This window comes from Notamacropus eugenii, chromosome 1 (assembly GCF_028372415.1).
Source record: "Notamacropus eugenii isolate mMacEug1 chromosome 1, mMacEug1.pri_v2, whole genome shotgun sequence".
Classification (NCBI taxonomy): domain Eukaryota; kingdom Metazoa; phylum Chordata; class Mammalia; order Diprotodontia; family Macropodidae; genus Notamacropus; species Notamacropus eugenii.
In genome coordinates this window covers 357,201,825-357,346,003 of record NC_092872.1, presented here as the reverse complement: position 1 = coordinate 357,346,003, position 144,179 = coordinate 357,201,825, and the positions used below count along the sequence as shown (strand labels likewise).

General features: G+C 38.5%; 1 long non-coding RNA gene across 2 annotated transcripts; it reads right to left on the bottom strand.

Moving 5' to 3' along the window:
• Positions 1–33,190: 33,190 nt before the first annotated feature.
• On the bottom strand, positions 33,191–138,861 carry LOC140518281 (uncharacterized). 2 transcript variants are annotated; one of them, XR_011971893.1, is made up of 3 exons: positions 138,789–138,861; positions 105,449–105,495; positions 33,328–33,412 (listed from the first exon to the last, which is right to left on the bottom strand). It is a non-coding gene; the product is annotated as an uncharacterized lncRNA (long non-coding RNA). The 2 variants fall into 2 exon arrangements; XR_011971892.1 differs by lacking the exons at positions 105,449–105,495; positions 138,789–138,861 and adding an exon at positions 34,265–34,589 and having other exon boundaries at positions 33,191–33,412.
• Positions 138,862–144,179: the final 5,318 nt, after the last annotated feature.

Here is a 144,179-nt window from a genome sequence, read left to right as displayed (position 1 = left end):
TCCACCTCATTTACCACCATGTATGCTATGATCCAGTCCTCTGCTGTTTCTTGAAGAAGACACTCTTTCTCCAAGCCTTTTCATTGGCTTTCCTTGAGCTTGGAATGCTCTCCCTCCTCAGCTCCACTTCCTGACTTCCTTCAAGTCCCAGATAAAATCCCACTTTTTATAAGATGCCTTTATAGATTTCTCTGAATTCTAATCCCTTCCCTCTCTTCATTATTTCCTATTTCTCCTGTGTATATTTTGTTTGTACATAGTTGTTTGGGTATTTGGGCACTCATTCCTAAGGAATCTCCAGCACTTAGTAGAGTGCCTAGCATATAGTTGGCACTTAATAAAATAAAGCAATTTAAATGTTTACTGATTGATTATTTGATAGATTCTCTACAATCTTCTCAAGGAGTTACTATGTACAATGGAATATATATCGAACTTAATTCAGAAGAACTGAATTCAAATCTGTGATCTTAAGAAAATTGATTATCCTCTCTATGCCTCAGTTTCCTCATTCATAGCCACTTGACCTATCCAGTCTAATTCCCAACTGCTTCCCAACAAAAATCCTACGTAATTAGGGTAAATTTCTCACTGGGGTCCAAGCACACCAGACTTATTCCCACTTTCTAAACTTAATCTTAAAAGTCTCCCTCTCTTGTCCTCCTTTTGGCCTCTCTACATGCTGTGCATCCTTCAAGACTTAACTCCTGTGGCATTCATAGTCAATACCATTTATTGGGCCCTTCTCATAGACAGCCCCACATTATTTTGTAACTAGTTCTTTCTCTGTAGGTGAAACTAGACAGTCTATTAAAGTGCTGGTGTAATGGAAAATGAATTAAATCTGGAGCCAAGAACATGGTTTGTGGTCCAGGCTGTACTATTTACTAACCTTTTGACTTTGGGTCTTCTTTGGGTCTTAGCTTCTTCACCTAGAAAATGAGGGGATTAAGCTAAATGATTTCTGAAGTTCCTTCAAGCCCAAAATGCAGAACATGATTCTTTCATATGTGTTACACATAAACACAGACACACAACACAGACCTCTTAAGATGGCAAGCCCTTCAATTTCCATGGGGGCATGCTGTCCCGAAAGGTGAGACTGCAACCAATCTAGCTGGCCCCAGTTCCAAACCAACTGTAACTACTTTCTCCAAAGTTAATTAATGGTATCTTCTTTTTTTCCAATGATTTCTCAATTGCCAGATCTGAAGATCTTTTCTCACTTCTCCTCCTTGTCAACCTATCTGCCAACAGCCTTTCTTCCCAGATATTCCTCTCTAGGAGAGATACTGCCTCTCTGGGAGACAATACTATCTCTTAGCTGATCACAAACCCAAATCCATTTTTTTTTTTACCTGGTCATTTTCTGATCTGCCACTTCTCCATTTTACATCTTTTGACCTGGAAACTATAATCAAATCAGCACTACCATTCTAGAAACAGATGTGTCAGTTGACTGCCTTATTATTCTACTTAACTTTCCCTGTAAATTCCCAAACCAAAACCCCCTTTCTCTGACCCTTAAGCCCCTCAAAATATGTTGTCTTTTCTATTAGAATATAAGTTCTTTGAGGACAGGCCTGTCTTGATTTTATATTGCTATCACCATCACTTTGCACAATGCCTACCCCATAGTAAGTGCTTAATAAATGTTTTTCTCATTGATTAATTAAGGTCAGATGCCATGTCTTTTCCTTCATTTATATTTCCTCTAATTCTACCCCCTCATCATCTCAGCATACTACTAATCACAAAATTGAGCTCAAAGAAGATGATGAAAGGCAATTCACAGTGAACAAGCATTTATTAGACTTACAAAACCTTGGGCTAGATTTTAAAAGAGATTCAAAATTTGGATAAGAATTTCTGCTTTTGTGGAGTTTAGAAACTAGTAAGGAAAATCAGGACAGCCTGCCCCCATGGCACTTGAAGTGCCCCTTATCTTAAGTGGGGAGGGGGGTGAAACACACATGCAAAAAATGATGTGATTTTAGACTCACTGAATTTTAAGATGGAAGAAAGATACATATAAACAAACATGCACATTAACAAATATACAGTATTGCATGACAAAAATAATAGCAATAATTATAACTGGCATTTATATAGGGTTTTATGGTTTACAAGTGCTTGACATAATCTCATTTGAGTCTCACTACACCTCTGAATCTCAGGGTCATAGGGCCACAGAGTTGGCAGATCCTTGTGAGATTCTGGAATTCAAAAACTAGAAAGGAGCTGCGTTATTGAAAAGTGTCAGAACTAGAAGGAGCCTCCATAGTCATTTCTGTTTCTGTGGTGCCTCAAGGCTTACCTAGATCTTTCTCTATAGCAGGTGTGTAAGGTAGATGCTGAAAGCATTATTATCCCCATTTTTTAGATGAGGAAAGTTAGGCTAACAGAGGTTATAGTGGTTCACTCAGGGTTGCCCAGCTCATAAATGTAGAAGACAGGATTCTAATCCAAATTTTTCATGCCTCAAAATCCAGCACTTTTTCTAGATTATACTATTTCTTAGAATTGTAAGAAACATGGAATGTCAAAACTGGGGAGACCCATCTGAGTTAGAAGAGAATTTTAGAGCTAGAAATCCACCTGTATTATTTAATGTAAGAAGAAACTGAGTACTTAAAATTCACACAGCTGGCAAGCAGCAGAGTTGAGATTTGAGTCCACATCTTCTGATGCCATGTTCAATTTTCATTCCACTACAAAATGCTTCTTGTCCTTTACCTTAACTCATTTAATTCCAACTTTCAAGGAGCGTATGAGTATCCTATTGAACTTAGCCTGCTCTCCCAATATTTGTCTTTCTGTTCTCTTTCTTTCTCTTTGTCTCTCTCTGTCTCTCTGTCTCTGTCTCTCTCTGACTCTTTCTGTCTCTCTGTCTCTGTCTCTGTCCCAGTCTCTGTCTCTCTCTGTCTCTCTGTCTCTGTCTCTGACTCTGTCTCTCTCTCAGGAAATTCTCTCTAATGCTTTGTTTTAAATATCTCTCCTGGTTCTGCCTTTTCTGTAAGGTTCTTTCAGGGGCCTGACCCTCCCCATAGTTAGAGAAAGTTAGGATCCTAACATAAATTCCTTCCTGCTCAACAGGTTACTTAAATATAATTGCAACAACAATAAGCATTTATTAAGCACTGTGCCAGGCACTATGTTAAGCCACAGTGATATAAAGAAGTTCACACAGCAAATGAATTAAGGAGCCAGGTTTCAAACTGAAGTTTTCCGATACCTAATCTAGTGCATTTACAATTATATCCAGCTCATCCTGGGTAACCTATAACTTCATTAAGTTTCAGTCTATCAAGTGGGAATAATATTCCTTTTACTATCTCTGTGTTCTTAGGAAGATGGAGGTGTGAGTTAGGGGTCCTGTGAGGATGGAGGGCAGCAGGAACAGGGGGCCAGAGCAGGGGCTATCGCTAAGGCTGGTGCTAGGGAAGGGGCCTGCTAGGGGTTCAGGCTAATGCTGAGCCCAGTCTGAGGAGGGGAGTCCTGGATCTCTGGTTTGCTGAATGGGGCCATTTATTCAGGAGATCAAAGAGCCACCTGCACAAAGCCCACAATTGGCCTGCAGCAGGCCCCAAGCCCACTCCTGCCTACAGCCCTCTGGTGAGGGAGGGGAAGCTGAGCTCTGGCAGAGGAATTTGGCTTTCACAAATTGCCTTGGAGGAAAAAGAGCAAAAGATACTTCTTCCTAATTTTCCATGGCAGTATCTTTGAAAGAAATCATGAAAAGGCCTGGGTACTGTTTCAACGGAAGTTTTAACATCTAGTTTAACATAGAAGTGAATATGTGTATATATGGGCCCATATCTGGATAGACAGACAAAGAGAAAATCGAATTTCTTTCAGAAAGGAAATAGGTACGTGGACAGACATAAATGATAGATAGATAGATACAAACAGATATAGATGGATAGATACAAACAGATATAGATGGATAGATACAAACAGATATAGATGGATAGATAGATAACCCCAGAATTTGTCAGAAAGGACCCCAGAGGTCATCTAGACTCTCCCCGGTTGTTTGTTTTTTTCTCAGCCAGAGTATCTCATAAAGACCATCAACCAAGGTACGGGGGAGCTATGATTTGGCAGAGGAGATTCCTACAACTATGATATATCATGACTCCCTGAAATAATGAAATAATTATGATTCCTGCCCAGTTTACATACCGATCAATATTCAATAAACATTTAGTAAGGGTCTTGTGATTATAGCAGGCTATGTTATGGAAAATACAAAGATGAATAAGAGAAGCTTCAGTAGAAGGCAGCTGTAATACAAATAGAAGATGATAAATAGAGCAGAAAAGTTTAAGAGGTCTCTTCCAGCTGGGAGAAGAAGAAACATTAGAAGTGGATCTAATATCCAGAAGTCCCTAGGAGGAAATATATATAAGTTCATGTATACATGTACATACATACACATATATAATACATGTACACATATGTACTCATATATTTAATTCAACCTCCCATGTACCACACTCCTTTCCTCTTCTTCTAGCCCCTCCTCAAAGACAAAGCACATTCCTGCAGGTCTGCCAGAACTATTCCATGCACACCCTGGAAATTCCTATCCACTACCAGAAAATACACTTAAACGAAGACTGTTTTCTGGCATCAGCAGATCACTCTCTTTTGTCTTTATTTTCATGTTATATTTCATACCTTTTATCAAGTAAAAAATGTTGACAGCAGAGGAAGTGAGTTATAGTTGGTCTGGCAACAAAGGGATATGAAACCCTTCTCCTGGTTGGCAAGGAAAGGAAGGACAACCTTTTCAGTTAGTGGAAATACTGTTGGCCTTTACCTCTTCACCTTGCTTCGAAATGCATGTCCTCTCTCTTTCAAAAAAAAAAAAAAAAAGGAAAAGAAAAAGAAAGAAAAAGTATTTCCTAAATCAAATGGTACTTGTATGCAAGCTTTCAGAGCCACATTTGCGAGAGAGGTGAGTTCAACATAACCAACATCTAATAGGAGAGAAAGGTCATATAGAGTAGTTTAGAAAGAGCATTGGAATAAGATGCAGAAAACCTAAGTCTGAATCCTAGCTCTATCACTACCTCCTTTCCTGACGATTGACAAGTCACTTTCCCTCAGTCCAAAAGCTCTGACTTTCCCCATCTGCAAAATTAGAGTATTGAAAAAAATAATCACTCAAGTTCCCTCTAGCTCTTACCTTCTAACCTCTTAGTAAGGTGCCAAAGTACTCCTACTGGAAAATAGGACCATAGGATTTAGAGTTGAAGGGGAGATTATCTAGACCAAACTCATCATTTTATAGGTGAAGGAACTAAAAAACAGAGATGGGAAGTAACTTGCCCCAGGTCACAGAGAACCAGTGAATCTTGGAGTTGAGAACAGCAGCTGAAGTCACCTAGTCCACCCAATTCCTGAAGAACCTCCTTAAAATATCCCCAAAAAGGAGACTTGCCTTAGCCTGAAAGGGCTCTTACAGTGACTGGAGTACCCATCACTTCCAAAGTCAGTCCATTCCACTTTTTAAAAATTTTATTTATTTATTTATCATATATAGTTTTCAACATTCATTTTCACAAGATTTTGAGTTCCAAATTTTCTCCCCTTCTTTCCCCTTCATCCACCCCTAAGACCATTCCACTTTTTGATTGCTATGATTAGTAAATTTTCCTTAGCGTTTAACTCTACCTTTCTATCTCCAACGTCCCATTCATGTTCCTAATTCTTCTCTCTAAGTTCAAGACATAATGCTTCTTCTACATGGCAGAACCTCACATACTTGAACATAGTTACCTTGACTTCCCTATGGCTCCAGTTTCTCCAGGTTAAACACATCCATTTCCTACCACCAGTTCTCGTGTGATTTAATGAGCCTCAGCCAGGTCAATCCTTCTCTGGACATTTTCATGTCAATATCCTTCCTCAAGTGTACTACCCAAAACTAAACACAATATTCTAGATGTGGTCTGGCAGGGCTAATACCTCCTTCACTCTGAACATGATATGTAGCTCTAACTTTAAGTTAGCTTTTTTTTGGCAGATATAGAACTCTCCAAAAATCTTATATTTAGTTAGAATTAGAATTCAGAATGAACCTTTGAAGTCTTCTAGTCTAATCCCCTCATTTACAGATGAGAAAACTTACTAACAAGTACTCAAAAGTGAAATCCTTATCTAATGTTCAATAATACTGTTGAAGGAACTAAATTTCATCAACCTTCACATTCTCACTATAAATAAAACTAGAAGAAAGGTTGAAGTTACAACTAAACAAAAAGGGTGGTCCATGGGTATTCCTTAAAGAAACAAATAAAGGGATAGATAGAGTTGGTTTTATTATGAATGTGAAGATAAGACAGCATTTCATGGGCCATTAGGTCATTTTGTTTTGCAGTGCTTATAACAAGTATTTGCAAAAATGACTGCCTTGAAAAAAATTGCACCTTATATTCCATCATCTGTTACAGAAGATGATGGGTTAGAAAAAAATCTACAGAGAATTTGATAATTGTTGATAGAAACACAAAAGCAGAAATAATTAAGGATAGCAAGGAATATATTGGAAAACATATCAGGAAACCAAGAGGCCTATGGAGTCTACAGAAAATTTACACATAAACACAATGAATACTTTTGTAAAGAAAATAATCAATAGGTTTTAAATAACATCTTGCATTAAATAACAACCAATACTTATATTAATAACATTTTGAGAGATTATAGGGATCCAACTAAACAATGTCATCCAAAATGCATTTAAAGATAAAAATGTAAGGAGGAAAGCTGATAGAGGAAAAATAGAAAAGATCTGTAAATATTATTATAATAAACTGATTTCACCCTTAAGGGCAATAGATACAGCACACTTAGATTCCAATATTAAGTCCCAGTTGTCCTTATGGAGGAGGTAGTAATGGCTTTAGCAAGAATAAAGACTGAAAAAGCAGTTAGATTGGATCAAATGTGGGTACATAGAGGAGATCCATGATGGGAATGATACAATTGTGAAAGTATTGAGTAATTGATGTTTAAGATATGTGAAGAAGGAGAAGGTACCGAAAAAATGTACTTTGTTAATAGTGAGAAAGGTCTCTGAAATAACATCAACAATGACTGATCTGCATGCCTTCTTTCCATCTATATAAAAATTTTATGAGAATTGCCTACATGTATTGAGAATCCTCAATTGGACCATGGGGGAAGGTATCTTAGTGAGAAGCATGTCAGTCTTTTGTAAATGATATTCCGTACAAAGCCATATCTTTATACTCATATATATGTATATATATTATATATATATGTATATACTTGTATAATTGATTGAAAAATGTAAAAAGTACAAAGTCTATACTAGTCTCTTTTTCATGGAAGTCATTATGCCCATTCTTTATTCTTCTTCTTTATTGAGGAGACTAACAAAGTCTCTCTCAATCACCTATCAAAATTATTAAAGATTCCTTGAATGTTGATATATCAAAAGTAACTTTTTTGTCACCTTCTCATCTTAAATATCAGATAAAACATAGAATTGCATATTCACCAAAGGTATTTTTCATCATTCTGGAAGATACTGAGGACAGAGGCCAATGGAAGAGCCATTTCCTTTAAAAGGGGAAATCTTCTGGATGTTCCTGATCACAAGAGATATGACACTAGTTGCACCATATCCTCAAATGCCACAGACCCTTCTGGAAGATATCCATGATTACTCAAAAGAGTTTGATCTAATATAAGAGGAAAAAAATTTTCATCTTCAATCATCAACAAAAGAAAAAGCAAATAGTTAAAGAATATCTATTGTCCAAATTATGACATGCAGTTATTTGGATGGACAAGTTATAGAGCTTTAAAGCTTATCCATCAGTAGGAATATATGAGTATACACACACATACACACACACACACATATATATGTATGTACATATATATATTTGCATTATGTCCATATGTGGGTATGTATGTTTGTATGTATGTATGTATTTGGGACAAAGAGTACAATACAAATGGACAAGTTAGGTACAAAAGTAAACAGGAGAAGAGTAGGTTATCTCACCTCAAGGAAATACAAACTCGTAATGACCCAACACTTCTCCCAAAATTAAAGGCCTGCCTTAATACCAGTATTCTACTGCTAGGATATGATGGGGACATGAAATAAACAACAGTCTCCAAGAATTGAAATGAGGATCACTCAGAAGGCGAGAGAGAGACAGAGACAGAGACAGAGAGACAGAGGAAGAGAGAGAGACAGACAGACAGACAGAGAGAACTGAACATAAATAGGCTGCAATACAGCCCCAGTTAGTACTAAGCAGTCTCATTCTAATTTGCACAATTCAAAGTTTTAATTATATGTAAAATATGGAGAGTGGTTCCAGCCAAATGGAAATATGGGATGAATTTTTTTTAGTGTTTTACCTATTTACTAATGTAATGTGTGTGTTTGTCCTTCATTGCCAAAGAAGACCATGCCATCAGAGAAATAGTGACATGACTTGCACTTGACTTTGTTTTGAGTGAGGGAGGGCTGTGCAGGTCACCAGCCTCACTTCTCCTGCAGAGCCATCTGAATCCACTGATCAGATATTCATCAGGATGACTGGAGATGACCCAGGATGAGGCAATTGGGGTTAAGTGACTTGCCCAAGGTCACACAGCTAATGAATATCAAGTGTCTGAGGTGAGATTTGAACTCAGGTTCTCTGACTCCTGCACTGCTGTTCTATCCACTGCACCACCTAGCTGCCCCTACTACTAGTGTTAACAAAATAATAGCAAAGGATAATATTTCTGATTCAATTTTATTACAATGTAATAAATCTACATAAAGTAACTGTAAAAAGCAAAATTTTAAAAAATTATTGACTACCCCACCAGAGATAAGTTTATACTGACAGCATGATGGAAATATCATTACTATCACATAAAATATTCTGGCAGCATTGAGCAGAATTATCTTCTTTTTCTTTAAATCTTCACATATATATATATATATGTGTATGTGTATATATATATATGTACATATATATATATACACATACACATATATATATATATATATATGTATAAGTGCAGAAAGTTTTATCCTGTCTTGGTGGATTTGCATGCTCACATTCTCACACAATGAACCAAGAATTGTTGAATAACTTAGGGCATTATCTAAAATCAGTTATATTTTAAATGCAAGTTATTGGCCTAAAATAACTTGAAAACCAGTCTTTGAAAATAACTTTACTCCTCCATGCTTTCTTATTTGACCACCAAAGAATTGGAGGCAATTGATTGCCTCAGAGGGCAAGGATTTTGAGACTGATAAATGTCAATTCAATTAAAAATCCCCCTTCTATATTCTGTCTCCCCAAAAAAGTATTAGTTGATTGTTTGACACTTGAAATCCAAGCTAAGTTGTATCTTTCTTAGAAAAGTAAGTTCTGGAAGGCATTCTCTTCCAGAATATGCCTGTTTCATCTACATTAAAATTCAGTTGATCACTGTATCCACCTTTGCAAATCATTTTTTTCAAAACATCAGGACATTTAGCCACCCTGTCCTCATCTGCACTGACTGCTTCTTTGGTAATTTTCACATTATGCAATTCAACTTTATTTTTAAAGCAATGGAACCAACCAACGCTTGCAGTAAAAGTTTCTTCACTATCCTCTTCATTTCCATTTTCTTTCACTGCCTTAAATAAACTTGAAGCTTTTGTCTGAATGGCTGTGTTCCTAAAAGGCTGCTCTGTGTGTTTGATTGCAATCTTCAATCCATACAGCTAAAAGTTGCTTCATTTCTATCATTATAACACTTTTGAAATTCCCTATAACTATTTGAAAACCACAAAAAAAAAAAAACTGATGCAACATTGCCTTTTTCTTCTGTTTCACCTGTGTATTTATAATATTCTGTATGTTAGGTAAAGGCAGTCTGATACCTCATCCTATTTTTGAGTTACTATGACCACATTTATACCATTCAATTACATCAAATTTTTGTTCTAAGGTGATAGCAAGACTCTTCTTTTTTTGTGCTGACAGTGTTTCCATCTGAAATATTCTTCCACTTATCCATTTTGGTGAGTTCTTTACAAAAAAATTCACAAATTTGTTGATAGATATCGTATGTAGCAATATATCATATTCATGTACAATAGCCTGATAGTTAGCTCTCATGCATAGCATTAGTTGAATTTTGGCTCACATTAAATGTGACCAGGCATCATTTTATAATTCTCACTACATTTAATTTTGAAATCAATTTCAAATTTTAATTGGACTCAAATTTATATCAATCATGGTCTAGCTGTTTATTAAAAAAAAACTTTAAAGAATGTTATCAGGGAGATTTATGATCCCAAAAGAAGATGGGCTGGTCATATACTGAGAACTAGGAATGACAGATAGACAACCCATGGACTACAAAGATGTGCTTGTAACATAAAAAGAAATCAGTGATGGCCCCTAACTTTCATTGAATGGCCAATAATAGCCAGAAGACTCTACAGCTCACTTTTTAGGTTTTGATGGCTTAGAATGAGTGTAAGTAGCAATTGTTTTCTGTTCTGTCCAGAAACTTTGAGGCTCTTTCCCCTCTCAGATTAATGTTTTTATGATGGTAAATTAAGCTATCTTTTGTCTCAATTCTTACCTAGCCCTTAGTCATTGAATGGGTTTAGTCTCAGGCAAAGTGAAACTTGGGAAAGACCTTAATTTAGAAAGGCCAGGTTCATCCACTACATCCCAGGCCACCTCCAGTCATCTTGACTTTTGTCTTATCACTGAATTTCAATGACTCCGGAGGAGAGAGTGAGGTTGTTGATTTTCTTCAGCTGTGCCTCACTTAAATTTATTTCATGCACAAACCAAGACTTCACCCTCAGGACATCATTGGTCCTCTTTGAGAATGAAGGACAAACAACATCATCGTTAGTTATCCTCCTATGGCAAACTTAGTGAGGAACTTGGACAAGAGTCACACTGGCTGAGAAGGGATGGAAAGTTTGCCACCTACATCCCTGAGGGGAACATTCTGATGGAGGAGATCACAGACTCATTTCAGTAGTTGATTAGGGAAAGAATCAAAGTCAGCTCTCTGACTCACCTACAATACTGCGGACATCCAAGCAATGGGGTAGTAGTAAGGAAATGGATTTCGGGAGGAAGCAGCAGAGATCACCTCAGGAGGAATTTAAGTTGAACATCTCCCCTTTGGACTTGGTTCTCCTGATCACCATGTGCTCTATGAGCATATGCCCAAAGTCAGGTCTCAGAGAAAACCAAAGATTTCTTAACTCAGTTTCAGAAGAGGTGAAATAAGATTAAATTGCACTACTTCCAATCAGAGCATCTCCATTATAAATTCCAATTGTACTTAATGAAACAATAAATGTGTGTTGAATTAATACCAGTATTTATTGAGGTTTAACAAGAATTCACAAAGATGTGTATCGCTTAGTTTTATCTGCATATCCCTTATACAGTTATTAAAACACCAAAATATGATTTTAATAATCAGTGGGACTTTAATTAACACACAATAATGATCCTATTCAATTGAATTCCTCAGATTCAGAAAGTAATTATTCATTCAAGACACTTAATTTGAAGTGTTACCACAGATCTGTATCTCCTGCAGCCACAAGAAGTTAGATCATAATATTTCTTGTTAGAACTTATAAAGCAAGTTCACTTCAGAAGAAAAATTAAGTCCAGGTTTCAAGGAAAGGAAAAAAAGAGAAAAAAAGGAGGGTGAGATGAGGTGTGAACCTGCTGGGTGGTCTAGGGAAATCAGTGTGGTCTAGAATCCCAGAATCATAGAATTAGGAGATACGTTAAATGATATCCAGTCCAGCCCCAAGACACAGACACAGACACAGACACACACACACACACACACACACACACACACACACACACACACACACACTATCCTAAGAGATGGTGTACTAGCAGTCATATACAGCTCTAGGTCCTAAGGCCCTTAGGGAAGACTGTCATCGTCAGCATCACCAATGTTTATTTATTTATTGAAAGTCTATTATCAATGAACCCCAGTGGTAGTCCCGAGGATAAAACTCTCCTAATTTCAAGGAGATTATAATATAGTTGAGGAGACACAGGCAGCTAAGCGGCACAGTGGACAGAGCACTAGACCTGCATCAGACACGTACTAGCTATGTGACCCTGGGCAGACTTCTGTCTGCCTCAGTTTCCTCCTTGGTAAAATGGGGATAATAAAAGCACCTACCTCTCAGGATTGTTGGAAGAATAAAGTGAGATTATAAATACTATTATTATTTTACACAAACACATACATAAATATTCCTACATGCACGTACTAAGCAATTAAAGTTTAAAATTGCACTAAGACTTTTGGGCTGTATGTGTATACATATATGTGTATGTATCTATATGTATATTCCTATATATGTATGTGTATATATATATATATATATATAGGCCTATGTGCATAGATATATAGGTATATATAGACAGATACGTGTGTATATGTATGTATAAGTTCATCTATATGATATGTCTATGTAACATACATATTATATATTGATATGTACCCGCACAAAGGCAAATATGGGTATATATGTGTGTATATATATATATATACATATATATATATATTATGCATGTGTGTATATAATTTCCTTTGGCCCAGATTACCATATTTCCCATTTCTCCCTGTTCTGGACTGCCTAAATGTACCATAATTCCTGCCCCCATTCTGTGCCTTCACTTATAACATTCTGTTCTCTGCCATCTTCATCCATTCTCCCCCACCTCTTGCTCCTTCAATCTAACTGCTTTTCACCCTTAGAGGACTCAATCAAACGCCTCCTCCAAAGGCCTTATCCCATCCCCCCAACTGCAATTATCTTTTCCTCCTGTAAATTCCTGTCATTCTTTGCAGTTTTCCTAAAGTCCTTATTTCACCCGACTTTGATCCCCAGCTTCCTTCATGATCCATTTCAGGTGCTACAGCTTAACAAGGCCTGGTTGTTAACACTCTCTCCTGCTTGAAATTACTTTGCTTTAGGGAACCTATATAAGACAGTGTATAGAGCCCTAGCCCTAGAGACAAGAGGGTTTGAGGTCAAGTCTGGCCTCAGACACTTGCTACCTGTGTGACCCTGGGCAAGCCACTTAACTCCAATTACCTCAAAAAGGAAATTATATTGGTTTGTATTGACTTATATATGTACTGGTCCTTCCCAGTCAAATGTCAGTCTCTTGAGGACTATTTATTTGATTTTCTTTATAAGCCCCAGCACCTAGCTCAGTGTTTGTACATAATAAATGCTTGGTGAATTTAATTCAATTGGTCAATAAAGGTTTATTGAGCACCTACTATATGTCAGTCACTATGCTAAATAAGTACTGTATTAAATTTGTTTATATGCCTGGCCTCCCCTAATCAGATTTTAAGTTCCCTAAGGACAAAGACCATGTCATATTCATCCTTGTGACCCCCAAAACACCTAGCACAGGAGTTTGTATGTCATAGGCCTCCACTAAATGTTCAATGAATAAATAATGCAATAAAAAATCAATTAAATTCTACAAAAACTTATGAAGGCTTAACTGTGTATACGACATAAAGGTAAATGAGAACAACACTATAAAGTAAGTGACATGTGTGGAAGCAGGATTGAGTGTTATAAGGATTCAAGATGTAAAGCTCCTCTAGAGACCTGGAGGAAGTATAACAGCCCTTGTTTCTGACTTTTAAGTTTCAACTTGAAAAATGGAGAAATGGCCATTGGGGAAGTCAAATGGCTTGCTGGTAGTTATATATAACTGCAACTTCCAATTGTGTGGCTATCAGCTATAGGTTCACAGGATTTAGAGCTGTAACGAACCATAGAGATTATCTAATACAACCAATGAGATACCCAAGAGCCCATGGCTAGTTAGTCAGATGATTTATCATATCCTATGTCTAATATCCTTCAGCAATTTGGTAATGGGACAGTTTAGTACACAGAAGGCTGTTCACTCATCTCCTCAGAGACAATGTGATGGAGTGGATAGAACAGTTGGCCTAGAAGTGAAAAAGGCTTAAATAAGAGTCCTGAGACCTACTGGCTATTCACGCCTGCATCATTGCCTTGACCATTCAGTGTGTTCTATAGTTAAGTCTTCCAGGGACTTAAGGGGGTTAGCGATGCAGCACCCCCACCAACTGTAAAACCAGAGGGAACTTTTTGGCACTCCCCTTGTGCCAGAGAAGGTCTCATCTTCCTCATCTTCTTCCTCTTCTTCTTCTTCTTCCTCTTCTTCTTCTTCCTCGTCTTCTTCTTCTTCCTCTTCTTCTTCTTCTTCTTCTTCTTCTTCATCCTCTTCTTCTTCTTCTTCTTCTTCCTCTTCTTCTTCTTCTTCCTCTTCTTCTTCTTCCTCGTCTTCTTCTTCTTCCTCTTCTTCTTCTTCTTCTTCTTCTTCTTCTTCTTCATCCTCTTCTTCTTCTTCTTCTTCACCCTCTTCTTCTTCTTCTTCTTCTTCCACTCCTTCTTCTTCTTTTGTGGGGTGTTTACAGTATCTTATTGTAAAATCTGGGTTAAGTTCTTGGTCATAGGCTGTGTCATCTGCTGACCTTCAGGTGTTACCTGTGGCTTCTGCAAAACTCCCCCAAAATTCCCAATTAATTCCTTATGCTAACCCTCAATATATCAAAACTATGATGGGGAAAGTCTTGATGTGGAAAGGATCACTATACTCTCTGTGACTACTGCAGAGGAAGTGCTGAACTACATTGGTACAGGGAATTTCCTCTTCTGAGGATTTCTTTTACTAATGGAATGATAGGTCCAGTTTTTATTCCTAAGTAAAAACTGTGTCTCTGGGCTACTATTACTCCTTTTCCTAATTTTGTGTCGGCTCCAATAGCACTTTGTTGCTTCCACCATTTATAATTATTCAATGCTTTATTGATTGTGAAAAATTTATGATTTTGAAAAACCACCATTACTCAGTATTATCCCCAGGCACATTAAAACAATTGATTACTGAATCTGTCCCACCACTTTTTTCTTACTATCACCAATGGCCTATTCATTCCCCTCCCCACCCTCACATACCCATGCATATCTAATGATCATGTGCAAACAGTAACCCAGCCTGACTCTAGTTAAGATTTGAAGAATATAGATTTCCTCTCAGAGCTAAAAGCTGTTGCTCAAAGTTTATGTCAAGTAGGGGAAACTGAGTGCAATCAAATTCAGAATTGACTCAAATATGTCTGGTTTCAGGTTTTGCCCTAAACAAAACCCTGGGTCAGAGTCTACCCGAGACTCAGAATTTGCTAACCTCACCTCAGTCCTTCTGCATTGGAAACTGTGGTTTCACCTGGTTTGGAAGCCAAATCAGGCCACTGACTACAAGCCTCTTAACCAACCTTCAGGATTAGGCAAGCTGCCTAATTCCACACAGCTAAGACCCAAATTGAAGAATTAGGCTGCACATGGCATTCAGCAAGATGTCTGAGTATTTTTCCAAGCGTCACAGAATAATCAACTGTAGAACGCCATAGGTTTTTTTTTTTATATGGAAACCTTTTCTTCCCCCATATCATCTTTATTTCCACATACTTCCCACCCCTTCTCCAGACCAGAGAGACACTTCTTAAAATAAAGAATACAAAACTAAAGAAAGAAAGAAAAGCAATAAGTCCAGAATGGAAACCTTCTGGAGACAGTAGGTTTCTCTTTCTTGGAAGTGTTCAAGTCAAGTTCAAGTTGAACAACTTCATGATGAATTCCTACTCAAATTGGGTAGGATCATTAAACAGTAAGGTCCATAGGGGCAGAGACTGCATCTTCTCCTTCTCAGAATACACTAGAGCAGCTACAATATGAACTACACACAGCAATTGCCCAGTAAATGTTAAATGAATGAATGAACTCATAATCAGTGTCTGGGGTTCCAGAGAATATAACGGGGAAAAATGAGTTTTCCAATCATCTGCCAAATCCATGTGTCCCATTGGATGAAAGTATTAACCACAGAGTCATAAAATGTGGGTGCTACAAAACACCTACCTATATTTTACAGATGAGGAAATTGAGCCCCAGAGCAAGTAAGTTCCTTGGCCAGGGCCACCTAGTTAGTAAACTATAATTCAAATGCAATCTCTGATAAATTTAATGTTCTTTTCACTGTGTTTTTTATCCTTTTAAATATTTTTTTCATTTACATATAAAGACAATATTTAACATTCATTCTTTTTAATGTTGAATTCCAAATTTTCTTTTTCCCTTCATCTCCTCCCTCCTCATTTCGAAGGTAAGCAATTTAATGTAGGTTACACATGTGCAGTCATGCAAAACACATTTTCATATTAGAAATTTGAAAGAAATTGCAAGAAAAAAGAAAAAAAGAAAGTTTTTTTTAAAAGTATGCTTCAATCTACATTCAGATTCCATCAGTTATTTCTCTGGAGGTGAATAACATTTTTCATGATAAATCCTTTGAAATGGTTTTAGATCATTGTACTGCTGAGAATAGCTAAGGCATTCATATTTTATCATTGTTGTTACTATGTATTATGTTCTCCTGGTTCTGCTTATTTCACTTTGCATCAGTTCATGTAACTCTTTCCCAGTTTTTCTTAAAGTCATGCTATATTTTCTCAGAGTCCAGTTACAGAAGCCATTCACTGAACCAACTATATACACATACATGTATATGGAATAAAATATACCATTGCTGAAAATTCCATAACAGTGCAAAGTATTTATATACATTATCTTATTTGCTTATCATAGAACCTTGTGAGGCAAATTGTAGTAGACAGTTAAGTGTCTAGAACAGGACCTGGAGTCAGAAAGACTCATCTTCCTGAGTTCAAATCTGACCTCAGACACTTACTAGCTGTGTGACCCTGGACAAGTCACTTAACCCTGTTCGACTCAGTTCCTTATTTATAAAATGAGCTAGAGGAGGAAATAGCAAACCACTCCAGGATCTTTGTCAAGAAAACACCAAATAGGGTCAGAGTCAGACACAACTGAAAAATGATATAACAACAATTAGGTAAGTAGTATAAATATTATCCCCACTGAACAGATGGGAAAACAGAATATCAGAAAGGTGAAATTTTCCTTAGTTCTACAATGATGAAGTGACAGGGCTGTAGTTCTTATTCAGGTCTTATTCCAGTTCAAGACTCTTTCTGCTACACTAGACTGCCTAAGCATATGAAAATCATTCAATGAATTTTCTTCTGTTACAGAACAAATTAATTAACAATGACTTAGAACTTCAACTAAAAACTGAAGGAAAAGCACATGCAAAAAAAGAATGGAGACTCCTTTTTTAAATACTATAGGAATGGTCATACAATCTCATAATTGGGAAGCACCTGAGAGGTCATCTAATCCAATTCCCCTGTCATCTACTTCAACTCTCCATGCAATTGAACTGTCTTTCTATTCCCAAAGAACAAGGAGAAAAGTAATTTGTGACTAATCCAAGATTGTTTCACAAGTAGATTAAGCCCAAAAGCACAGGCTGCCTTTATCACCATTTTCAATAAATCAAAGCCTTCTCACACCACATTGAAGATAAGCCTCGATGCTATGTGACAGTTAAAATCTCCTGTATTGATTCCGAAAAAAGATTGAGTTTCTGTCATCAAAATGTATTTATTCAACATTGTTGCATCCATGATCAGCTGTATTTTTGATGTAAATCATCTATTCTATTCCCTTGATCACGTTAATCTTACTAATGAGAAATTACCATTCTCCACATATAGTTCCTCCATTTACAAATGATCCCTCTTGGTTTCTGGGGACCAGGAGTCAGGCGGGCTTGCTAATGCCTCCACGGATCAGCTGGCACGCCATGTATTTCTATATTCCTTTCTAGAGCTTTCAGCTGGTAAGAATAATTCATAAATCTGGCTATCATTCCCACTTATTCTTTTCCTATGGGGGCAGGGCAGAGGGGAATAAGATCAAGTTGTATTTGTATTATTGGAGATTTAAGAATTTTGTGGTGTAATGATAAAGAGCCAATCTCTGAATCAAGAAGACTTGTGTGTGAATCCCATCATTGATATATGACTGACTATGAGATTCTGAGTAATCATTTAACCTTTCAATGCCCTTAAGCAACTGGCAAAGACTAGAGAATCTTTGTTTGGCATTGGTAACAGGGGTTTCCTCGCTGAGCCTCCGTACCCTTCACCAGCAAAATTGTAAGTTCTAAACAATGGGAATAGAAACACTAACAGTAAACCTTGGTGAAGTTATGGTAAAGAAGCCCCTGCAATTGAGCATTTTGTAAGCTGTAATATGAACACAAAACATGACTCTTAGGTCCCCACTGAAATCCTCTTCCAGTACCTCCAGAATCTGGCCTAGAAATGATAGAAAACTCTCAAAGAGCTCTCCAATGAGATGTCAAATTGAACTCTTTAAAATGTAGACTGTTCTGACCATGTCACACTCCTATTCAATAATTCCATTGGCTCCCTATTATCTCTGGAATCAAACATAAAATCTTTAGAGTCTTTTAAAGCCCTTCATAGGAATAGCCCCTTCCTACCTTTCCAGTCTTCTTACACTTTGCTCATGAAACTGGTCTACTTGACATTCCTTGCACAAGACATTCTATTTACCCACACCATGCAGTTTCACTAGCTGGTCTCCACACCTGAAATTCTCTCCTTCCTCATCTTTGTCTCCTGAATTTTTTGACTTCCTTCAAATGTCAATACAATCTCACCTTCTGCAGGAAGCCTTTCCCAATCCCTCTCAAAATCTTTCCTCTAAGATCATCTGCACTTTACCTTATACATGTCTTGTTTGCATATAATAAGTGCTTAATAGATGCTTACTGACTTGATTATGAAGGTAGAGGACACTAGGTTATCCATCAGGTGATCATTTTTTTCTACCACAAAAACTCTTGAAACTCTTTACTAAGAGTTGCAATCTACATTGGTGGGCAAAATATTAATGCTAATAGAATTATGGAATCAATTCAACAAACATACATAAAGTAAGCACTTAGCTCTGGCAATTGATACATAAAAAGCTACTACACTGTCCTTTCTCTCAAAGAGTTTGTAATCTAGAAATGGGAAAGACATATACCTGGTTAAATTTTATATAAAAGGAATTGAAATAGATAAAGGCAAAGGAGGAATTTCAGGTATCCTATAAAATATCTGAAGAACAAGAAATCACTTTCATTTGGTGTAAAGGGGAGTGGAACAAGAGGAAGACTTCCTAAAGATCCTGGTAAGATTCTAGGTTTAGTGATAGAAGAAAGCTCAGTGATCATATAGTCTAATTCCCATTTTACAGATGATGAAAATGAAGTGATAAGAGGATAAATGACTTGCCCAAGGACACACAGTTAATAAGTTCTAAAAGTGGGATTCAAACCTACCTCCTCTCAATTTAAAACCAAGGTCATCTGGACCTTGAAGGAAAGGAGGTAGTACAACAGAAGGAGGTGGGAAGAAGGAGGGAATCCATTCCAGGCATGGGGGCAGGGGATGACAAATACACAAAAACAAAAGAATAATCCAGTTTGGCTGGAAGATAGAATATATGCAGAGGAACATTGTGAGACAAGGCTGTGGAATTAGATTGAAGGACTTGAGAGACTTGACTACCAGGAGTTAATGTACTAACTGGACCATCTGTCCATCACCTAGCTTCCATCTCTCCAACTGGTTCATATGGAGAGCAGGAAGTATTGAAAAAGTCTCATCTTCATTCCTATTATGAACATCATCATCACTGAATACAAGAAAAGCTTTCTAAGATAGACCTTATGGCAGGGTAAGACCCTCCACTGTAAAGCTACTGCATCAGAAGTTACCCTCAGTTCTCTCTTTACCTTTGTATTCTAGCTGTGAACATTAGATCATTATCTAAACTCAAGCTGACCACATAGTCCTGTACTGAATGCTGTGGACCAAATTGCAATTGAAATAAGGTGGAATTAACACTCTAATTTGAAACTACGTCCTTATTGAATTCACTTTTCCCGTCTGGTCCAATGCTTACTCCCACTGCAGAGCTCTGGGTCAGGGAGCTATGGCATGGGGATTCATGAGTCAGAGCTGTGAATCATCTTTGGGAGAATATTAGTAGTAAAGTGACAAGTTCTTACAACAGGCAGCTTCCAGGAAAAGCACTGCCCTATTTCCCAAATGCAAATACAGCCAGCTCTTCTCCTTCTATTCAATTATAGGGTTAGCTCATTTACCATGTGCAGGGCTCGGCCAAGCGTCATACATAAAACCATAAGCTCCAAACTTCATCTTCTTTTTTAAAAGATTAGGAAAGTCCCTAAGGCAGTGACTGTTGGCATTTTTGTCTCTGTATTCCCAAGGCCTTACACTGTGCATGGCACATATTTAAACAGTTAAGGATATTGAGCTAATTAAATAGTATTGTAGGTAACCTAACTTGGAGATAGGAAGTCCTGAGCATTAATCTTGCCTTAGATACTTACTAGATGTATCATCCTGGACAAATTACTTAAAGTCTGCACCTCAGTTTCTTTTATCTGTAAAAAGAGTTAATTGGACTTGATCGTCTCCAAGATTCCTCTCCTTCTAAGTCTATGATTCCAGGTATTTAATAAATGTTTATTGAATTTAGTGATATTCATTGTTTGTGTAACCTCCCAACCTTTTTCTTCTGTGTCTTTAATTATATTTTTGCTGTTATTGTGTGTGTATGTGTATGTATAAGCACATGTGTATGATTGTACTTTAGTGTGTATATTTTGAGTGTTTTCTTTGCTCAGCACCACTTCATATGTCTCTCCATATTTCTTGTTAATTCTTCATACTTGTCATTTGACCAGTCAATTTTGAAATCTGACCCCATCAATTATAGGACAGCAGCCAGTGCTATGCCCTGGCCCCAGGGACATGTAGAGCAAAGAATACAGGACTTTGCTCTAGTATGTGCTTTATAAATTTGTGCACTGCATTGCATCCCAATGAGAGACATTCTCTTTGACAACTCCCTCCAAGGTCCGTCTACCAGGTAGGACTAAATGTAGGATCACATTCCACATAAGAATGGCCAGCATCATTCTACCTACTGTAAAAGGACTAACAATGAATTTATTAATCTGTTAATGAGCTTAATCTGCCGTGAACTTGTCCAGTCTCCTCCAAATCATATATTTTTTGAAGTTTTCTTTTGGAGATCATCTACATTAATATTATTTTAACATCATTTTAAAGTTCTTCCTTCCCTGGATATGAACCCAAGATCATAATTAATATTGTTTTTAGAATTTCTGTTTATCCATATAACTAATAAATCTTACACACGCACACACATTTTATTACATCAAAATATTTGAAGAGTTTTCATTCATGTGATCTTTGAAAAGTCACTACTCTCTCCTGGTCTTTTACAAAATTTCTAGTGCATGGTGGTCCAGCTTCTGCTTGCTCTCTGTGATCCTATGAAAGAATCACTTCTCTCCGGACCTCACTATCTTTATCTGAAAAATTAAAGTGGCAACCAAAGCCCACTGAGGCAATTAAGTGGCACAATGAGTAGAGCACTGGACTGGAAGATCTAAGTTCAAATCCTGCCTCAGATATCTACCATATATGTGACTCTGGGTGAGTCATATGTAATCTCTCTATGCCTCAGTTTTTTTCCATTTATCAGTAAGTAAACTGGACTTGCTGGCCTCTAACTTGTCTTTCTAAATTCTCTTCCAGTTCTATGGAACTATGACCTCCAGTTAGACTGACTGAAATTCTGAAGATCCAAAGCAAAACTCATTAAAGGTTTAAGGCACCAAATCCTGGATTTGTAGTCAGAAAACCTGGTTCAAAGGTATTATTACTTGTGTGACTTAGGCAAGGTCTCTTCTCCTTTCTGGGTCTCAATTCTTTATTCATAGAACAAGAGGGTTGGACTAGAAAATCATCCTTCTCAGCTCTAAACATTGGACTTCACCTCAATCTACTCTCTCCAGGTGACTGTGGGCTGGTCCCTGAAACCTTCAATGCTGAGGATTCGTTTCACCTGCTTGAAATATATGACCTAACACCATAAAGGACTCCATGTCCCAAATAGTGGCATCATGTTTATCAGTAGGTGGGAGTTTGAAGTTTAAGAAATGCTGAGGTATAAAAGAGTAGACTGAAACCACACATCAATAGTTGGACATGGTGAATACTTGAATACAAGAACAGATCACAACACATCTACATCAATCTCACACAGATCAACTTATTTTTATTTAAATATTCCTTTCTATGATGTTTATTTCAATAAAACTCCATTTCCTGGTTAGTCAGGAAAAGTAACATTTTCCTTGACTCACCACTAGTCATTCATCAACTCACAGCATCGCAGGATATAAAGCTAGAAGGGATATAGAGATCATTTAGGCCATTCCCTCATTTTATAGCTAGGATCTGAACCCATCTCCTCTGACTCCAAATCCAATACTCTTTCCACCACAACAGGCTTTATTCAATTCAATTCAATACAAGAAATATTCATTAAACACCGATTTTGTCCATGGCCCCATTCTAGGCACTGAGGACTCAAAGATTGGCATAGCTTATGACATAGCATAGATATGCTCTTGTGGAATTTGCCATCTCAAAGAGAGGGAACAAGGCATATATAGATACATGACAGGGTTGGGTGAATGGAGAGGGGAGGAAGAAATGGAGGAAAGAGGAACAGATTATCCAATCCTGGGTAATAATGTTGGTGAGCCTGCTTAAAGAAATAAATATGATATAGATATAGAAATGTAGATATATTTCATAGATAGATGATTATATAATTGGTTATGTAACACAGAATGAAAATACCTGAATCTCCATTTCAAAGAATGCATAGATATTCTTTGATTGTTTCCTGTAGGCTTACTAAACAATGAAATGAACTTATTTCTTTGTTTGTTTTGCTGATTTATTTATTGTTAGTTTTCAACATTCACTTCCATAAATTTAAATTTTCTCCCCTTCACTCCTCCCTCCTTGCATGCAAGATGGCATGCAATCTGATATGGGCTCTACACATACATTCCTATTAAACACATTTTCATAATAGTTATAGAATTGCATATAATTATAACAAAGTGGAAAAACCATGAGAAAGAAAAAATAAAACAAAACAAAAATAAAACAAAAAAATAGTTTGTTTCACTTTGCATTCCAATTCCATAGTTCTTTCTCTGGATGTGGATGGCATTTTCCATCATGAGTCCTTTGGAATTCTTTTAGGTCTTTGTATTGTTGAGAAGGGCTAAGTCTATCAAAGTTAGTCATCATACACTCTGGCTGTTTTTGTGAACAAAGTTCTTCTGGTTCTGCTCACTTCACTCAGCATTTCATATAAGTCTTTCCAAGATTTTCTGAAGTCTCCCTGTTCATTTCTTATGGTGCAATAGTATTCTATTGCATTCATGTACCACAACTTGTTCAGCCATTTCCCAATTGATGGGCATGCCCTCAATTTCCAGTTCTTGGCCACCACAAGAAGAACTGCTATAAATATTTTTGTACATGTGGGTCCTTTCCCCATTTTATGATCTCTTTGGGACACAGCCCTAGAAGTGGTATTGCTGGGTCAAAGGGTATGCACATTTTTATAGCCCTTTGGGTACAGTCGCTAATTGCTCTCCAGAATGGTTAAATCAACTCACAGAAACACCAACAATGAATGTGTTCCAACTTTTTCACATCTTCTCCAACATTTATCATTTTTCTGTTTTGTAATGTTAGTATAATGTGGTACCTCAGAGTTGTTTTGATTTGCATTTTTCTAATCAACAGTAATTAAGAGCATTTTTAATGAAGTGGACTTTTAACTGGTCAGGGTACATACAAAAGGGTAATGGAGAAACTCTCCTTGCAGTTACCCACAAGGTGTAAAGCTGACTCTAAGTCTATGTCTAGCATGTCACCACTTCCTGTTTGTGTCTCCTTTCCTTTGTATAGGATCATATGAGAACTCAAAAGGTCAGAAAAGCTCTAAAATACCCAGAGGTCAAACCTAGAAAGGAGTATCCGTCAGGGAAGATCATCTTGAACCTATCCTAGAAATTAATTGACCCAGAAGTGAGATGCTGTGTTGCAAGCAAGGGAGCAAATTTGTCCATTGTTTATACTGTACTCTGAAGTACAGGAAATATACTTGTTGGGGGCAAATGATTTGCAACGACTTTTACGTTTGAACTCATTCTCCTTAGAATGGGTATCCTTTAGGGGAAGTATCCCTAGGTAGAAGGTGCATGTTTTTGTACTATTATTTCTATATCTTCTCAATAAATATTAAATTGATAATAAGGTATTAATCCAATGATATCAATAATGATGATGAGATATTAACTGACATTGGTAATTGATATTAAGGGAAAATATCAGAATAAGAACTCAAGCCGATAGCATTGAAAGATATTCCAACTACTCAAGGATATTTCCCTACACTCCTAAGTGGCAGAGACAGAGCAGTGACCTTGTTCTGGGAAACTCACCCAGTAGTACTGTTGTGGGTTGAGAGAGTAAGTCCAGAGACTCACTGAACATAAATACAAAGAGGAAAATAAATAGAGCAAGGCAGTCCAGGCACAGAACTACAAGAAATTCAAGGAGGGAAAGATTGTTTATACCTGTGGAAAGAGAGCTTGAGAAAACTCCATGGAGTAGATGATTCTTAAGGTAGACTTTGAAGAAGAGAGGAACATCAATAGATAGCATTGGAAGAAAGAATTCCTTCCAGGAAGGAATAATGAATATGAACATGAATAAAATGATAGAGATGAGACAGAGCAGAGAAAATGGAGAATGGTGCAGGTTGTCTGGGACATAAAGCATATGAAGACAAGTAGAAGGAAATGTCCACAGAAGCAAGCTGGAGCCAGATTGTGGAGGGCCTTAAGGGCTAAAATCAGAAGATGATATTTTACTCAGTAGCAAAGGAGAAAAACAATGTTTTTGAGGAGATGAGTGACATGATCAGAATGGTGCACTGGAAAGAGGACTTCGGTATCAGTATTGGTGTAAAGGATCAGCTGGAGAGGGGATAGATTGGAGACAGGAAGATGAGGAGGGAGGGTAATATCATAATACAGTTGATAATCGGTTAAAGCCCACAATTCCTAACAATTAGAATTGTCCAAAAATGGAATGGGCTGCCTATGAAATCAGGAAGTCTTCAAGTTGAGGTTGGATGACTGCTAGTCAGGCATATTACATGGGGAAGATTGGTCCAATGAGTAGAGGTTTGACCAAATGTCAATAATGACTCACATTTTTATAGCTACTTAAGGTTTGCAAAGTGTTTTCCTCCTAACCTCGTGGGATAGCTAGTGCAATATCATTATTCTCCTTTTTACAGATGAGGAAACTGAGGCTTAGGGAGATTTCTCCATAGTCATATAGCTAATCAGTGTCAGAACCCAAATTGAAACTCAGGTTTCTTAAGTCCAACCCTATCAGCCCTTTTTGTTGTATCAAGATATTTTTGCATTTGAAATTGACATCCGTTATGTATCATTTGTCTAGTAGGAAACTTAGAACCGTCATGCATGGCTTGAAACAAGTCCCTATGGGACATACAAGGTGGAATATTTTGGCATTAAAAGTATTTGTGTTTATAAAACTTCATACTACTAAGTTTCCTTCTTCATTTTCCCTGTGCTTGATACACTCTATGCAGCTCCCCTTCCCTCCCTAATCCTGTTTCTGACTAAACACCTACTGTGTTCCTAGAACACTGTGTTAGAGATTATGGCAGAAGCATCAAGACCACCATGTCATAAAACCCAGCCCCTCCAGGAAAAAAGGAATGTGATATGGCAGTGCTTGATCATTGGCTAAAAGCATTATATAAGACAGTAAATTCTCTGGGACATCAGAGGGAGGGATTACTGAGAACTAGCATGACTATGGAAGGCTTCACTAAGGAAAGGGCTTTGATCTGAGTCTAGCACTTGGCTAGACAAAGATAAAGGAAGTGACACCACATAGGTCGGAAACATAGACTACACTTTGCCAAATCTGATTTTTTCAAAACCTGAGTTAGTGCTATTGGTATTTTTAGCAAAAGAATAACAGGACTAAAGGGGATAAAGAAAATAGTGTTGACAAAAATGCATAAAATATCTTAATTTGAATCTACAGAAAGGCAAAAGTAAAAAAAAACTTTTTGGATTTAAACAGTAAGCATATTTTATATGGTAATTTTTTGTAATTATTATTTTCAGTGTATGCCTATATGTACATTTCCTTTCAAAGAAATCTCATTTTAAAAAAATGCAATCTATTTACTCAATCCAAAGTGGTGCAGTGTGTCTCCACATCTACAGGATGTATCTGCCTGACAGAAGCTAGGGATTTCTTTAAAGGCTAAAGGGATTTAGAGTGAACAAAATTTGAATCATGAAATTGAACTAATTTACAGATTAGGAAACTGAGGCCCAAAGACATGAATGTTTTCCCTATCATAACATACATAGGGGAAATGGGATCCAAAGCACTAATCAAATCATTAAAGCATATATATATATATATATATATATATATATATATATATAGAGAGAGAGAGAGAGAGAGAGAGAGAGAGAGAGAGAGAGAGAGAGAGAGAGAGAGAGAGAACTTATTTAAGAAGTTGTTTCTTTGCTCAAAAATCTCAGGAAACAGAAATTATCTCACATATCCTAATAATCTTATGAGAGTTGAAACAGCCCTCAGAAATCATCTGGTCCAGTGCCCTGATTTATAGATGAAGAAAATGATGCCCAGAAAAAGACAAATGAGTTGCCCACTATCAGTGGATGAGTCGGTTGCTACCTATAAGCTTATGACAGCATAGAACCTCATGTACCCCATAACTTTATATGGCATTCTATTATTGTTGGTTTCTGTCCTTCATTTTCAAGGAAGACCAATTGCATGTGCTACAGCTTCTTGGAGCCACAGGCGAGAGTTGGGTGAAGGTAAACATGAAAGGTAGATTAGCAACCCTGAAGAGAGATTGGCAAGACCTCACACCAGAGGTGCTAGTCTTCCCTGAACACCTACACATAATAAGCCCTTAATAAATGTTTTCTAGATGAATGAATGAAGACTACTTGTAGTAGAAACCATCATCTGGACCACCTCAACATCTTCTTAGTGACTACCACATGAATTTTGATCCCTCGGACTCAAGGGTTAAAAATCTGGTCCTGCCCCCAAGCAGCATTAATCACCTCTTATGTAGTAGGACTTGAAGAATAGAAGAAAGAAGAAAAGAAAGGCAGCATTCTTTGTTCCCATTATCACAGACCAAATACCTGCCACCTACCAGGATTAATTTAGGCTCAAGCAGATGGCTTCAGAACCTGAGTTGATTCAGTACCTAAGTTAGGCACCAGGAAAGCTGGTGTGTTCAAATTCAATTCATTTAATTTCTGATCATCCTTTGTTTTCAAAGAGGACCAATGATATGGGGAGGGTGACATTTTGACTTGCACATAAATTGGATTTAAGCGAGCCACAAAGTCATCAGCCTCACTCTCTTTTCTAGAGTCATCAAAGTCCAATGGTAGGACAAAGTCAAGATGATTGGTGATGAGCAGCAGATGACCTTGGTATCTTTAATACCTTGCCACATTCTAAGGACTCTGCAACACCTGCTTCAGTCACTTCATTGCTGTTGAAACAAATTGTTCTCATTGGCCCATTCTGCTGGAGCTGGTCTGTCTTCACATAATTGTGGGTAAATAGTCCGCTAACTAACCAACTGGTTTAAGGCCTGTCAGTTACCCTCAGCCTGGTTCAGCCTGTCTGCCAAGACAGTTTTACTGGGGTGTGGCCACTGCTCATGCTTCTTAGAACCACAGGTGAGAGCTGGGTGGCAGGTGAATACCAAAGATGGATGAGTAGCCATAAAAAGGACTCAACAAGCCCTTGCACTAAAAGTGCTAGTCCTCCATGAACACTCCATATGCCACATTTGTTCAATTAAATAAATATTAAACATCTACTGCGTGCAAAGCACTTGGCTAGGCACTAAGGAACATACAAAGTTTACATAAAACTTGTCTCCCAGCCTTGATGAAACTTACAGTCTAGAGGGGAATAAGATGCAAACCCCCAAAGCCATACACATATAATTTGGCAAGTGTATTAGAGACACAAAACTGAATGGTGTGAATAAGAATTCATCAGGTAAAGAGAAGGAAGAGGTTGTTTTGGACACACAGAGGCAGAAAAGCACAGGGATCCCTTGAGGACAGTTTGCTGAAATGTACAGTACATAAAGAGGATTAATATGAGCCAAGTAAAAGTAAAAAGGCTCAAGATTGTGAAGAGCCTTGAATGCCAAGCAAAGGAATTTGAACTTAATATAGTGAGCTAATTAGGAGTCACTGAAAGTTTTTAAACAGAAAAAAATGGCATTTCTCTGGTAATATTGTAAAGAATGGGTATGAGGAGGGAGACAGTGAAAGTGGGAAAACCTGCTAGGAAGCCATGACAGTAGTCTAGGAGAACAGCTAGGGGGTCTTTGATGAAAGATATAGAGAAGGGATTCCTGGTCAGATTAGATCAGATTGGATTAGATGACCTTTGAAATCTCTTCTAATTCTGAGATATTTTCTAATTCTATGAGTTAGAGGAAATAAAATTCACTGGTGTCAAATCAAAAAGGCCTCAAAAAGTGAATCAACTATTCACCATTTATTAGACATCTATTATGTACCAGGCACTCTGCTAGGTCCTGGGAATATAGAGAAAAATATGAAATGCTCTCGACCCTCAAGGAGCTTATTTTCTCTAGGGGGAGATATATATATATATATATATATGTATATATGAAATACATAAACAAATTTATACAAAATAGGCATAAGATAAACATAGGAAAGTAGGGCACTAGCAGCTAGGGATTAGGAAAGACAAGGTAGAGAGCACTTCATTTGAGCATAGTTTAAAAAAAAATAAAACAAGAAATTCTGTGAGGCAGAGGTGAGGTGGGAATGCTTTCCAAGCATGGGAGTAGCCAGTATAAAGGTGCAGAGAGAGAAGAGAGAATGCCATGTATGAGAAATAGCAGGAAGGTCAGTTTGGCCAGATTGGAGGGGGCAGGATGAGAAGTAATATATAAAGTTGGAGAGGAAGATTCCAGTAAAATTGTGAAGGACTTTTTTTAAACAGAAAAGTTTAGATATCATCCTAATGGCAAGAAGCAACCACTGGAGTTCATCAATTAGGGGAGTGACCAGGTCAGATCTGAGTATTAGGAAAATCATTTTGACTGATGTGTGAAGAATGGATCAAGAAGCAGTTGAGCCAGCTACCTCTCAAGGATGCTCATTAGGAAGCTAAGCAGTAGCTGAGGTAAGCAGTGAAGAAGGTCTGAATTAGACATGAGGACGTCCCGATTTCCTCCTAGAACGTTAATGTAGAGTTAATGGTGGGTGGGGGGAAGAGTTACAGATCTTCCCCACCTGTTAGTAGGCCTCACACACCTTTTGTTAATTTCTAATGAGGCACACAAGTGTCCTGCCCTCCAGCCCTGAAAAGAGCATATGCAGTCTGAGGTGAGGTTTTGCTTCAGGGCTTATTTTTTGGATGAAGGTTCCTGTGCCAGATGAGATTCTGGGTAGCTGGTAAAGAGCCACCTGGCTTTGAAAACCCAGATGTTGGTGCTTCTCTCTCTGGTAAATGTATGAGGGCAGCTAGGTGGTGCAGTGGACAGAACAGGAGTCAGAAGGACATGAGTTCAAATCTCACCTCAGACACTTGACACTCACTAGCTGTGTGACCTTGGGCAAGTCACTTAACCCCAACTGCCTCATCCTGGGTCATCTCCAGTCATCCTGATGAATATCTGGTCACTGGATTCAGATGGCTCTGGAGGAGAAGTGAGGCTGGTGACCTGCACAGCCCTCACTCACTCAAAACAAAGTCAAGTGCAAGTCATGTCATTATTTCTCTGACAGCATGGTCTTTGGCAACGAAGGAGGAACACATATATAATGATGTATGTATTATCTATGGTCAGACAGTTGGAAGCTCTGTCTGTTGGTCTTTCTGTTTGTATTTTCCCTGAAGTTCAGAGTGCTAACTTTTTCCCCTGAACTAAGTTAAATGATGTATGTGCTTGATTAAAGTGATTATTGACCCCTCAAAAGTTGCTTTCCTTCTAGAAAAGCAGATCTAAGAACCTGTACAGCAGGCCCTCCTGTGCATGTCAGGGTCCTTGCTGATGTACCTCCTTATTAGAACCCCACGCCCTCTCCAGGTCACTTTGTATTTACTTTGTATTTATCCTCATTTACTTACCTGTGGGCATAGATAGAATATAAGTTCCTTGTGGACAAGAACTACTTCACCCTAGTTCAGTGCTAAGCACATAGTAGGCATTTAATAAATGTTTGTTGATTAATGAATAGATGGATGGAAAGAGATGATGATATGAGTGAGTGATTTTATACTTGACAGAATAGGAAATTATTAAATCCATTCAATTAAGGTAGACAATACATCTAGGTAATTAAGGATCAAAGTCAAGTCAGCTAAATGAGAATTGTTTTTAAAGTTTCTGTTATACAAAGGGTCCTGGATTAAATTAAATGATTCAGTCCTGCCCCAAAGAGCTCACAATCTAATAAGGTGGATAAAACTTGCATACAAATAAGGTAGAACCTGAGGAACTGGAACCAGATTATGAAGAATCTTAAGTGAAAGCCAAGACAAAGAACTTAAATTTAATCTATAGGCAATGGTTTATTAAACTCTGAGTCCTATGAGGAGGAACTGTTCCATATCTAAATGTTTGATCTTCTCCAGCACCTAGCACAATGTTTGTTGAACTTAATCTAGTTGAATTCAACTACCAAAGGGTTGTTTTTCTTTGATTTTTGTTGTTGCTGTTGACAATTGGGGTTAACTAGCATTCCCAAATCACACAGCTAAGTGTCCGAGGCCAAATTTGAACTCAGGTCTTCCTGGCTCCAGAGCCAGTGCTCTATCCATGTGCCCCCTAGCTGCCCCAGTGACCATAGGGTTTGGAGGAGGGGAATGACATGGTCAAATCTGTGTAATACAAGAGCAATACAGACTGGTCCTATCGTTACTTTGGTATCAGGAACTGCCAGGTGAAAAAACTTCCTCTAACAACGAAAGTCAGAACATACTCTAGGACATATTGTCCTAGAGAGTGGCTTACTCAGAGATTATATGACCAAACCAAGGTCACATAGATGGTATGTGTCAGAGGCAGGATTCAAATTCTGAACCTCCAGACTTTGAGATCAGCTCTCTATCCACCACACTAGAATATATTGGAAAGGTCGTTTTGGTAGCTCTTGAAAGGATGAACTGAAAAGGGAAGGAAGTGTAACCAAAGACCCCAGCTAAGAGGCTGTTACAATGGAACAGAGGAAGAAGAAAGCCTGATCCAGAGTAGTCATGCTCTGAATGAAAGAAGGGGATCAATGTCTGAGATGTTAGGAGATTCAGCTTCCTGCACTCTTCACAGTCAGTAAGCTTTGTGGTTCCCTAGCCTCTGAGAGATTCCAAGGATTCCTACATATTAGACAGCTCAAGAAAAGGAACATAAATTATCAAGGGTAAAATTTTAAGAGAAGCCCCAAATCGGCATCCTGTGAAAGGTGCAGTAATGGGCAAGCTATCTGATTATCTGAAAGAAACTGGTGCCTCAGCACATTACTGACCAAGTCAAAAAGTCACCTCATACCCTCAAAGACCACAGAGACAATCTAGGCCCCTGTTGGCCAATCAGACCTCAGCAGGAAACCTTTCCATGTACCAAATCTCTCCTCATCTGTAAACATCACAACTGAAGGCAGCGGACTATCAAGGTTACCTTATCAGACATCTCCAGCAGCCCAGAGGCCTGGTTCCATCTGTCTCATAGTGACTTTTTTCTCTGGTTCCTCTTCTTGGGCCTCAAGTCACTTTTGTCTCAATAAAAATTAAGGCAGTATGCTGCAGTCCAAAGAGCATTTGATTTTGAATCTGAGGATGTGAGTTCAAATGTAAGCTCTGCTACCAAATCATTTTACATCTCTATAAGTCATTTCCCACCTCTCTGCCTGTTTCCTCAAAGTCCCTTTACCATAGAGTAAAGGGATTGATGAGATAGTCTCTAGGATCCTTTCTAGATCTAAATCCTATGATCATAAGTTACCATTCTAAAAGTCTGCCTTCTTGTAGTACACTGTAAGACTGTGAATCTTAGACTCAAGAATGATGCAACTCTTAAAATCCTAGAATTTTTTTTAAATTCTAGACTCACAGATCTTTGATAATTCTACCAGTGTTCTTTTGCTGCTCCAAGAAAGATTCATCTCCTCTTTCCATCCCTTGTACCAGTCTTTTGATCTGTTTTTGTTTCTTTTAAGCTGACTTTTCATGTTAATTCAGGACATAAGCAGTTAATCCTTAAGTTGCTGATCAGTTGGTTTAACTTTTGCATTAGAAACCCAAGAAATTAAAGAGCATGAAGGAAATTATTCTGACACTATAATGGAGAGAGACTTGGGCTTGTATTAGGAAAAATGGAGTTTGGCTCCCATTGGCTATGTGGTCTTGATAAGTAAGTCACATCCCCTCTCTAAACCACAGTTTCTTTGGCTGGAAAATGGGGATGGAACACAAAACTCATCTCATAGGGTATATTTTTGGGGAAAATATTTCCTAAATCTTCAGAGGCTTTGAAAAGGTGAATTCTTGTTAGAAGATTAAAGGAAAAGCAAAAAAATAAACCTCACTCAGAGTCTCCATTTTAAGGACTTTTGGAGGTTTTTTTGTTGATATGTTGTTTTTATTTTTATTATCCACAGGATAAACAAGTCCTTTGTACTTGGCATGATATGATCTCCATGACTTCTATGACAAAAGTGACATAGATGATGAAATATTTTCATGAGAAATCAATAAAGACTCCTAGCCCAACTTTATTTTACAGACTGGGAAACTGAGTCCCAGATAAAGGAAGTAGTTTGTTCTAAATTGTGCATCAAGTCAGCAGCAGACCCCAACACAAAAGGATCACAGTTTCATGTGCTCCTACACACACATACTACATATACACATCCTCCTGCTTATGAAACTGTGCTCCTGCATCCAGCCCACTGAGTCAAGTCTGTTTACTCAAATATTTGCCATCTAAGAATGAGCTGAGAAAACTATCAACATTACACGAAGCTGGTGACACCCATTTGCATCCCATTCCAAAGGCACGTTTTATTTATTTTCAATCAGGACCAATCAGAAAATAGCATAATCAATGAAGTCGTGGTCAGGAGTGGTATTTGGCCATCTGGGGGCCCCAGTTTCTTTCGGAGACAAGGGAGATTTTTTCGAGAGCAAGGAGGAACTCCATATGGTCGAGATCAAAGGTGTTGCTGGGTGCATGGTTCTGCTTTATTGCCAGGCGCTGCTGTTAATTAGAAAACAAGATCAGAGGCAGTATTAAAATCCAATTAAATTGATATGAACAGATTGCCAAGTGATGTTCACTAATGTATAATTGAGCACCATGCAAATTTTGGTGGCTGCCTTTTGTTCCCCCCCACCCCCAACTCTGGAATGAATGATGAAGCAATGGAGTTTTTTCCTCATTGTAAAAGATAAACAAGTTAATGCACTGATCTAGGGGGTATTGCTTTTCTGATTGATGAAAATGAGAGTCGAATATTAAAGTGTGACTTTGCGGGAAGAGGAGAACCTTCTTTTCCTCTCTCACTTGTTCCATTTCTCTGTCTTCCTGTCCTATCAATCAGGCATGGACTTCACTCAGAATCCCTCATTGCTGGGCCACACAAAGTTCTTTTGGCTCTGAAGATCTGATCACAGAATCACAGAGTGTCAGAGCTGGAAGGGCCCTTAGGGTCACAGAACGTTGAGTGATACAGCTGGGAGATACCTTAGACTCACAGAACAAAGACTTACAACTAGAAGGTGCTTTAAAATCCCAGTACATGGAATAGTAGAGATGGGAAGGACCTTAGAATCACAGAACACAAAATGTTATAGCCAGAAAGTATCTTATGATGATAGAACAGAATGTTAGAGCTGGGAGGGTCTTAAAAAAAGAAGGTAGAATGTTCGGTTGAAGAAAGGAGGAACTCCAAATGTTGCTAGAAGGTTCCTTAGCATCACAGAATGAAGAATGTTTAGAGCTAAGAGGATTCTTAGAACAATCATAGAACATGGACTGTTAGGGCTAGGAGGGTTCCTTAGATCACCTACTCCTCATTTAAGAGATACGTAGAGAAGTTATATCATTTACCAAGGTCACATAACTTAATACACGTCACACTTAGGTCTTCTGACTCCAAGTCCAGTGTTCTTTCTACTTCCCTATGATGAAGTAATTCCAAACAGAGTCTTGGGCTTTCTGGAAGTTAGGACACATGTGAAAGGCTTCATGTCTGACTCAGATAATCTGCTCTATCTTACTAGATAATGTGGAGATATTGTAAGGATTCAGAGACTGAAGCAGTAGCAAAATTATGGCCAAAATATTAAGGAAACCACTGAGAAGAACAATCTATTTCATAAGCATTCCCCTCACTCAATCTATGCCCCTCCCCACTCATCCCACCAAGCCTACCAGCAAATCAATCAGAATAAAGAATTCAGGTGTTTGGGAGGGAAGATTCGTGATCCCATCCGTGTTGCACCTATACCTCTGGCAACCCCTCTATGCCTTTCCATCCTGTACGATGTAACAGTAAGCTTCTTAAAAACATCCTCAAGGAGTAACCTAGTCGTATTTAAAAATCAAATTATGTGCCCACTGTGCCGACCAGCTCAGCAATAAGCAGGCATTTTCACATTCTCTCAGCTTTAAGGTTAAAAAAAAAATCCTGCCAATAAGTCGAAATAAGACAACGGCTGATGGCAGTGTTTACATATTCATGACATGCACGTGGAGTTTGGAGAATTTTCACTTGTAAAAAGACAGGGAAATCAAATGGGTTCTCAGCTGTATCCCATTGTGGGGAAAGAGGCTTCCTTGGTAACTTGGCTCTGGGCTGAGGACTTCAGTAGCTTTTGAATGGGCAACTTTAGTGTTAAGCAAAAGAGTTCCAGCAGTGGTGGCCCCGCAGGCAGTGCCTGCTTAGCCTGGCCCTGGGGCACTTTGCACAGGCCTGGGAGTCTGCATTTCTGGGCAGGGGCCAGGCTGTATTCATAAACCAGCCAATCAGACAGATCTGGGCCAGAACATCAGTGTGTGCACCAGCGTCCCTCCCAGGCAGACTTCTTAATCTGAGGACAATCGTAAGAAAAGGAATCCTTTGGAAGATAGAACATGTAACTTCCTCCCCATCACCCCCAAACCCCTAGATTTTTTTCCCTTGAATCTTTTTGTAGCATTTCCATCAATTCATTTTCATTCAGCTCCAAAACATCAATAGACCACTTTCAAGAGAAATGCTAAGTTTAGCTATGACCCCATGGAGTTTACAATCTACAGTCAAATCATTTGCACACTACTCAGAGCAGCTTAGCAATACGTAGGCACTGGTGCAAGGTGTGACACATGCTTGACTGCTATAATACTCCAATATTCATACTCAATAAGACATGATAGATGCATTAAAGAACAGTACAACAAAGGTACTACGGGATTTCTGAGGGGAAGGCTGCTACCTCCTAGCAGGGTCAACAACCATCAGGAACTACTTCATGGAAGACACGATGTTTGATTTGGGCTTTAATTGATAGGGAGGATTTTAACAGGTAGAAATGGGGGAGGGGACCTGAAGAAGTGATTTCAGAAACAGAAAGCAAGGAAAAAAACAAGCATTCTTTGAATGAAATTAGGTAAGTGCTATGCAAATGTTAGTTATTGTTATTACTAAAATGTTATCTCAGCTGACCCTCAAAACAACTCTGAGAGATAGTATTATTATCCCTGTTCTACAGAGAAGGAAACTGAGTTAGACAGAAGTTAGATGATCACACAGCTAGTAAGTGTCTGAGGTTTTCCACTGTGTCTCCAGCTGCCTCTGACTGTGTGAGGAAAGGCATGAAAATGGGACAGCACAGAGAACTGGGTGGAAGAGTGTGGAGAGGAGGAAAGGACAGTTCAGTTTAGTCAGAGCATGGAATGAATGGAAAATAAAGTAAATATGGAAAAGGAAAGGTGGTTCCAGATTTGGGGGGGAGGGGCTTTAATACCAGGTCAGAAAATTTGAATTTCATTTTATAGTGATAAAATCATAGAATTACAGAATTGGGGAGCCTAAAACTATCATAATTCAGAGTTGAAAGAGAGCTAGAGTCTCAAGACCATCTAGTCTAAACCCATCCTGAAGCATGAATCACCTCTCCAGCATCCCTGACACAGGTAGCCATCTGGCCTTTTCCTGAAAACTTCATCACTTCACATGAGAGGTGCCCATTTAACTGTAAAAAATTTAAAAGTGTTAACAGGTTTGAGCAAGAGGAGCCAGAACCCCAGGGGCAACCCACTCAGATGCCACCTCTTCCAGAGTGTGGAACATTTTTGGTAACAAATCTGCTTAGACCCTTTGCTAAAGGATGAGGGCAAGGTCTCCAGGTGGTATCCTGGGCTCTATGAGGGTGTGGAGTTTGTATCAAAGAGAACTGAACCCTAAACCAAAAAGAGCCACCCACTCAGTAGGAAGAACAGTGTCCAATTTCTCTCTCTCTTTTTCTCTCTCCCCCCTCCCCCCCTTCTGTCCTTTCAAGGTGGGGAAGGGAATCCAAAAGCAGATCGAATTCCCACAATTTTTTCCTTTTTTCCATTTTTCCTTTTCTCTAATTGCCTCAAGTTCTACTCTATTAGATCTATTTTCTTTTCCAAATTACAATCCTGCCAATGTTGGTAACTCAGAACGGTACTTCCCGTTGTCCTCATAAATCTTCTTTTCTCCAGCCTCAACTGTCCCAGTTCCTTCAGCTAGTTCAGGATGATTTCTAGTCCCTTAGCCATCCTGAATGTCCTCCTTGAAGTGCTATAGTTTGCCAAGGTCCTTCCTAAAATGCAGTGCTCAGTAGTGGACAAAATTCTCCACTTGTAGTCTGACCCAGCTAACACCCACAGGCTAAGAGGTCCTCTTTTATTTTTTATCCTATGCCTTTATTAATGCAGCCAAAGACAGTATTTGTTTTTTGGCCTATACATCACACCGCTGACTCACATTAAGGCTACATGCCTTAAGTGTTTTTAATTTAACAACTAATTATATAATAGTGTCTTAATAATAATCATACTAAAGGACCAGAATATGTTAAGCAGCCACCTTCCTCCCAGTAGGAGGCCTCTTTGGAATATCTTAACCACATAGTAAGGGAAAATAATAACTATGAGCTATGCACCTTACCTCATAAGAGTAGTCTGAAAGAATAACTAGTGAGAGGTCAATGAACTGAGTTTGGACAATGGTAGAGATTATTGAAGAGACAGCTAGGTGGCTCAGTAGATAGAGCACTGGGCCTGGAATCAGGAAGGCCTGAGTGCAAATGCAGCCTCAGACACTTACCAAGCTGTCTGACCCTGGGCAAGTCACTTAACCTCTGTTACCCTTGGAGGAGGTTCAGTGAATAAAGTGCTGGGCCTGGAGTTAAGAAATTGTTGTTCAGTTATTCAGGGTCTTCATGAATCCCACATTTGGGGTTTTCTTGGCTAATATACCAGAGTGGTTTTTCATTTCTTTCTTGAGCTTATTTTACAAATGAGGAAATGAGTCAAAAAAAGGTTAAGTGATTTGCCCAGAGTCACACAAGTAGTAAGTATCTGAGGCTTCATTTGAACTCAGGAAGATTAGTCTTCCTACAGGCCCCACACTCTCTATTGTGCCACCTAGCTGCCCATAGACAGGAAGACTTTGGTTCAAATCTGGCCTCAGACACTAGCTGTGTGACTCTGGGTAAGTCACTTAAACTCTGTTTGCCTTAATCCACTGGGGCAGGAAATAGCAAATCAATCCAGTATCTTTGCCATGAAAACTCCATGAACAATATTGGCATGCTATGATCAACGAAGTCATGAATAGTTGGACACAACTCAATGACGGAACAACAAACAGGTTACTAAAGCTAATGGAATCCACTGAAGCATCCCCCATAAGCCCTATCTTACTTTGTATCTTTATCACACATGAGAAGAGAGGAAGCAGGACCCTGGATCTTAGGATGCAATGTGACTCATGTTGTTATAGTCCACAGCTATATGGCTTTCAGCTGAATAAGAACTGGGGTCTAGATAACACACTAATGCTATAACAGGACATTGTATTGGACAGAGATTTGGTATCAGAACCTCCAACCCATACCCCTCCTGTAATGTTAAGGGAATTTGAAGATCTTCCCTGCCCCCTAATAGGCCCATGTGACCTGCTTTGAGCTTCAACCCAGCCTACAGCTTGAGTCACGTGGAGTTGATGGTAGGAGGAACTTGCTAAACAGTGGCACAGGAAGGGTGCAGCAGGGAGAGAGTGAGGTGGAGCTGAGAGAGAGAGGCAGCATGCAGAGCAGTGCAGAGCAGCTAGCCTGAGTGAGAGAGGGACATTTTGCCTACCTGAGGGAGCTTGTCTGTGGGGAGGCCTGATAGAGGAAGACTTGGGGATGGCAATCCTCCCTCTATTGATAATGTGTAAAAACTTCCTTGTTACCATGGTGCAATTGGCTTTCTGGTATCTGAATAAATATCTTAGTTTCGTCTTTGAGGAAGAGAGTTTATATTTTGAGAATTTACCCTGGAAATACACCTGCATATCCACAGTGGTTGTTGTGAGCATAGCATTGATGCTACACCTACCACCTAAAAAAGAAAAAAAAAAATCCAGGCTTTGTCAGCCAAGTTACCAAGCTTTTTCAAGTCTACCTTCACAGTGTAACTTACGTGTTCTTGATTTAAACTCTCATGGCTACCATCTAGTTCTGACCCTCATCACCCTTTACCTGAATCATTGCAGCAGCCTACTAACTGACTTCTTGGCTTATTCTCTCTCTCCCTACTTCAATCCAGCCTTTTCATAACTGCTCAAATAATCTTCCTAAAGCACAAATCTGACCATATAAATCCCTTGTTCTAGAATCCTTCTTCCCACAAAGATAAAATACAAGTTCCAGAGCTTGGAATTTAAAGCCCTTCACAATCTGGCCTACCTTTCCAGTCTTACTCTACATGACTCCTCTTCGTTTGTTCTGTGTTCCAGTCAAATTAACCTATTTGCTATTTGCCAAAACCAGCAATCTATTTCCTGCCTCTATAATTTTGCACAGCTGCCCCTCCCCACCCCCTTTTCACTCCAGGGCCAGTAATGTGCACATTCCTCTCTACCACCATGGAATCTCTAGTTTCCTTTAAGGTCAAGCTCGTCTGGTATCTTCTGTGGAAAGCCTTTTCTAATCTCCCTTATTGTTCTCTCCCCTCTTCTTCAGATATAGATATAGATATGTATGTATGTACACATGCATACACACATATATGCACTCACACCTCTTTTTGATTCAGTCATTGAGTGTATCTGACCTCATAGACCATAGCAAATGTGTGCATGTGTCTGTATTCATGCATGTGTATGTCAATATGTGTGTGCACATATATGTATATGTATATATCCATATATAATTGTGTGTTTTTATATGTATATGCATATGTGTACATATATACACACATGTATATGTGCGTATATGTGTATAACAGTTTAGAATGCAATTCCTTGAGAGCAAAATCTATTTTTCCTCTTATTTTTGTATTTCCAGTCCCTAGCATGCTGCCTTACACATTTTGACTTGTGATTTGATCAGTGTGGATCCTGAAAATGAAACTCCCTACATAAAAGCAGACAGACAACCATTCTACAATTTATAGGCTGAAAGACTTGCCTGGAACCCTAAAAGATTAAATGATTTGTCCAGAATCACATAGCCAACTAAGGAGTGTCAAACAGGGCTTTAAATCCATATCATCTCAACTCCAAGCTCAAGTCTCCACCTATTACAGCACAGTGACTCTCAGTCTGGCACAGAGTAGGCACTTAAAAAAAAAAAAAAAGCACATGCTGGATTGGATTTCATTAGAGACAAATTACTTCCTTGTAGTGTTTACCTTTTGTGATTGATTCCATATTGATCCTCTTGCCCTTTTATGAACACTTTTTTCTAAATATACAAATGTCTCCTGCCTAGCCCTGTGAATTTGGTGGTAGCTAGTTTCTCTTTGATTTGGCCCTTCCAGAGCACCTTTGTCATTCTTTTAGTTCCTGCATTGGGCCTCGCTGGATTACCCCAAGGTCTCTGTATTCCTTCTCAACCCTTTTAATTGCCCTTAATCATCATCATCGCAAATCAATAAATCAATAAACATTTACTGATCACCTGCAATGTTCTGGGAATGCAAAAATCAAAAACAAATGGTCCCTCCCTCAATGAGGTTACACTTTAATGTGGGAGAGACAACATGTTCCCATATAAGTTTGTACAAAGAATACTCTCCATGCTTAAATGACTCTGTGAGCTCATTGACTCAACAGTTTGCTCTAGAGATGATACAGATGCAAACCATCCATACTTGCCCAACCTGTGCTGTTCTCTTTTCCATGTTCTTACAAAATACATTCAAAATAAATACAAGGTGATGGGGAGGAGAAGGAAGGGAATAATATTACTAATAATATTTATTAATAATAATAATACCTATACACGTTTTAAAGTTTGCAAAGCATTTGACAAATGTTATCTCATTTGATCTTCACTATAACCCTAGGAGGTAGACGATTTTGTTCTCTATTTTGCAGATGAGCAAACTAAGATATAGAAAGCTTAAGTGACTTTTTCAGGGTCACACAACAAATAAGTGTCTGAGACAATATTTGCACTCAGGTCTTCCCAACTTCAAGTTCAATGCGCTGTCCTCTGTGCCACCTAGTTGTTACCTACCTTGGCTTAAGAAAAAATTCATGTAGAAAGTGACACGTGTTCATCTATGAAAGAAATAATGATTCTATCCCTTACAGATCCCAAAGCTTTGTGTCATCAGCCACCTCATCAGCTCTTTCCACTTGGACTAAAGTTGCTTCCATTTACAACATTGTTCCTATGACACCAAATGTTCCCTATAACATTGTTTCACCTAACTCACATTTTTATAGAACCAGTGGACAATGTTACGTAGTGTGTACCTAAATATTTATAGTTGGAGCAGTACCTGACAGTTATTTCTTTTCCTGTGGGATTCTTATAATTCTTTGGAGTCAATATTATGTCCTCTAATTCATGGGATGTCAGCTGGAAAGGGAATTAGAATCATAGAATATAGAATATGAAATCCAAAGATTGTTTAAGTTGTAATCTCTTGACTGGCCTTCTTGTTTTTCTTCCAGTCTCATCTCCTCTCTAATTTATCCTTCACTCAACTACATAGTCCAGTCAGATTGGAGTATTTACCATTTCCTGATTTGGTCTGCTTCTCTCACTCCTCACTATTTGTGTTTATCATCCTTTGTGCCTGAAATACATTCCTTTTCCATCATTCAACATGTTGAAATCTTCATCTTCCTTCAAGGTCTAAGTCAGATACCACTTCCTCCATGAACTTTTTCCTAAACTCTCCCTAATACTAACTGAGTGGCTGCTTATCTGGATCTCTTTTTTACCCATACTGGGGGTGGGGGAGGCACCTGTGCATTCTGTTTTGTGCCATGACTTATATGAATGTGTTCCCTTTATAGAATGTAAGATATTCAAGGGGTCTTTGCATCTCCAGCACTCCTCACAAGGCCTCTTATATTAAGTTCCTAAGTAATGTTTGAGTTTAACTTGCTTTTAATGTAGATAGGCAGCTAAGTATGCTCCAAAGAATGCTGGTTTGGAGTCAAGAGATTAGGGTTTGACACTTAGCTCTGACACCAGTTATATGACATTGGGCAAGTCTCTCAAACTCTCTGGGTTTCAGTTTCCACATCGATAAACTGGGGGCATCTTGTACTATTTCCTTCACAGGGCTATTGTAAAGAAAGTGCTTTGTAAAGTATGAAGTGATTTAGGAATATAAGCTAGAGCATTGGGCTTAGAATCAGGAAGACCTGAGTTCAAATTCAGCCTCAGACATTTTACTAGCTTTATGATCCAGAATAAATTATTTAGTCTTTCTCCATCCCAGTTTCTTCATCTGTAAAATGGGGATAATGATAGCACTTATTCCCCATATTGTTGTAAGCATAAAATGAGAAATATTTATAAAATACTTAGCACAGGGTAAGTGCTTAATAAATGCCTATTTCTTTCTCTTTCTCCCTAGACCTCTTTAACACTTCTTCTCATCTCTACCTTTGGTTCTGTAGTCTTGAGTCATTAACCCTATACTGGATACCACGAGAAGGTCAGAAATTGTACTAGCTGACCCAGAAGAAAACATCCCCATCTTTAATATGTATACCCTTCTATCAGCCTCAAAGGTTGGTACCTGGACTTTAAAAAAAAGACAACTTAGGATCATGCCAAGTAGTGTAACATTATTATGTGATGATACAGAGCCAACAAAGAATTTGATGCCATAACAAAAGCTAAATTCAAAAGGAAGGGATTTTGTTCGGATTTAGAAATCTGAAGTTTCCACAAAGCCCAAATTGAGGAAGCTTGTTCCGTTTCTCTCATCCTGAAGGGAGGGCCGACAGCTGAGCTTGACTCTTTTACTTGAAATTCTTTTGGCTGTCGGCAGTTGAGATGTGATTATTTTTTTTTTCTATTCACAGTTGAGATGAGAAACATGGGATGTGTTTCTCACCTATCTGTGACTGCCACGTGAGCCAGTCTTCAAATCTAGAGGCATACTTGGGTAGAATAAAGAGGACCATTTCTTTCACTGTCACACAAAATGGTTTCTTGAAACTTAGAACTTAACTATAGGATATAGAGCTGGGGAAAACCTTAGAATCATAAAAATACAGATTTTGGGAACTGGAAAAGTTCTTAGGATCTTCAGTATCAGACCTCAGTGGGACCTTAAAATCCTAAAATATAGAATATATTTATTGAGAATATGAGTGTATATTTGTTAAGAAGTTGCTAACTTTGTGGGCAAGGAATGTTTTACACTGCATTCCTTAAAACTTTGAGAACAGGGCTAAACCACATAGTAGACTTTTAATAAAAAGAAGGAAGGAAAGAGGAAGAAAAGGGAGGAAGAAAAAAGGAGAAAAGGAGGAAAGCAGAAAGGGAAAGAAAGAAGGGAGGGAAGGAGGGAGGAAGAAATGAAAGAAAGAAGAAAGGAATATTTCTTGTAGATAAAAAATATTTGGTCTCCTTTCTTATTATTAAAAATTATCGCTTCTATTGACTCTCTACTTTTAGCAGCTGATGATGGTAATTACTGACATTTGGCTGGAGAAAAACTAGAAGATACTCTCAAGGAAGAAGGAAAAAAAAGGATTTTTTTAAAGAATTAAAGCCAGCTTGTACACTTGGCCTGAAAGCTAAAGGTCAATTACAAACCACTTAGATATACCTCTATCTGACAGGCCAGCTGTGAGCATTAGCAATTAGCAGAGTCCCAGCACTTTACTCAGTATAGTGTTGCATTTCTCAGATAAAATGGACCAGCATCGCCATTATCAGATTGTATGTTTTCCATGCAAGAAATGTATGCTTACCAAAAGTTTTCACCACTGTCATGAAGGATGCCCTGTGCAGAATCCAAAGAGAAGAAGGATTCCATATAAACTGTGAGACCCTCCAGATACTTCTCTTTTAGTATGACATCAGCCAGGTATAAGAGCTAAGGACTATAATCTCTTGAATTAAGGTGTTCAGAGCTTTAATAAGACTAATGCCAATTAGGCATCTAATACAAATATGGTGAGCCTCCTAACTAGCTAAGGAGAGACAAACTGGCTCAGGTCAAAGCAAAAGAACAGATTAAAGCTTCTCTGCTGATGGTGATGAGCAGTAGCATTTAGGTTCCTGAGTGACTACTGTATTTTCTGCCTGGGTGAGATAGGAAGAGCTGGTCCAAATGAAAAATAAATAAATAAAAAGATGGGAGATGACATCATGTTGACTGCATCAAACCTCAAAGTGCTATGGGACTCTTCAGTGATTTTCATGACCTCTAAAACAACATGCAAGTCATCAGTCCACACAGGGGAGGAAAACCAAATAGGTGAAGAATACCCATTGTTTAGATTATAATGTGTAGTTCAATGAGAATCCCACTAAGTTAGTGCATCATCACATAGATCATGGTGCTACAGTCAGATCATGTTTGGGGCCAAGACAAGGCTAGACTTCATTTGAGAAACTGTAATAACCCATCTTTTTCAGGACCAATATTCTTTTGGCAAGTCTATGTGGATCACCACCATCACCACTGCCATCCCCAAATAATGAAAATGAAAGGTAGCTGAATTGAAGTATATAAGTAAGTTGTAGCATGTCACCATTGGTAATTTGTACTCAAGAATTAAAATAAATTATATCAACAAGATGTAATCAGAAAAGGAGGTGGAAGAGTCATTTAGTAAGAGAAAATGATAATAGTTGGGTGGCCCGTGGTAGCTTACTGGTACCCAGAGAACGTTAAAAGACAAAGAGGAAGGTTTCTAGAATACTTTTTTCTTATTATCAAACAGGATAGTATTTGTGAAGAGCTTAGCACAGAGTCTTGCACATAGTAGGTACTTAATAAATACTTGTTCCTTTCCCTTTCTTCATAGTTCAGACCATGGAACTCAGGACTTCTAGAAAGCTTAAATTCACAAGGTCACCTGGAAGCCTGGATATGTCCATTTCAAAGTCAATGTTTAATTACCTATGCTTGGGTGGGAAAGCCCAAACCTAAGAGAGAGTTACTGCTCTGAAATCCAATCTCAGGTTTACCTGGGTAGGACATTGACTTAAGTTGCCATAATCTCATGGTCAAATGACAACCAGAGCGGGGGAAGGGTGATCACCTTTCCCCTATGCCTCATGGGAAATCTAAGGGTTACAAAATGCCACTTGAAGAATAAAAGGAAGAGGTCAAGAGGGAAGACACTCCCTATTTAAAAATCCACTAAGTCAGCATATCACAGGGTCATAGATCTAGAAATAGGAAAATACTGAGAATTCATCTTGTCCAGTCATTGTCTCTTCCTGCTCAGTGGTCAATAAGGAAAGTGCTTCATCATCCCAAAAGTACTGAGGCCATCGGGAGTGTCTGGGTCATTTATTATCTTCGAAGCACTGAGCTAGCACACATGCTAAGCTGGGAACAGGCTAGGAAACTACATGTGCCCTATTCAATTCCTAGGTACACAGGACACACATCAGGGTGTATGATAAGTGCAAGAGAGGATCAAATACTTGGAGAAATCTGAAGGAGAAGAAACCAGGTGAGCCCAGGTAATCAAGGAAGGCTTCATGGAGGAAGTGGTGGCATTTGGCCCAGGCCTTGAAGGAAGGGAGAGATTTTAACAGGTACATGATTAGGGGGTGGGGAGGAGGCATGAAATTCATTCTTGACATGGATGGTACAAGTAAAGACACAGAAAGAATCAGGAGAGAGAAATCTGAAAAGATGAAGAAAGCCTTTTTGTTCCAATATGACTACAATGCAGTCAATTCTTTCTTCTATTAGTAGGGGATTGGGGGAAGTGGATTTGGCCAGTTTCAAAAAGGCTATGCTAATCTCCTCAGACCAAATCTCAGTACAGTAAAGAAAATGACTTTTCTAAGAGGCCAATTTCTACATTTCGATGGAAGTTCTTGCTACGTTGTTCATTCTGGAACGGGTAAGAATAGAGGAATAAAAATGAGGGAGCAACAAGTAGGAAGATGAAAGTTGGATAATATAGAAATGTGATCCAAAGAAACTGGGTCAGTAGCTGTAATGAATACTCAAAATTCAAATTCCAGAACAATAGATAGGGTTTAGGAATAAATTACAAAAAAAGCAAAAAAGAGAACTATAACTAGCTCTACTCTGATGGCTTATGGGAATCACAAACTCTGGATTTTTGGATCCAGCCCCTTATCTCGTGGCCTAAGCAGCCCCAGGCTTGCCTTTGCTGTCTTGTATCAGTGTGATATTTGGCACAGTGTTGCTGAGTTTGGCTTGAGAAAGTTGCCAATCGAGTGGCATTTGGCTTTGTCCTAGAAAGGGCTGCATTTCTTTGATCTTTACAACTCCCATCTCCCCATTGAAGGAAATAGTGAGAAAAGAAAGTGTTTGAGCAAATTAAACAGCCATGGAGGGAGTTGACAGAAACTCAGAATCTCAGAGTTGGAAGGCCCTTAGAGGTGATTGAGTCTAACTTATGTCTGAACAATTACCCTCTCTATAACCTCCCTTGTTCCATTTGAAAACTCCCAGTTTTGCACAGCTTACTACCTATAGAGATAGTTCAATTCTATTCTGGAACACCCCTGATTTCGGGGAACTTTTTCCTCACATAAATCAAAATCTTCCCCTCTTCACAATCTACCCATTTTCTTTTAGTTGTCCCTTTTGGAGCCAAGCAGAACAAATCTAATTAATCCCTCCTTTATGTAAGTCCTTTATAGGATCAAAGAATCATAATATGTAGAGCTAGAAAGAATCTTTCAGGTCATTAAGTTCCTCACTCCCGTTTTAGGGATATAAAACTGAGTCCCAGGGAGATTAGCTACTTCTCCAAAGTCACGCATATGGATCCTGGATTTCAACTATAGTTCTCTGACTACAAATCCAGTGTCCTTTCAATGAACCAATCAATAAACATTTATTAAAGTACCTACTCTGTGCCAGGCACTGCTAAATATTCTCTTCTCAAAGCTAAACATGTTCAATCTCTTAAACCAATCTTCATTTGTATACCATTACTTCCTCTTAGTCACCCACAAGGATGGTCATACCTAAGATGTCATCATCACACATAATTTTGATAATAAACTTCAAAACTCCCTTCTCTGATCCTAACTTCCTGTCCTTCCATCTCTCCTTCTACCTCACTCCTCCTGTCTAGTTGTCCTTGAAATGACCTTCAGTAGCTCTACCTTCCCCTTTCCCCCAGTCCATTACTCCTATTCTAACTTCCCTTACCTGCCTTAAAAGTCTTGGCCAATATTAGATCAATCCAATGACATATCATCCTCTTCTCTTGAATTTCTTATCCCCTTTTCCCTATCTCTGATCACACCAGGACATACCTAAGCCTTTGGTTATCCACATTCTTTTCCTACTATTGAGCTGATGAATATAGATGGCCATCTAGTCACACAATACTGCTTATGGGGGCTATTACAAATCCATGGTATGTAATCTCAGCTGGGTGAACTAGGGCAGCTTGATGGCACAGTGGATAGATTGCCAAGGATTCATCTTCCTCACTTCAAACTGGGCCTCAGATTTGAATCTCAGCTGTGTGACCTTGGGCAAGCCATTTAACCCAGCTTGTCTTGGTTTCCCCATCTGTAAAATGAACTACAGAAGGAAATGACAAACCACTCTAATTATCTTTGCCAAGAAAGCCCAAAATGGAGTCATGAGTATTTGCACATGGCTGAAACAAATGAACAACAACAATTTCAGCTGGAATCTTCCTTGTGCAAAGAAATCCTCTTATTCATCACAATTCACTATTATACTTCCCAAAGCTGGTGCTCCAAACCTTCTCTGTAGATCTCAAGATCCCTAAAACACCCTCTTCTTCCTGGTGATTTCATCTACTCCTATGGATTCAACTATTGCTTTTACACAGATGATTCCCAAATATAATTTAATTAGCCCTAATCTCTGTTATTAATTTTAGTCTTACATTGCCAACTGCTTTCTGGATATCTCCACCTGAATGACCCCTTCAGCATCTCAGACTCAACAGGTCCATCCCCATCTCCCACACACTCACTATGCCTCCATTCTTCTTCATTCCCATGAAGAATATCACAATCCTTTCAGTCACCTAGGTTCACAACCTTTGAATTATCCTTGACTTTTTCTTCTTCATCCTCCATATCCAATCACTTGACAAATCTACTATATTTCCTCTTATCTTTTCCCTTCTTTCCAATAAAACTGCTACTACCCAACTTTAGAAATCACTTCTCCTGTGGGCTGCTATAATAACTTAATTTGTCTCACTGCTTCCTGTTTTTACCTTCTCCAAACCAATCTCTTCACAAAACCGCCAAGACCATCTGTCGAAATTGTAGGTCTGACTATATCACTCTTCAACTTATAAACCTTCAAGGGCTTGCTATTACCTGTAGAATAAAACATAAACTACTCAGTATGGTCTTTAGAGTCTCCCACTACCTGACCTCAACATTCCTTTCCAATGTTATTTGACAATATACCCCTTTACATACTTTATGTTCAAGCCAATGTTTGTTTCCTAAATCTGCCTCTCTTCCAGAGCCATTGCTTTCAATGGGCATGAAAACATTTTCTATTTCCCTAAGATCTCAACTTTTCTTGCTTAGGACTCATATCCCTTAGCACTGGCTTCTAGAGTTCTTCCAGCAGTATCATTTGTCCCTAGTGTCACTAAGAAAAAAGATTCATGTTCCACCAAACATTTGAAGAACAATTAATTCCAATACTGTATAAAATATTTGGAGAACTAGGCAAAGAAGGAATCCTACCAAATTCCTAATGCCTAAACCAGTAATAGTAAAAACAAAGAAAGAAAACTACATACCAATTTCCCTAATGAATATTGATGCAAAAAATTAAATAAAATCTAGCAAAGGAGATTACAGCAATATATCACAAAGATCATACATTGTGACCAAGTGAGTCACTGGTAATTGTTCAGTATTAGGGAAATGATCAACAAAATTGATCATATCAATAACAGAACAACAAAAATCACATGATTATCCAATAGATAGTAATTAAACAAAATACAACATTCCCTCCTATTAAAAAATGCTAGAAAGCATAGGAATACATGGGACTTTTCTTAAAATGATAAGTAGAATCTCTCTAAAACCATCAGCAAGCATTATTTATAATGGGAATAAGCTGGAAGTTTTTCCAATAAGATTAAGGGTGAAGCATGGATGTTCATTATCATCACTATTATTTAATTTTGTACCAGAAATGCTAGCTATAACAATAAGAGAAGAAAAAATTGAAGAAATAAGAGTAGGCAATGAGGAAATAAAATTATCACTGTTTGCAGATGGTATGGTGGTATACACAGAGAATCCTAGAGAAGCAACTGAAAAAACTAGTTGAAATAATTAATAACTTTAGCAAAGTTTCAGGATACAAAATAGATCCAATCAGTATTTCTATATATATATTACCAATAAAGTCCAGTAGCAAGAGATAGGAGGAGAAATTTCACTTAACATAACTGCAGATAATATAAGGTGCTTGCCAAGACAAACCCAGGAGCTCTGTGAACACAATTTCAAAACACTTTTCACACAAATAAAGAGAAATCTAAACAACTGGAAAATATTAATTGCTCATGGGTAGCCCAAACCAATATAATAAAAATGACAATTCTACTTAAATTAATTTACTTATTCAGTGCCATACCAGTCAAACTACCAAAAAAAAATTTTTTTAAATATACAGCTAGAAAAAAATATAAACAAAATTCATCTGGAAGAAAAAAAGACCAAGAATATGAAGGGAATAGATGTAAAACTGTGTGAAGAAAAGTCGTCTAGAAGGACCAGATCTCAAACTGCATTACAAAGTGTTAATCATCAAAACAATCTGTTACCAGCAAAAAAATAGAGCAGTAGATCAGAGGAATAGATTCAAACACAATACATAGTTGTACATGACCATAATAATCTAGTGTTTAATGAATGCAAAGATCTAAGCTTTGGGTGTAAGAACTAACCATTTGACAAAAATTACTGGAAAAACTAGACAATAGTTTGGCAGACACAAGGTACAGACCAACATCTCATGCCATTATCAAGATAAGGTCAAGATGGGTAAATGATTTAGACATAAAGTGTGATATCATAAGCAAATTAGGGGAGCATGAAAATTTTTCCCCATCAGACCCACAGATAAGGGAAGATTTATGAACAAACAAGAAACGGAGAGGATCATGAGATATAAATAGATAATTTTTATAATATTAAATGTAAAAGTTTTTACACAGACAAAACCAAAGCAGTCAAAAGTAGAAGGAAAGCAGAATACTTGGGGGGCAGGGAAAAATATACACCAAGTTTCTCTGATAAAGGCCTCATTTCTCAAATACATATACATATATATATATACATATAATTAAGTCACATTTATAAATATATGAGTCACTCCCCAATTGATAATGGTCAAAACATATTAAGAGGCAGTTTTCAGAAGAAATCAAAACTATGTATAATCATATTAAAAAGTTCTAAATCACTACTGATTATAGAAAATGCAAATTAAAACAATTCTGAGGTACAACTTCATACCTATCAAATTGACTAATATGACAGAAAAGAAAAATGACAAATGTTGGAGGAGACATGGAAAAATTGGTACATTGATGTGCTATTTGTGGAGTTATAAACTGATCCAACCATTCTGGAGAGCAATTAGAAACTGTGTCCAAAGGACTATAAAACCATACATACCTGCTAACCCAGCAGTACCACTACTAGGTCCGTATCCCAAAGAGAACAAAGGAAAGGGGAAGGACCGATATGTATAAGAATATTTATAGCAACTCTTTTTGTGGTGATAAAGAATTGGAAATTGGGGGTATATCCATCTACAAGGGAATGGCTGAACAAGTTATGATATATGCTTCTGATAGAGTACTATTATGCTATAAGAAAAGATGAACAGAATCATTTCAGAAAAAAACCCTGAAAAGACTTCTATGAAGTGACACAAAGTGAATTGAGCAGAACCAGAAGAACATGGTATACACGTAATAACAACACAGAACTGTGAATGACTTAGTTATTCTTAGCAATACAATGTTCCAAGACAATTCCAAAGAACTTATGATGAAATATGCTATACACCTCCAGAGAAAGAAGTGGTAGAGTCTGAATGCAGATAGAAGCATATTTTTTTTTTCACTTGCTCTATTTTTCTTTTTTACTTTTTTTTTCAACATGGCTAAAATGGAAGTATATTTTGCATCATTCCACGTGTATGATTGATACCACATTTCTTGCCTTCACAATGGGTGTGGGAGGGGTAAGAGAGAGGGAGAGAATTTGAAACTCCTTTTAAATGAATGCTAAAAATAAATCATTTTAAAAGTAGCATGTTGGGTTGATTTTTTTTTTAAAGTCACCTATCAGAAATGGACCTGTATCTTTAAGAATTTTTTAACCATAGAGTTGGAAGTGCCCATAAAGAGAGTAAATTTGACTCCCCATCTGTTGAATAAATGTATTCTCTACTATTCCTAACAAATTATTATTCATCCTTTTCTTAAATACTTGTAGTAATGAAGAACTCACTATCTATTGAGGCAACAACACATTTCATTGTCAGACAACTGTGATTCTTAGAAATTTCCTTCTTGTATTGAGCCAAAATCCATATCCTTATAACTACCCTCTATTCATTGGTTCAAATTCTACATACCAGAGTAGCAAAAGACAAACATTCTTCTTCTTCTACCTTAAGGTTCTTTAGATATTTGAAGACAAAGATTTACTTTCCTCTTAAGCATTCTTTTCTCCAGGCTAAATATTCCCAATTCCTTAAACCCATCCTTAAGTGAAATAATTTCTAGTTACCATCTTGGTTATTTGTATCTATATATGACCAGGACTCTTAGCAGACAAAAGAATTTGCTCAAAGCCCAGACATTGTGTGCTATATTAATAAACGTGTACCCCATTCTTCTATCAGAGTCTATTCTAGTTTATTTTACCCATAATTCTAATAAGCTTGAAAAAAGGATAAATGAGAAACCTGGAAACCCTCAGCAGCTCATGATCCTTCTCCATTGTCAACAAACCTAGAAAAAGCCTTTGCCAAAAAGATCTTTTAAAGGCACCCATGTTCTGACTCCCCAGTTTGGGTTCCACAACAAATCAAAAATGGTCCTCTTTATTCTATATTTAGCAGACCAGAATCAGTTTATAAAATATCTTCAAGCATCCCAAAATTCACATAAGGATTGTATCAGCTCATTACTCTGCATATGCTCATGAAGGCTGAGCTTAGTGGCCAGTCTCTCTCTCTCTCTCTCTCTCTCTCTCTCTCTCTCTCTCTCTCTCTCTCTCTCTCTCTCTCTCTCTCTCTCTCCACACACACGTATATATACATATATATGTGTGTATGTATGTATACATACGTAGGTACATTTGAATTGTTGTCCACCCCAAATTTCCAAAAATTGTTCTAGGACTGCATTTGACCATGAACTGAGTTTGGTAAATTCTTAAACTCTGTTTTAAAATTTTCTTACATTGAGCCACACTGTGTCCTGTAAAAGATTTGGGGATTTTTAAATAAATGTAGCTCAATGCAAGTCAACATTGTGATAGGTGATTTAATAGTAGTCACTCAATGTGGTCTTAGGATACATTAAGATAGGCAAAACATCCATGAATAAGGAGATGATAGTTCCATTGTGTAGACCACTTCATCTGGCATAATGTGTTCACTTCTGGGAGCCACATTTTAGGAAAAATATTGATAAACTGAAGAGTGTTCAGAGGAAGGCAACCAGGATGGTGAAGGGCCTCCAATCCATTCCATGAGGAGCAACTGAGCAACTAAAAAGCCTGAAGATAGATAGCTTTGAGAAGACTTGAGGGATGACATGAGAGCTTTCTTCAGGTATCTGAAGGGCTGTCACATGACAGAGGGATTAGACTCCTTGGTCCCAGAGGGAAGAACTAGGGACAATGAGTGGAAGCAGCAGAAAGGCAGATTCAGGCTTGATGCCAGGAATTTATTCCTAACAATGAGAGCTAGGAGAACAGGACTGCCTCGGGAGTTAGTCAGCCCGGTCTTTAGAGGTCTTCAAGCAAAGTTTGTCTAACTGCTTATGAGGTATGTTACATGAAGATTCTTCTTCAGCCATAGGTTCAATTAATCAGTCACTGAGTTCATTATAACTCAGAAACTTTGCAATTCTGTAAATAACACTAGTAGAATTTATAATTCTTTATATTTTCATGATGCCTTGGACTTTGCATCCATCATCCTTGTATTTATATGGCATGTCTGTCCTTAATTATCTCATCTGATTGTCATGATAACTGTATGAAGAAAGCAGGACAGAGATTGTTGAAGTTGCATAATTGAGGAACAGAAAGATAAAGTCATTCATTTGTGGTCCCAGAGTAATTTCATGACCATACTAGAACTCTAGCCCCTCGCCTTCCGATCAGGGGCTTTTTCTAAGACACTGGTAACAGAGATCACAAAGTACACAGCTATAGGTTTAGAGGCTCATATACCTATAGAAACAGACATACTACTACTCCATTGTTGCCTAGGAACTCAATACTATTTTTAATCAAGAGGACTTAATTTAGTTGTCTTGGCAGAGTCCTGCCTGAGAGCATTCAGGCAGTGTTCTCTCTATAGAGGCACCTGCCTGTCTCCAACATTTGATGTATCATTAAATATGCCTTCTCACATTTGGCACATAAACCCTGATAAAGTTTCACCTTTTAACGAGATAAATGACTCAATTAACAAGATGAAAAACAGCACTGTGGTGGCAGGCCCACTTGGTGGCAAAAAAAAAGGATAAAAAAGAATTATCCCAGCAGGGTGTTAATATAGGGAGTGCCACCATTCGCAGTGGGCAGCAGCTGTGAGTGACAGCCACCCAGCCAAGCCGACAGATTATGCGTCTCACTGACCGCTGGCTTGAGTTGCTCACACCACCCTAGGAGTAAATGGTTGTGCAGAAATGGTGGGACGCGCAATCATGCATCTCACTGAACCTAATTGAATTGGGTTATATGGATTTTTTTCATTGTCTTCATTTGCATGTGCTGAAATGGATGAACAGTCTTTGTTGAGGAGCAATTTCTTGAACTATAGCCTTAAAGAATTGACCCCATAACTCTGTTTTTCTAAGAAAGGAGGAGTCACAGACTCATAGAATGTCAGATCTATAAGGGACCTTGGTATCATAGCTCACAAAATGTCAGAGTTAGAAGGAGCATTTGAACACAGAGTACAGAATGCTAATGTTGAAATGAACGATAGTTTGGTCGGATGACATCACTTTATGCACGTGGGAACCGAGGCCTTAATGCCATTTGTCTTTCCATGTTGACAGAATGCTATGTAAAAATAAAACAATCTCTGAGAGAGGGTTAAAGAGCCTTAATATGAGTAAAGTACTGGGATGCATGGACTCAGTGGCATCCATTTATCTATTCAGAGGTGTAGAACACATACAGAGGAGACTAACCAGGAGGATGAAGAGGATTTGAAACTATTTTATATGAAGATTGGCTGAAGGAACTAAGGATAAATTTAGCTAGTTCCTCATGAAAATATTCTTCAGGAGGTAGTTATTCAAAACACATTTTACAAATGAGACAACCATGGCTCAGACTTGCTTAGGATCGAATGAGTAAATACTGGCAGAAGCAGGACTAGAATCCAAATGACCATACTGCATCATTCCTCTCTTAATGGCAAGTTCCCAGGCCCAAATAACTTTCCAGGGTAGCCCCTTCAATTCTAAACTGACCTTCTATGTTCCATGATCATTTTGGCATCATAGATCTGGTGCTCAAGCGGATCTCATAATCCATTTAGTGCAATCTTCTTATTTTATAGATGAGGAAAGTAAGGCCCCAACAGCAGTATCAACAATTAATAATTATGAGAGGTTGGATTTGAACTCAGTTTCTCTCATTCTAAGGCAAGCAGGCTTTCTATTGTACCACACCATCTCCCTTCCCTAAAACATCCTATTACTCTAGCATCCTATAGAGCCATGTGCTAAAAGGAAAAATTCTTTATTTGGGCTTTCATCCTGATTGACAAGGCAAAATTTAGGACAAAGAGAGTTAAAGGGATTTTATGTCAAGGTAGCAACACATGGACAAGCTGATCACTGAAGACAGCAATGTCTTCAAGGTGGGGACAGATTTTACAGTAACTGTAAGATAATCCAGATAGGTCCACCTCAGCAGAAGAGGATGGGCCCTTGCATCTAAGTTCCTCCCAGAGGTAACAAGAATATGACAATTTGCAGGTAGGGATGCATGACAAAGAGCCAGTGATATAAAAAAACTACAAACTTGGTGTCTCCTTCCCCACCAGAGCCTCTCCCAATACTGATTGATAAGCAGGAATGGGAACAATGCAATGCTGAGTGAACATAACTTTCAGCACATGGTTTTAAGTATATTTTCAACTTTTACATTTTATGATTCTCCAAAACCATTTGGTTTTTCAAACTTAACCACCAATACCTACAGTATTTCCAGCGATTCATGTGAAGACAAATGATACTGCCCATAAAATATCTACAAAGCATTGTTAGTGACTATCAAATAACAAAGCAAGAAATTAAAGGCCTTGGTAATATGTGACATTTTTAACACTGATGATAATTTGAAAATGGATGCTGAAGATGGATTTTGGTAAGTAAGTAGCAGCCAAAAAGATGGCAGCCAAGAATAGGATTTGGAACTGGTCCATAGCTATTGGAATGATAAGGGTGTACCTGAGGGTGACTAGACCAATTCTCCAAACTTCCTTTTTCCAGTTGCGGATATTAGCATTCTATTAGTCATTTGGGTTCACATCCTTGTAATCATTCCTGACTCCTTCTGCTCTTTCATCCCCCATATCCAATCAGTCACCATTCATAGCATCTCTCTTTTCTTTTTTTCCCTATTAACACAGCTACTACTTTGTTTCAGATACACCTCATGTCTTACCTAGACTATTGTAATAGTTTCATAGTTCTCCTTCTAGTCTTAGCCCTCTCCAATTCATTCTCCACATAGCTGCCAAATTACTATTCCTAAAACACAAATGAACCATGTCACTCACCTGCTCAAAAACCTTCAGGGTATCCCTATTGACCCTAAGAGAAAATATAAATACTTCATCTAACATTCAAGGCTCTCTATAATCTAACCACCATCTACCTTTCAAATCTTATTTTGTACTACTGTCCTTCATAAACTCGATGAGTCAGTGTTCCCTCAACTCAGGACTCTTTTTTCCACCTCCTTGCATTTACACAGACCTCTCATCACCCTGGAATTCACTCCCTCCTCTTCATAGTTTCTCAGAAGTCTTATTTTTTCAAGGTTTAACTCTGAAGTCATCTTCTCCACAAAGCCTTCTCTGACTTCTGCAATAGTAGATGCTCTCTCCTTGACGAATTTTCTCAGCATTTGACTTATTTATGTATAGGCTATATCACACCCAGTAGAATGTAATCTCCTAAAGGAGAGGAACTCATTTTGCTTTTGTATTTATAATCCTAAAAGATTGTATGAAGTGTTTAGTGAGGACTAGCACTTCTGGTGGGAGGGCTTGCAAAGCCTTTTCAAGGCTGTTCATCTATCTTTGGTGTCCACCTGTCATCTAACTCTTATCTATGACTCCAAGAAGCATGTGCAGCAGTCACACTCTGGTAAAACCATCTTGGTAGACAGACTAAACCAGATTAAATGTAACCACTAGCCCTCAAAGCCATAGATGAGTTAGGGGGCTATTTACCCAAAGCATGTGAAGACTTCCTCCAGTGAACTGGGCACATGAGAACAATTTGTTCCAACAACCATGAAGGCAACTGAAGCAAGTGGTATGGAATGTTTAGAACTTGATCAGACATTGAGGAAGCCAAGGTCAACCACTGCAACTTGGGCTATCACCAATAGACTTTGATGACTCTGGAAGACAAAGTGAGATGACATTGTGCCATTCTGCCTCAGTGAAATCCAATTCACTTACAAGTCAAGACATCACACTGTGATGTCATTGGTCCTCTTCCAAAAGAAAGAATGAGCAACCACAACTGATCTCAACACCAGCATGGTACCTGTTGTATGGTATACACTTGATAAGTGTTAGTCATTTAATTTAGTTGCATCTGATCAAAATGAACTAAATTGCCAAGGAGGAACAGCTCTATTTGGAGGTAGAATTAAAATGATTTAACAGGAAAGCAAAATCCAGAAGGCAGCAATATGATGTAATAGAAAGACTCCTAGTGTTAGAGTCCAAGGACCTGGGATCAAATCCTTATTTTACCATTTAATTTAAGTGATTTTATGCAAGTCACTTAACCTCAATGGGACTCAGTTTCCTCATTTGTCAAATGAGGAGGTTATAAGAGATGACCTTTTAGGTCCCTTTCAACTCTAAAGATATGATCACCTTGCCTCCCTCAGAAAAGTTTATTTCTTATTTGATTCAGCCCCTTGATCTGGTCTTTTGGATACCGATTCTATTGTTCAATATAGTGTTTATTCTTCCCAGATTAATGTCAAAGAAAAAATGATCAACATGCCTTCTGATCTTGCCCTAATGTCTTCTTCCTTATTTGAAAGATTCCTAGTCACTTCAGAGTCTTCTTCCAAAAGTAAGGCAGTTCCACACCATCTTGTGACATAACAAATACTTGAACTGCTTTTGTCTTTCTTTTTCCTTCCTACACCCTTTCTAATTTCCTTTCATTCTGTTTTTTTGTTTTCTTTCTTTCTTCCTGCCTGTCTGTGTTTTTATTTGTCAAGAATATTCACACTGGAAATACAGACTTAGGGGTTTTTTTTTGTTTTTTCTTTCACAATGCTCTGAAGGTACTCACAGTAGAAACACAATGGAGGTGCCAGTTTGGAGGAGTTTCTGTCAATCAGAATTTGTTCTATGGCTGAATAGAATTTTGAAAGCTGAATGTGAATTAAATGTATTATTTTCATCGCAGGTCTATTTTTCAACAGCCCAATATAAATTCACAAACCTAACAAAGATTCATAGACTCATGAAATGGTAGAGCTGGAAGTGACTTTAGAATCACAGATCACAGAATGTTAGAGCTAGAAGGAGAACTGGAGGGGATTTAGCCCAAAGCTCTGATAGTACAGGGGAGTAAGGTGCAACCTTAAAGGTGAAATGGTCTCCTCAACTTTTCACTATGTATAAGTTGAACCAAAGTGTCTAGACTCCCAGCCCACTCTTCTTGCCATTATCCAACACTTGCACAGTGTTATCACTTTTTCCCAGAGACAAACGGAAATTATAAAACGCACAAAGCTCTTAAATGCCAAAATTTTTAAAGTAAAATATAATTTAAATTTTTTGCTTGTAAAAACAATTAGCATAATGATGAAAAAAGAAGAAAGGATATTAGAATTTCAGAGAAGACCACTTCTCTAAATACAACCAAACGCCAGAAACAATAACCCATCAAAGTCATCTCAGAGAGGCTGCTAATATCCCATTTCTTGTATGTGTTTCTTTGTAATTTGCTGAAATATTCTTGGACACCATAGATTTTACTTTTCAAGGGAACCACGGAGCATGTCACAATAAAGACTCCAAACAATACTGACAATTCGGCTGACCACAGCTGTATTTTGGCACTGCCTCATGTATACAGGCGTGTTCATCTCCTCTTGGCTGAGACAATGGAAGAGCTCTCTGTTCTCACTTAAAAGCAGGCAGGGGAGGGAGCAGGAATCTTCTTTCCAGACTCAAAGATCCTGCTCTTTCTCCTTTTCTACTATAGGTGAAAGTGAGAGGAGAGTTTAGACATCAGCTGCTGTCTTTCTTATAACTGTGACTTGCTTCCTTTTGCCCTTAGGAAGAAAGGCTAAATTAAATTAAGGAGAAAGCAAAACCATGGAATGTGAACTAGAAGGGATCTTAGTATGTAGAACATGGGAGGTTAAAACAAGAAAACCATGAAACATTAGGATTGGAAGTAGCCTTAAAGTCAGAGAACTTAACAATGTTAGTTAAAAGAGACTTTAAAATCATCAAGGCTGATCACTTTATTTTACAGAATTAAAAAAAAAATCTCCAAATTGAAATAAACTTCTTAAATCATTTAGTAAAGTGACTTCCCCAAACAGAAATTCCATCTACAATACTCCTATATAATGATTGTCAGTGAGGAGGAGGAGCTCACCTGTCCTGAGGTAGCCCACTCTGCTTTAAGACATCTAATTGTCAGAACCTCTTTTCCTTGTGTTGAGCCAGAATTTGTTTGCTCTTAGTCCTGTCTCTAGTTCCCTGTTTTACCCTCTGGGGACAAGCAAAATAATCTGAGCATCTCTTCTACTTAATAAGGGGAAACTGAGGACCCCAAGGCAGTGTAGTGCAGTGAAAAGAGAACTGAGTTTAAATTTAGTAGCTCTGAATTTGAGTCCTGGCTGTGACATTTATTAGTTGAGTACCCTTCATCACGTCATGTTACTTCCCTAGGTCTCAGTTTCCCAATCTATAAAATGAGAAAATTGGACTAAATGTCCTCTAAAGTCCTTTTCAGCTCCACATCTCTGACCCTATTATCTCTGACGAATACTCTGCCTACTCTTTAGCGACCAAACTGGAATAAGAAACAAGATCCCAAGATCCCATAGCTGCTCATCACTCCAGTAACTTTTTAAAGGATCTCTTAGGTGTTTGAGTTTCTTCTTTTAAACCATATTTTTAAATCACTTGATTTTCAAATCTGACTTTTGAACAAAGACACGATTCTTGAGATCTCTTTGGCTCAGAGTTATAGAACCATTTTAATGAATAATGACTCCCAGTTGAGGGCAAGTAAAACTGAAGAGATGTGTAAATGTTAAATATAAAATCAATACCAGAGAATTAACTATTTTTATCCTTATTAAGGACCCAAACAGAACTCTGGATTCAATATGATGGCCTATCAATTACCTCCACCATAAATAATAATCATAGAAGTTCAAATTTGCATATTTCATATTAGACTGTCAGCTCCTTAAGAGAAGGGATTTTTTTTTTTTGGCCTTTCTTTGAATTGCTGGGATGTAGCACAGTGCCAGGTACGTAAATATTAGTTAATTGATAAATGTTAGTTAACTGTGTAGTAAGTTCTTTATAGTTGCAAAATGCTTCTACACTCATCTTCTCATTTTATCCTATCCACAACACTGAGAGCAAAGGATCCTCATTTTACAAATGAAGAAACCGTGGCTCATACTCAGAAAGAAACAAAGGCAGAATTAGAGCTCAGGCTCTCACCATTTTCCCAAAGGGTCTTGTTCTGTTCTTAGAAAATACTTGTGTCTAACACAGCTGATTACTGATACCATATATCATGCCTATTGCTGAGAATGTTTTCCCAACCCACGCTTAAGAATTGTTTGTGATACTAATAATAATCTCATTTATATAGGCTTTAAAGTTTTTAAGGTGATTTACGTGTGTGGCAATAACTGAAAGCAAGGCTTCCAACAATATCAATTGTGAATTCAAAATCATCATGCACGTGGCCTCTCCAATCCCCAGAAACACCTTCAATGCCTTAATTAATTCATTACTCTAAACAATGTCACCGAAAAGAAAAACTATCTGGAGACTGATTCCCACCTGCTCCAGAAGCTCTTTCCCCCTCCATTTCTCCCCTACCCTTTCCTCTCCCAGGGACTAGCAGTAGAATTTCACAAGGACCATATATCTACAGGGAAAATTTCCAGCAAGCTCTTTGCCAAAAGAAAGCCATAGTCCACTTTCTGTAGCGTCATACAATATAATATGATATAATGTAATGTAATATAACATAATGTAATATAATATACCTTCACATAACATAGTATAGCACAATATAACATAATCTAGCGTAATATAATGTAATTAATACAATATCCTATTATAACAACTGAGTATATACTGAATGCTAAAATTTGTAAAGAGCTTTATCTACATTGTTAAACTGTGAGGTTCTTGAGAGCAAGGACTGTTTTTTGCCTTTCTTTGTATCCCCAAGCTTGGTACATAGTAAGTGCTTAATGAATGTTTGTTGACTACTCAACTGTTTGACTTATCTTTTCAATTACCCTGAGAGGTAAATACTATAGGAATAATTACCACTATTATGCATTTGGGGAAACTGAGGCAGAAAAAGGTTCAATGACTTATCTGTGGTCACATAGTAAGTGTCAGAGGGAGGATTTGAAACCTGGTCTTCCTGACTCCAAGTCCTGCACTCTGTCCACTACATCGCATTGCTTCTTTGATGGATGATGATGATGACATTGACGACGATGATGACTATGCTGGTGATGATGAAAGCTAGTATTTATAAAACCCTTTACCTATGTTAATCCATTTGATCCTTATTATCATTAGAAGACAGGGGACCTATGATTTCATTGGCATAGGAATATCACTGGATGGAACCCTCCTATTCCCAGGCAGATTATCACTTTCTCTGTAACTTATACCCCTAGAGAAGTGCCTAGAGCACTGAGAGTTCAGTGACTAGTTCGGAGCCACATAGCCTAGTCAAATGGAGGAAGAGAGCACGGAGAAGTGCAAGGAGTTACCAAGAGATCAAGAGGACTAGAGAGATCTAATTTGAAGGTGACACTTAAGTTGAGCCTTAGAGAGTTATGGATTCTAAGAAGCAGAGACAGAAGAACATTTCAGGCTTGGGGGACACATATCCCATGCAAAGCAACAGAATCAAATGTTGGATCCAGTGAACAAACAGCAAGTTGACCATTGTGGCTGGAACCCCAGTCTTACGACTCCAATTACCAGTGGTGACTCCATTTATCTATATACCTTTAATAACAAGCGCATGTTTCATTAGACTATTAGATTAGTGAAATATAGCAAAAATGACTATTAATGTAGGTTCTAGTGCCTAATGCATCAACTGCCTGGCTAGGCCTCAATTGCCCTATAAAATGAGGATGCACAAGGGGGTATTAGTTGATCTCTAAGGTTCCTTCCATCTTTAATAGTCTATGCTTCTGCAGAGACCTTAGAGCTCAACCAGTACAATTCTCTTGTTTCACAGGTCATTAAAACTAAGTTCTTGAGAGTTTAAGCCATTTGCCCAAGGTCGTAACTTTAACAAGTCAGATCTACTTTCGGCTTCAGCCATCCGAGATCTGAGAAAGTTGTCAGGTTCTGAGGAAAGGAAAAAAGACTGGCAATTGGAAGAAGGATGAGGAACTGAAGAGTGCTGAACCCAACACAAACTTTACGCACTTCCCAAGTTCCCAGAAGCTCACTCCCTGATTAAGAGTCAAGAAGCCTGTGGACCTACAGATAGCAGGAGTGATACAGAGGATGTGGAGCTGGGAGTCAAGAATTGACCAAAGGTCAGAAGGTTCCTGCTGACATTTTGGTTCTGCCCCGAGGGTTTAAACTTATACTTACTGGGTACAACAGCCACCTCTGAAGCAGCCCAACCCAGAAACTCCTTCTCCTACAACAGGATGGCCTTGTTTCAGTTCCCTTCCCCAAACACAGTCATGAATGAGATGATTTACCCAGATCCAGGCAGCTAGTCTCTATACCAAAAACAGCTATAGTCTTCCCAAGGTACCAGATTCCTACCACTGATAAAAACGCTCTGATTGTCTTTAACTGTTTCTGTGTTCACATACACGTACACACACACACACACACACACACATACACACACACACACACACACACACACACACACACACACACACACACCTCATTTCTGAGTAGCTTCCTACTATGGTGGAAGAAGTATGGGTTCAAATCCCAGGTCTGCTCTCTCTTAACTACATAATCTGGAGCAGGGTCATTTTTCTTCTCCCAGTTTTCTCACATGGAAAATTATGGGGTTCAACTAAGTGATCTCTAAGGTATCTTACAGTTCTAACTTAATAAGCATATTTTTATTAAGCACCTACTGTATGCAGAACACCATGGTAGGTCCTGGGGGGAGAGAGAAACTTCACAGAGTTTATGGTGCAGTAGATTGAATATGGCAGATACATAAATATCTATATCCTCTGACCATATGATGAATTTGCAGTTACCAGGTGCTTTAAACATGATCTATAGTCCTATTGGAGAAGCCCTGCTGGACAGGAAGCCTGCTTCTCCTTCCCCCAATTACTAAAGGTCTGGACACTTGCCCAAGAACAGCAAGAGAAGTTTAGTTTGGCTGTGCTCTGTGAGCTGACAGCTGAGGTGCAGGAACCAGGCAGGAAAGGTGAGCTCTGTAGTGTTTTATACATGAGGGGTATAAAGTAAGGAATAGGTAAGACACTCATAGAGAAGGGCCTGCCTGGGGAATAATTGGCATTGCAAATAGACTGCTCTCATGTTATTAATATCATGGGGAAAGGTGAAAGGAGGGAGGAGAAAAGAGGATGACAGTCCCTTTAAGGAATATTCCAAGAGAGTCTAACGGTTGACGTGCCGTGTTTACTAAACAAGTATACCCCTTAGTGCTTAGAAGGATTTAGCAGTGGAAGACTGGAGATCTGAGGATCATTCCTCATCTATCACCGAATCCAATGCTCCCATTTCACAAATAGGAAAACCAAGACTCAGAAATCTTGAGCAATTTGCCTAAGTTCATACGTATATGTAAAAAGTTCATACATATACGTAATATACATATGTATTTATGTATATGTTATTAAGGGGTAGGACTTGAACCCAGGTTTTATGACTATAAAACCAGGACTCTTTTCCATAAATATCTTTTGATAATTTCCAATTTTTTTCCTTATGTAGCTCTTCCATAAATAACTGTTTCCATGTTGTCTCCTCCATTAAACCATGAGCTCATTGAGTATAGAGGAGATGTTTTGCTTTTCTATCACCTAATAGGTATTTTATAAATATTTATTGACTGACTACATCATGCTGTGCCTACACATGGAAAAGGATTTGAAACTTCTCTGAAAAGGAGAGAATATTGATTCTGGAAACTTTGGTTTGAGCCCCAGCTCTGTCATTAACTAGTTGTATAATACGGGGTAAATCACAATCTCTCTTACCTTCAGGTTCCACATTTGTAACTTTCCTCAGTGGAAATTTCTTCAATTTCATCTGAGAAAACTGAGGAAGTTTTATTAGTGTATATCTTCTATATCTCTGACAGACCTAAGCCCTATGATCCTATATAGATAATATTGATAGAAAGTAGAGTGAAATGAGGACAGATAAGAGATCTGAGAAAAAGAGCTTGGAGAACTTAGAGGAGGGATCCTTTTCATCTGAAGGTTGTATATTCGTCCTTCATTGCCGAAGAAGACCATGCCATCAGAGAAATAATGACATGACTTGCACTTGACTTTATTTTGAGTGAGGGAGGGTTGTGCAGGTCACCAGCCTCACTTCTCCTCCAGAGCCATCTGAATCCAGTGACTAGATATTCATCAGGATGACTGGAGATGACCCAGGATGAGGCAATTGGGGTTAAGTGACTTGCCCAAGGTCACACAGCTAGTGAGTGTCAAGGGTCTGAGGTGAGATTTGAAATCAGGTCCTCCTGACTCCTGCACTGGTGCTCTATCCACTGCACCACCTAGCTGTCCCCTCTGAAGGGGTAGTAATGGAAGGATGTAAAAAAGACTTCATGGGGATAGTGTTGCCTAAGTTGGGCTTTGAAAGAAGAAATGGATAGCAAGAGACTGAGATATGAAACTATTTTCTCACTTGGTGTCCTCCTTGGTTCCCACTGCCACTTTTAATATTGTCCCCTGCAACCATCATTTGGTATCTAACTTTTTCCTGAGTTTCTTTTCATCTTACCACACCATTCAGGCCGGATACTTCTGAGGTCTACCAGCTTCCAGGTTACTCTTCCTCCTTGGTCAAGTAGTTTTGCATCTAGGTCAGTGTGTCTCTCCAGTCCAACCCCTGTCGTCATACATAAGAACCTCAATATACACACTGATGTCCCCTCAAATACCTTAGCTTCCCAATTCTTCTCAATTCCCATGACCTACACTTTCATACAAACTTAGCCACCTTCAGAGATGGTCATATCTTAGATCTTATCATTACCCATCACTGTGCCACCTCTTTGGTTGAACTCCAAAATTCATTTCTTTGATGATAATCTCTTGTCCTTCCATCCCTCCTCACAGGAGGACTTTTTCCTTTACCACAGTTTAGAGTCTGCCCAATCCCTCTATACCCTACTAATTTTTCTCCCTTATTCTGGTCTGACCTTCCTCCCTTAGTATTTTTTACCCTAGAGTTAGGCAATTCAACTAAATGTTGTCCTCCACCTATTCTAGGCTTTCTTGAATACTGCTGGAGGAAGTCAGGATATACCCCACTGCTGAGGGGCCCATTAGAAATTCATCTTATCCCATTTCAACTCAGCCCTTACTGCTACACAGCAAACATGTTTTTTCTTCACTACCCTATTCCCCTCAAACTCAATAAGCCCTAAATAGACCTTCTTATCTTACTGCCAAGACTTCCTCTCCTCCAAACTTCTTTAGAATATCCCAATTTGAGAAGCTTCACTATCTTTCTTTAGCCTCTTGAGTAAAAGGCAAACTCTACTATTTGGCATTTTAAGACCTCCTCAGTCTGGTTCTAAACTCTCTCTAGACTGAATTAATATTATTTCCTTTGTCACATTCTGCATTCCTGCAAAAAATGGTCTCTTTGTTCTTCCCTGTACAAGATCCTGTATGATCTGCCTTCTTGGGTTTGCACAGACTGCACCCACTCCCACCTCCAGCCCCAACCCACCTTCGTATCAGAAAAATTCTTCTCAGTTCCACTTCATGGAGTCTTTAGCTTCCTTCAAGGTTCAATTCATAGTCTATTCCCTGACCTTGGATTTCTTGTAGTTGTTAGAGATCTACCACCCCCCCAAAAAACACATCACAGTTATTTTATATTTAGTCTGCATTTTGTATTTCCTTATCTGTGTACATGTTGGTTTCCCCCAGTAGAATGGAAACTCCCTGAGATGGCAGACTGTTTCCATTTCTTGTCTTAAGTACTCAGCACAGTGCCAGCACCTAGCAGATTGGGAAGCTTCCTAATGCATACTTATTTAATTGAATTGGAAGTATCACCATCTTTTCCATGACCTAGGCCCATAATCTTGGGGCCATCTTTTTCTCTTCCCTTTCCTGTCGCCCTCTTTCTCTAACCGGTTACCAAGTCTTATTGATTCTACCTTTCTTATCTACACACTTTCCTTCACTTATACAACTACAAGCTTGCTCAACATCTCTTGCCCAAAATGCTAATCTCCTAAATCATCTCCCTGATTCTAATCTCTTCCCTCTGCAATCCATCCTCTGCATAGCTGCCAAAATCATCTTTCTAAGATACAGATTTCACCACGTCACTCCTCTGCTCCCAAGCCTTCAATGGCTCGCTCTTGCCTCTAGGATAACATTAAAACTATATAGGTTAGCATTAAGGCCCTCCACAATCTAGCTCCCATCTTCCTTTAATGATTTATTTCATATTAGTCCCCTTCACTAACTATTCCCCAAACCCGCTATTCCTTTTCCCACTCTGTTCTCACAAGCCACCTCCATTCCTGGAATGCCTTCCCTGCTATCCATGCTTCTTAGCATCTCTGTCTTCCTCCAAAGATAAGCTTGGGCACCATTTTCTGCATTAAATCTTCCCTGCTCTCCTCACTTTCCCCTTATGTGCCTCTGTTGTTAGTGTACTTCCCACTCACAAAACTCTTCACCCTGTACTTACAAGGGTGCATACTGCATTCTCCCTTCCCCACAGAATATAAGTTGCTTGGAGGTAAGGACTGTTCAATTTTGTCTAAATCCCTAGCACCTAGAAGTGTCTTCCATGTAGCAGAAACTCAGTAAATGTTTGTGGAGTTGAATTGAATATAGTCAACGTATTAACAGAATTCCAGGTCACTCAGGAAATCTTTGTTTCTAACAATTCCATACTGAATAACACCTGTGTCAGCAACAGAATTAAAGACCAAAGGGTTGTGAAGGGACCAGAAATACTCCTAACCATAGAAAGAGGGTGAAGGGGAAAACATGATAACAGAGTAACACAGCCAAGTATGAGAAAGGAAATCAAAAAGATGAGTTTGAATCCTGCCTCTGACATTCAGACATGTAATAACCTAGTTCAACCTCAGTTTTCTCTTTTGTAAAATGGGGGCAATGATACCTATAGTACCTGCCTCACTGGATGATTGTGAAACTCAAATGAGATGTGGTGTATAAGCTCTCTGTCTCAGAGCCAGGCTGCATATTTGCCCCTCAGAGTCCTGGCATACACTGAGGAGTTTAGAGGGTTTCTCTTTGAGACTGCTATCTGTTTAATCCCCACCCTGGATGTATTCCTCTCCTTCACAGTTTCACATCAGCTTTTGACAAAGGGATATATGCTTCTGAAATATAGCAAGAACTAACTACAAACATTTTCTCTAATACTTTGGGGCCATATTCTCCCCTTTGCTCCCTCAGTCTCAAGGAGAGTAAGTTCAACTTCACCTTGGTCCCACTAAGTTTACTTCATTGTTACCAGATGCATTACTCAGCTCCTACTAAGCTGAGGACCTGAAGTTGATTCTTGAAGCTCATCCACTTTTTGTCCTTTGAGGCCCTAATGCTTCATTGGCTACAAACCCTAATTCTGGAAACCTGGGATGCTGATATGCCCTCTAGATCTTCTGAACTAATGAGGTTGTACTCTCTACTCTCTTTATCAATTGTCATGAGCAAATGCATCACCAAGCTGAGGTCTGAGGTAAAGAGGAGGGCATAGCTTAAGCTGAAGGGCCTTTTTGAATGTTGCCAATCAAAGAGGCTCCTCTTCTCCATTTGGCTCCTAACCAGAGCTGGTTATTTCCAGAATGTCCTGTCATGATCCAGTCTCTCCAATGTCCTTCCAACTCACTTTATCATCATGCTCCCAGAAGCACAGTAGTCTCAAAGGAAGATGCCTCTATAGACCTTCTGCACATGCACCAGACCCCCATCTTAAAGGGCTGTGTCAACACTGGAAAAAGAATTAGACTCATGTTGCTCATCCACAGACGGTAGAGCTACAGGCTATAAGTAGAAGGTAGAGAGGAAGATATACACTGAAAGGTAAAGAAAAACTTCCTAAATTAACTATTTAAGAGTAAAATGGAATATTTTGAGTGACAACGGGTTTTTCTCTCATTAAATATTTTCCAACAAAGACTGGCTGGAGACATAAAGGTGATGATGTCACATGTGCATTAGATTAGATGACTTCTGAAGTTTCTTCCAATTCTGTTATTTTGTGATTCTGTGAAATAAAAAATGCAAAAAAAAAAAGTTCACATGCAAAGATCTCCAGTTTCAAACAGTAAATATTGTTTTTTGTGCCTTTGAAAAATAACATATCCAGTTTCATTCCTACATAGGAATCCAATAACTGAAGGATTTTGTTTGGAGTGAGAAGACCCAGGGTTGAATTCTGGCTTTGCTGCTTACTCTGTGACCTTGACAGCTCACTCAATTGTTCTGAGACTGTTTCCTCATCTAAAAAATGAGGACAACAACACTCAACTATCTAAATTGATAGAATTCGAAAGTGAAAGGGTCCACAGATGGTCCAATCTAGAGCAAAATCCTTATTTTACAGATAAGAAAACTGAAATCCGAGAAAAGATGGACATCACTCCACTCTTGAATTTCTTACTTTGGAAGTACCCTCCCCGGTTACCTCTCCCCCTAACTAGCTGGTTCTTCTCAAAATCTGTTTTCAAGGAGGACATGCAGGCCAGCCAAGCATTTATTCCTCTCCAGGCTGTACTTCAGCTTTCCAGACTTTCTCTACAATAACCCAGGACTTTGCAACTCTGAGGCCATCTTGCTATTCACTATGCCAGACTGCTTCTTATTCCCATTAGCTACACTAATCCCTTGGTACAAATACTATGAGAGGAATATGTACACACTGGATTTTTGTTGTTTAGTTGTTTCAGTTATATTTGACTTTGTGACCCCATCTGGGGTTTTCTTGGCAGAGATACTGGAGTGGTTTGCCATATCCTTTCCCAACTCACTTTACAGATGAGGAAACTGAGGCAAACCGGATTAAGTGACCTGTCCAGGGTCACACAACTAGTAAGAGCTTGAGCTGAAGATGAGTCTTGCTGACTTCAGTTCCAACATTCTATCCGCTCTCCCACCTAGCTTTCCACACACTGAATGCCTAGTATTGTAAGAAGTCCAGTTCCCATTTATGAATACAGCTTACAAATCACTTTTCAAAAAGATCACTAAACTCAACAAACATTTATTAAGCTACAGTTATAACATGTGAAGTATTGTCCACAATAACTACAGAGTCTCTTCCCACCCAGTACCCTTTTATCTTCCTTTCATGTGTAAGCTCCAAATGGTAAACCTTAGAGTAAATGTTTCCAGTGGTCTCTTCTGATTATATAGAGGGTTCATCCCACTCCACCATTCTACTCTACCCCTTTTAGAGTTTTTGTGATAATTAAAGGGAATAACATTAGAGAAATGCACTGAAGTTATAAAAAGGGGGAAACAAACATGATCTGCTTAATATTGATTGACTAACTGGAGTCAGAGAACCAGTGTTCCACTTTTGACACATTTACTGCCTATCAAGTGATCTTAAACAGATCACTTGGCCTTTTAGGGATTTAGCTTCTTTAGCTGTAAAATTAGTGAGTAGGTCTAAGTGTATTGTAAGAACCCTACCAGCTTTGGATCCTATAAAACTATGAACTTATATTCTCTCTCCTTGAGAGCAGAGATTGTTATTTTTTATCTTGCCTGACATGGGCCAGTGCCTTGGACAATACTTCGCAAATAACAGTAGCTTAATACATGCTAATTGAGTTTATTCATCCTTGTAAAAGTGGTTTGTAAGTTGTAAAACAGTATACACAAATGTGAGCTGGACTTGTTATAATACTAGGTATCCAGTGTGTAGGTGTTAGACCTGAAGTCAGCAAGACTCATTTTCCTGTGTTCAAATCCAGACTGACACTATCTATGTGATCCTGGGCAAGTCATGTAAGCCTCTTTGCCTCAGTTTCTTCATCTGTAAAGTGAGCTGGAAAAGGAAATAGCAAACCACTCTAGTATCTCTGCCAAGAAAATCCCAGATGGTGTCACAAAGAGTCAGAAACAACTGAAACATCTAAACAAGAAAAATCTAATGTGTAAGTATTCCTCTTATGCTATTTTTACCCAGGAATTAGTGGAGCTAATGGGAATAAGAAGCAGTCTGACACAGTAAATAGCAAGATAGCCTCAGACTCACAAAGTCCTGGGTTCATATCCTGCTCTAAATTGCCTGTGTGACCTTAGACAAGTCCCTAAATTTTCAGTGCCTCAGGCAACTCTCTGAGATTCCAAGTTACAGAAATTTCAATAAGCATTTATTAAGCTCCTATTTTAAGCTAGTTGATACCTGGAGCTAATGATACCACTACAAATAATGAAATAATTCTTACTCTCTAGTAGTTTATATTCTAAAAGTAGGGAGAATAAGTACATATATAAACGTAAACAAAATAAATACAAAGAGAATAAAGAGAAGGTAGTTAAATAAGAAAGAACTAAATAGATAAACACAAGGATTTAAAGCAATCAGATAAAATTTTATATCAAAGGTGGGACTTGAATTGCTTCTTCTTTTTCCTTTTTAATATAATTTATTTATTTTCAGTTTTCAACATTCACTTCCACAAGATTTTGAATTCCAAATTTTCTCCTCCTTTATCCCCTCCCTCCACCCCAGGATGGCATGCACCCAACCACCCTTTCCATAATCTGCCCTCCCTTCTATCACCCCCACTGCTCTCATCTCCCTCCCCTCTATTTTCGTATAGGGCAAGATAGACTACTATACTTCATTGTCTGTACAACTTATTTCCCAGTTGCGTGCAAAAACAATTTTTAACATTCATTTTTAAAGCTGTCACTTCCACATTCTCACCATTCCTCCCTCTCTACCCACTTTCACTGAGAAAGCAAGCAGTTTGATATAGGTCATCCATGTATAGCCATGCAAAACACTTCCATAACAGTCATATTGTGAAAGACAAACTTCATTTCCCTCTATCCTGTCCTGCCCTCCATTTATTCCATTCTCTCTCTTGAACTATCCCTCCATAATAGTGTTTCCTTCTGATTACCTCTTCCCCCAATCTGCTGTCCCTTCTATTATCCTCCCTCTCCTATCTCCTTCCCCATTGCCTTCCTGCAGGGTAAGATAGATATCCATACCCAATTGAGCGTGTCTTATTCTTTCTTTAAGCCAAATCCCATGAGAGAAGGACTCACTTCTTCTCTCTCACCTCCCTGCTCTATCCTTTCATTGTAAAAGCTTTCTTGCCTCTTTTATGTGAGACGATTTACTACATTCTACCTCTCCCTTTCTCTTTCTCCCAGTACATTCCTCTCAAAACTTATTTTTTTTAGATATCCTCCCTTAATATTCAGCTCACCCTGTGCCCTCTGTCTATATATATATATATATATATATATACACACACATACACACATATATGTATATATACACATGTATGTGTATATATACATACATATGTGTGTATATATGCACACATATATACATATACGCAAATATGCATACATACACACATATGCCTACACATATATAATATACATATACATATACATATGTGCATACACTCATACATACATATATATTATATATTTTTTTCCCTTCAATTACCCTAATACTGAGAAAGGCCTCATGAGTTACAAATATCATCTTCCATGTAGGAATATAACCAATTCAACTTTAATGAGTCCCTTATGGCTCCTCTTTCACATTTACTTTTTCATGTTCCTCTTGATTCTTCTGTTTGAAAGTCTAATTTTCTAGTCAGCTCTAGTCTTTTCAACAAGAATACTTGGAAGTCATTTATTTCACAGAAATTCCATTTTCTTCCCCTGAAGTATTATACTCAGTTTTGCTGAGTAGGTGATTCTTTGTTTTAATCCTGTCTCCTTTCACCTCCGGAATGTCATATTCCAAGCCCTCTGATACCTTAGTGTAGAAGTTGGTAAATCCTGGGTTATCCTAATTGTGTTTCCACAATACTTGAATTGTTTCATTCTGACTGCTTGTAATATCTTCTCCTTGACCTGGCAAATCTGGAATTTGGCTACACTATTCCTAGGAGTTTTCCTTTTGGGATCTCTTTCAGGAAGTGATTGGTAGATTCTTTTGATTTCATTTTTACCCTCTAGTTCTAGAATTTCAAGGAAGTTATCCTTGATAACTTCTTGAAAGATTATGTGGCCCTTTTTTATCATTGTTTTCAGGTAGACCAATGATTTTTAAATTATCTCTCCTGGCTCTATTTTCCACATCAGTTGTTTTTCCAATGAGATATTTCACATTATCTTCGCTTTTTTCTTCATTCTTTTAGTTTTGCTTTATAAATTCTTGATTTCTCATGAAGTCCTTAGCTTCCATTTGCTCCATTCTAATTTTGAAGGAATTATTTTTTTCAGTGAGCTTTTGGACCTCCTTTTCCATTTTGTCAATTCTCTTTTTTAAGGCATTCTTCTCCTAATTGGCTTTTTGGACCTTTTTTGCCATTTGGGCTAGTCTAATTTTAAAGGTGTTATTTTCTTCAGTATTTTGGGGGGTTTCCTTTGGCAAGATGTTGACTCATTTTTCATGATTTGCTTGCATCGCTCTCATTTCTCTTTCCAATTTTTCCTCTACTTCTTGTGCTTGACTTTCAAAATCCTTTTTGAGCTCTTCCATGCCCTGAGACTATTTCATATTTTTCTTGGAGGCTTTGTATGTAGGAGCCTTGACCTTGCTGTCCTTCTCCTGTTGTATGCTTTGATCTTCCTCTGATTGTATGCTTTAATCTTCCTCATTGCAAGAAAATACCTTTTTTCCAAAAAAGGTAACCTTCTATAATCTTATCTTTCCCCTTTTTTGGTCATTTTCCCAGCCAGTTACTTGACTTTTGAACTCTTTGTTAAGTGGAGGGTGTACTGTCCCAAGTTTCAGGGGGTTTGTGCAGATGTTTTCAGAGATATCTCTAGGGATCTGTAAATTCTCAGTTACCCCAAAGTTGTATGATCAAAGGAGAGGTGTTTACTCCTCTCCTGGCCTGCACTCTGATCTGTGAGCCATCACAAGCACTCTTTTGTGCCCTGGAACTGCGAGTGGGATACCCTCTCCACAGCTGCCATCAGTTTAGCTATGCCAGCACTTCTTCTCACCCCAGGACCACTACCCACGACTGTGACCCAGATAGGCCACTGAATTCCCCCACCATCTGTAAGCTGAGACTCCCAGAAACAGCCACCACTGTTCTAGAGCTGGGACTGGGGCTTTGGCTGGACCACCTTCCTCTCACCCAAGTGAGAGAGGTTTCCCACTGACCTTTGAAGCAGTCTTTGGCATTTGTGGGTTGAGACATCTGGAAACTCTCACAGCTCCCAGCGATCCAACACCCCAAGGCCTGCTCTAGTCTTGTCCACACCAGCTGGGCTGCACTCCATCCCAAGACCAGTGCAATAGACCCTTTCTGTCAGACTTCTAGATTGTCTTGGGCTAGAAATCTGCCCCACTCCATCACTTTGTGGCCACTGCTCTAGAATTTGTTTAGAGTCATCTTCTCCTGAATTTCCTCTTTAAGGAAAAGGGTACTTCTGTGAGGCTGAGGTAGGGATAGAGTTCATGCCAGGCACAGTGGATGGCAGATGGAGTGGTTGAGTGGCCTGAGATGGGAAGTGGAGTTCCATGTGTGAGATATAAAGAGAAGGGCAGTTTGTTTGGTGGGACTGCAGAGTAGTAGAATAGAATAATATATTATGAAGCTAGAAAGACAGGTCATGGACCCCACAGTGAAGGGTTTCAAAAGCTAAATAGACTTTTTACATTTTAATTTAAAGGAGGAAAGGATTGAGGAAGGAAGAAAAGAAGGAAGAAAGGAAGGAAGGAAGTATTTATAAAGAGCCTACTATGTTCCAGCATGAACCATGCTAAGGGATTTACAGATATTAACTCAATTTATCCTCACATTATCCATTTTATAGGCAGAAGCAGGCAGAGGTTAAATGATTTGCCAAGGATCACACAGCTTGTAAATATTTGATTTGAACTACCTAGTTACCTCTAACAACTTCCCCAAATATTCTAATACTAATTCTGCCACTAAGTGTCTATGTGACCTTAGGATGGTCACTTTGTCTCTCTAAGTCTCGGTCATTGGCTATGGTTAAAAAAAAAAAAGAATAGTTGCCAAGCCCTCCAGTGCAGACACCATTTGAATGGGTTTAGTTTTCCTACTTCCTTACTGGACTTCTGAGGTTGTTTTTCTTGGCTCTTATAACAGTTCCTGGACTGGCTGAGACTCATATAGCAGTTACAGTCAGAGAACACCACCAAAGAAAAGTGACTGAAATTAGAGCCCAAGGGAATCCAAGGGTCAGCTGGTCTGTCATGTGATGGGAAAATTTCTCTCAAGGTCAGTGAGGTGAAACACAAGATCTGGGTCAGCAAAAGCCACACTCAAAGAAATTGAATATGAAGTGGATTGAAAATTTAATATGAAATTTGAAAATATGAAAGTTGAATATGAAAGAAATTTAATCCTATAGAAGGAAGCAAGAGTATAGAGTTAACTAGTTACTGCCACCTGTAACTGCCTACCTAGGCTCAATGCTATGAGAGATTCATATACAAGTAAAACATAGCCCCTGCCCTTGTGGAGCTCATAACTGAAGGAGGAAGAGAAGAAACCTACTAAGCATCTTTGAATCATAGAATACCTGAGTTAAAAGGGGACTTAGAGATCACTTTCAAACCCCCTATCTTTTTATCGATGAGGAAACTTGGGAGGAGAAGAAAAGGGACTTCTATAAAGTCAACACCTATTCAATGGGTTGCTGTGAGGATCAAATGAGATAATATTTATAAAGTGCTTAGCACCATGTCTGGCACACAGTAGGTGTTTAATGAATGATCATTCCCTTTCCCTTCTCCTTGTTCCTTCCAATGATACAGAATTCCAGGTTTTTAATATTCAGAAAAGTACCCTTTCTGCCATTGGAATGTGCTTCCCCATTAGGCTATGCCAAGACAAACCATCTGAGTCATCTACTGATTACAGTTCACATTTACATATAGCACTTCGGGGTTTGCAAAGGGCTTTACCTTTGGCATGTCATAGATCTTCACAAAACAACCTCATAGTATGAGCTAAACAGTCTAGTATTACTATCCCCATTTTACAAATATTGGAAAGAAGGTTCAGAGAGAGGAAGATCACAAAGCTAAAAAATTATACAGGATCCTGATCTCCTGATTTCCAGTGTCTTTCCATGATACCATACTACTTTTTGCCAAGAAATATTTCAGATAGACAAGCAAATATTGAAGTAGAGCAAAAAAGAGGGATGTGAGGAGGGAAGAGGTGTGTTCATCCTTCATTCCTGAAGAAGACCATGCCATCAGAGAAATAATGACATGACTTGCACTTGACTTTGTTTTGAGTGAGGGAAGGCTGTGGAGGTCACCAGCCTCACTTCTCCTCCAGAGCCATCTGAATCCTGTGACTAGATATTCATCAGGATAACTAGAGATGACCCAGAATGAGGCAATTGGGGTTAAGTGACTTGCCCAAGGTCACACAGCTAGTGAGTGTCAAGTATCTGAGGTGAGATTTGAGCTCAGGTCCTCCTCACTCCTGTACTGGTGCTCTATCCACTGTACCACCTAGCTGGGAGGGAAGGAAATAACTTCTCCAAAGAGCTCAGATCTTTTCACCTGGTTTCTATTTCACCAATATGAAATTACTCTCCTCTTGTCTAAAAAAAAGAGTGAGGGATTTGTCTGATAACCAATTAACTTCAGCAAAAGGATAAATTCTTCTAATCTGAAATCGTGTATTAACTTTAAACAGTAAATATGGCTTTGTCTAATGGAGAGCTTTTGAAACTTACCATTACAATGGAGCCAGTTACAGCTCTGGTAATTTCTTAGGGAACAGCTAACTTTAAGAATCATGGTAAAGTGGGAAAAGAAGTGGCTCTATAGTAAAAAAAAAAAAAATCTGGATTCAAAAACTGCCTCTGATGCTTATGATCTGTCTGACCTTGGACAAGTTACTTACTTAACCTATGTGTGCCTCAGTTTTTTCATCTATACAGTTATAAAGATCTCTGATGCCCTTTCCTTGCTGTGGATTTCTGATCATTCTATAAAGCAGGAAAATAAAAAAGAAGATAATTTTTTGACCACCTTTGACCACTTGGAGGAGCAGAAGCAGCCACCACTCCCCTAGAGCTGGGACTGGAGCTGGGGTTGGACCACATTCCTCTCTCACCCAGGTGAGAAAGCTTTCCCACTGACCTTTGATGCTGTTTTTGGCATTTGTGGGTTGAGGTTTAAAGTGGTTTGTGAGGTGAGGAAAAGAAGCAGAATGTGGATTGGCCAAGAAAGATGGCAGAATTGTTGTTGTTGTTGTTGTTGTTGTTTTCCCAGACCAGCGTTTTGTTGGTTTGCTTTGTTTTTTTAATTTACACACTGGCACAAGGAAGAATTTAGTTCAATACTTTGACAGTTCAATGAATCTACAATCTCATCAATGTGATTGTCAATCAGTGTGAATCTATAATCTCATCACTTAAGCTATGCGAAACACAATCCATCCATGCCCTCTTATCCTGGGCTACTCATACCCTTTTCTTCCTCTCACTCTTCCATAGGGCAATCTGCTCATGTTCATTGAATGAATGCTTCTCTCTCCTCACTACTCTACCATTCTGCTTCTCTCTGCAGGATTCAACATGTTGGGAACCTTCCTCTTCTTAAGTATAACAAACAAATAAAGCATACTAAATGCCTATTAAGCATCAGTCACATAGAAATTACTGTGCTGAGTATTGAGGAAGATACAAAATTTGGATAAAACTTAGTCTCTACCCTCATGGAGCGCCCAATAGGAGATAAAACACCCATGCATGTAAATATAATTTTAAAAAAACTACAAGATTAGTGCTTTAAAGACCTGCAGGGGAAAAAAATGCTGTAATGAAAAAAAAAAACTGTGTATGGAGGTGAGAGATGTTCTTTGTAATTTCTTGGGGTCTTGAAAAGTATCTCTGTACTTTGGGGAAATTTGGACTCTGCCTCCTTGTTGTATGTTTATTTGATGGTCACCCCGGAGTAGCAAATAATTTAGATAATGATTAAGTAGGGAGGTGTGTCTTAACATCCCATAGATCACCTACCTAATTGATCAGGTTGGAGTCTGGAATTGCAGCCCACACACTGAATCTTTTCCAAAGCACCTGGCTAGGTTAACTCTAAACAAAATGGAAATTAGGCAAGTCTGTGAGCTTTGAATTGTAACACAGGTGAATCCCCTTTGTCCAGAATATCATGCTAAGACAATGTAAAATCATCTGGGGTGGCATAGGAAAGATTCTGTGAAGAACATTGCTATTGTCTTTTGAGGCCCAATAAAAGCAGTAGGGTCTAGAGCTCTAGAGTAATGGAAAACATGGTGGTTGGCAGGTAAATATTTGATAGTTAGAATAAGCCTCATACCTGATCCCTCTTATCCATTCCCATTGCAACCAGTCCTATTTAGAACCTCATTCTTTAAGAGGAAAAAAATATTTTTGTTATTATTAATTTGATAACAACATCAAGCCTACAATTCCGATGTTTAAAAAAAATTAGAAAAGGAGTGTATATAACACTATAAATGTCCATTACATATAGCTTTCTAGGTATATATTAAATTTATTACGGCCCTATTTGTGTCTCATTATTTTCCTTCTGCTTTCTTGTGTATTTTAAAAATACTTTGTTGACATTTTTCTTCTTTTTTTCCTTTGGCATGATTATGGCATTACTATCCCTACCTCCACCAAAAAAATAAAATAAAATTCCTCTCTTTTGACTGTATATAGCCAAGCAAAACAAATCCACATGTTGACCCTGCCTGAAAATACATCTTATTATATCTCCTAAAATATCATCTCCCTGTTAAGAGGTGGGAAGCATGACTCATCAATCTTCTGGAGTCATGGACTGGTCATTCACTGATCAGAATTTTCAACTGTTTCCTAACAATATGCTATATTTTTCTCCATTATATCCTCTTTTACCTTTTCTTCTCTTTGTCCTTTATTCTTGTCTTTACAAAGAAGAAAAAAGGCAGTGAAAGAGAGGAAATGTGATCAACTCTAGTCATCTATAACTGAAGTGGTCAGATCCCACGCTTCTATCCCTCCTCTTTTCATCTAGTCCAGTCCCTGGTCATTGTTCTTATATTCTCTTTCTTTACTTTTAACCCCTCCTGTTTGATCCATATGGTCCGTATCTCTATGACTTCTGAAGCTTACTTTGTTTTGGTGGTAGTTAAACCATTCCCAACTCTCCTTCCTTCCCCTTTTACCCTCTCTGTCTCTTCCTGTCTCCCTGTTAAGCTCAATAAGTTTATAATGCAACCTGAACGTTCCTGTGTGTGTTCATTCCTCCTTTTTCCATTCAGATAAGAAAGAAGGTCATGAGATTTCCTTTCCTCCTAAGCTCATCTTCTCATGCATTCCAATAATGAGAAATATTAAATCTCCTGCCTCATTACTCATTTCTTCCCTTGCATATTCTTTTCCTCTTCCTTTTTCTTTTCTCTCTTCACACCAACAAAACAGAATAAAACTCCATCCAGGCTCTGTGTTTGTGTTTATTAAAGACCTCTGTGACCCTTCAAGATCATAGGATTCTGTAAAGGCAGTTGTCTCCTCTCCCCATAATAGCATGCAAATATTTCATCCTCATTGTATTGTTGTTCAATCGGTTCAGTTATACTTGACTCTTCGTCAACCCATTTGGAGCTTTCTTGTCAAAAATTCTGGAGTGGTTTGCCATTTCCTTCTCCAGCTCATTTTACAGATGAAGAAACTGACGAATGGGGTTAAGTGACTTGCCCAGGGTCACACAGCTAATAAATATTTGAGGTCACATTTGATTTCACAAAGCTGAGTCTTCCTGACTCCAGATCTAGCACTCTTTGCCACCTAGCTTTTTCCCTTTGCTCAAATGCCTTTCTAGAGTTCTCTTTTCCCCTGTGTTTGTATTTCAAATATTTTGCTCAGGATGTTCTTTTAAATGAGAAGGCTTGAAAGTTTTCTTTTCTCTTAAAGATCTATTTTTTTCCCCTTCAGAATTAGACTCAGTTTTTTTTCAAGGTAAGCTATTTGTAATTCTTTGTCATTTGGCTTTTGTAAATTTATATTCCAAGATTTTCTTTTCTAGTAGGTGTCACATAGTATTTTGTGATCTTAACTATATCCTCAATACTCAAAATCTGTCTGGTTGCATATAATTTTATTTTGTTTTGTTTGTACTAGAAATTCTGGATTTCAGGTATGATATTTCTTAGGTGCTTTCATTTTGGAACATCTTTCAAAAAGTCAACAGTGAATTCTTCCTATTGTCCCTGTGTCTTTCATTCTAGTGATTATGCTTTTTTTATATACCTAATCCAGGTCTTTTGTTTGCTCATTGTTTTCAGGGAAACCAATGAATCTTACATCATCTCTTCCAACTTATAGTAGATATTTTACATGTTCTATTATTTCAATCTTTTGTATTTCTTTTGGTGCTTATTATATTATATAATCAATTAATTCCATTTGTTCCATTGTTTTTCAGAAAGTCCAATACTTTGTTAGGATTTTCTAACTTCCGTTCTAATTGTAGTATTTTTTTTCTTGTCAAGATCTCTTATTTTATTTTTAAAATTTCTTGCTTCATTACTTCCAGCCACTCTTGGAGTCCTTGTAGCCAAGCCATTCTTTTCTCTTTAGCTTTACTTGTACTTGGTATGGAGTTACTCTCTTCTGGTTAACCTCTTAGTCTTCTCAATACATTTTTATTGTATTTCATATTTTCATCTATCTACTCATATCTTATTTCTGCTTTTGAACTTTATGGTAAAGGTCAAGCTCCAACCTTCATGACGGGGTGATCAGAATCCTTTTGCTCCTGTCCCCTCAGTCTTTTTCTCCAGATGAGATGTCTGGGGCTGGGAGTTTGCCTTTTGCTTCAATCCCTGTCATAGCATCTCTCCTGGTGTTCTAACATGGCTGCTGGCCTTGCCTATCTCTCCCCATTTCCTTAAATAAGGCCTAGTGAGGAATTGGTCCTATCCTGTTTTGTGGTCTTGAAAGGCCTTAATCAGATGTTGGAGATGATGTTGGAATCAGGCCCCCTGAAAAGTCCCTCAGCATATTTACCAGTCATTATGATATCCTTGTCTACTGTGGTGACTCTGGTTACCATTCATTCTTGTCCCAATGGAATCTGCCCACTGGGGCTGCCTTTCTCCCCTCCATCATGCCAGGATTATGGACATAGTCCTAGTATGAAGCAGAGAGTTTTGAATACCATAGTCTCTTAATTAATGCCTTTTTAACAATCAAATTTAATTCAGTTGAATAGTTTAGGAAGCTAGTTAACCAGTGTGAGTAAATTCCTTTAAAGGCCCTTGTAATGACTTGAACCTTAATGCTCTAAAGAAATAATGCTTTCGTGTCTGGAATGTGTGGCAGAGGGCAGAGGAAGGAGAACATGGTTAAGAACCAGAACCATGGCTCCCAGAATCAGGACCATTTCAGGATTGATGGATACCAAACTGGAATGGGCTTAGCTGCATGGAGTCAAAGATGGAGGTCTGAACATAGATCCTATATGGAGCACAGTAAACAAGGAGAGCCTGGTGAAAGAAGCAGGTTTCACTGAGCTCCATTCAAAGAAGAGGAAAAAACTGACTGTCACAGCCTGAAGTTTGAATTCACAGTGAAAAGATGGAAAACTTTATAGAGCCTGGCTTCAGGTTTTCCTTCCTGGAAGTTTAAAAGTAAAAAAGCTTACTTTTGAATGGTGCTACCTCTTGTCATTCTCACAACAGTTTTTCAAGTATTACTACTGTACTTTTACAGATGAAGCAATTGAGGCTCTAAGTCATGAACCACGATTTCACTTAATGGCAGAGCTGGGACTTGACCTGAAATCTTCTAACTCCAGCATTCTTTCCTCTGCCCCTTGCTGACTCTAAAATTAATGAGACAAACAAGGTGTCAGTTGCTAAGTAGAACCTCTCCTCCAATCAATAAATTCAATTCAACATACATTAGTAGCAGTTGAGACCCTTCCAGTTTCCTCCTCTATAAAAGGAGGGCATTGGATGACATAATCTCTAAGGTCACTTCCAGTTCTACCATTCTACGGTTTTACTGATTGATCAGCCACTCCATGCAAAGCACTAAGCTAGGGACCCTGAACACACTAGGCCCAGGTGGGGAACTATTTGCATGATAATACTTACATGCAATTGTATGTATGTATGTATGCCATTATTTGGCATATTCTATCTACTGCCTCCTCAGATTTTCTTCTGCCTTTCACGAAAAAAGTTCTGAATTTTGTGTCCGTATTTTAGAAGCTAGAACCAACATTGTTCTTCCCAGCTGGACCAGGCCAAATTAAACACCAGTCTGTCAGCTGCCCAAGTTCCTACCAGGAGGATTGGCTCTTTCAGAGGTTCAGTCCTGAGTAGTGATGCTTTTGGTTAAGGTATTAATCTTAGAATAAGGAAAGAATGCTAAAGCTTAGAAGGGGCCTTGATCCCATGGAACATATAACATTAGAGCCAGAAAGTACATTAGAAACATCCCCTTCAACCAAACACCCTTCTTCTACATATTAAAGAAGCAGAGAGAAGATATGACTTATCCAAGGATACGCAAATACTTAGTGACAAATTCCTGGTCATCTGGTTCCCAGCCTAGGACTCTTTTTTCTGCCTCCCACAATCACTAATTTCACTTCTTTTATTTCCTCTTCCTCCCCCCCCCAAAAAAAAGATGCAACCTACTTACTAGGCACATAAAATACAGAAACTCATATTATCACACTTCAGCTTTAGAGATTTACATTAGAATCAGTGAACCTGATTTTTGCCCAATATATATGGTGAGCAACGCATTGAGAGAGGACTAGGTTTATTCCCCAGATAAGTCATTTATTTCTTTCCTCAAAGAAAAATCCAATATCCTGAGATCAGATGCATATTGAAGCTTTGGTGGAAAAAAAAATCAGACTCAGGCTGGATTAACGTGTTCAAATTGGCTTCTCACCATCAGTATTCTCTGCAGAGCTGATGGGAGGCCTCTGTATATCGCAGACAGTATATGATGCATGGACTTGACTTGAACACTTGCTGGAAAGAAATATGTGGTCCTGGAATTATTTACCTAACAAATAATTTATGGAATTCGCATGTTTCTTTTCATGTCACAGTATTTTATCATCTTATTCCAATGTTTACAGGAGTGAATGGTATAGCCAAAGTTGCAGGAATGCATCCTGACGGCTACTTTTTTTCTTTTAATGTGAAATGACAAAATCTAGAATGTCAGGGCTGGAAGGGACCTTATATAAACATAGGACATAGAATGTCAGAATTATAAGGGACTTTAGAATCATAGAACATTAGAACAAGAATGGGCTTTCGAAGCATAGAACATAGAATGTCACAGCTGGAGGAGGCCTCAGAAATATAGAATGTCAGCCATTTGGAATTTAATTTTATTTAATTGTATGGTATGTATATTTCATTGCATTCTAATCCTGAGTTGGAAATACTGGACTGGTCTGGGCTAGGCCTGGCCCAAAACATTTGGCATTAGTCTGCAGAAATGAAATGAAACAGAAATTTATTTTCAAAGATTAGAAAAGATGCAATTTATTAATTCAAATGTACGCAATGCCCCCCTCCCTTTTTTCCTTTTTTTTTTGGTATTCATCAGGCTGAAAAGGCTGAGTCAGAAAGACATCCTACAGGGCTGTAGGAATTCTACTAAATCTTCAGCATATCATTTACCCATAGGCTGGATTCTTTATGCCTCAGGCAACAAGGAAGCAATGCCAGTGGTTTAAGCCCTACTTCACTGGACCAACAAATCCTTGCCTCCTTAAAAAGAAACCATTGCAGTCTCTGTAAAGCAGACACAGCTTCTAATATTACCTAGTATGGTTGCCTATTCCATTGTTAAACAGCTCTGATTTTTAGAAAGTTCATCCATATATTGAACGGAAACCTCATTTAAAATGTAGCATCTGGGAAATCCTGGAACCATGGTTTTATCTTCTGACAATCTACCCTATAATGAAGTAGGATCTACCCTTATTTCATAACCTGTGCTCCCACTGTAACCCAATTATCAGACGATAAAACCTCTTTACCTAGTTCTCATCTGCAGCCCCAGGGTGGAATCACACTCTGCAATTTGGGATTCATTCCTGCTACAACAGAAAATATAATATTAATAATCATAACTAAAATGTTTGTAGTTCCATAAGGTTTACAAAGTGTTTTACATATATAATTTCAGTTGATTTTTACAAAAATCCTGTGAGATAGGCATTATTATTTTCCCCATTTTACAGATGAGGAAATTAAGACTTACCTAAGGTCACAGAGCTGGTAACCAGGTAGGGTAAGAGTCCAATTTAGGTCTTTCCAACTCCAGACCTAGCCCTCACTTTGTAATTCCATCTAGTTCCTTATAAAAGAAGTTACCTAGCTAAGAGAGAAGTTGCCTCAGTCCCAATGTTTCCTGTTAATACTATCCCATTTCTGGCTCCTGACCACACCCTTGTATCCCTTTAATCCTGTGTTCTTATTCTGCCTTGCTCTACATAAGCTTTGGAAATTGACTCCTTTATTGGTTTGTGGTCCCTTGCTTTATAGACAAAGGCACCAAGTAACGGAACGTGCCCTGAATTTGAAGTCAAAAGATCAAGATCTACATACCAGCTCTGCATTTTACTACCTATATGACAAGTCATTTTACTTCTCTGGAACTCAGTTCCCTCATTTGTAAAATCGTAAATTTGAAGAATTGGATTAAAATAGATTATCTCTGAAACTCCTTCTGAATCTGAAGTGGTTGGTCCAACTCAGGTAGGTCCTCAACAGTTTAGTTCCAATATTTGAACAAAATCAGATAGCCATAGATGATTTGAAATTAACAATAGGAGATACACTTCTCCATAGAAAAGGGAAGGATATTTGAAAAGGATATGAAACAAGGACAACATGTGTTGATTCAGCTAAGTGAAGCTATCCTCCCTTTGTGCTTTGCCCATGTTGTTCTGCTAGCCATGTATGCAACAGGAACCTCTGCTCCTAATGACTTTTTTTTTGCTCTGGCAGGCAGAAAGTGATGTCTGACCAGAGTCCTTAGTTCACTAGAAAATTAATTGTCATAGTTGGTTTCAGTAACTTTTAAGGAAAAGAACTCCCCTAGCCCACATGGTGGGGAACTCTAGTTCCAAATCCTATGATTCTATAATTCAATTCAAGTTAAATCTAAATGTCAAATTCTAACATCTAACTGGTTGCCTGACTTCTCATCCCCTCTGCTCAGTCTAACCTCTGGCTTTCAGAAATTCCCTATTTCCAATCTTATCTCACTCTTGACCTGATGTGTGCTTTTCCAGCTTCACCTTAACTCTCTTAAAATTAGTTTTCTGATGTGACTCCAGGATCTACCACCAGTCATCATTCGAGACTCACTCCCATCCCAATCATCTTATACCTGACCATCATTTTAACCATCTTAAAAATGTCAAGTTCATCACAGTATTTCCTTTCTCCAGTACCTTTGATGGCTCCTTATTGCTTATAGGATAAAGTTCATTCTCCCCAAGGCCTTCCACAATCTGACTTTGACCCTTCTTCCTAGCCTCATCTCTCAACATTCTTTGACAAACTGCTTGGCTCTATGTAAGTTATTATTTCTTTCTGGCCCATAGCAAACTCTGTTTTTATTAATTCTACACATTCTTCAAATCAAGTTCAAATTATACCTACTCCAGGAAGTCTCCCCAAGTCCACAGATATATCTCTCTCCTCTGAACTTTTGTAGTTCTATCTTCTTCCAGAAAAAAAAAAAGATATATCTAAAGAAATGGGGAAGGTATAAAAGAGAATTCATGAGACAGCACTTGTTCAAAAACATTAATTAATGGGTTCATTTGTTCCTCATTCAGTAAATGCTCACAGTGTGCAGTCCCATGGTATGTGCTAGACTGACACAAAGTTTAAATAAGAAACAGGCAGGCCCTGTCCTCGTAGAGCATAAAGTCTAGTCATAGACAGAGACATCAGCACAGATAATCATAATTAATTGTAATAAAGTCAAGGAACAGAGTTAGCAGAAGAAAAAAGATCAGCTGAAGGACTGACTCAGAGTGTATTCTTGGAGAGTCTCACATAAAGGAATTGGCTTTATCATGCACACACAAAAAAAAACAAGAGACATCATTTCATGGGACATTTGGCCATCTTATATTGCAGTACTTATGACAAATATTTCCAAAATAAACAAAAAAAAACATGGACAAAATTGTAGCTTCTGCATCAACATCTATTGCAGAGAATGAAGTGGCCGAAAACCCTATGAAAAGTTTGCCAAGTCCTTCTAAATTAAATCACTGTAAATAATGATATTTCAAATGTCACGTTAGGTATTAATGTTAAAGTCCTTGAAAAGTTTAGTGGAGAAATCAGGAAAGAAAAAGAATAAAAATGTGTAGACTATACAGAATCCTCATACCTGTACACTACAAGCATTTTCTTTATAGGAAAGGATCAGTAGGCAGTGAACATGGCAAATATCAAATAATATCACCAAAAAATATATTATAACAGATAGGATATGACTCTACTGATGTGAAAGTCATTCCTAAAGGCAGGTGCCCTACAGAGACAAACGACTGAATTCTATTGCCAACTCAATCAAAATTAGTACAAAGCTAAAAGAAAAAAAATAAAATAAAATGACATACAATTAAATTATCTCCATCTTGTACTATTTAAACCAGTTATTGTTGATGGGAAACGAGTTATGGACAGAAGAAAGGATAGAGACAATAAGGGGAACAAAACAGCTTTAAAAATGTTTCTGCAGATATACTTACTAAGGGAAAAGATAAAGCAATCAAAGGCAGCACCATTTTAGAAAATAAACTAATTTGTAAAGCGTTTTGAGGAAGGAAGATGGAAGATTATAAGCAGCAGCATATTTTAAAAAATAGAAAGAAGAAATGGAAAATAAGAGTCAGTCTAAAGAAAACTTGGTGAAAGATTCGACTAAGCAAAGTCATATGAAGGACATATAAGGATGAAATTGGAAGGAAGACAGCAAAGGAAAAATGTGGAAAAAAATCTACAAAGATTTTTATAGCAAAGTCTTCTTATCACACGGCTTATTATATCTAAGAGTTTTCAACCATGTTTAGCTTTACTGCCTGGCCATCTTACCACCTTCTCTTTAGCCTCCTAGATCAGAAACCATGCCTTGGAAGACAATCCTTTCAGGTCTTGAATTCCCACCCTGGGGCCTCCATACTCTTGATTCATGGACTCAGTCATGCTTAACTTTGCTCCTTATACATTTCACCGTCTTCTTTACTATGCTTATCCTCTCTGCCACTTTTACTTCTACTTTCTAGTTATAAACATCAAAATGACACTGCCAGGGTCTTCCCCTTCCAGTTTGATTTTTTCTTTTATTAAAGGGGCCATCCCTTGAGTAACTGCTTAAAGAAGCCTATTTATTGAATAATCATATCTTGCTCAAAGTGCTAAATCTAATAAAACCTTGGCCTAATATGGCCAGGGTCTCCCATTGCATCCTGAGCCATCTCCAGTCATCCTGACTAGACCATTGGACCACCATACTGGCCACTGGACTCAGATAGCTCTGGAGGAAAAAGAGAAGCTGGTAACCTTGCAGAGTCAACTGCAAGTCATGTCATCATCTTGATGTCATGGTCCTCTTCAAGAATGAAGGACAAACACAGTCATTGCTACTGGAAAGATTATATCAATCTACTCCCTTATGACTCTGCTCAACCAGTAACTTTCCAAACCAAGAAATTCCTTCCTAGCCACCTCTCTACATGTTATTTCTAAGTTTTATCTCCCTCTATTAGAATTTAAACTGCTTGAAGGTGAAAACTGTCTTCACCTAGGTCTTTATATCCCCAGTATTTAGCATAGTGTTTATTAAATAGTAGGCATTTATTAGGATAATGTTGTTAAGGATAATAGAGCTACCACACTTAGACTCACTGTGTAGCCCTGGTCTTGCATATAGGGGAGACAAAAAAAATGGCACCAAAGAAAACCAAGCAAGCAAAAGCAACTAGATTACCCCAAGTGTGCAGTCTCCTTCCTACCTTTCTAGACTTCTGACACCTTATTCCACCTCTACCCCATGACACTGGTCTCTCTTGGCCCTTCCACAAAGGGGACACTTTCTCTTTCAGCTCAAGGTGTTTTCTCTGACTGTGACACTTCTGGAATGCCACCACCCCCCTCTTCTTCTCTGCTTCCTGGCTTCTTTGGCTTCCTTTAAATCCCCACCAAAATCCTACCTTCTACAGGAAGTCTTTCCCAATTTCTTTTAATTTTAGTGCCTACCTTTTAAAAATTATTTCCTTTGTATCCTGCATATAGCTTGTTGGACCTACTGGTTTGCTTACCATCTCTCCAATCAGATTGTAAACTCCTTGAGGGCAGGGATTGTCTTCACCTCTTTTTGCATCCCTAGCAGTTAGCGCAATACCTGGCATGTAATAGGTGCTTAATAAATGTTTATTGACTGAAGGTTCTAGACGCAACTGAATTGAAATATTCTTGAGAGATGGATTCACAATTTGTCTGGAGGAAGCAAAAAAACAAAGGCACATTCTTTTTCTGAAAAAAATTTTTCATTTTATTAATATCATAATATGTTAACCAAGAAAACCATATGGCCTGGGGTTCAGGTTCTGGACTTGGAGGGAAACAAGATTCAGAAGGGCAAAGGACCAAGGAGGAATCAGGGCCCCAGCTCAGGGCTGTATAATATTAGTCCTAAATGCCACACCATTTTAGGTTAAACTGCTTTGTAGGAACTTAATCCTGGCTTATAGCATTGTTTTTCGAGGACAATGCCCTCCAAATCCCAAACATCTAGCTTACAAAGTATGCTGGAACACACCCATGTATAAATTGAGGAAGGCCCATGTGAGTAATATGAGTGATATATTTAGAAACCTAGTATTCTATAATGCTTGAAGCAGTATATATTAATGGAGAATCAAAAGGAATTTTTTTTTCCTTTTCTTATAGAACCTCCATTTTGACCTGTGCTTAATTTAGTTTGCAATTTCAGAAATAGGATTTCTCCTCTAGTGTTATGTAGAGAAGAAATGGTTCCAAAGTCTTAAAACCACACTGGACATATAATAAAAAAAAATAGTCTACTATAAAAATCAAAGGTACAGACTTCTTTCTCAGCCTCAGATTCTAGGCTTCAGATTTACAGATGAACTCTGTAAAGTGAGTGAATTGGTCTAAGTGATCCCTAAAGTCCTTTTCTGCTTCAGCATTCTATGGTTCTATGTTCTAACATTCTAAGTCTCCTTCTACCTCTGATATTTTGTGTCCCGTGAGTCTAACGTCCCTTTCTTCAATGCCTAGATGTATAATTAATTCTATGGTTCTAACCAACTGTATTAAAATTGGTCAAATCACTTCCCCTCTCCTATTCTCAGTTTTTTTTTCCTAGAAAATAAGAGGGCTACACTAGATTACTATTTCATTCCCCTCAGTCTCTAATACTAAGTCTCTGTGACTTGCCTATAGATGAGGAGTACAACCACTTCTTAGGATATACTAGCTACAACATGGGATTTGAATTGGATGATATGTGTTGTTTTTTCTGTTGGCTTACAAAAATATTTAGAAAAAGAAGAAAACATGTATTCCAATAAATCAAAGTCAACTCCCCTGAATCTCTCTAAAACACTCACCTTCCCATCCTTCCTCACCAGAGTGAACTCCAAAGACTTGAGGTGAAGTCCTAGTGAAAGGCACTTCCCCACCCACCCACCCTGTGCCTGTCTCCTAAGCTGCAAAATATGGGGAGGAAACTGCATGGTGTCTAGGGTCCTGTCCAGCTTGAATACTGTCTATTCTCTTGATTCTGAGGTCCTTTTGATTTTTAGCATTCTATGGTTCTATGTTTTAACATTCTATGTTCTATCCCTTCCAGCTCTAACATTCTATGAGTCTTTAAATTTCTCTGGACTGGAAAAAAAGCTTCACTCATGCATTGCACTCTAGTACAAAAGATGTTCATTGAATCCCAAATGCTGAATGTTTAGCAGATGTAGCTGCCTTGGTGGCCTCAGGGATGGCTGGAGTTGTAACCTTTCATTCAGCACTTTAATTTATAAATAAACATTATTGTAGGGGAGGAAAGCTATTCCAGTCCACATGGAGCACTGGACATCCCAGTGCTTAAAGACCCTAGAATAGGGTAGGTAATACAGAGTAGGTTAAGGGCTTAGAATTTATTGCATTTCTCACAGAATTCAGATACGTGGTACAATTTAAATGGAGTTATTTTGTATTTAATTATACATCTGTTCAACAACACACTTATAATAAATACTTTCCATTGTTATTCTTTAAATATCTTTCTTTTCCATCCTGATGGCCCCAATTTGCTTTTATGCAAACAGCCTCATCAGATTTAATAAAATGTCTCCGTAGCATATTTAATGACATCATTCCCCTTAAGGAAAGTTGGGGAAATGACCTTCCATTTGACAAAAGGAGAGGATTAATTTTTATTGTCTGCTCAGGCTAATGTGTGTTTAGACATAAAGGGTCGATCAATATGACAGAGAGTATGGCGATTTTACTCACAGGAGTTTCTAAAAGGACATTTCTTACTGATCCATTTTTATAAATCACTTGAAAGGCCTTATTGATCTTTAATTGGGCACTACACCTAATCACTCTGGTTGAGTCCTGTCTAGCCAGAGACTGTTAACCCTTTCTAACTTTTTCTCATTCTACTGTATAGATAACCATAGTCAACAATGGAGAGCTGTTAAGCTCCCCAGTGTTGCCTGAAGGGTGTTTGTTCAGAGAAAGGGAAAGGAGATCAATCAGGACCATGGCTCTTTGAGACAGCATAACAACCCTGTCTATAATGATTTAAAGTTTAAGATTGAAGCACTTTTTCCCATGACACTCCATTGACACAATAGATCATGTAAGTATAATTATTCCCATTTTTCAGATGAAGAAATTGAACGAGAAAGAAAAAGTGAGTGAAAAAAAATGGACTTCCTGGCATCATATATCATTAAGGGTCAGAGACAGGATTTGAAACCAGAGCTTCCTGATTTAAAGCCCAATGCTTTTTTCTATACCATGGTTGCCACTAAAGGAAAATCCCACTTCTCACAAAAATACACTAATCTAGATCAACCTAGATTTTAAGGTATAGGAAGGAGAGATAACACAGTTGTTTATAGTTCAGATTAGGAATCACAGAAGCTCCCTTCCACTCTGGAGCCTCCTACTCTTTTGAGGGTGACCATAGTCAAGGCTCAGGGCTGGTGATCTGACTTGACCCATTAAACCTATTATACCAGCTCTTGAAGGAACTAGTACAAATTTCCAACCAGTCACTATTTGACTTATTTGTTTGGTTTGTTTACCACCTCCTCCCCCAAAAATCTAAATACTTCTTACCAATGAATCATATCATGGCCAGTTTCTGGATTATGTCTATGAGATGTGGGAGGTGGATTGTGATTTGTCATTGCTGCTGTTTTTTATTTTTATTTTGATGCCAGATAAATATAATATACAATATCATGCAATAAGTTCATGAAATAAAATGCTATGTAGGATCTGAGGAGGCAAATATTATTAACAACTGGAGGAATCAAGGATGGCTTATTGGAGGAGGGAGCCCTTGAGTTGAACTTTGAAGTCTTTAACAAGTGATGGGAGTAGATGAAGACATTCCAGACACAGGGAACAGTAAGAGCAAAGTTACAAAGACTTGAGATTTCAGAATGTCTTAGGGACACCTGGACAAAGAATGTATTTAAAACACATCTCTTTCTAATTTCTCTCCTTCAACCAGACTTGTGGAATCCAGGTTCTTTGAGCTATACCATACTCTCAAGAGTCCAGATGAGTTTTGAGTCAATAAAGTCTTACTACTCTTATTTCTTCTTCAAGATAATCATGCTGCCTTGGCTATCTCTTCCCATGGCATCCTTCCCTAACTCCATCAAGAACCAGCTGAGATATAAACAGGTCTTAATCAGATTGGTACAGCAAATCAAACATTGGATTTGAACTAAGGACATAGGGTTGGTTTGTTTTTAAATATCAGCTTTGCTTTTTGTGCACTCTCCCTCTCCCTCTCTCCCTCCCTCCTCCTCCTCCTCCTCCTCCTCCTCCTCCTTCTTCTTCTTCTTCTTCTTCTTCTTCTTCTTCTTCTTCTTCTTCTTCTTCTTCTTCTTCTTCTCTCTCTCTCTCCCTCTCCCTCTCTCTCTCATAAGAGCTAATACACTGGACTTGGAGGAAGAAAAACCTGAGTTCAAATCCTACCTCAGACATTTACTTGCATTGTTACTCTAGAAAAGTCACTTAACCTCTCTCAAGGGGGATTTTTATAGCACCTCTCTTTCAGAGTTGTAATTTTCAGATAAAAGAATGCAGCAAAGCACTTTTGGAATCTTAAAGCAATATAAATGCTAGCTTATTTCACCTTTGGGGACTTCAGTTTCCATATCTATAAAATGAAGAGTTTGTACTTGTTGCTTTTGCTTTTCTGTCATGTTCAACTTTTTATGACCCTATTTCAGGTTTTCTTGGTCAAGATACTGGAGTGGGTTGTCATTTCTTTATCCAGCTCATTTTACAGATGAGGAGACTGAGGCAAATAGAATCAAATGATATGCTCAGGATTACATAGCTAGTAACCGTCTGAAGTCAGATTTGATGGATTGGACTTTGGGAAGATGAGCCTTTCTAGCATTCTATCTATTGTACCACCTGGTCACCTTTAAGGCTTCTTCCTATTCTAAAATCCTATGTTCCTATGAATTAATCATACTAAGCATCCACCATACATGTTGCTGATACTTAGTCCCTAATCAATTACCAAGGTAAAATCGAAGGTGAGAGGGTGGTGCAGAGATCAACTTGGGCTGCCCTTCTAAACCCATTCTTTAGCAGCATCGTTTCCCCTTTAACATTGCCTTTGATATACAATTTAATGTGATTTCACCAAGACCCCAAAGGGCATATAGTGTGACCTCACGTACCCAAAGGAAACTTCAAGGCTCCTCACACTCCATATTTCATTTTTTATACCCTCCTTGCTACATATCTCACAGTTTCTTGACACAGTTCTCAGCCCTTCACACCCCCTAAGAAAAGTGGCTATTCTCCCTTCACATCCCTTAGTTTCATGTCCACACCTAGAACTCAATATACCTAGGCAAAAATCCATTTCTTTGTATATTATGTGTGTTTATATATTGTGTGTGTTTGGTAGAAGGTTGAGGGGTAGAGTGGGTAGGAGAAAGGTTCAGGTGAAAGACTGGAGTCTTTAAAGTCACCGGAAATGAATCAAGAAATGGTTCTACAAATTCTCTGGCCCATAGGATTGATACAGGACTGACTAAAAAGATGTAATCCACTTTGGGTATGTTTAAATCCCTAATGAATTAAGGAATTGGATGATTTTTAAGGAAAAATTCCATGGGTTCCCTTGGGAAATGTGTTTCTCTAGATTAATTGAAGCAAGGAGTCCATGTTAAAGTTGAGGAAGAGACCTGAGTGATAGATTAGTTTGTTCGATTATTGAAATTAAGTGGTAGCCTCCTTGATGCTTATGCAGCTACCTATCTCATTAGTTTTGCTATAAGCCCATATGATCTTTTTTTATGTTCCCTTCGAATGAATTATATGTGACAATGTTAATCTGTGCTCTGGACGTTGGAATAGCTTTGAAGAAAATAAATCAGTATTGTCCAAGCTCATATTTAATGAATACCTGCTAAAATTAGAATATCAGGACAAGAAGAGGATTTGCAGTCATAGAACATCAGAGCTGAATGGGGCCTTAAAGAAAATCTAGTTTAACTTTCCCATTTTACAGAGAAGAAAACTGAGGCCCAGAAAGAGAAATGGACTTGCCTACAGTCATACAAAAAGTTAGCGAGCCTATCGGAACCTGGCTGGGACTCTGTTATAAAATTGATTTCTTAGCCCTATAGCTTTCCAATTGGATTCTCTTCTGTTTGGAAGTCTTTTACCAGCATCCTCCTCCTGGCCTCCCATCCTCAAGGAATAATAGTATCAGTTCGCATTTCTATAGCACTTGAAGTTTTTCAAAGTGCTATCTCCTTAAGTGCCCTATGTAATTACTAGTCCAGAGCATAGTGCTTAGCACCTATTACCTGGCATATGGTAGATGTTTAATAAATGTTTGTTGATTGACCAATTGATTAATATCTGTTTTATAGATAAGGATCAAGTGGTCCAAAAAGGCAAGTTTATTTGCCCATAGTGACCCAGTTACTGTGCCAGTACATAGTAGAGACAGGACTCAAACTCAAATCTCTGGAGTCCAAGTCCGACTCGCTTTCCACTATATCAGGCTGCAAAAACTAGGTTAGGCTTTGATTGGTTTTTAAAATGTCAAAAGTGAAGGGGGAAAAAATTGTGGTGCTTTTTGACCACGGAGCTGCCTGCAGCCACAGTTTCCCAAGCGACATGGGAGTGATTAGCTTCTGACTTTGCCAAATGGAATGTCTGGACTGTGGCCTGGATCCTTGCTAAATGAAAAACAGGCTGGAAAGGGTTATCCGGCTCTGGCTGGCTAGAACAAGCTCCTGGTGAGGTCTGGAAGGGACATAGGATAGATCTGATTCCCCTCCCTTACCCACATGGGAGAGCCGCTTGAAGATGCAGCCAGTTGGGACTAGCTCCAAAATGGCTTCTTGGGTGAGATGGGAGAGGCCAAGGAAAGGATGGAGGCCAGGGAAGGGGCTGATTAGAGCCTCTCCACAGAAGAGATTGGAAGCCCTGAAGGCTCTGTCTGCTACCTGGACAGGAACAGGCAGGAAGAACCTAAAGAGGTGTGGCTGAACCAGCCCAGTCTGGCAGGGAGACTGCATGAGTCACACAGGGAAGAAGCCACCCAGCCAGGAGAAGGACCCTGAATGATATCAGCAACTTTGGTCAGGGTTCTCTCCCTGGGAGGCCAGAGTAGTTCTCAAGAAAGTTTGCGAAGAAAGCAAAAATGATCTCTCCTGTCTACCCAGGCTCTTTTTAAACTAATATTTCCTAAACACTTAAAAATACACTAAACATATTCACTAAGCACTATACACAAGGCATTGTGCTAGACACTGGGCATGAAATACAAGGCTAAGGTCCTTCCTTAAGGTACAACTACTACCGGCAGTTGCAGTCACCAGGACAGTGGGAAGTACAATTTCTGGGGAAGAGGTGTGTAAAAAGATGTGACAGGAGGAAGCAGCAGACACAGGACTGAGACTTCAGCATCAAGGAACAGAATGCTGCAGAGGTCAACATGTGCTCTATCAAATGGTTGCTCAGTATAGTTATTATAACAGAAAGACCTGAAGACCTAGAATTCCAAAAAGGGGCTACCCCTAGACATTCTCTCTGAAGTCAATGATGAGTGGCTGGAGGACCATTACTTAGGTCACACTCACATTTTTCCCAAGTGTTTTGCTCAGTTGAGTAGTGTGGCCAAAGAAAAGATTCCAATGGAGCCACCCACGACTTAGAACTTCTGAAGCATTCTCCTGCAGGAGAACCAGGACCAGGGACTGTACAAGGACCAGGCTCCTTGCTGTCACCAGAATTTCCATGCCCACTGCCAGAGCATTCCTCGGGAGTCCCATCTACATAAAGATTCCCCCAAAAAAGACCCTCACTTAATTTTTTTTTTAATTTCTGCACTTTAAGTTTCAATAACTCAAAACTGCACCAAGATGCCTTAAGACACTCTGCATATGCAGCCACAATGATATTAACAACCCAGTATGTGCCACTGTGAAAAGAGCATGCAATGGCACAGTGAAAAGATTGGCAAGAGATTTCTTGGGACATATTTTGGAATCTTTTTGTTTACAAACAACCAGTCAGATTTTTACACTAATATCCTATGAGAAGGAAATGGATTGATGGGACCTGTGATTTCACTGGCATAGAGGACTCTCAGGTGAGAAAACTCCCTCTGTCAAAGCAAATGTCAGTAATTTATGGTCTTAGAAAGTTCCCTTGAGCACTGAGAGTTTGAGTGGCTTGGCCAGGGTTGCACAACTAGTTTGTCCCACTTACTGTAGAAGACCCAGGCATCTAGCTCCTAGGAGGGAATTGCTCCCTAGAACATCAGCTTCCTGACTAAAAGGATCATACAGTTTGGAACTGGGAAAAGGGACCTGAGAGATCACTGAATCCAACCTCCTCATTTTATAGAGGAAGAGGTTCAGAGAAGACGTGACTTCTCTATGGTCACAAGGCTAAGAAACTGCGGAGCAAGGATCTGAACCTGGGTCCTCTTCCTCTAAGCCCAGTGCTTTTTCCACTGTGCCCAATAATCATGGAGACAGAAAGAAGCTAGAGGGCAGCCAGATCATTCCTGACTACCAGCCCCTGACACTAGGTCCATTTTGATGTGTTCTAGTCTGACCTCTTAATTTTTCAGATGAGGTCCAGAGGGACTTGCTTAAGGTCAAACAGTTGGTGGAAGAGTCCAGATTATACTTCTTCATCCTCCAAAAGGAAAAAAATACCTTATGAAAGATATTATTACAACTGCTATCTATCATCTAGAAAGAAAACCTAGCCCAATACTTAATTCAGGTCTAGAGTTAATGAAATGGCAATACTTTTGCAATATTATTAAAAAAAAAAAGGCTGGGGTAAACAAAGCAGATAGATATCCACTGATTCAGAAAATGGCCAAAGAAATTGTGGTAAACAAATTTAGTGGAATCTTCCTATGCTGTGTGAAATTATGAATATGAAGACCAGAAAAATTCAGCGAGGGAGTGAATCTGTGAATCTTCTCTAAGATTCCTCTAAGAGAATTCACTTGTGCTCTGACTCAGGGCTAAAGGATTTGTAGTTTGGGGTGACAGCAGACCTTTATTGATCCCTGTGATTGGGGGCTTTGTCAAAGATGATTGGCAGCTGAGCCAGGGAGAGCCTCACGCTCCCCACCCCCTAACTCAGTAGGTTGTAAGAACAAAGAATGGACTTCCAGCATCTTTAGACCCTGCCTAGTTTAGAATGCAGATCTCCCTTAGGCTTTTGGCAGTTGGGAGAGGGAAGTAGGAAAGTAATTTCTCTCTCCTCCCCCAGCCCTCAGCAGCCGTAGCATCTAGGGACACAAAATAGAACAACACATGCTTGCTTAGGTAAGCCAGAGACTGAGCCTTAAGGCCTTAACTATCACTTCTGTAAATTTCTTTCTGTGAGCACAGATAACCAAACCTAAAACGTGAGCATTTCCCTTCTTTGGGGTCTATTTCTTGAGTTTCAGAGGTTAGGAGACATTGAGTTAGGGCTTGTTGCCCAGAAGGTAACCATCCCTCTGTGAGGTGGAAGGGCACTGCCATCAGAATTCAGTGGCCAAAGGACAAAAGCCAAAGCCCGTCCTAGATAGACAGATTAGATAGTACCGGCCTGAGATAAAAGTGAAATGTTTGTTCAACAGTCCCACAAAGTATCTTTACCTGTGAGGAAAGTATAATTTACATAATGGATTATATTGTTTATTTTGTATTTGTTAACATACACTTATGAATCTTTTATGTTTCAAGTATTTCATTTGTAGTGGGGGGAAATAGCTGTCCTACCTATATACCTGACATCTGCTTTTTGATATAGAATAACTTCACTAGAAAGAACAATGTTAATTCTTTTTAGGGTAGACCCTAGACATGAGCTTTACTTAAGCTTTGTTGTAGAAATTTTCCTTAGGATTTCAAGGTGGGTATATAACAAGCAAGAGAAAATGTGAATCTCTGGAGCTAGGGTATATGCTCAGCTCTAACTCCTGCTAGAGGAGCACGGGAAGAATTATATGAATAAATGTGGAGTGCTGCAATGAGAACCAGAAAGACAATATACATAGTGACCACAATAACAGAAGTAGAAAGAACAAGTAAAAAAACAATTGTATAATTATGACCAAGATTAACCTTAGTGAAGAGATAAGAAAAGGCATTTCCTGTTTTTGCAAAGGTGGCAAACCCTGAGTATGGAACAATGCAGTGCCTGGCACATAGTAGGCACTATATGCATGCATATTCCTTTCCCTTCCCCTTTTTTGGCTAACGTTAGTCTTGTTAAGCAAACTGTTTTCCTTTTTATTCTTTGATACAAAGGGATGGCTTCCTGAGGAAGGACCTTTAGGTATGCTTAAGTTTTTTATGTCTTTCCCTGAGTACAGATAAGGAAAGGAATATATTTAGAAATGAAGCTAGTATATTAAAAAGTTATCAATAATAAAATGTTTAAATTTATTTAAAATGTTTAAATTTAAAGTAGCAGTAATTTTCATAGTGACAAAAAAAGAGTGAAAAAGTAGGTGGTTATCATTGGAGGAATGACTGAATTACTGTGGTATATTAATATCATTATACTCTTAAGGAATGAAGAATATAAGGAATTCAGAAAAACACAGGAAGACTTGCATGACTTGATGCAAAGCAAGCAGAAGAATATACAGTGACTATAATAATATAGATGAATATGACCCTAAAAGTCAGCCAATTCAGATTAATTGCAAGGTTGGCCAGTATTGCTCCGTAGAAATAAGATGATGAAATACTTCTCCCTTTTTCAATATAGAAGCAGAAGGCTTTGTGAACCTAGTGTTGCGTATATTGTCAGATACAATCTTTTTGGCTGTCATTTTTACTTACCTGTTTTTCTTTATTACTAAGAAGTAAAGTTAATGAAAAATGCCTCCCCCTCCAAAAAAAAAAAATAAAAAGATACAGTTACTGCCTCTAAAGAACTTAGAATCTACCAGAAGGATAAAACATCACTTCAGATAACTATAATTTATAATGCCTGAACAATTGTTACTTTTTCTGGGTGTTTTCTCTTCCCCTCCCTCTCAGAGCCTACAAACACTGACTCACAGCAGTAAGAGAGAAGATCTGAGGAATTGCTTGCAGAGTTAGTGAGCTGGGACTCTAGAGAGCCAGGGTTCAGGTCATCATTCCGAGATGCAAGACCTTGTTACATGAACTTGGTCCTGTCACTTTCCTTTAATAGGCTCAGTTTCCTCCTGTGTAAAATGCTGGAGTTGAACTAGCGGCTCCCTAAGGTACCTTCCCACTCTGATATTCTATGAAACTCCAGGCCTCATGGTAAAAAGAATTTTTTTAAACATAGAACTTACAGTTCAAAAGATAAAAATATGTTCATGTTACCTCAATAAAGGTAGGGTCTGGTACCACAGTTAGGTCTGACACTAATCATTGTTCTTCTCTGAGATTCAGTTTCTTTCTTTGGACAATAATCTGGTTAGGCTAAATTATGCTTTTCAGCCTGACTTTCTGTGATTCTAAGGCCCTTCCCACATCTAAAAATAGTGCCTTTCTTGTATTCTAAGGTCCCTTCCAGTTTGGACATTGTCCAGTTCTAGGCTAGAACTTACAGACACCTTTTAAGTTGAATCAACCAGCATTTATTAAGTGCTTACTATGTACCAGGCACTGTGTTCATTGCTAAAGGCATACAAAGAAAGGCAACAAGAGTTCCTGACCTCATAATCTAATTGCAGAGAGAGTATGCAAACAGCCATACATAGACAAAATAAAAAGAAAGGATAAAAGGAAGAAAGAGAGAGAAAAGAGAGAAAGAAAGAGAGTCTCTCTCTTCAGGACGCTCATAATCTAATTGTAGAAATAATATGTAAACAGTCACATGTAAATAAGACAGATAGGTAGGTAGGTAGGAAAAGAGACTCTGCCCTGAGAAAACTCACAAAACTGTGGAGATAGTATGCGAACAATCATATATAAACAAGATAGATGATAGATATAGGTAGATGGATGGATAGACAGACAGACAGACAAACAGACAGGTAGATAGATAGATAGATAGATAGATAGATAGATAGATAGATAGATAGATAGATAGATAGATAGATGGAGGGATAGATAGACAGACAGACAGACAGACAAACAGACAGACAGACAGGGAGATAGAGAGATAGAGAGATGATAGATAGATAGATAGATAGATAGATAGATAGATAGATAGATAGATGGAGGGATAGATAGACAGACAGACAGACAGACAGGGAGATAGAGAGATAGAGAGATGATAGAGAGATAGAGAGATAGAGAGATAGATAGATAGATAGATAGATAGATAGATAGATAGATAGATAGATAGACAGATAGATGGAGAGACAGATAGAGAGATAGAACAAAGGTAATCTCAGAGGGAAGGTACTAGCATAAAAGAGGACCAAGAAAGTTTTCTTTGCAAAGGGTGGGATGTTAGCCGAGACTTGAAGGACAATGGCAGTAATTATACCAGTTACCCTCTCAGGTACAGGAGGTAAGGTATGAGAATAAAATGAGATGAACTGGTAAAGGATTTTTACAAATGTTAAATCTCAATATAAATGCTAGTTGTTCTTTCTGCTGTTGCTATTATTATTATTTATGGAAGCCAGGAGACAGAAATGAGGAGGGAGAACATTGCAGGCATGGGGTTACAGTCAGTCAAAAGGAACAGAGAGTGGGCAGATGGAGAGCCTTGTGCAAGGAGCAGCGAGGGGGCCAGCATCACTGGATTGCAGAGTATATGGGATGCAACCGTGTGAGAAGATTTGAAAGGAGGTGAGGAGCTGGGTTATAAAGGACTTTAACATCCAAACAGAGAATTTCATATTTGATCCTTGAGCTAATAGAGAATCACAGAAGTTTATTGAATAGGAGAGCGCCATGGTCAGAGCTGGGCTGTAGGGAGGTCACTTGGATAGCTGAATGGAGAATGGACTGGAGTGGGGAGAGACAGGGGAGAGGGGCACCAGCCAGAAGACTTTCACAATAGCTTGCAGAAGAAGCTTTTCAAGAGAAGTGAGTGCTGGAATCTACTTACCACTTTCCATCTTGAGCTACTGTGATTTCTCAGGAATCTGTCCCCGACTCTGGCATTTTTTATGAAAATCAACCTTAATACCAATTAGTGACACAGAGGATAAAGTGCTGAGCCTGGAGTCCAAAAGACTCACCTTCCTGAGTTCAAGTCTGGTTACAGACACTAGCTGTGTGATCCTGGGAAAATCACTTAACCCTGTTTGCCTCAGTTTCCTCATCTATAAAATGAGCTGGACTAGGAAATGGCAAACTGCTCCAGGATCTTTGCCAAGAAGAGAACCCCAAATGGAGTCACAGAGATGTACATGACTGAAACAACTGAACAACAACAATCCCTGGGTGGAGAAACTGACCTTTAGGGACCAGCTGTGATGACAGGGAAATAGCTATCAAGGATGTGGGGGTAGCTTGAGGAGGAGAAGGGTCATAATCATTTCACTGAAAGGATTTTATGGCATAATTTATCTTTTACAACTCTATAAAACAAAGTAACATTGTCTATTTGATGGATGGGAGGGACAGTCTTATTTATTTAATGTTCTCATTAAGATTACTCAATTTTACTGGTCCCATAGGTCCTTAAGCTGACCACATCTTCAAAGCCCTCTGTATATAGCTTTGCCTAATCCATTGGCTTGTTGTTTGTTGTTCATTCATTTTCAACCTGGTCCAACTCTTGGTGACCCCACTTGCAGCTTTCTTGGCAAAGATACTGGTATGGTCTGCCATTTCCTTCTCCAGCTCATTTTACAGATAAGGAAACTAAGGCAAACAGGGTTAACTTATTTCCCAAAGGTCACAGAACTGGTATGTGTCAGAGGCTAGTTTTGAACTCAGAAAGATGAATCTTTTGGAATCCAGGCCCTCTGCTATCTCCACCGTGCCACCTAGCTGCATATATCTACACACGCACCCACACACACACACACACACACACACACACACACACACACACACACATTTGTATGCCTATATATGTAATATGTATGTGTATGGCATTAGCAGCAAGCATCATTGACCATGCCAAAAAAAGAAAGAAAAAAAGAAAAAAAGAAATGTTTTAAACAAAACTAAAAGCTCAGCTAGCTCTGGTTTAGGAAAAGAGTCCCATCTGAGCCTGAACCTGAGCCTGTTATGGCAGCCCTGTCAGGAAGAAGAACGTATTTTTGACTAGCAAGTCAGGCAAACATAATACAGGTGTCAGACAGCACAACAGGAGTCGGAGTGAGGGTAAGGGGAGGACAGTGGTCCCTGGAAAAAGACTAGAATGAGATCCTCCATTACAGAGGGGCCTTCTACACTTGCAGAGAACAGTCATGCAGTATTTTGATGGTAAATTGTCATTTCTGCGGTATTCAGTAGCGATGGTTATACTGTTAAGTGGCAACATCTATAATTATCACATCCAAGTATCTAGAAAGGGCAGGGTTCCACTGAGGGCTAAAACAGCCATTCCACTTGCAATTTTCTATGCAAGGGCAAAGAAGCTTGTGGAAGGAATTGCTGACAACAGCTTTTCCAAGGAAAACTGGAAATTAGTTAGCATAGTATTAGAGGTTTACTTGCTACCTCTTCCAAGAAGCCTTCTCTGATTTCCTTTCAGTCAGGAATGAACTCTTAGTTACCAACAATCTAACCACTCCACTTTACAGATGAGAATATCAGGGCTTAAATTAATTAACTTACCTCAAAATCGTACAGAAAGTAGGAAGCTGGAATGATCCTTTAGGACCATCGCCCTCATTTGAAAGATGAAGAGACTGAAGTTCACAAAGGACAAGTGAACTTGATCACAAGCTAAACTAGAGGTACTAGAGGGAGGAGGAAGGGAAACACCACCCACATCCTCAGAAAGTCAGTTTCTTGCTATGGAAGCTATCAGTCCTTGGACCCATATTTTGCTTGTGACCTACCTCTGCCACACTGCATAGAGGGTGGGGTCTTACAGGAATACATTACAGGAATCTTTCAATGGACATCTTAAAAAGTCTTAGTGATCAAATGAGATATTTGCAAAACACTTAGCACAGTGCTGGGCACATAGTAGGACTATAAAAAGGCTTATTCCTTCCCCTCTTATTTCCCACAACACCCCATCAAATCTGAGGGAAGGAGGTGGCCACAGTATAATCTCAGAGCCACAGTTTCCTCATCTGTAAATAGAGATTAAGAATAGTACCTATCTCCCAGTATTGTTGTAAGGATTAAATGAGAAAATGTTTGTTTGCTGTGTGTATGCAGATTATCTCTCAATGTCAGGGTCAGTAAGACTGGGAAAAGTAAGCAGAGTCATCAGGAAATGGCATCTCAAAGCAAAATACAGAGACAACAGTATTGTTGTTAGAGCAGAAATCATTCTGGGGCAATCAAAGGATGATGGCTCTAAAGCTTGAGAGGACTTTAGAGGCCCTGCAGTCTAACTTCCTCATTTTATAGATAGAATGGAAATCAAATGACTTACCCAAGGTCACACAGGTAATATGTGTCAGAGGTGGGATCTGAATCCAAGTCCTCTGACTCTGCTCACACTATCCTGACTTGTTTATTTCATGATATACTAAGTTGATTTTACAGTTCTAAAGTGTTTTACATGCATTATCTCATTTGTTTACTCATAATAACCCTGTGATATAGGTGGTAATAATGATGATGATGATGATAATGATGTAAAAGGAGCTAACAATTGTCTAGTACCTACTATGTGTCAGGCACTACGATAAGCACTTTATCATTATTATCTCATTTGATCCTCACAACAACCCTGGGAAGTAGATACTGTTATTATCCCCATTTTATATAGATAAGGAAACTGAGGCATACAGAAGTGACTTGCTCAGGGTCACACGCTAGTAACTGACTAAGGTTAGATTTGACCTCAGGCCCATCACCCTATCCACAGTGCCCCAATGCATATAGTTTAGTGCAAATATTATTACCCCCATCATGCTGATAAGGAGCCTGACCTTCAGAGGAGTGAAGGGGATTAATCACATTCATTCACACAAGATGTGACCGAGGTTAGACTTTGAACTCAGGTCTTCTGATCTGAAGACACTGAATAAATAGCTTCCTCTCTGGATTACCCCACTCAACTCATATTCTTGAGTTGTGTTCCCTGGGAAGTCAAAAACCTCATGTTCCAGGTATTCCTAAAATAATAGTTCCTGCGTACCAATGAGGTCCCCTTTGAAAAGTAAAGCAGAAAAGACAATTGATTCAAAGCAAAGGTATTTAATAAAATGGCATGGTAAGACACACATCATCTTCCATAAAAACTTGGGGAGGTACACTCACTCTCCCACTACCACACATATCATCAGTAGAAAGAGTGCAGAGTTGTTTTGATTCACGTTTCTCTTATTATTAGCAATCTGATGTAATCTTTAATATTGTTGTTAGTTACTTGCTATTTTCTTATGAGAACTGTTTGTTCATATTCTTTGACTACTTATTCATTAGAAACTTGCTCAGCACAAAAGCAGTATTCAGATAAATGCCTTTTCATTCATCCTTTTAATATCATAAAAATACCGATGCAGCAGTAGACTGTCCATCTTTTGTCCTTTACTCTTGCTTACATGACTAGGTTAGAAGTAACCCCAGGGGAACATCTAGTCCAACTCACACCTGAACTGAGAGCCCCTCTACAAAAAAGTTCCCAGCAAGCAGAATAACTGTTGATAACTGTTTAACAGCTAGTTCTCAAATAAAAAAAATGTAATACATGTTTCTCCAGCTGGTAAAAGGTGACTCCAGCATGCCCCCTAGGAGAGTAGACACATGGAGAAGTCATAAGTAGAGAGACACTTAGTTAAGGAAAATGTATGACTAAGAAATGTGCAAAAAAGTACAACTCATAACTGATGCTGCCAGGATGCAAGTGTCTTCCCATTGGTCTTGTTCACCTTATTCTCATAACTTCAGCTAGACCCTGCTAGACCCTGATCTACCTGAAAACCCTTATGGTCTTCCAGGCAGCTCCTTTAGAAAAATCAGATGCCTTTGCCCTAAAAGTAGCAGAAATCTCTTCTGTTTTGTTCCCTGAAAGTCTCAGCCCAGAGGCTTCCAGTCTCTTTGGTTTGAGATTTCCTAATCCCAAGTGTCAAATCCCTTAGACCAAAGAACAAGCAAGCCATTGCCCTCAAGCTTAACCACTTTCCCCCCACTTGCACTTCCTGGAATGGAACTGGGAGTCTTTGGTCAGAGACCTCACTCTATGGTGACTGATTCAATTCCTAAATTTGAATATGTGCAGGCCAAGTTATAACACAGACAATGGACATTTTACTAATAACCAAAAAAGAGCTCTGGTGTTCAGGGTTTCCCTGACGTATACTTCTAAATTTCTCACACTTGTCCCTATACATGAATGATCAGGGGAAAAGTCACAGAAGCCTTCTATGCCCAGAGTAAAGTCATTATCTGTGCTAACTGTTCAATTCATCCCTAGCCTTTCAATAGGCAAATAGTGTCACTTAGAAAAGGAGAAGTCTGACAGGGACTTTGCCTCCCATCCTTATAGATCCCAAAACGTTTAGACTTCTTTACCGATCAATCAACAAAAATTTATTATGAGTCTACTGTGTGCCAAGTATTGTGCTAGAGAATGAAGAAACAAAAACAAAAATAAAATAATCTTTGCCTTCAAGGAGCTTACAATCTACTATGGGAAGTGAATACGCAAACAAGCAATTAAATACAAAGCACATGTAAAATAAGTGCAAGGTAATTTGGAGGAGGCGGAAGGTTCTAGAAGCTGAGGGGATCAAATAAGGTTTCATTTGGAAGATGGCACTTTAGTTGAGTCTTGAAGGAAACCAGGAATGGAAGACAGATGCATTCCAGGCATAGAGGAACATTCATACAAAGAAGAAGAAATGGGAGAGCAAGTGTTATTTATGAAGAACAGGAAGGGGGCTAGTTATGTCAGAGTATTGTATACTATTATACAGAGTACTGTATAATAAAGCTGAAAAGGCAGGTTGGGACCAGAGAAATTGAAGCCCACCTCAAAAAAGAGAAATGTGAAATGGAAAATACAGAATTTTAGACCAAGTCCTCAGAGCCCATCAAGTAGTATGGTCCTATAGAGTCTTGGATCTGAAATGAAAAGACCTAGGTCCAAATCATAGCTCTGCTGTTGCATAATTTTCTTGATTTATCTAAGCCTTCAAATGAGAGAACCAGAATATGATCTTTAGGTTCCTTTTCAGATCTGCATTGCATGAACTCCCTCTTTTTACAGAAAAATGAAGGTTAGAGAAATGGTCAGAGTTGCCCACAGTCACATAGGTTGTATTTCCTGACTCCCACACCAAGTACTCTTATCCCCACTAGATTTGAACCTCCCTGAAATAAGTGCTGTATCTTATCTAAACTTTGCATCTTCCTCAAAAACCTAATATAGCGCTTGCTATATAGTAATATTGAAAGTTTATGGAATTGAATTGTCTCCATATCTCAGGCTCATTGTGAGGCTCAAATCAGACTTTAAAGAGTTATACAAATATCTATTACTATCATTCTTGTTTTTATTATTATCATTAACAAGTGAGAGATAGAAGGATCCACAAAAGCAAACTCAGGACTTACCACTTTGTAACGTTGTGGACCTGATCTCTGCATCTCAGTTTCCTCATCTGTAAAATTAGAGTTAGATTAGATGATCTCTCTTGAGCTAGTTTCTCAATCTATAGTCCTAGATTGATGGGGGAGGAAGGGAGGGCCCCCACACCTCTTATCTGGAATTCCTGCACTGTCTCCTTCAGTCCCTACCCCCCCATCACTATCCTCAAAGCTGCCATATTTCCTTGTCATTCAATCTTTGTCTATACCCTGCTGGATTCCCACCCTGTCCTCCTTACTCAAAGATTAATTCCACAAAGCATGTGGGCACATATCTCACAGAGAAAAACACGGAGAAGAAAAGTAATACAAGTAAATTACACAAAAGGATAAGGTATGAGGAGGGGGAGAAGAAAGAAACATAGGGAGGGGGGGAATAGGGCAGTGAATATAAAAGCCTGGAACAAAGACCACTAATATTACTAGTTAAAAACCAATTTGACTGTAAACTTTAATTCATCTACTAAATGTCAAGCCCCAATTGGTTGTAGCAGCGGTTCTATACCTCTCCTTGTTATTAATACATGCTTAGCAGCAGTGGAAATTAGAAGGTCTGTAATAATACCCTTCCAAAAACACTTCAGATGAAAATTTCTGTTTGAAATTTAAGGAGAATTCTATTACTGTAGTAACACGTTATATAAAAGGCAAATGTTAGGATCGAAGTCTTTCATTTAGATCAACGCATTTCTGACATTATAAGTGTGCAATTTTTTCAGGAGGGTTTGGCTCATTGAATGTGACCAGTGTGTGATCGAAGGCGCAAAGAATACATTAGCAGAGGCTGGTGTCATGGTATAGTGGAAGGAGAGCTGAATTTGGAGCCAGGAGATAAGGGTTCGAATTCCAGTCTTACTATTTAAAGTCCCTGCTTCCTGAGCACATTACTTTGTGCCTCAGTTTCTTCATATGTAAAATGAGAGGGTCTTAATAGTTGATCACCTGACCTGGTATGGATGTTGTGATGACCTGACTTTGTGGGGATGTTGTCAGGAAAGTGGGTCAAAGAATCATAGATTCAGAGCTTACAGGCTGTTTGGGGGCTCTCTAATCTAACACCTTCATTTTTCAGATGAAGAAACTAAGCCCTAGAGAGAGATTTCGTGATTTTCTGAAAATGGCTCAGGCAGCAAGTGGAGAAACCAAGATTTGAGCTCAGATTGTCTGACTCCAAATCTATCTGTCCACTTTAAGCATGGCCTTTCTTGTCAGGAAGCATTATTCCAGGAAAAGCCAGTCTTCTTGTGATCCATGCCATAAATTCCATCCCTCCGCCGCCTTGTTGGGGAAAAGCCCCACTGCTAGTGGCACCCATCATCCTCTCAGTGATGAACTTGGAGTTCAGCATTTCAGAAAATGGAATTGGCAAAGTAGCAGCAGTTAGGTTCCAAATGTTTCTTCCTCTCAAACCCCATCAGTAGCACTGCAGATGTGAAGAGAGGAAGTGAAGCAAGGGGATATAGATTGTGCAAAATAATATCTACTATTTATATAACATCTATTTTTTTTTCTTAAAGTCTTTTATAATCGATTACCTCATGTATTATTTTAGACCTTGCTCATCCTATGAGGGGAAGACAGCAGATATTCTCTTCCAATTGAATATTGAAGAAACTGAGGCCCAGGGTACCTAGGGAATCTGAGCATGACAGAAAAAAGGAGTAGAACCCCACTCCTCTTACTCCTTATCCATCTAGATGGAAAATCAGGAGGCAGAATGGTATAATAAGGAGATTCCTGGATAAGGAACCTTAAGACATGAGATCTAGTTTCCATAGTTGTTGTTTACTCGTGTCCAGTTCTTTGTGATCTCATGGTCCATAGCACGCTCATATTGTCCATGGGGCTTTCTTGGCAAAGATGCTGGAGTGATTTGCCATTTAATTCTCCAGTAGATCCAATGAATCCAGTGACTTGCCTCAGGTTATACAGAGAGGGAGTGTCTGAGGCTGGATTTGAATTGAGATCTTCCTGGCTCCGTGCTGGGCGCTCTATCCCCTAGCCACCAGTTGCTTCATATCACAGTCAGCAGGTTTGGAAATCCATTGAAGCCCAGTCTCTACCCTATCACTAATCAGCTGTGGGACTTAAGACACAGTCCTTGATAAGTGGTTCATTTTCCTCATTTAAAAAATAAGATGGTTGTACTAGATTCACTTACTAACTTGACAAACCTTTATTAAGTGCCTGCTATATAGGGAACACTTAAGTCTCTCTTCCTCCAGTAAACCTTCTCTGATTATATCTGACCCACAGTGACCCTCTTCTCAGCTCCTATAGAAGTTTTTGCCTGTTTACCTCTGGCAGAAGGAGGTATCTAATGGGCAAAAGAGGGTGGCAATGATGATTTATGCTTATTTGTGCAGCAGACATTTATTAAGTACCTACTGATTTCCCTTTAGACCATTTGTCTCTCGTCTTCATAAGACCTTTTCCACCGTGTCACAGAAACCTTTTCAACCTCCCTGGACTACTTCTCATATTGCCCCTGTAGCCTCTCCTTCAGATTAGCTGGCTTTTCCCAGAACCTCCATTTTAAGGAGGGAACCCAAACCAATCAGGTTTCCATTCTTTTCCAGGATACACTGGTAACTCATCTCCACAGGACTTTCTTTATCATGTGTTCCTCCCTGGCCTGGGTTCCACTTCTCTTCATCCCCTATACCTACATACATTTCATCTCCTTTTATTATATATATATATATATACACATATATACATATATACATATATATATGTTATATATGTATATATATGTGTGTGTATATAGATATATGTACATATATACATATATGTATATATATACCCATATTTGTAGCCCACATCCTGGCACATAGTAAGCATTTAATTAATGCCTGTTGCCTGATTGACCACTGTACAATGTGTATTATCAGCATTCTCTTTGAAGAAAACCAAAGTTTAGATAAGACACAATCCTTGCTCTCATGGAGCTTACAATTTGTGGGGGAAGGGAGGGGACAAGGCTAAGTCTTAAGAAACATATATAGACAATAATAAAGCAAAGTCTTGAATGTTATGTTCAAGAGGTGTTTGCTATATGCTTGTCTTGTTGGAACAAACTACTTATGAGTTCAGAGGAGAAGGTTGCTTCCCCTCTGGAGACATCAGGGAAATCTTCATATGAGAAGTGATAATTGAGTTGGACATAAAAGAATAAGGAGCTGTTTAATAGGCAAAGAAAGAATTTCAAAGAATTTGAATTTTCTTTTCTTTATACTTGCTCTAATGGCACCTGACCTGAATGATTGTTCCTATGACTCTTATTGTTTCTCTCCACCTTTTAGCTACTGAACTTTTGCCCATCTCTTAAAGCCTAATTCAAATGCCACCTCCAACAGGAAATATTCCCTCATCTCTTAACAATAACAACTCCCCTCACCCCAACTACTGACTTCATGGGAAACTTACTTTTGCCACTCTGTTATTTACTTATGATTACTTCAATATTTCAAGCATCCATGATTGATTTTATCTGTATGCCTTCACCAATACACATCACAGACTCTATAAAATTTGGCGTTTGTTCTTTATGAGTTGTTATAGAAAAACAATCACCTCTTGGCCAGTCTTTTGATGTTAAGCCTCTAGGGACTTAATAGAGCCAGATGTCCATTGATATATCCATTATGAGACCTGTACTCAAATATGTTACACTAGCATAGTCTTTAAGAAAGAGAATCACCTTCATGTCAAGTTGAGGTATCTAAATAGGACTTCACAGGAGGCTCTATTGCACTTACCATATATCATTGTGGGTTGTAATATTCCCTATAGGTATCATACAGGTAATGCACCAAAGATTATTATCTCCATTTTACAGGTAAGGAAACTGAGAGGTGATTTTCCAACAGTCACACACAGCTAGTGTGTGACTAGCTAGACAGAACTGGGATTTGAGCTTAGGTCTTTTGACTCCAAGTTCAGAAATATTTTTCTCTATACAATGCTGACTTTTGTATAAAATTCAGTTAGAGCATAGTCCTTACCCTTATGGAACTTATAGTCTAATAAGGGCTAGGGGAGGAGAATATGGCACATATCAAGAAAAATGTAACACACAATAATATAGTCCTCTCAATATAGTGGGTGCTTAATAAATGTTTTTCCAATATTTTGTTAATTGCCCTTAAAATTAGGGACAATGAACCTCAAGCATAAAATAGTGTTTTAATCCTAGTAGGAGAAGAATAACTCATAAAGTTGTGGAATATCAGAGCTGATGAGACCTTAGAATCATATGACATAGAGTGTCAGAGGTAGAAAAGGTCTTAGGATAATTACAGGGTCATAGCACTTGAGACCAGATGAGGACCACAGAACAGAGAGAGGAGTAACATGTTTTCTTCACAGTAGAACTTGTAATTTGCTATTCCATTCTCTTTTCCCATCTCATGCAATGAATTGGAGATAGCAGGCGCTGAGGAAATTAGGTACAGATTAACTGATCAGAAACTCTGTTCCAATAACAGCCATTCGCATTTATATAGTGCATGGGGGTTCATCATCTATTCTAACCTCACAAAAGCCCTCTGACAGCAGTGCTACTGTTGGTCCCTAACCAGGAAGAGTCCAAGGCAGGTTTTGAAAGCAGGGCTTCCTGATTCCAAGCCCTTTCCTTTATAGATTATCCCTGGAGCCTCTCTTAGGTCAGAGTTGACTCCTCAGAATGACCTCACTGTTCTAGCTACTTGTGGACCAGAACACAGATGCCACACAACTCGACGTCTAGCAACACCATAGAAACTCAGGGCAGGAATCGAAATTGGAAACAGCAGGAGAATGCAGTGTTAAACTTGCTTTATAGAGCACCCCATCCATAATTAGTAATTTTTAAAGTGTCACAATTTTCTTGCCAGAATTATGGCTCCTCTCTTACTTGTTAAAACCCTTTCACACCACTCGCAATGCAATCCTTCTCTACTTGGCAAAAATGGATTTCACTCAAAGAAGAAATTAGAAAAATAATTGATGTAATAACCATAACCTTGAAAACACTTATGCCTGAATTTAAGTGGAGGGAAAAAATTACCCCCAAATACAGACATTTTATTGAAACTCAGGAAGCATAAATTACTGATGAGCTGTGGCTGCCTCCACTTCCTTGCCAAGCATTTCTGCATGAGACTGGTTTTTCCCAATTACTTGTTATGAAAGAACCAACTTCAGTTAATCCACCTTCAGAAGAAGGAACAAAAAGTGATAGCGTCTGAGAGTTCTCTGGGCCTCAATATGTGACTCAGTCTAGGTCAGTCCTGGAGTACTGTGTCCAGTTCTGGGAGGCACTGACAAGTTGAGTTTAGAGGAGCATAACTGAGCTGGTCAGGGACCTGGAGACCATGTCCTTGGAGGATCAGTTTAAGGTGCAGTAAGGACATTTTATCTGGAGAAGAGAAGACTTGGAAAATGATCATTGTCCTCAAATATCTAAAGAATTGTAATATGGGGGCCAGCTAGGTGGTGCAGTCAATAGGGAGCCAGCCCTGGAGTTAGGAGGACCTGAGTTCAAATCCAGTCTCAGACACTTACTAGCTGTGTGAGCCTGTGCAAGTCACTTAATCCCAATTTTCTCCAAAAAGAAAAAGAGAGAGATTTGTTTTATGGATAAAGGCATCCACACTGTAATGAATGAAAAACTGGTTTCTGAGTCAAACAGATCTGGGTTCAAGTCTTCTCTCTGACACATTCTGGCTGTATGACTCAGAGAAAGTAACTTGATCTCTCAAGGCTCTAAACAATTCTCTAAGAATATAAGTTGCAGAGAAGGTGTTGACTTGCATTTGTCATCCTTGTCTCTTTTATGTAGGAATAGACTTGCTCTGTGGCACCAGAGACAGTAAGGTAGCAAGTAGTAAGGGATGGGCAAGTTTTAGCACAGCGCCTCCACAAGTAAATGCTTAATAAATGTCTGTCAAATAAAGTTGTTGAACCACAGAAGAGCTAATCAAGTAGAACTGTCTGACAAACTATTAGTTTGTATAATAAAGAGCTTTCCATCACTTGAGGTATTCAAATAAAGCATAGATTATCTCTTGTTGAATCTATTACAGAAGTTAATGCAGAGATTCAGTCTGATAACCTCTAAGATCACTTACAATTCTGGGATTTTATTATATTCATTTAACCTTATATTTACAAATGAAAGATCTGAGAACTTTTTAAGAAACCATATTAGGGAGAAACCTCAGCCCTAGAACTAAAGGGTTCCTGAATCCCAGGCTTTTCCCACTACCCACACACTGCCTTTATCTGTAGGCGACATTTGCCTTTCAAGGTGCAGCAATCTCAGGATGTATGGTACCTGGATGTTCTGGAGAGAAACTCTAGAAGGTTGCTGATAGGTACTTGGACTGATTTGCAAAGCATTCTAGGAAGGAAAACAAGAGTGGGAAAACAAAGAGAGACAGAGAGCAAGAGAGATAGAGAGTCAGTCTGATGTCTTCTCCAAACTTCCTCTTAAAGGAAGGAAACATGTGGAGCAACCTGTTTCCTATTGTACATGTATATCTAAAAAGACTACAGAAATCACAGATAGCCGTAAGGAATGGCCCCCTGTACTGGACTATGAAATTGGTTCAGGTGAAATGGCCCCTCAGAGACACATTTTCCTTCTACAAACAACACCAAGAGGAGAGGAAAGATGATTAAGGAATGGATCTACCCTCATCAGGCTCCTGAGCGGGAAGTCTTTTCCTACTCCTTGCTAGCAAAGCATCACTAGTGGCTTGGTTGTCCATTCTGAGCCCCTCCTCCCCATTGAACATTCTGTTTATTCCTGTCTTTTCCTTGTCTGATTTACTCTTCCTGAGACACTCACACACACAAAATTACTTGAGTACATTAACCTTGGGTGTATGATCATTTGGGGAGCACTGAGGATGGAAGGAGAAGAAGCAATGCAATAGACTCACCCAGTGCTCAATTCAGGAGACAGTCTCTGAGGCTATAGCGAACAGGGAAGCAATAGGGTCTCCCTGGGAACTAGCCTCTGTTACGGAATCAGCATCTACCAAGTTTTAGCTGCCCCAAGGTGGAAGGGGGAGAGGGAAAGAAGGAAACTAAAACCCAGAGATTGTGACAATATGACCTGATGCTACAGCCCTAACCAACAATCAGACACAGTAGTGAAAATGAAAAGAGGAATCCAGGAGTGGGTTTATACTATGGGATACTTGCTTTAGGTTCCTCTGTCCCTCCACTCAACCCTTTTTGCTATAAATGAGCTCCAAAAACCTTATTATATTTGGAACTGTTAAGTTTCATGACATGTAGGGAACATGTTACTGCCCCATATTAGAACAAGGCTTAAAATGTCAAGTCTATACCTTTTCTTTCCAATTGAAACCTTGTAAGTTAGTGACAGAACCAGACCTAGAACCCTGGTGGGTTTGTATGTCCTAATTCGTAGTTAAAGGAAATAATTCCAGAGTAAGTAAAATTTGGAATTCATTTAGATGTTTTCCTCTAGTGTTCCTTCATTCCTTCAACTTCCTTTCTTTTTTTCTTTCTTTTTTTTCTACTGTGGTTACCAGAATACTGGTAGGGAGTCAGAAAGGGGGTGGGGGTAGAGAATATTTAAAGAATGTTAAGCATCAACCCAACAGATGGTTCCTGAACTTAGATATCTGTTGCAAATAGTCTCCTTTTTTTTTAACATCCCCCCACTACTCATTCAAACTTTGTCAATAAAAATCTTTGAATTAGAAGGCACCAATATGTATCACATTTCTATCCACTGAGATCTCCTGAGACTGACAATTCAGTTTGAGGCCATCAGTGTTAGTAAAATGCCCCCTACTAAAATGGTAAAAGGTTCCGGTACTTTTGAAGTAGAGCCAATAGCACTAACCTAATGGGACATACTGTGAGCTCCCTATATGGAAGGTATTCTATTAAGCCAGCAAAGAATATCTTGTCTCTTCTTACTATCATTGGTTTAACGAAGGAATTTGGGGACAAACTTTAAGTGACACAGACCCTTTAATAAGAATTGCATTTTAGACAAGGAATAACATGACAGTGAAGACAGCTAATGTAATATGAGCATAACTAAACAGTCCAGAGAATAGAAAATGATGTTCCTACTGGTTATCTTCCATGGTCTAAGCAAGTCTCAAGTTTTATGATCAATTCTCGGTGCCACGTTTTTAAGAAGGCCACTTACAAGTTGACGCATGTTCTGAAGATGGTGACCAGAATGGCAAGAGCTCTCTAAGCCTTATCCTATGAAGATCATTTGACTAAGGTGGTGAAGTTTCATTTTGAAAAGGAGAATTTCAGAAGATACAATCATTATCTTCAAATAAGTGTTTTTAAGGTTATGGTTATTACATCAATTATTTTTTCTAATTGCTTCTTTGAGTGAAATCCATTTTTACCAAGTAGAAAAGCATCAGAAAGGCTCTCATGAGGAAGAAAGATTAGTCTTGCACGGCTTGGCCCTGTTTAAGAGAACCAGGAACAATGGGTGAAAATCACAGGAAGGTCAGGGTCACTGAATACAAGATGATCAGAGCTGTCCAAAAGTGAGATGAGCTCCCCATCATATAAGACATTTAAGGGGTTGTTGAAAGGTCACGTATCCCGAATATCATAAAGGAGACTGATGATTCAGGAAGGGATTGTAACAGATGACATCTGAGATCTCCTCCAGCTTTAAGATGAGATGAATCTAAGATGCTATGATCCAACTACAATTGACTAGAGAATGCTTTTTTTTTTAAATATGTTCTTAACTAAAGGGACTCCCCTTGTTTTTCTAAGCCATTTTGTTACCTTACATGTTTTTGTTCTTTTATCCTAACATGCTGAAGCATAGCTTCAGGTAACAGCATTATCACATTCACTAACTGCACGGTATTCCCCCAAATATGCCTGGCAAGTTCATAAATGTGAAACTGTGCAATGGTCTCTCTTTTCAGTGGAACCTTTCTTTTCCTGGGCCCTGCCTCTAAAAAGATCAGAAGGCTTAAGTTCATAAAGAAATGTGTAAATCCTTCCTGGTGGGAAGGAGTGTGTGTAGTTGGCCTGACAGCAGATTAAAATCTTACTACCAGGAATAGAAGTCTCTGAGAGTTAGTCAGGAATTAAAGTACTTCCCACTTCTACCCAAAGAGTCCGAGGCCTGTCAATATTTCCATGACTGAAAGCTATTTGCAAAGGTTACTAACGCAGCCTGTAAAAATGTACAGCCAGCTGAAACCTGGCACCCACGGCCCGGTACAAGGGAAACTTGTTTTTGTGAAATATGGTTTAAATCATCCAGGCATTTTTTTTAAGTTGTAAGAGTGCAAAAAAACATAGAGGGCTTGTGGTTTCACACTGGTCTTTTTATGGTTCAAAAAACTCCAAAACAGATTTGATTAAAAAATGCAGTTTTGCATAATAGAAACTATTGTTTGGGAAATTTCAAGGGAGAGCTCCAACCAACAACCAACATCCCCCCAACCAGTTTTAGGATTTTCAAGAGATAGGACTTTTCTTTGCTTTTTTTTAAAGAGGAGGAAGGGGAGAGGAGGCAGAGTTGTCTCAAAAGTGAAACATCCTGACTGGAGAACTGTTGTTTTGGCATGTAAATTGTGATTGCTGGAAATATCTGTGAAATATTCAATTAAAGATATCTTTGGAAAAGATTAAAGGCCAAGTGATGATACAGAAAGAGTATTGAATTCAGGAGATCTATATTCAAATTCAGCCTTCACGATCTATTGTTGTGCAGTTGTTTCATGTGTATCCAACCCCTTGTGACCCCATTTGGGGTTTTGGCAAAGATACTGGAGTGATTTGTCATTTCCTTCTCCAGCTCATTATACCAATAAGGACACTGAGGAAAACAAGATTTGCCCAGGGTCACATAGCTAATGTAAGCATCTGAGGCCACATTTGAACTCAGATCTTCCTGACTTCAGACCTATTGCTCTGTCCGATTCATTTTCCTTCTCTTATTTGTAACATAGAGGCTATCATGCTCACTTTTTCGACCCTCTAAAATTGTTGTGAAACTTCAGTGAGGCAATGTAAAATAATGTCATATGTCAACATAAGTAACTATAAAAATGTAAGCAATTATATTTTGCAATAGCATCCATTTGAAGGCAAGGAAAATTTAAACGTTCTTAGAGGGAAGGGACAGTGTCATGATTTGTCCTCATAAGGAATGCATTAAGAACTTCCCTTGGTAATAAATAGTCTTATAACAAATTCATCTCATACATACAACAGAAAACCTGAATGTTATATTGTCCATTTACAGGGATGGATGGAAGGAAGGAAGGAAGGAAGGAAGGAAGGAAGGAAGGAAGGAAGGAAGGAAGGAAGGAAGGAAGGAAGGAAGGAAGGAAGGAAGGTAAGTATACATTAAAAAAATCTAGAAAACAAAAGCAGTGTCATGTTCATCATATGTGTTCAGTCATTTTTCAGTGATGTCCAACTCTTCATGACCCCATTTGGGGTTTTCTTGGCAGAGATGCTAAAGTGGCTTGCCATTTCCTTCTCTGTCTCATTTAACAGATGAAGAAACTGAGGCAAACAACCTTAAGTGATTTGCCCAGGTTCACATGTTCATTAAATGTCTGAAACCAGATCTGGACTCGGGAAGATGAGTCTTTCTGATTTCTGACCTGGCACGCTATACACCGTACCACTCTGCTAACCCTTCATATCAAATATCCTTAATTCCCTTAATCAGAAATTTAAAGCAAAAGTGATAAAGATAAAGCAATACAAACACAAAGAATGAAATAATTCACCATCAATCAAAAATTTTACTACCTAGGCTTGAGAAGTAAAGAAATCAGTGATAAAAGAACCACCAAATAAGGTGAATATTGAAAATTTCTGCAACTTTATTGCATCTGAAGAAGTCTAGCACAATGAAAATACAAGTTGGAACAAAACTTACTCTCCATGAATATAATGAGCAGCAGAACAGTAACTGCAGGGAAAGTGACTGAAATTCTCCATTTTCACAAAACTAGAAAGCCGTGTGGATAGATAAGATCCATAAATATTGGCTCAAAACACTTCCCAGTGGTCTGTGCATTACCAGCAAAGCACTTTATCTGGTTCCTCTTCAACAAATCTTGATCCTACCTTTCTTATGAGAAAATATTACATTAACCAAAATAGATTACCAGAGAGCCCACCAGACATGGGTTCCATTACATGCTCTTGTCCTTTATGCAAAGATATTACAGCTTTTACCACTGAAAAATAATCTCTAGAAATACAAGAAAATATTATATATATGTATATATGTATGTGCATATATATATGTATGTGTATATATATATAATACATATATATATATGATATTGGCTGAGGAGCAAAAAGGGTTTGCCAAAAGGTCCAGAAGTATAAAGAGCAACCTATTAGCAATTCAGCAATTATTGAAAAAGTTGTCCAAGAGCAAGATAACATTTTTGCTGCCTTTGCTGATTGCTGCAAAGTCTGTGCTCCAGTTCTGTATTCATGACTTGTTTGTGTATAGCAAATAGAAAAATTAGATCAAAATATAGTGAGAACTCTTCCGATTACTTGATGTCCTCATGAAAAGGAATTAATGTAAAACATAACATTTTGGAGGAACATTATGGTTCTACCTAGCTGAAATCCATTATCATTTCTACTAAGCAGAAGTCAATATGGATTCCAAATTTAAAAGGGGGTTGAACCAAAATATTTTGTTAAACACGGTATATAGGGTTGATATGAGTTATATAGTTCCCTTAAAAAATACATTAAGCAGTTCCTTAATCTAATGTAATGTTTCTCCAGTGGTATCAAAATGTCACTTAGATTTGATAAGTACAAACTTGTTAATGTATACAAAGGAAAAAAATAGAAAAAGAAGGCTTTGAGCTTTAACCTGGATGTCACATTGAACTAATGTATAAAGGTGATAACTACAAATACCTCAGTCTCCTCCAGGCAAGTCATATCAAGTATAAAGCATTTAAGGATAAAACGGTGACTGAATACAATAAGAGACTTACTGGAATCCCAAAATCAAAGGGGAAGGGGAAGAATTAAAACAATTAGCCTGTATACAAAACTATTCTTAATGTATACCTTCAGAACTGTAAAATGGACCATGACAGACTTGGAAAGTACCCCAGAAATGTAGAGGAACACCAGCCTGGGTGATATGTAGTGACCCAAGATCACTCCAGTAGCCGTGAAGGCCTGGCAGGAACCTTTGAAATACTGGCCAGTTGGGCTCTGGCAGTGCCACTATTTGGGTCAGTGTCTCATAAAATGTGAAATGACACTCTCCTCAATCTAAGAAATAAACTAGACATTATCAGATTATAGGATGGCCCTACCTGAAACAATAGTGATGATCAGTTTGATACAGAGGACAGGGCAGCCAATATCACTTTTTTGTGTACTTGGTGTTCCCTCCTCCTCTTCTCTCCCCCAAAAAAGAGCAAGATGCATTGGTCAGAACTCTTGAAAATATATGTTGAAATAATTGGGGATCTACAAGGTTCAAAAAAAGGCATGCTCAGGGAGCTAGAATTATATACCCGGAAGCTCTCCATCCTTCATAAACTAACAGATAACAAATCTTTACACAATAAATACAAATCTCCCCAAAATATCCTTGGGTCATTAACTATAAACTCACTAGAATGGAACCATCTCTATAAATGGAACTGTTGTCCACAGTGGCCCAAGAACAACACTGCATCATAAAAATATAAGAAGAACATTTTACTAGATGTCTCCTTAGTGAAAGCTTTCCAAATAATAATGATCTCTAGCATTTAATAACACCTTAAGATTTACAAAGTATTTTACAAATGTTATATAATTTGATCCCTGCAACAACCCTGGGAGGTTGGTACCTTTATGAACCCCATTTTACCTCTGAAGAAGCTGAGACAGACAAAAGTGACTTGCTCAAGGTCACATGGCTGATAAAGTTCTGAGTCCAGATCTGAGCTCAGGTCTACTGAGACTCCAGATCCAGTACTTCTAGCAGAAGCTTCTAAAATCATGCAGGAACAGGATGAGGCATGGTTTGTCATTCCTGTCATTCTGGAATTGTCCTAAAGATGCTTTCAGTGATTCTTCTGAAGGTACCTCACATTCTAACTTTTATGCAGTTATTTAAAAGTTATTTAACTTTTATGCAGTTAAAAAAGGCACAATAGTTCACAGAACTGTTAAATAATATTGGATGGTTCTCTTTCCTTAGATCATTTCTATCAGAATCTCATCAAAAAAGATGAGAATGAGATGATGATGATGATGATGATGATAATTAACATTTGTATAGCATTTTAATGCATGTTAAGTGTTTTTATGGTAATATGTTAAATTATATATTTACACAATGATAATATATAATATTGTTATTATATAATAATACATTAATCTGTTTTTTAACAGATACTATCTCTTTTGAGGCTTATAAAAAGCCATCTGTGCGACAACAATGCTAATAGTAAGGTTATCTCATTTTACAAATGAGGAAACAAAGGTGCAAAGAATGTGACTTTGCCCATGAAGTGTCAGAGGCAAGGCTGGAACCCAGGTCTTCCTCACTATAAGTTCAGTGTTCTCTCTGTCACCATCTGGAAAGTGGAGATAATGATGCTTGTACTACCTACCTCACATGGATATTGTAACAATCATAATGGTGACTCTTGGCATACATCACTTGTGTCATTCATGTAAAGATTAGTAGCCATGGTAAAATGGAAAGATTCCTGGATTTGGAGTCAGAAGACTCGGACTTCAATGCAGGCTCTACTACCTGTGTGAATATGGAAAAAATCACTTCCTCACATTGAACTTCATTTCCTTGTCAGTGATGTGAGGAGACTGAAGTGGATAATCTCAAAGATCTCCTGCAAAGCTATAGGAGTCAGCTAGGTGGCACAGCAGATACAGTGCTAACTCTAGTTTCAGAAAGACTTGTGTTCAAATCCAGCCTCAAACACTTGCTAGCTATGAGTCACTCAACCATGTTTGTCTCCGTTTCCTCATGTGTAAAATGAACTGGAGAAGGAAATAGAAAACGATTCCAGCATTTTTGCCAAGAAAACCCTAAATGGGGTCACAAAGTCAGATTTGACTGAAACAACTAAACACAGCAAACAGCAACATGCAAAATACTTTGCAAACCGGAAAGTATTATATAAATGCTAGTTATTATTACATTATCATTATTATCTAGGGTCTTATTATGTATATAATCCAATGGAGCAGATGTCAGGTTTCTACTGACAAGAGCAATTCCAGTGCAACTTCAGTTATATTAGAATATCTCATCTCTTCATGAGGTGTCTCCCTATCAACCCTATATCAGCCATCCAGAACAACTTGGTCCCATAAATCTTTTTTAATATCTGTGCTACAGGATCTCGCTCCTCCCCTAACTCTACCATTTCCCAACCTTTGATCTTGGCTTGGAGTTTCTCAACAAGCTTTCATCTTGTCTTTGAAATTCTCCATCTTATTCAGGAAGTTGTTCAAAAAGAGTAAGAGATAAATGAATGTTCTGAGTGCTATGTACCTAAGAATTTCTAAGAGTTTCACAACCAGTGAAAAAGAAAAAAAAATTCACTCATGGGTTTGCCTGGAAAATATAAAGCTTATTTTTTTTCTTTATGTTTCACCAAAATAACCAAATAAAGATTTTTTTGAAGCCCTGGATTCAATATAGAGAGAGAAGTGGTATTTGATAGAATTTAGTGTAGTGGCCAGGGTACTATACTGAGAAGCAGAGTTTTATATTGTTTTCTTGCTAACTCACTGTGTGACCTTAAGCAAGTCATTTCTCTGTGACTCTCAGTTTTTTACTCTATAAAATGAAGAGGTTGGACTATGTGGTCTCTAATATCCACTTCAATTTTAACATTTTACGTTACATATTGTTACACGCATTTTATGTTATATACATCAGAGGACATACATATGTCCTCTGATGATAGGGGTGCAATTGACTGCCAGTCCCAGACTCAGATCTTGGTGAGACTAAACAAAACCCTGATCTCTTTTGATACAGCTGAAGAGTCCTCGAACATCAGAAAGAGCATTAGAGAAGGACTTTACTCAAAGCAGATCCTCAGTCACTGTTTGTTAGATTGAATTGATTCTTGGAGAAAGCAGCACAAATGGGCTTCTACCTTGACCTTAAGAAAACATTTGGATGTTTTTCTTTTTTTCCCCCTTGCCTGAGACTGCTACTCACAAGCTATACCTTTGGAAATGCAGGAATTATGAATCATCAGGACTCAAAATGTTACCAGGGAAGGTGACAATTTGGGGATTCTAGCACTTGGAGTGAGGTTCAGACCACAAGCAAAAGCAAAAATCTTATGATCATCTCTTTCATCATGCAACCACATCTGTGTGCAGTTAGCTCTACTCATTAGAATGCTGTGCCAAAGAGGCTGAGATCTTAAAATCAGTTCAAACTAATTTCAGTTCAATTCAGCAAACATTTAAGTGCCTAGTGTGTGCTAGGTTAGGTGCTGAGGGTGCAGATAAAAAAATAACAATCTTTCTCCAAGAGATTATATTCTAATGGAGGTGAGAGGAAAAGCAAGAACTGGCATGTTTAAAGAAAATATAAGGTATAATGGGATAAAAGGAAGATCCAGACAAAAAGCCAAAAAATTTCAGAGGGAATAAAACACTTCGATTTGGGAGTAGGTATAAGACTTTGTAGGGGTAGCTAGGTGACACAGTGGATAGAATTCTGGGTCTATAGTCAGGAAGTCTCATCTTCATAAGTTCAAATCCAGCCTCAGACACTTATTAGCCATGCGACCCTAGGCAAGTCACTTAATCTTATTTGCCTCAGTTTCTCATCTGTAAAATGAGTTGGAGAAAGAAGTAGCAAACCACTCCAGTATTTGCCAAGAAAACAGCAAACAAGGTCATGAAGAGTTGAATACAACTGAAAGGACAGACATGGACATAGACTTTGGAGAGACAGTGGTCCCTGGGCCATTATGTAGGAAAACTTTGACAAGTTCAATGGAAAATGGTAAACACTAGATCCCACTTACTACTCCATTGGCTAGAAAACTTCTACCACCTATTATTCTCCCAGTCCCTACTTATCTCTGGTTTTTCTTGTGGTCTGAACCAGTTGCTAAAGTCCACAAATTGTCACCTTCCTTGCTAACATTTTGAATCCTCCTAATGGAAAATTCCTGTATTTCTGAAGGTATAGCTGGTAAGTATCAGTCTCAGGCAAGGAGTAAAAAAAGGAAAAACATCCAACCGTTTTCTTAAAGTTAAGACAGAAGTTCATCTGTGCTGCCTCCGCCATGAATCAATTCAGTCTGAGCCATTGGGAGAAACAGTGGTGTTCACCATCTTCCACCAAAGATGGAAGATCTTTTGCACTTATGTCAAAATCCTCCTCTTCCTACACAACAGCTCCTCCAGACTCCTACAACGCTTATTATCTGTGCTACGTATTTGACAATTAGTCGTGTACCGACTGTGACATCTCTTGTACTGTTGTCTTGAATAGTTATTTAAATCTAGTATTGATGAACTTTATTTTTTCCCTCTACCCAAATGAGATTCTAAGCTCCTCTCAGAGGGCAGAGACAATTTCTTATTCTTCTTTAGACTTCCTGTAGTGGAACACTCGGCACTTGGCACTTGGGAGACAATTAAAAGTGTTCGTTTAATTGAATTCATTGAGTTTTTCTATGCTCCATGGACAGAGATTGCACCCCCAACTTAAAATATCCATCTTACAACTGGGGAACTGAGTGAAAGAATAGAGAAAGTCACAAGTTTTAGAAAGAACACCAGGCTGAAAGCCAGAATTTCTGAATTGTAAGATGTGTGACTATATAGATATGGAGCTAGAAAGGACCTCAGAGGTCTTCCAATACAACCATTCACTTGCAGATAAAGCAACTGAGACCTAAGGAGATTAAGTGAATTGCTTCAAATCACTGATAAGTCTCAGAAGTAGAATCTAAGCCCAGTTCCTTTGAATTCAGAGCTAAGTGCTCTATCCACTGCATGCGGTGGGCTTGGATAAATCACTTGGCCATTTAGGACCTAGGTTTCCTCACCTATTAAACTAAGAGGGGTAGAACAGGTGATCTCTAAGGCCCTTTCCACCTGTAGCATTCTGTGGGTCTGCAAGGCAGGGCAGTGGGTGGATAGATTACTAGACCTAGTATTAGGACAACCAGAGCCCAACTTTTTTCTCAGATACTTATTAGCTGTATAATCCTAGGAAAGTTATCTAACCTCTGTTTGCCTGAGTTTCCTAAACTGTAAAATGGGTATGATAATAACACTTATTTCCCAGGCTTGTTATCAGGATAAAGTGAGATCATACTTGTAAAGCTCTTTGCAAACCTTACAATCCTATATAAATGTTAGCTAATATTATTAGAAGTCAGCAATTCTAAAGTCACTTCCAACTCTAATTTTCTGTGTTCTGTGATTCTAAGATTCCTTCCAGCTCAAATAGTCTATAGTTCTGCAATCTGAATGTCACTTCCAGCTCAGACATTTTATATTCTATGATTCTTAGGTCCCATCCTGCTCTAACATTTTATTCTATGTTATATCCCAGCTAGAAACCATAAGGTATTAATTTGGGGCCTCTGAGCTTGCCAGGGGACAGCAAGCAGCAGGTCTGCATTGTCTCACAGGCTGGGTGGCCAGTTTAACAATTGCAAAAAACAAACAGGGTGTGTTCCGGCTCTAAGGGCAAGCTTGGAGTTTTGACTTTTCCTCTTCAGAGAGGCTGCAGGCCACTAGGGCACAGAGAGGACTGGGGATTGGGGGTAGGCTGGGAATAGAGTGGAGGGGTAGAGTCAAGGAGACAGGAGGGAGAGCAATGAGAATAATGATTCTTGAAAAAGAAATCTCCTTTCTGAAGCATTTAAGTTCTACATGAGCAGAACGAGGAATCATAGAACCATAGAATGTCATAACAGGAAAGGATTTTAAAACTGAAAATACTAAACTTCAGAGCTGAATTGCTCCCCATATGTGATTTGACCAGGATAGTGTACAAAAAAATTATTGTTTCCCAAGTTCCATAGTCTATGACTCAGTTAATAGAGACTAAAATACTATTGGACTTATTCTCATATTTATCTTTTCCTCTATTTTAATGAGTCTTTGCTCTTTATTCCCAGTATCCCAGAGTTAAACAAGGCAACAATATCCTGAAAATAGGAAATAAAAGAGACAAAGATATTGACCCTGTCTTTTGTCATTTCCTGGAGCTTAAAGGAGTGGACACAACAAGAAGGGGAAAAGAGTCCCCAGACTGCTTCAACCATCCTGTTTTTTCTGACAAGTAAAGAGACCGAGGAGTTAGAGACAACCCTGATTTAGAATACAAACTAATTCATAAAACACTACAGGGGATGATGGTAAATGTGAATGTTAGAGTAAGAACATAATCATCTCATAAAACATTTAAAAGAATTGGAGATGAAAACAAATCTACAAAAACTTTGGCATGAGACCCAACTAAGCCATATCATCTGAAGTGCATTCATAGATGAAATATGCAGAAAGACCAAAAATGAAACAAACAAATTTTTAAAAAATAAACAGAAAATGGTACAGATTTATCCACATTTCCAGTTTTTTTTTTTTTTTCCCTAACCACCAGTGATGGTAGAACCACTACATTTGACCAATAACATCTTAGTCCCTAATGTGTTTTAGTCTCTAAATTAGAAAGGACATTTAATTAAAAAGACAAAGGCCGAAAGAACAGTTAGAGTAGACCAAACACACCAAAAGTAAATCTGTGCTAGAAAGTCAAACTTAAAAGCACTGAAGGACACTTTTACAAAATATCTCAGGGAAAGGAAAATACTCAAAGAATAAGGGGAAAAATCATAGATGATACTGCTGTCTTCAAAGAGGCAACTGAGAGTACATCAATATCTACTGATCCATAAAGTGAATTTCATCTTTACAAAATCTTAATGAGAATATTAAACACATATACCAAAAATGAACATCCTTAATAAATATATGTATGTATACATATATTAAAAGTGTGTGTCTATATGTATATATACGTATCTCATATATGTGTCTATATATAGACATACGTACACACACACAAAGAGAACAATTAGATTTTCACAAAAAAGTTTCAATCTCAGATTATATCTTTGTAGTCTCACAATTGACTGATGTGTAAAGCATAAGATATTGCATTATTTATTATTTGTTGATTACAAATAAAGCCTTTAACTCAGAGCAAAATCCAGTCTTAAATCCACTCCTCCTCTTGAGCTTTTATTAAGATTGTACAAAATTGTTTAACAAATACAACTGCAGAGAGAGCTCTGCAAATTAATCATTTGATACTTAACATAAAGTGAGACATAAAACAGGAGTTATATGCTTCCCGAAGATATTAACCATGGGTCTCTTGCCCAGGGTTCAAATGGAAGAGAGGTCCCTACAAATGGTGAAATTCTCTGAAAGTTATTGTTTACAGATAGCATTGTTATAATATTGATTCTTCTGAGAACAACACTAGACCTTCTCAAGGAAGTTCCTCATTACTCTAAAGAAATCAGCCTAACGATACATATGGGGAAAAAATTATTAAAAATGTCCATTGTCCCTACCAGGGGGTATATGCTTGAGTCCACTGAGTTAATATGTCAGTAAGAAAGAAAAGTGGATGATGAGCTGAGCTTAGAATCAAATGAAAGGAATAGAAAGGATTGGACCATACTTGGGAAATTGGATAATATTTTTAAAACTCTCAAGTAGTCTCCCAACAAAATAAAAAAATAAACAAAAATTTTTAAACCAAATGTTCTCCCCAAAAAGTCCAGATATTGCTTCAGCCATCAAACACTTGATTTTCCTGCCAAGTGGACAGATATAGCAGCTAAGGCCAACTCTAGAATACATACTAATTCATAAAATACTATTGGTATTGTCTTGTGTGACTGTGAATCTTAGAGCTCCACAATCTCCAAAGAAATTAGTCTACAATAGCCCAAAAGGCAACATATATGTGATATATTCATATGTAAATTATGTGACGTAATATATATAAGAAATGCTTGCTGACTAAACATTTCTAAGGATGATCTATATGTAAGAAATGGTATAAAAGATATTCAGTATATGTATGATTGGAAGGAGAGAACTTAGTGAGAGCGAGAGATTCCAGATAGTCTGCATACTGCATTGGTACTCATGAAATATTAAAGGCCCTCAAAGAAGGCCTCCAGCGTGTTGGGTGGATACATTTGGAGAAACCAGACAAGAATTAACTCAGAAGGTGTGAAATGTGTCACTGTATCTATTGATTGAGAAAATACCTGTATCAATGAGGTTTGTGGATCCATGAAAATATTGAGGTATTGAAAAATAACATTAGCTTTGGGGGATGCCATGCCTCAACTTTTACGTACATTGAGATCAAAGTTCACTAAAACCACGTATTTTTCACACAAACTGTTGACTGATGTTCAATTCAATCCTCCAATCATCTATTAAGTACATACAACGTACCAAGAGTCTGTACCAGGAGAAGTAAAAACAAAAATGAAACCATCTCTGTCAACAAAATGTTCTGGAAGAGAGTATTGGATTTGAATTCACATGACCTTCCTTGACACCTTATAGCTGTGTGAATCTGGGTAAATAAGTTTACCTTTAAACTGTGAGCTCCTTGAAATCAGAGACTCATTCATTTTTTGGTCTTTATTTGCAACCTCAGGGCTTAGTACAGTGTCTGGCACATAGAAATGTTAATAAATGAGTGATCTCTTTGAGTCTCGGTGTCCACTACTATAAAATAGAAATGATAACCCTTACACTATGAATCTCAAAAGGGAACTGGGAAAGAAGTTTGCACTTAATTTCTGCATCTGCAAAATGGGGATAATAATCTTTGCTCTATCACTATCTCAGAAGGTTTTGTAGGAAGCATCTTATAAATCTTAAAGTACTATTTAAATGTCAGCTATTTTAATTTCATTTCATCAGCGTAGTTATTCCCTCTGCCAATGCATATCACAGCTACTCCATGCCTCTGTAGAGGGTCTTCATGTATTGCTGTGGCCAAGAAAAAATTCTTCATCTGGTCCCACTTTTTTGGAGCTGAGTTTCCTGCCTGTAACAGTCCCCAAATCTAAATGAGAAGTTACACAAGCCTCTCAAAATTAAATGATGCTAAAACTGAAGTCAGTCAATAAACATTTATTAAATGCCTACTGTGTGCCAAACATTGGGCTAAATGCTGGAGTCTACCTCATATAGGCAACCACGCACAGGGCTTAAAATGGCCGAACCATTTCAAAGTATGTGAAATCTCAATCCAAACCTTGTGAGGTTTATAAAAGCAGATACTAAGTAGGTTCCAACTGAGCCCATCTCCTTCATGTTAGAGAGGAAGCAACTGTGGCTCAGAATGTGAAAATGACTTGCCCAAAGTCACAGAGTGAGTTAGTAGCAGAACTGAAGCAAGAACGGAGGCCTAGCACCTGGTCCTTCAGGAAGAAGATGGCATGAATATCCAAGCTCCCTTTTGCTTCCTTCCAAAATGCAGCTTCAGTGTTCAGCAGGCAGCTTCCCTAAGACACTACTGATTTGCATAGACATTCCCACAATACCTTCTGTTCGAAATAGTCTGGCCATTAAAATGGAAGAGCTGGCTACAAAATGGTGAAATTTCATTCCTAACGCACCCGATACTGTCAAAAAAAAAAAATGTATTAAGCTGGGTGGGAAGTAATTTTTACGATTCAACCAAATGTCTGATAGTGGGAATGCCGCCCACTGAAAGTATCAGCTTTTACTTTTAAAAGGCAAAGATAACATTTCAAAGATCTGTATGGTTCCTCTGTTGGGAATGTCAGCTCCTGATGCAGGGGGTAATTAAAAAACAGAACTGCAAGTCCTTCCCTCTGAGAACTTGTACCTAACTTAGTAAAGAAGGCACTACAGAACTACACTTATTTACAGAGCTGCCTGTATCATCATGCTCTGTGAACATAAATATCTTAGAATCCTAGATTGCTAGAGCTGGAAGAGGTCTTAGAATCCAAATGTAGACTGTCAGAGCTGGAAGTTACCTTAGGATCACTGAACGTATCATGTCAGAGCTGGAAGGAACCTTCAAATATGTATTGGCAGAGCCAGAAGAAACCTTGAGATCACCTAGTCCACTCCTTCCTTGCTACAGAAGAGGAAACTGGGTCCAAGAGAAAGAAAATGATTTGCCTAAATGATAACATAGAAAGCTAGTTGTTAACCCAGGGTGACAGCCCAGATCTCCTTATTCTCTACCTAATTCTTTATACCACAGTGATTTCTGATTGTTATAGGATGAAGTAAAACATATATATGTATTATATATACATATGTGTATGTATACACACACATACACACACATATGCACATATAGCTGATATTGAAGATTCCTCATTCTAGCCCTTCCCTACCTTTCCAACATTCTCCCAACACAAATTTAATTCAATTCAACAGTCCTTAATTGAACCACTGTCATCTGCCTGTTTCTATGCTTGGCGCTAAGGAAATTCAGAAATGAATAAAACAGTACATTGCCTTAAGAAGCCTGACAAAATAGAGATAAGATATACACATAAGTAAGCATAATAACAAATAGAATTGTGATAAATCCTTAAAAGAGGTACAAACAATGTGCTAGGAAGGAGACTGGAATAAACTCCATGCCCTCAAAGTATCACCAGATCTCATCTTTGAAGTGTGAATAATACTGAAACAGGTAGAGATGATCAGAGAGGAGGAAGGGAGAGAGGGAAAAAAAAGTCCATTCTGGGCAGAAGGAATGATGTGAAAGAAGTCAGAAGAATGCAAGAAATGGTCAGACGATGTTGAGTAGTTAACTGGTCTATGTACAGGGGGTTCATAGAAGGGGCTCTTCCAAAACAAAGTTGGAAAGGTAAGTTGGAGATGTATTATTATGGACATTAAAGGGCAAACTAAAGACATTGGACTTCATTCTACAAACAACTTGGGCATCACACAATCATTTTTGCAGGTTGCAGTCTCAAACACTATTAGAATTGTTGGAATTATCTTAATTGTCTCTGTCTACTCGTTAATGTCAGAATCCTCAGTTTATTCTGTTACCACGCAGTTTAATTCCTCTGTATTAATAAAGCTGCTGCAGGTTCATGTGTCCTTTATCAGCTACTGATTATTTGTTATTTCATAGTCCCCTGCCAGGGCTTAGATGCTTTTTGTTTAATAGTGCCTTGGTGCACAGAAGGTGCTTACTAAATGTCCTTTGAATTAAATTAAACTGTGTTATTTTTCCCTCCTCTGCCTCAGTACAACACAGATACAGCAATAGCTATAAGTCATTTTGGAGAAAAAAATTATTCTCTTTCTTCATTATCCCTATCCCTTCTATTTTCCTCAAGCTCAGTTATCTTCCCTCCATCAGACAAAAGGAAAACTGAGGTTCAGAAAAGACAAGTGATTTGCCCTCGGTCCCTCAGACAGTTCTGCCTCGACCATCCTATAACAAAGGCCTCAAAATTAACAACACTTCTAGATAACAGAATAACCATCATGGCCAGAAAGGGCTTACATGCAGTTCAAATGAAGGTACAAGGGGAGGGGGACTAAATCATTTATTCATTTATGAAGGATAGCATTGTGTTATCCCGATAAGGCATTTTCTTGCTGTGTAACTCTGGACAAGTTACTTTATCTTTCTGGGCCTCAGGTTTCCCCACTCTATAAAATAAGATACTGACTTGCAATGTCCTTTGAATTTATGACCCCATCTAGATCTGACATTCTAGGAAAAATGAATTCAAAAAGTCAACTTCATGAGAGCAAGAGGAACAAGACATTATTCAACATTAATTTCTATGAAAAAGATTTGGAGGTTTTAGCTCATAGCACACTTAATATATGCAAGTTGACTTCACTGTAAGCTCAGTACAAGTCATCAGTGTGATATGGCAACCCAGATAAAATAATGGCTGCATGCACATAGAATGTCTAGACAGACAGTCAAGGTGAAGCTCTTAATTGGCTCCCATCTGGAGCATTTCATTAACATTTTAGGAAAGCCATAGAGAAGCAAGGGCATGTACATGTACATGTAGCTAATAATAAGTAACATTTATTTATCATTTACTATATGACAGGCACTGTCTGGTAGGTAAGTGCTATTATTATCCTGATTTTACAGACAAGGAAATTGAGGCAAATATCATTATAATAATAGCTAATATTTGTATAACACTTAGTATGTGTCAGGCACTGTTCCAAGCACTTTACAAATATTGTCTCATTTGATCCTCACAACAACCCTGGAAAGCAGATGCTTTTATTATCCCTATTTTACAGATAAGGAAACTGAGGCAAACATCATCATCATCATCATCATCATAGCTACCATTTGTAGAGTACCTACTATGTTCCAGGCACTATGCTAAACTCTTTACAGTTATTATCTTATTTGATACTCACAAAAACCCTGAAAGGTAGGTGCTGTTATTATCCTCATTTTGCCATCAAGGAAACTGACACAGACAGTGATTAAGCAGCAGGGTAACATCAAGTAATTGAAGCCATATTTGAATGCAAGTCTTCCTAACTTCAGGTCTAACCTCTATCCAATGTACCACACAACTGCTTCTAAGGACTAGTTCATGCCATGCAAAGATTGGTTAAAGGTACTGGGGATGCTAAAACTGAGGAAAGAAGCATTTAAGCTTAAAGAAAACCAGACAGCTACCTTCCAATATGTTGATGGCTGTCATATGAAAGAGGGATTAAACCTGTACCATTCAGTCAAAGAAGGTGAAAGTAGGTACAATGGTTGGGAAGGACTGAAAAGGACCAAAACAGTTACAAGGAGGCAGATTTAGGCTTGATGTAAGGAAAAACTTCCTAACAAATAGAACTGTGTGAGAACTCATATTTCCATGGGTCTTTCCATGGGTTTGAAAAGCATTCTACCTATATTATCACATTTGATCTTCACAACAACCCTGGGAGCCAAATGTTGTTATTATCCCCATTTTACAGAAGAGGAGAACTGATTACTCAGAGAGAGGAAATAACTTTCCCAGAGTCACAGAGCTAGAAAGTACCTGAGGTAAAATTTGAACCCAGGTCAACTCCAAGTCAGGCACTGCAGCCACTAGACTGCAATGGTCTAAGAGCTTTATAAAAGTGTAATGCGCTGCATTGAAGATGTCATGGTTTCTCTGTCATTGGGAGAATTTAAGAGATGTTGCATGGCCATTTGTCAAGTATTTTGTAGAGGAAATGTACAGGTTGGGCTGTATGGAATCCTTCCATTTCTTAGACTACGATCCTTAAGTCCCTCTTGGCTCTATCATATGATTGCTACATAATTCTAAATCTCCTTTCCATTCCAAAAGCAATGCTTGTCTGTTTGCCACTTAAATGCCCACACCTGGGCTTTGAAGATGGACTAAAACCATTCTTATCCCTGCCTCTCATTTAGACATCACAGAACTCTCAGAGGGACAGAGGAGCCGGCATTCCAAAATGCCTTCCTGAGGTCCCCATGGAAGGAAAGTCTTTCCCAAACCATCAATGCCACAGACCTCCCATTTAGGGGGTGTAGGAAATACAGACACAACATTCCAGCTGTGGGTTTTTTGTATTAACAAAAACATCCACAAAATACAGGCTCAGGAAATCATCATATACATGAAATCAACTCTATTCCAAAATTTAAAATAACCTAATCATGGGGTTGTTGGATTTTTTTCCCTTTGACCATTAAAATGGTTGTTATTCTTTTCCCCCAATGCCTAATTTCCTCTGCTTCTTAGAGGAAGAAAAAAATGTGGATTTATTTTAATGTTATAATGTTCACCTTTATAGGCCAGCTACATCTGAAGAGATAGAAATGCCCCAAATGAGATATAGAAAGAAAGCAAATCTATAAATACATCCTTTTTTTATCTTGTTTATAAATTCCATCCTAATCCTCTGATTCGTACAATGTATTTAACATGCAGACAAGTCTATAAAAAGACACCAGGCATATTGTAGATCTACATGGTTTTCATTAAAGATGACCCTAAATCTCATACTTAAAAACATAGCCTCCTGTTTTTCCTCTCCAATGAGCAATATAAACTTTTAGATTTAGAAGGCAAGAGCATCAAAATGGAGTAAGGAAATTATAAACAAACACCTCCTACCCAGAACAGAATAAACCATTCCTTGGGAGTAAATTCTAAGTTCCCTACCAGCTGATATTTTTAAGAGAATCCTTCCGTTATTTTCATTCATAGGCGTGACTTATGATGATGAGAAAGGCAAATGTGGTAAAGGAAAGAGACCACTGAACTTGAAGCCAAAAGACCTGGGTTTCAGTTCTGGCCTTATGCCCCTTACTAGTTATGGGATCATGGGCAAGTCACTTATCCTCTCTCAGGCTCCACTCTCTCATCTGTCAAATGAGGACAATCGTTGGGTCAGAACGAGGATTCAAAATTCAGGGTCCTGACTCCAAATCCAATATTCTTTCTACTCCCCCCAAGCTACCTCTCTGAAACTGCTGAGTTTTCATTTGGCTACTTTTCTCATCAGATGAGTATAGGTGTGTGTGTGTCTGTGTGTGTGTGTGTCTGTGTGTGTGTGTCTGTGTGTGTTTGTCCTTCATTGACGAAGAAGACTGTGCCATCAGAGAAATGATGACATGAGTTGCACTTGACTTTGTTTTGAGTGAGGGAGGGCTGTGCAGGTCACCAACCTCACTTCTCCTCCAGAGCCATCTGAATCCAGTGACCAGATATTCATCAGGATGACTAGAGATGACCCAGGATGAGGTAATTGGGGTTAAGTGACTTGCCCAAGATCACACAGCTAGTGAGTGTCAAGTGTCTGAGGTGAGATTTGAACTCATATCCTCCTGACTTCTGCTCTATCCACTGGGCACCACCTAGCTCCCCTAGATGAGTATATGATGAGTTATCAAATAAGATAATTCTGATCACAGCCTCCTGGACCACTGTAGAGTTTTCAAGAGTAGCTGTGAATAGTTGGTGGTCAACATTTCAGAGGGTTCTCACCCTTCCTACACTGAGCACCAGGACTCACAAGCTAGATATGCCAGGTCTGCATTTTGAGGCTTATATGTAAGTATAAAGATTTCCAGAAACTCATCATTCTACAAGATGAAATCAGCTCAGGGACTCTCCTGTCTTACTCCACCATGCCCTAAGTAATCTCCCTCTTCTCCCTTTTCAGCTTCACCACCCCCCCACCACAGTGCAAACTCCTTGAGGACAGGGACTCATGCCTTTATTTTCATTGCCAGCACAGCATCTGGCACAGAGTGGGCACTTAATAAATGTTTATTGACTCTGACTCTGACCTCACGGCTTGTTGTTAGCAAAATATATGAAAATGGTAGTGATGATAATGTTTGGTTGCTATTATTATTATCATTTTCCAAATAATAGAGGTGTTCCTCACCTTCTTCCAATAGCCCACATAATTCCAGGAAATAGAGACAAGAACAGCCTTCTCCCAGAATCCTGAGCCTAGTGAGAGTGAATTTCAAAGCTCTGATTACATTTAGCCCAATCCTTTTGGTGGAGTTTTTACAAACCTCCAATCAATCCCACCTTCTTTCTACGTCCTTCAGGGTCTCCATACTTGCATACAGCTTGTTCCCTTTGCCCTTCCTCCTCACTTTCTAGTTTCAGAATCTTCATCTTCCTCTGAACCTCTACTTGCTAAGATATTTTTCTGCAATGGCAAACATATTTACACATCTGTATACATTCTGGAAACTGTGATTCCCAGAACATTATATGCATTTAATAAATGCTTGTTGGATTGAATTGAATAAGACTAGGGTTACAATCTTCCCTCTGCCACTTAATAGCAGTGTCCCGAAGTGAATGATCTACTCTGTACCTCAGTTTCCTCCTCTGTGAAATGGGAGTAATAACTTCTTTCTTGCCTCCCTTACATTGTTGTTGTAAAGATTAAATTAAGAGTATGTGAACTAAAGCACTTTCAGACTCTAAAGATTATGTTGGTACTGCAGGAATCTGCCTGTTTTTGGTGTGGAAGTTCATAGGATGGACGATGTAGGGGTGTAAGGGAAATTAGAGGGCAATGAGTCCATCACATTCATTTAATAGATGAGGAAACTCAGAATACTCAAGATATTAAGTGATTGGCCATAATCAAGCAGTAGCATGTGGTTGAGGCACAGGATTCGAATCTAGGTCTTCCTGACTCTACTGAATCATGCTGCTTCTCACTGTTTCCATGAATAGATATCACAGCCTCCTGGGCCACTGTAAGGTTTTCATGAATACCTGTGAATGGTTGGTGGTCAACATTTCAGTGTGTCATCAGCCTTTCTACAATGAGCACCAGACCTCACATACTAGATATGTCAGGTCTGCATTCAAAGACTTATAATATACAAGTATAAAAGTATGTCAAATAAGGTTCCTCCAGTAAAACCTTCAAGAAGCCAAGTGGTTTTGACTTTGGAGGAACTATTATGCTAAAATTCAACAAATATTTAAAACAGCTAAAATTTATGTAGCACTTTAAGGTTTTCAAAGAGTTGTCCATACTGCATTTGTTCCTCACCACACATCTGTGAGAAATGTATTCTAATCCCCATTTTACAGATGAGAACACTGAGAGGCTTGCCGAAAAGAAGACACTGGCCTATGGTTACCCAGCAAGTGTTCGCAGAAGGATTTGAAATTAAATCTTCTTTAGATCCAGTGCTTTTTTTGCCTCTCAAAACTAACTCCATTCTGCAGAATCTTAGAATTGAGGAATCTGAGAGTTGGGAGAGACTCAATAGCCATTTAATCCAAACATATACAAAAGAGTCTCCATCAGAGGTTGCCCCTTCCATTTTTTGGACAGGCTGCTTGTTGGAAGTTTGATCTAACACTAAGCCTAAACCAGTCTCTGTGCAACTTCCAGTCATTGCTCTGCTGTGGATTCTGCCCTCTGGGGTCAAAAGAGAGCAAACCTAATCCCTTCTCCACATTACAATCTTTGAAATACTTGAAGGAAGCTATCTCATACCCCCTGGGTGCTCTCTTCTCCATGTTAAACATCCCTATTTCCTTCATCTTGCCATGTGACAGCTTGACCACCTTTGCCAGATGACAATCTACAGATCACTGTGCTAGGCACCAAAAGAGATTGAGATCAATAATCCAAGGTTCTTGGCCTCTTGAAGCTTAATTATTTATTAGTAGTATGCCCAACACAGGGAGATCTGTACTTTTCCCAAAGAACCTTTAGTATCAGTGATCATAAAGTACAATTCAAACAGAGTTGCAAGGACATTGAGATATCTTTTAAAATAGAATCTAGAATAAATAGATTGATGAATAGATAGAATATAGATAAATGAATAGATAGATAGATAAATAGATAGATAAGTAGATATAAGATAGATAATAGATGAATGGAAGAAAGGATGAACAGAGGGGGATAGAAGATGGATGGATGGGTGAATAGATGGAAGGATAGATAGGTAGGTAGGTAGATAGACAGATAGACAGACAGACAGACAGACAGGCAGACAGACAGACAGACAGATAGAATAATAGATAGATAGATAGATAGATAGATAGATAGATAGATAGATAGATAGATAGATAGATAAACAGATATATAAGGAATCTCAAGCCTAGAGGAAATGACTGATCCCCCATAACAGAGTGTATAAAGAACAGAGCTGAGATTGAAATCCAGGTCTTCTGACCCCAAATTTATTACTCTTTCATTGAAAGATTTTTAGTGCCTGCCTGGCATGAATAACTCATTCAAAAAACATTTTTGGTGACATACACGCACACTTCTATCCATATTAAATGGATTTCCACAATATATTGTTCTGGAGAGGAAACCTATCCACAGTGCCTGCAAACCCTTCCTTCTCTTTTCCTCCAACCATCTTTAACATGACATGCAAATATAAAGTTTAAAATCAGCTCAATTGAGTTGCATGTAAATATTTTCCACTCAGCATGAAAGTACTAAGATTTCATTTTTTTTCCTCCAGATCTAAGACAGTTTACGCTTCCATTCTCAAAACAGATTTTATTCTAATAAAGGCTTTTATTACTATTATCTACCTGTCATTACACAGCATTAGACAATTATGTAGAGCAGACCGACTTTCCTACCGAGAAACCTTCCTTTTCACTATAAAAGGGAGGGAAAAAACTCACCATAAACAGAACATTTCATTAAAAATATAGATGAGTCCTTAATTTTTTAAGTATTGCAAAGCCTGCCACCTACGCTTTTAAAAACTTTGTTGTGAAAAGTCTTTGGCATGAGAGAGAAAAAAAGAAATGTCGGCATGAAACAGTCTCCAGTCACATTTTGATTGCCAGACGATTGACAAAATAATTTGTACCCGTCGATTTTCATGAAGGAAATTTTTACAATGGATTTGCCAAGCAGATTTTTAATTTTAATCAGTAATGAAGAAATGACAACATGGATCACAACAAGACATCAGCCGTGAAATGGGCTTTCGAAATTGCTGTCAGAAGGACCCCATTAGGGAGCCGTACCTTTGTGGGCATCAATCACTTTCTTCAAACTCTTGTACATCTTCGAGATTTAATTAGACATTTAAGTTCTTTACTAGCAATTTGCAAAACTGTCACTTACTAAAAGTGCAAGATGCTAACAAAAATTTCCTCATAGTCCTGAGAGACTGTTTATCTCCTTTCTGGGAAGGTTTTAAAGTTATTAGACCCTACCTCAGTCACCTCCCACTTCCTTTTCCTGACCAGCATCTACAAATTTGAGAAATAACATAATCCCATAGACGCTCTTACATTTGTATGGAGTCATAAAGCATTAAATCTAGATGGGACTTTAGAATTACATTAACAAAGAATGTCAGAGCTGGAAGAACCTTAGAACAACACATGTAGAGGTATTTATAGAACATAGAAAAATCAGACTTAAGAGACCTTAGAATCAGAGAACACGGGATATTAACACCGTGAAAGACATTTTACTCACAGAATATAGATTTTAGAACTGGAAAGGACCTTAGAATTATAGAACACAGAATGTTGGAGCTGGAGAGGTTTTAGAGTTTATCTATTAAAGCCCCCTCATTTACACATGGGAACACTGAGGCTGGGACAGGAGAAATGGTTTGCCAATATTATAGAACTACTTAGTTGTAGGGTCAGGAGTAGAAGATAGGTTTCTTGACCCCCAGTCCAGTGTCTTTCTGCTACACCACAACATCTCTCTATTAACTCAAAAATTTAAGACATTATAAACATATTAAAATAAACAAAAGAGTGGAATCTTAAGATCAGATCAGGGAAAAGGTAGCAGGTATGACAAGGGATAATTGATTATTCCCTGCCATCACCACCCTGTTGGCCTCCAGTCACTTTGCTTTGGAGAAAGGTTTTTTCCTGGTCACATTCAATTGTCCTCCCTCTCCTACCAACCTAACCAGAGAAATGGAAGATGCCATTTCCAAAAGGGTAGGGGAAAGGGCAAATATGAAGAGAAATGCATTTGTTGGAAATATGTTCAGATCAGCTGTTTGAACTAAAACTCTTATACAGAGCACTAGGGGCAGAGGGCTAATCCTAATATAAAGCCAATTCACAGTCTAATACTGGGAGACAGTGAGCAGGCTGGCCCATTAGCAGGGTGACCCCCCTTACACTCTGCTGATAGTTGAGTGGCTAGAGACACTTGGAAACAAAGACTGTATTTATTGTCTGGAGTCTTTGATCTTTCCCCTTTAAGAACCCATGAAGCCATTAAGCCCTGTGTGTATGGAAGTCTTTGGGATTTCTTTTTCCCCCTTTGTTTTGGGATGGAATGGGTCGTGGGGGTGGATTGGACCAAGAGTTGCTGTTTTCTTCGGGGGACAGAGGGGAGGAGGAGGTTGGAAGATGAATCTTCAAAGATTCACAACATGTTAGTTCCTCTGAAGCTGATTGGTCTCCTTTAAATGAACCTTGGCGTTGTGTGTACTTTTATAGAAATGAATATAAAAGGTGGATTGTGAAAAAGCTATTAGTCACCAATAAGAAATGTGCCCCTGGGTGAAGATGTGTAGTACAAAGTTATTTTTCAGGTTGAAATTTCCTTAAAGAAATTTCCCTTTCCCCTCCCAATCAGTCCCACTGCCCCACCCCTATCATGGAGAAGAGGGTGGGATATGAGATGAGGGAGGGAAAGTGTTCTCAGCTTTCAACGGAGTCTCTGGTGTAAGGACCCTGTACCTCAAACTGTAGGCATTAGACCCATTAATTAGTCACCAATCTGAACTGACAGAAGAACATTTTCTGGTTTTGCAATTATGCCCTCACAGGTTACCTGTTCTCACCTGTACAAAATCCTCATGGCTTTACTGCTGGAGAAAGACAATTCTGAATCTTTGGGTTCCATTAACTTCTTATCTTCCTGAGGAGCTTAGATAGCTGGTATTACATAGCAGCAACCCTACCCAAGGAGCATAAATTCTCCTCCAACCTCACCACCCAAAACACACTAATAAGAAGGAGGAAGAAGACATTTTATAGGGTTCTAATGTGTATGTATGTGTGTGTGTATACATTGTATACATACATCATGTATATATAATCTATACATGATGCATGTATATATAATCTATACATATATGTATATATGCTATATATATATATAAAACATATAATGTTCTAATGTATAAAATGTCTTCTCCATAACAGTAGTTCAGGAATTCAAGTATCATCATCTCTATTTATAAATTAAAATTTATAAATTAAAAACCAAGGCCCAGAATGGCCCTAAATCATGGTATCATAAGCTGCAGACCTAGATCATCTTGAGATCATCTTGTCCAAAATCATAATCACACGATTATCATATGACATAATCACAACCATGAGAAGAGAGGAAGCCAAGGAAGATTGTACAAGTAGTAAGAATCAGAGCCCCAGATCTTCTCATTAGGACCAGTTGAGTAGTTATTTCCACAAACATTTTTGCCAATTGGTATAAGATCCCTTGTCACATGTTGGATCTTCCAGTAATTCCTTCCCATAGCGAAATGCAGTATGGTGAAAAGACTAAACTGGGAAGCCAAAATGGGCAAGATTAAGTTCAACTCTAATATTTACTAGCTGTTTGCCAATGGTCAAATCTCCTAATCTTCTCTAGGCCTTATTCTCTTTTTTGCTAAAATGAGGGATATTACTCCCCTCATTGATGACTGTAGGGGCAGGGCTGGAAGCAAGGCCAAGGTTTGGGGAGGTAGTAGGGGATGCTTTACCTGGGACTCTTGGATTCTGGATCCTAGGCCGTCTCCACTGGGATCTGAGGAGAGACAGAGATCAAAGTGGTTTAACTTGCTTGGCATATGCATCTTCACTCTATCCCCCAGGGTGTCTTGCTGCTATAGCTAGGCTAGCTTCCTTGCCCCATAGACCTAAGCCTCCAAAGGCTAAGGGATTTGTCACATTCCTTTCAAATAACATAGATGAGAAAAAAACTATATTCCTATGTCACTCCTGGAAAAGATGATAGGATGTGTGTGTATACACATACATACATATACACACAACATATATATATATGTATACATAGATATATATTTTATAGATTGGCACAAATATTTGAAAATGACAGAAATTTGTACTCATATTAATTTGCATATATAAGTGAAGTAGTTTAAAATGAGAAAACACTGGCCTGAACCCTTAGACCTTCCAAGGGTGGAAAGTGCTTTTCATGTCCCAGAAATTGTTATTTTATTATTAATCAATAATCTTTTGAGGTCTGTCGGAATGCTTAATGTAGGAAAGGTCTATGCTAGGCGTCATGGGGCATACAAAAATCAATAATATAGAGGTCTATTCCTCAGGAATTTGTACATAGCTTGGTATAGCAAGAGCCCTGGAAGTGAGAAAGCCTGATTTCAAGTCTCAGCTTTAGAATATGCTAGCTGTGGTCTTGTGGATAATTTGTTTTCACTCTCTGGGTCTCAGTTTCTTCCTCTGTGAAAAAAAATGATCAATTAATCAACAAACATTTATTAAGTGCCTACAATTGATAGACACAGAGGCAGCTGGTAGCTCAGGGGATAGAGCACTGGGTCTGGAGTCAGGAAGACCTGAGGTTAAATCCTGCCTTGGATACTTCCTAACTGTGTGACCCTAGGCAAGTCACTTAACCTCTGATTACCTGACAGAATGGATCCACTGAGAAGGAATTGGCAAACCAGTGTCTTTGTCAAGAAAACCCCAAATGGGGTTACAAAGGGTCAGAAACAAATCAACAGCACTGCTGGGCACTGGGGATACTAATGCAAAAATAATAGAGTGCCTGTTCTAAATAAACTTGCATTTTGTTGGGATGAGACAACATGTATATCTTAGTATATGTCAAGTATCTGTATGAAATAAATGCAAGGTAATTTGGGAAGGGAGGGCACTAAAAATTGGGGGGACCAGCAAAAGTTACATACTCAAATACTTTATACTTCAAATACAAACAGTTACCTATGCACCACATATTGACCTAGAAAACCACAAATTAACATTATCCAAGTTTTATTATATTTTATTTATTTGTTAAACATTTCCCAAATATATTTTCCTCTGGTTCATGCTGAACTTGGGAGTTTTGCTGGTCAAATGTAGCCAGCAGGCAGTGAGCTTGACATCTCTGACAAGAGAAGGTGACACTTGATCTGAGTCTCAAAGGAAACTGTTATTTAAGGTGAAGAGAAAGTGGAGTAAGACCAGAGGGCACAACTGATTCAATGGCATGGGAACGGGTGGTGGGAGGCTTAGTAAGAAGCCAATTTGATTGATCCCTCGCATGAGGGAAGTAGAGTGATCTGTAATAAGATTAGACAAGTAGGTTGGAGGCAGATTGTGAAGGCCTTTAAATGCCAAACAGAAAAATTTATATTTGATCCTGGAGGCAATAAAGAGTCGGTAAAGTTTATTGAGCAGAAGAATAACTTTTATCAGACCTGCACTTTAGGTAAATCACTTTGGCAGCCATGTGGAGGGTGTAGCAAAAAAGGGGAGAGACCTGAACAGGGAGCTTCATGAAGAGACTTTTCTAATAGTTCAGATGAGAAGTAATAAGGCCCTGAACCAGGGTAATGGTTATGTCAGTAGAGAGAAGGGATCAAATGGGAAAGATGTTCTATTGATAAAAACTACAAAATTGGGTAATTGATTAGGTATGTGGGGTGAGTCAAAGTGAGGGGTCAAAGATAACACCCAGGTTGTGAAACTGGGATACTGGAAGAATGGTGATGCCTTTGAGTGAAACAGGCAAGTTTAGAAGTAGAAGAGATAACGAATTCTGTTTTAGACATTTTGAATTTGAGATGTCTATGGGACATTTAGTTTGAAATACACAATAGACAGTAAATAAGCAGGATCAAAGCTCATGAAAAAAACTAGGGCTGGATGTATAATCAGCTGATGAGGTCACTAAATGAGAACGTGTGATAAGATCACTAAAGAGAAAAAAATTAAGCAAAGGATGTAGAATAGATCCTAATATACTACTTGTACTACCCAGATCATAAGGATGTTCCAAGGATTCAAGGGGCCCCCTGGCAAGTTTCATAACCATAAGTTATCACCAATTTATTTCCAGAAAACAGAGCTCACTGACTTGCACTTCAATGGATTGAAACAACATGTATGTATTTATATGTAAAGTGTGTATGTGTGTATGTATAAAATAAATAAATCCAAGGTAATTTGGGGAGGGAGGGCACTAAATATTGGAATGGCAGAAGGGAAACCAGGAAAGGTTTTACTTGAAGAAAGAGTGTCAATTTTCACATGAAGATTCAAATGATAAGTCGATGTCAGAATAATGACAATAACTGCCATTTGAATAATTTACACAGCTCTTACTTTAAGGTTTACAAAGCACTTTCCTCAAACAGTCCTACAAGATGGGAAGCACGAGTATTGTTTTACATAAAAGGACCCCAAGCTCAAGTGACTTAACCAATGCTACACAAAGAGCAAGTGATTTGGGAATCTGAACCTATGTCTTTTGACTCCAAGTCCAGAATTTCTTCCCCTATACTATTCTACAAATACATTAATGAAAGATACCATAGCTAATTGGTTTGTTCATCCTCTGTCCTGAGCACAAGGTCATGTCTTTCTCTGATAAGGCCAGATAAGTACTACAAATAGCAAAGGCTGTAGGAATGAAAAGAAGTAGAAATCACTCTGGGCTAGGTTAGGCTGCTGGGGGTGGCTTCTAGGATGAGGTGAACCTGGAGACAACCCTCAAAGTCAGCGTTCGGGATTCGGACATGAAAGGACATCCTTCATAGTTTTAATTGATATGATCTTCGAGAATCACTAGGGAAAAAAAATTTTTTAAACAGGCCTAACATCCTGCACTAGCTACAAGCTAGTGAAAGTTCTTCTCTGACTTTTCCTCCAAAGATTCATTTCAAGACAGAGGAAATGAGTTGTAAACAATAGAAGACAGGCTCCATATGGATTCCTGTTCTCCTGGGCAACCACATTAGACCAAAGGCCTCCCTCCTATCACCACCCCATTGCTGCCTTCCCACATTTCAGTGTTCTCCTTAGGGAAGTGGAAACATTCCATAAACAAAGTGGCTTTTTAATTAACAATGCCATAATCGGCACTGCAGCACTTTCCCTCATCCTTGGGAAGAAAACCCAACCTGCCTTAGAACTTGTCTCGCTCACCAAGTCTTCCCTCTTCCCCAACTTCCTATAATAATAACAGCCCACAACTACTTAGCATTTGATTAGGACAGTCTTGCTTGTATTCCACATTTTCGGCCTGATCCTGTCGTACAAATAAGATTATAACTAACCCCAGGACAAAGATCTCAGAGTCATCAGTCCAGAGCCCCAAGGGCCTTAGATGTCATGCCTGACCCCTCATTTTACTGACGAAATAAGGTCACAGCTACTGAAGGCTGAATGACTTGCTTTAGGTCATACAGATAATAAGGAGCAAAACCTGGGATTGAAATCCAGTGTTCCTTCCATGACACCACATTGTTTCCCTTTTCCTCTTTTTAAAAATAAGAAAACCAAGGCCCAGACAAGAAACCTGCTGAGGATCCTTTCTGGTAGCAGAACCATGAATAATTCTTCCAATGCCTTTTAGTTGTAGGAGCAAAATATGTTAAAAGATATCCGATATGTAGGCTAGGCTAGTTGTTTTTGTCATAGTTGTTTTTCCCTAAAAGACAATTGAATAGTCCTAAAGACTTGACTGGTCCAGAGGAATAATGTTCAAGCCCAAGATATAGCTTCCTAGTCACGCAAGTAACAAAGCCCAAACCACAGGAACAATTGGCTCTTCAAGCTTGATATATGCTGCTGACGTGCTGACTAGGATGCAACTCTGTGGAAAATGAAAAGAGCTACACCCAACTGAACTAGTTCTGTATCCTTGCTGAACATCCTTTCTATACTATTGCTAAGTAAACCTCCTTTTGCTAAATGGTATATGGCCCATGAGGGTTTCATTTAGTTCCCATCCTGAGCCTAGATCAAGGGAGTGGTCTAAATCAAGCCTGACCCAGGCTCTTCTAATCCCCAATGTGCTCAGCAGTACAAGTCTGAGTACTATGTAATTATTCATTAGTTCAATTCAACAAACTGAATTCAATTCAACTTGTATTCAAGAAATGGTTTTCAACTCAGTGTCTCTCCTTGGGTGCTAGACATACAAAAATGTCAAAAGACAGCATTTCACAGTGTGATAAGGGCATTAAAATAACCAGAGAATATAAAGAATACAATTTAGAAGTTAAGAGCATATGGGAGGGAGAGATTGCTTCCAGATGAAAGGGACCTGGGACTCATAAAACATAAAACATTGGAGCATCATGAGCCCTTAGAAGCCACGGTACAGAATGTCAGAGATGGAATTAACCTCAGATATTTGAATTGAATATTATAATATTAGTTCTTGAAGAAACCTTTAGAATCATTGAACCTATCTTTGGGATGATAGCTGGAAGAATTTGAATGGGGAACTCTTCATGGAAGATATGGAATCTGGGCTGGGTGTTGAGAGCTTGATAGCATTTCCATAGGCAAAGATGGGATGAAATGGGGTGGATGCTCCACGAATGAGGGACCCTGAAAAAGGCACAGAGAGGGAACAGGATAAGTATACACACACACACGTATATATGTATGTATATACCTATATGTATATATGCACATGTACACACACATACATACACACATATTTATATACACATGTACATACACATGGGTATACACACATACACGCACGCACACACACATACACAAGATGGTAAGAAGACCACCTGGGCTGGAACTTCAAGTATGTGAAAGGAAATAGTGTGAAATGATTAGAAAAAAACAAGTTGTATTCTGGTTATGAAAGACCTTGAATGGCAGGATAAAGAACTTGTACTTTTCCCTTATGCCATGGTTCTTACTTTAAGGATTATGAAGGTTTGGGGCTAGACTAAGTGACTTTAAATATTATTATTGTTGTAATGTCACCAATGCCTCTCACATAACTATCCTTATATCCATATTATATTCCCTTATAGTAGCGAAGGGCTCACTCACTTTTCCCATTAGACAAAAGGGGGAAAAAAGTTGTGATATAATTAAAATAACATAAGGATTAAATCAGAGCACTTGGG